Genomic DNA, 114,023 nt, shown 5'->3' on the forward strand with positions numbered 1-114,023 from the left:
AGAAAATATTGTCAAAATTTTATTTCTATAGAAAATTTTGTTAAAACTTTATTTCTATGGAAAAATTTGTCAAAATTTATTTCTATAGAAAATTTTATCTAAATGTGATTTCTTTAGACAATTTTGTCAACATTTTATTTCTATAGAAAATTTTGTCATAATTTTATTTGTATAGAGAATTTTGTCAAAATTTTATTTGTATAGAAAATTTTAATAAAATTTTATTTCTATAGAAATTTTTGTCAACATTTCATTTCTATAGAAAATTTGCAAAATCTACAATAAAAAATATTTTTGGTAAAATGATATTAAATTTTAATTGGATTAATTAATTTCGTGTTTGAATCGGAATCAAACTTCTGTGTATCACTAACACGATTGCCAAAAATAATCTATCAAAATTTGAAGAAAATTTTACAAAAAAATAAATAAGTAAAAAAATGTTATTTCGCAGTGTTGTATCAACTTTGTTAAAATTTTATTTTTATAGATAATTTTGTCAAAATTTAGAAATTGTATTTCTATAGAAAATTTTGCCAAAATTTTATTTCTATAGAAAATGTGTCAAAATTTTATTTCTATAGAAATTATTGTCAACATTTTATTTCTCTACAAAATGTTGTCAACATTTTATTTCTCTAGAAAAATTTGTGAAGTGCCTATTAGTTGGAGAGGAATATTTTGCAAAATATACCAAATCATCAGGCATTCTACCAAACAATAAAAATATACGATTTTTGGTAGAATTCTACCAACTGTGGCAACCGTGTTTTTAACTCAAAAACCGAATTCCTTTAAAGGTAAAAAATAATTTAATAAATAAATAATAATAAAATAAACAGTTGATTATATTGATTTTGTCAAAATTTTCTTATAAAAATAAAATTTTGACAAAATTTTATTTCTGTAGCAAATTTTCTCAAAATTGAATTTCTTTAGAAAATTTTGTCAAAATTTAATTTCTAGAAAATTTTGTTAAAATTTAATTTCTATAGAAATAAAATTTTGTCAAAATTTTATTTCTATAGAAAATTTTGTCAACATTTTATTTCTCTAGAAAATTTTGTCAACATTTTATTTCTAAGAAAATTTTGTCAACATATTATTTCTATAAAAAAAATTCGTCAACATTTTATTTCTATAGAACATTTTGTGAAGTGCCTGTTAGTTGGAGAGGAATATTTTGCAAAATCTACCAAAACATCAGGAATTCTACCAACTGTGGCAACCGTGTTTTCAATTCGTAACCCGAACACCTTTAAAGGAAAAAAACAAATTAATAAATAAATAATAATAAAAAAATAGTTGATTATCTTGAGTTATGCGGCAAAAATCGATTGTTTTTAATTGACAAATTAAAAAATCAATTTTTTGGAAATTAGATAATCAATTATTTATTTAGTTTATTACTATTCATTTATAAAATTATTTTTCACCTTTAAGGTGGGTATTAAGATCGAGTTTAGCCGCTAAAGTGAAAGCTAAAGTGAAAACTAAATCAGTAAGAAAAATGCATGAAATTATACATATTTGTTGCAAATATTATTATAACTTGATGGGGAAAAGCCCAAAGCAAATTTTCACAAAGTTTGTATTCCTTAAAATGGATTATTAAAGAAAAGTAATCGTGAAAAAATGACGTTTTTAGCGGCTAAACTCGAACTTAATACCCACCTTTAGATGAAATAATTATCTTTTCCAAATTTTAATGGTAAAGAATATTTTTAATTTCCAATTAATTCTGTAATTGATATCTATTATTTTCGTGATTGAATTAATCTCAATTAAAAAACTTAATTGGATAAATTAATTTGTTATTGAAAAGAAAATATTTTTTTTCAGTCGAATTAAATTTAAAATAAAATATATGACAATATAGGATTTCATCGCCACATAAGTCACACAGATTTCGCGTGAATTGGCATTTCATAATTGAACCAACTATTTAAGGGTATCTACCAATTATCAGGTACTTGTATCTTGACATAAGGGACGCAAGTAAGCGGGTAGAGATAGTGCACTCATAGAAAAAAGTCGGCTAAAAACAGAAGACGGCAGCTGCGCTGTTCTGGTAAAACAAAAATGATGTTCAAAAACTCAAAATATGGAATGATGGAAACTGGATGATTTTTTTTTGTTTGACACTTACTTGTTTTGTTTTTTACTATCAATTTAATATTGAAATTCAGCAAATATCCTATTTAGGTGTGTCGTTTACGCAAATGCTATAAGAGAGCTAATTCTATATAGAAAAAAAAGAGACAACTATATATGGAAGTCACATTGATATAACCTTTTTTGTTTCGAAAAAGAGTGGAGACTAGATACTAAGTCAATTAATTATATTTCCTGACTTCTTTTCGTTCACCTTTTATATATTTTGGGGTTTTGTTTGAAGCCCTCCATCGTAGGATGAAATAGTCACAAAGCAGCAATTAAGCCGCCGCGAAAATTATCAAATTTATAAATTATCAAAATTTTATTTCTATAGAAAATTTTGTCAAAATGAGATTTCTACAGAAAATTTTGTCAAAATTTTATTTCTATAGAAAATTTTTTCAAAATTTTATTTCTATAGAAAATTTTGTCAAAATTTTATTTCTACCGCAAATTTGGTCAAAATTTTATTTCTATAGAAAATTATGTCAAAATTTTATTTCTACCGCAAATTTGGTCAAAATTTTATTTCTATAGTAACTTTTGTCAACATTTTATTTCTACCAAAAATTTTGTCAACATTTTATTTCTATAGAAAATTTTGTCAAAATTTTATTCCTATAGAAAATTTTGTCAAAATTTTATTTCTATAGAAAATTTTGTCAAAATTTTATTTCTATAGAAAATTTTGTCAAAATTTTATTTCTATAGAAAATTTTGTCAAAATTTTATTTCTATAGAAAATTTTGTCAAAATTTTATTTCTATAGAAAATTTTGTCAAAATGTGATTTCTATAGAAAATTTTGTCAAAATGTGATTTCTATAGAAAATTTTGTCAAAATTTTACTTCTATAGAAAATTTTGTCAAAATTTTATTTCTATAGAAAATTTTGTCAAAATGTGATTTCTATAGCAAATATTGTCAAAATTTTATTTCTATAGAAAATTTTGTCAAAATGTGATTTCTATAGAAAATATTGTGAAAATTTTATTTCTATAGAAAATTTTGTCACAAATTTATTTCTATAGAAAATTTTGTCAAAATTTTATTTCTATAGAAAATTTTGTCAAAATTTTATTTCTATAGAAAATTTTGTCAAAATTTTATTTCTATAGAAAATATTGTCAAAATTTTATTTCTATAGAAAATTTTGTCAAAATTTTATTTCTATAGAAAATTTTGTTAAAACTTTATTTCTATAGAAAATTTTGTCAAAATGTGATTTTTATAGAAAACTTTGTCAAAATGTGATTTCTATAGAAAATTTTGTCAAAATTGTATTTTTATAGAAAATTTTGTAAAAATTTTATTTCTATAGGAAATTTTGTCAAAATGTGATTTTTATAGAAAATTTTGTTAAAATGTGATTTGTTTAGAAAATTTTATCAAAATGTGATAAAATTAAAACTTTATTCTATGGAAAATTTAGTCAAAAAATTTTGTCCAAAAAATTTTGTCCAAATGTGACTTTTATAGAAAATTTTGTCAAAATGTGATTTCTATAGAAAATTTTGTCAAAATGTGTTTTCTATAGAAAATATTGTCAAAATTTTATTTCTATAGAAAATTTTGTCAAAATTTTATTTCATTAGAAAATTTTGTTAAAACTTTATTTCTATAGAAAATTTTGTCAAAATGTGATTTTTATAGAAAACTTTGTCAAAATGTGGTTTCTATAGAAAATTTTGTCAAAATTGTTTTTTTTATAGAAAATTTAGTAAAAATTTTATTTCGATAGAAAATTTTGTCAAAATGTGATTTCTATAGAAAATTTTGTTAAAATGTGATTTCTTTAGAAAATTTTATCAAAAAGTTATAAAATTAAAACTTTATTCTATGGAAAATTTAGTCAAAATTTTATTTCTATAGAAAATTTAGTCAAAATTTTGTTTCTATAGAAATTTTGTTTAAAACTTTATTTCTATAGCAAATTTTGTCAAAATTTTATTTCTATAGAAAATTTTGTCAACATTTTATTTCTACAGACAATTTTGTCCAAATGTGATGTCTATAGAAAATTTTGTCAAAATTTTACTTCTATAGAAAATTTTGTCAAAATTTTATTTCTATAGACAATTTTGTCCAAATGTGATTTCTATAGAAAATTTTGTCCAAATGTGATTTCTATAGAAAATTTTGTCAAAATGTGATTTCTATAGAAATTTTTGTCCAAATGTGACTTTTATAGAAAATTTTGTCAAAATGTGATTTCTATAGAAAATTTTGTCAAAATGTGATTTCTATAGAAAATATTGTCAAAATTTTTTTCTATAGAAAATATTGTCAAAATTTTATTTCTATAGAAAATTTTGTTAAATCTTTATTTCTATGGAAAAATTAGTCAACATTTTATTTCTATAGAAAATTTAGTTAAAATTTTGTTTCTATAGAAAATTTTGTTAAAACTTTATTTCTATAGCAAATTTTGTCCAAATTTTATTTCTTTAGAAAATTTTTTCAACATTTTATTTCTATAGAAAATTTTGTCAAAATTTTATTTCTATAGAAAATTTTGTCAAAATTTCACTTCTATAGAAAATTTTGTCAAAATTTTACTTCTATAGAAAATTTTGTCAAAATTTTATTTCTATAGACAATTTTGTCCAAATGTGATTTCTATAGAAAATTTTGTCAAAATGTGATTTCTATAGAAAATTTTGTCCAAATTTGACTTTTATAGAAAATTTTGTCAAAATGTGATTTCTATAGAAAATTTTGTCAAAATGTGTTTTCTATAGAAAATATTGTCAAAATTTTATTTCTATAGAAAATTTTGTTAAAACTTTATTTCTATGGAAAAATTTGTCAAAATTTATTTCTATAGAAAATTTTATCTAAATGTGATTTCTTTAGACAATTTTGTCAACATTTTATTTCTATAGAAAATTTTGTCAAAATTTTATTTGTATAGAGAATTTTGTCAAAATTTTATTTGTATAGAAAATTTTAATAAAATTTTATTTCTATAGAAATTTTTGTCAACATTTCATTTCTATAGAAAATTTGCAAAATCTACAATAAAAAATATTTTTGGTAAAATGATATTAACTGCGGCAACCGTGCCTATGTTCCTCTTTTTTTATTTAGGGCTCTTAGGTACAAAATCGGACATATAATGCGGTTCGCAACTATAGTCTCTACAATTTCTACAAATGTTGTATACAATCCATGATGGAGGGCAGATTCGGCTTGGCCGAACTTTCAACCGTATTTATTTATTTATTTTTTTAATTTCAATTTGTAAATTTTTATTGAGGATAAGAAGAAGAATGTGTATGGTGTATTTAAATATGTAGAAAATTGTATCTTGTTAGTTTTTTTTATATTTGCAAAATATATTCTATTTTAGTTCTTTTTAACTAGAAAAAGATTTCATATTTTTTGGTTTTAAATATTTTGAGTTTTTCTTATTGGTTTCTGAAAAAGTTTTGTAAATTTCATATAAATTCTAAAAAGGAGTATATAAATATTTATATTTTATTTTATTTTAATTATATATAAAGGGGTTATAAATGGGAGGGCCATAGATAGAGAGAAGGGAATTGTATAACGGGTCAGGGCAGGAGATTGATAAATAAAAATGATTAATATTTGTGGTTTTTGTAAATAGAAAATTATTTATAAAGAAAATATATAAAATGCCAATATAAATGCCAGCTTTCATTTACAATATTTTCGAAAATAAAATTGACCTTGGGTGTATAAATGGATATTGATATAAATAATATATATTATTATTTCGAAGAACATAAAATGTTATTAATATTCTTAATGGCATTAATAAATAATGGAAATCGCTTTTCAATAATCGAATGTATAAATTTAAAAAAATATATAAACGTTTGTTTATGTATATAAAATATATAAAAATGTATAGAATTATCAAAGACTAAGACTAAAATATAATGATGTTGACAATTAAAAATGGAATCACTTTGGAGATACAGTTACAAAAAAATACTACAGTGAGGCCAGTGTAAAACAGACGGGGGGAAGAGAATGAGAGAGGAAGGATTGGATTACATACAAGACTATCTAATATTATATAGTATTGGGTATTTACTTGTTTGAACCACCACTAACACTGCCACTGCCGCCTGCAGCATTAGGTCCATCACGTCTCGTTATTGGTATAGCTGCTCTCTGATCTTCCATACGACCACTTTGTACTTTCATTATCAATGAAAAGAAATCCTCATCGGGCACTGTGGTACCACGACCAGCAGGTGGCCTATTATTACGTGGTTGAGCTTCAGCATCAATGAGTACATTTGGTCTAGGCAATTCTGAGCGTTGTTCCTCCAATCGGGAGCCCTGACAACGCATTAACATATCCAAGAAATCATCATCCACCTTTTCCCTAGCCGTTGCACTACGCATCAATTGTGGGTGACCCGAACTGGTGGTGGCTGGTGTTGTTGCATTGTTATTATTATTGTTGGCATTTGTTTTAAGACCAGGTAAACCATTGTCACTACCACTGACACCTGCGACACCACCTCCACTACCCGGTTCGCCACCATTGGCTGTAAATGCTGTACTACTATTGTTTTGTATTGAATTGTGTTGTTGCAATGGTTTACGTGTGGCTCCACCACCTACAGATGCATTACCACCTGCAACTGCAGAAGCTGAGGCAATTGGACCCTGACTGTGTTTATTGATTTTAATCGAACAACGTTGATCATCCATACGTTTTGATTGTGAACGAGATAATAATTCAAAGAAGTCATCATCTTGTGCCTTTGCCTTAGGCGGACGTGATTTGTTGGCATCTTGTTTCTGTAGCCGTTTACCATCTGGAGTGATTTTAATTAAATCCAATTGTTCCATACTCTGACGTCGTACACGAACCTAAGAACAGCAATAAATTATGAAGGTCAAAAAGATATGTTAGCCAAAGAAAAATATCGATTTTATATGGGCTATAAAAATTACAAATATTCTTGAAAACGATTTTTTAAATTCTTATTTTTTTATAGAAATAAAATTTTGACAAAATTTTCTATAGAAATACAATTTTGACAAAATTTTCTATAGAAATAAAATTTTGATAAAATTTTCTGTAGAAATACAATTTTGACAAAATTTTCTATAGAAATAAAATTTTAACAAAGTTTTCCTATAAAAATAAAATTTTGACAAAATTTTCTATAGAAATAAAATTTTGACAAAATTTTCCTATAAAAATAAAATTTTGACAAAAAATTTTTATAGAAATAAAATTTTGACAAAATTTTCCTATAAAAATAAAATGTTGACAAAATTTTCTATAGAAATAAAATGTTGACAAAATTTTCTATAAAAATACAATTTTGACAAAATTTACTATAGAAATACAATTTTAACAAAATTTCCTAGAAATAAAATTTTGACAAAATTTTCTATAGAAATGAAATTTTGATAAAATTTTCTATAAAAGTAAAATTTTAACAAAATTTTTTATAGAAATAAAATTTTGACAAAATTTTCTATAAAAATAAAATTTTGATAAAATTTTCTATAGAAATAAAATTTTGAAAAAAATTTTTATAGAAATAAAATTTTGACAAAATTTTCTATAGAAATAAAATTTTGACAAAATTTTCTATAGAAATAAAATGTTGACAAAATTTTCTATAGAAATAAAATTTTGACAAAATTTTCCTATAAAAATAAAATTTTGACAAAATTTTCTATAGAAATAAAATTTTGATAAAATTTTCTATAAAAGTAAAATTTTAACAAAATTTTTTATGGAAATAAAATTTTGACAAAATTTTCTATAAAAATAAAATTTTGATAAAATTTTCTATAGAAATAAAATTTTGACAAAATTTTCTATAGAAATAAAATTTTGACAAAATTTTCTATATAAATAAAATTTTTTATAGAAATAAAATTTTGACAAAATTTTCTATAGAAATAACATTTTGTATAGAAATAAAATAAAGAAAAAAAATTGACATAATTTTCTATGAAAACAATTTCAACAAAATTTACAAAAAGATATGTTAGCCAAAGAAAAATATTGATTTTATATGGGCTATAAAAATTACAAATATTCTTGAAAATGATTTTTTATATTCTTATTTTTTTATAGAAATAAAATTTTGACAAAATTTTCTCTAGCAATATAATTTTGACAAAATTTTCTACAGAAATAAAATTTTGACAAAATTTTCTATAGAAATAAAATTTGACAAAATTTTCTATGGAAATAAAATTTTGTAAAAATTTTCTATAGAAATAAAATTTTGTAAAAATTTTCTATAGAAATAAAATTTTGTTGTTTTTTTATTTCAGCTTAAAACCATACATTGACTAAACTACAAGAGTAGCTTAACCAACAGAGGAAAAGAATGTTTGTCAAATTTATTTGGGCAAAGCCCTATAGACTGCAAGATGGTTGGATGGACGCACGTTTCGGAATTACCACATTCCTCATCAGCATCCTCTACTTGCAGCAAAACTATCAACCAATTATCAGAATAAATTCAGGCAGTTTATTAAACCCAACAAAAACCACACTTGAACCCTCCGAAAAAAGGTTTTACATTGATAGCCGGCTTATGCCGAAATAAATTCGAAACAAACATATCTCTTTTCCTATGCCTCTGTCAAATCATCGATTTGAATTCACATGGCTGGGTTTATTTTGAGCGTGCCTCCTCTTCTTTTTCCATTTGTTTTGTTTTGTTATTGTTGGTTTTGTTCTTTAAGCATTGTTGTTGTTTTTTAATTTCAGCTTAAAACCATACATTGACTAAACTACAAGAGTAGCTTAACCAACAGAGGAAAAGAATGTTTGTCAAATTTATTTGGGCAAAGCCCTATAGACTGCAAGATGGTTGGATGGACGCACGTTTCGGAATTACCACATTCCTCATCAGCATCCTCTACTTGCAGCAAAACTATCAACCAATTATCAGAATAAATTCAGGCAGTTTATTAAACCCAACAAAAACCACACTTGAACCCTCCGAAAAAAGGTTTTACATTGATAGCCGGCTTATGCCGAAATAAATTCGAAACAAACATATCTCTTTTCCTACATGAGATAAAGAGATATGTTTGTTTCGAATTTATTTCGGCATAAGCCGGCTATCAATGTAAAACCTTTTTTCGGAGGGTTCAAGTGTGGTTTTTGTTGGGTTTAATAAACTGCCTGAATTTATTCTGATAATTGGTTGATAGTTTTGCTGCAAGTAGAGGATGCTGATGAGGAATGTGGTAATTCCGAAACGTGCGTCCATCCAACCATCTTGCAGTCTATAGGGCTTTGCCCAAATAAATTTGACAAACATTATTTTCCTCTGTTGGTTAAGCTACTCTTGTAGCTTAGTCAATGTATGGTTTTAAGCTGAAATAAAAAAACAACAACAATGCTTAAAGAACAAAACCAACAATAACAAAACAAAACAAATGGAGAAATAAAATTTTGTAAAAATTTTCTTTAGAAATACAATTTTTACAAAATTTTCTATAGAAATAAAATTTTGTAAAAATTTTCTTTAGAAATAAAATTTTAACAAAATTTTCTATAGAAATAAAATAGCAATATAATTTTGATAAAATTTTGACAAAATTTTCTATAGAAATGAAAATTTGACAAAATTTTCTATGGAAATAAAATTTTGTAAAAATTTTCTATAGAAATAGAAATAAAATTTTGACAAAATTTTCTATAGAAATAAAATTTTGACAATATTTTCTATAGAAAACACATTTTGACAAAATTTTCTATAGAAATCACATTTTGACAAAATTTACTATAGAAATCACATTTGGACAAAATTTACTATAGAAATCACATTTTCTATAGAAATAAAATTTTAACAAAATTTTCTAAAGAAATAAAATTTTGACAAAATTTTCTAAAAAAATAAAATTTTGACAAAATTTTCTATAGAAATAAAATGTTGACAACATTTTGTATAGAAATAAGATTTTGACAAAATTTTTTATAGAAATAAAATTTTGACAACATTTTTTTGAGAAATAAAATTTTGACGAAATTTTTTATAGAAATAAAATTTTGATAAAATTAGCGATTGATATAAAATTTTGACAAAATTTTCTATAGCAATAAAATTTTGACAAAATTTTCTATAGAAATAAAATGTTGACGAAATTTTCCATAGAAATAAAATGTTGACAAAATTGTCTATAGAAATAAAATATTGACAAAATTTTCTATAAAAAATTGACAAAATTTTCTATAAAAAAATGTCGACAACATTTTCTTCGTTAGTTAAGCTACCCTTGTAGAAAATAACATTTGGACAACATTTTTTATAGTATTGAATTGAAATAAAATGTTTATTTCTGTTTTGGTTTCAGATTTTGCAAATCGATATTTCGATGTGTTACATCGGATAATGGCAAACCTATTCCACCCCTCCCATACTATCCTATGGCAGAGAATACAAAAAGTATTAATATTCATACAAAAAGTTAACAAATGATAACATATGCATAAGGTTATTTTTAAACACATGGCCAAATGAATGCGTAAGACTTATTGCAAATATTTTTTTATGTTTACACTTGATTGTTTATCTTGTTTGAATTTGTTTGATTGTATGTACAATTTCCGCCATTTATCTTTATATGGGCAAACGAAAATATTTTGGGTTTATTAAGTAAGTGGAACTATTCGGGAAAATATAATGATAATTTGTTTATAGTGGCATGATTACAATGTCCATATTTTTTGTTTTTCCAATTATTTTAATTATTAAAAACGGCTATATAACTTTTTCATAACCAAGTCACTTATCTGTTTCTTTTATAACATCGCCCAAATATTATTATAGCCACATTTGTAATTGAATTTTTTAAAAGTTGAAAAAGTTGACTTTTGCTTTTAATTAGAAGTCTCGAGTATGGATGTTTTTGCGAATTTCAGAATAAATACAGTTCATTTTTGGAGCATTAATCTTTTTAAAAAAAAGTCGACTTTAATTTATTCGTCTTTTCAAGTTTCAAAAATTCTATTTTATGAACTTTTGACTTTTTAAAAATTTTAAAAAGTCTTCTTCCGACTATTTGTCTATTCGAAATGTCGACTATCGATTTTTTAATTACAAAGTTTTAGTTTTGAAATTTTAAAATGTCGATTTTCCCGATCATTAAAAAGTCTCGAGTATGGACTTTTTTGATAATTTTCAGCATAGAATGAGCTTCAAAAAAAATTAGAAAAAGTCAATAGAAATAGAAATAGTTGGAAATAGACTTTTTCAATTTTTAAAAAATCGGAATCCAAAAAACAAGACGCAAATGCGATTTTTGACGAATGATTAAATTCAATCATTCGTCAAAAATCGCATTTGCGTCTTGTTTTTTGGATTCCGATTTTTTAAAAATTGAAAAAGTCTATTTCCAACTATTTGTCCATTCGAAGTCTTATTTTTGAACTTAATAAATTTCTAAAAAAATTTAAAAATTTTTTGTTAATTTTCAGCATAAAATAAGTCTATTTTTTGCAGCATGAAATTTTTAAAAATTTGAAAAAGTCTACACCAGATATCAGATATTTTAAAAATGTGAAAGATTGAAAAAATTTACTTTGAAAAAAAAAATTACTTTTCAAAATTTTAAAAAATTTAATCCTGCAAAAAATAAATTCTTTTTATGCTGAAAATGTACAAAAAGTCCATACTCGAGACTTTTTAGCAAAAGTCGAATTTTCCAAATTTCGAAGGTCCAAAAAAAAGACTGCAAAATTTGACAAAAAAAATTGAAAGTCGACTTTTTGAATAGACGAATATTTTCAAATTTTGTAGTCTTTTTTTGTACCTTCGAAATTTGGAAAAGTTGACTTTTTCTATAAAAGTCTCGAGTATGGACTTTTTTTGTAAATATTCAGCAAAAAAGAATTTATTTTTTGCAGCATTAAATTTTTTAAAACTTTGAAAAAGTCGACTTTCCGTTTTTATTCAAAGTAATTTTTTCAATCTTTAGAATTTTTAAAATATTTGTGACATGGTTTATTAAAATGTGGAAAGCTCTATTTTTTGGGAATTTTAAAAAAATAACTCCCATCATTCGTGAAAATCGATTTTCCGCCTTTTTTGAAGTTTCATAAATTCTATCTTTTGGACTTTCGACCTTTTAGTGTGGCCTTTTTTTATTAATAAATCTCGAGTATAGATTTTTTGTACAACTTCGGCATAAAAACAACTTATTTTTTGGAACATAAACTTTTTAAAAATTTCAATAAGTCTACTTTACGTCATTTTTTCAAAATCTACTTTTTTGATCTTTTGAATTTTTAAAAATTTTGAAAACGTCGACGTTTGCGATTATTAAAAAGTCGAGAACGCTTTGGACAAGCGTAGAGAGCTTTACATCCCTCATAACATAAAAATCTCCAGAGCCCCTTGCCAAACTTGCTTAACACTTTTACTTTTTCTTTGTTTTATAGACTCAATTTTCGTTGTTTTAAATGTTTTATGGCCACGTAATTTTTTAATAAATTCACCGTACACTTGTTTTGCATATCTCTGATATTTTTGTGACATTAAACCTTCACATTTCATGTACTTACCATGCGTCCTTGGGAATTATCCGAGGCATCGGAAGCCGCATCACTACCTCTCGACAAATCAGTATTGCTCGAACGGTCATCGTATTCATCAGGTGACCCAACAACATCAGGTAATCCCAAGATTTTCCGCAAATCAGAAATATTAACACGGGCCGTACTTTCGCCCACCGGATCTTGTAATTCTTTGGCCAATTGCAAATGAGATTCAGCATATTTTAAAGCTTTCTCGTGATTACCAATAGCCGAATGGGCATTACCCAAGGACCAACAGGCACGAGCTTCACCCACTCTGTCGCCCAGTTCTTGGGCTATACCCAAATGACGTTGATGATAATCAATGGCTGTGCCAAATTCACGCAATAGGGTATAGGTATTTCCAAGACTGTAACAAGATTGAGCCTCCACTTCACGTTCACCCAATTCAATGGCCAACGATAGGGTGCGTTTATAATGGTCGGCAGCCTCTTCAAATTGTCCCAGAAATATGTGTGAGTTACCCAAATTACTATTGGCTCGGCGTTCGGCAGCTTTATCGCCAAATTCACGGGCAATGCGTAGACGTTCCTGATGATGCTCTATGGCAGCCTGAAAATCACCTGAAAATATAAACAAAAATAAAATGTATAAACTCATCCATACTCGATTCTATTAACAGCCATCTTACCTAGTAAATAATAGGTGTTGCCCAAATTTCCACAGGCTCGTCCTTGAGCTCCACGATCACCCAATTCTCGCATCAATTTTAAATTTTCCTGATAATATTCTACGGCTTTTGTTAATGCTTCTTTGACATCATCTCCAAAATCTCCGGGATTTCTTTGGCCCATGTGTTTTCCTTTGGCATGGTAAACATTACCCAAATTGTAAAGTGCTCGCCCCTCCGACAATTTATCACCCAATTGCCTTGCTAGTATCAAGTGGCGATCGCAACACATGACCGCCTCATCAAAATGACCCATCACCTTGAATGTATTACCCAAATTTCCCGACGATTTGGCCTCGCCCAATTTGTCATTCATCGATCGGGCCAGTGTTAAGTCCAATTTATGATATTGCATAGCTTTTGAATAGTCGCCCAAATAAAAATAGGCGTTACCCAATTGCGAATAAATCGCACTTAAAGTCCGAAGGTCATCTGTTCCTGCCCGGATGGCCGCCAAGAAAAAGGCCACACCAGCCCTACAGTCGCCAGCTTTGCATAAACGTTCACCTTCCAATGCCAATTCAAGACACATGCTGGAACCGCCCCCATCTTGATTTTCCCCACTAGCCGGGCCACCACCAAGAGATACATTTTCGGCCGATGTTGATAACGAAGACGACATCTCACACTTTTCCTTGAACTGTTGAACGATTGTATTAAAGCATGAAAACAATGGATCTTTTTGTTTGATTCTTCGTTTCCAGCAACGCCTTCGCAAAGGGGGGAGGAACTTGCTATTATGTATCTGTAAATTTACAATTGCCTTCACTCCTCCCAGCTATATTTCCACGTACCTGGCAAACGTTTACAAGGTATTTTAAGTAGATTTCGTTTTAACAACAACACGAAAAGCAAATAATTGCATTTATATGATGCTTCTTCTTCTTCGAACGTATCTATGATTCGATTTTATGATTCATGGATTCATTACAAAATCGTAATTAGCGATAACTGTTAGCAACAATCGATTATTGGCAGCTCAAGGTCGATCGCCAAAAATCGGCTTAAAACACAAACAATGACGGTGTCGCTTAGCATATAAAAATGCAAATGGGTACCCTACCAGCATTTCAAAGTTTGTTTTTGTATCCCCATCGCCATCAAGGCATATTAAAGAGGTAAAGTCATGCAATCAGGTGACTAATATCGACATTCATCTTGTCAAAGGCTTTTTTTACGTTTAGTAGGTTTGTTTACATTCTTTGTGTACATAAATATTAGAGGTCTGCATCGAATAACTTTTTACTACATGTATGCAATTCGCTGTCGAATATAGTACATACACTGTCTTTCTCTCAGAGCGCAAGTAGTGAAGTGAAGAGAACACTTGCTTGTCAAATACCACCAAGTAAAGGGTGATTTGTTAAGAGCTTGATAACTTTAAAAAAAAAAAACGCATAAAATTTGCAAAATCTCATCGGTTCTTTATTTGAAACGTTAGATTGGTCCATGACATTTACTTTTTGAAGATAATTTCATTTAAATGTTGACCGCGGCTGCGTCTTAGGTGGTCCATTCGGAAAGTCCAATTTTGGGCAACTTTTTCGAGCATTTCGGCCGGAATAGCCCGAATTTCTTCGGAAATGTTGTCTTCCAAAGCTGGAATAGTTGCTGGCTTATTTCTGTAGACTTTAGACTTGACGTAGTCCCACAAAAAATAGTCTAAAGGCGTCAAATCGCATGATCTTGGTGGCCAACTTACCCCTGCCAGCATTTCAATGTTCCATTTCATCCTCATCGCTACCACAGACTCGTAAGTGACACTGCAACAATCGCCAACTGTGATAGTATTTTGCCATCACTATTCGCATGAAAGTATTTTGCCATCACTATTGTTACAAGAGCCATTTTATATTTTGTGAAACACCAAGCGCAATTGGCTTATTATAATTTATTTCAATGAAAACAAAAATAAAGTGCTGAAAACATAGTTATTACGCTTAAAATTGTGAAAAGTAAATTGGTGAACAATTTTTTACTTTCCAAATGGAATAAAGTGATAGTTTTTCAAATATTTTTCCAGACACGCTGCCTCCATTGGAAATAAAAGTACTGGCTGATAGACGCTACAACATTTAACTTACAACTTGTAACTCAACATCAATCTCTTATTAATGCATAAAAATGTGTTAAATGTGATGTGATAGCCGTATAAATGTTATATTTATGAGAATTTATAAATGTTTCATAAAATTAATAAACATCTAAACAATCGTGTTTTACTTGACCACAATGATTCTTTTACAACTATCTTAAAATGCACTTTGTCTGATTGTTTGAAGGGGCTCTTATTGGCGTCCTTCTAAATGTATCCAGAAGGGCTCCTAATAATTACACTCATGCGATACTTTTTTGTAGTAACTTGGCGTGGTACAACTTCTCAATAGTGACGGCGCTTTTCCGAGGAGTTTTGGATATCGTATACGACTGTTTTCGACGTAGTGGGAATTCTCTGAAGCGCCCCCAAATTCAAAAAATGTTGGCAGGGTACCGGTCCATTTCTTGAGATGAATTGTTCTCCGAAGTTTTCCCTCAAAATGGCCATAGAATCGCGAGCTGTGTGGCATGTAGCGCCATCTTGTTGAAACCACATGTCAACCAAGTTCAGTTCTTCCATTTTTGGCAACAAAAAGTTTGTTAGCATCGAACGATAGCGATCGCCATTCACCGTAACGTTGCGTCCAACAGCATCTTTGAAAAAATACGGTCCAATGATTCCACCAGCGTACAAACCACACCAAACAGTGCATTTTTCGGGATGCATGGGCAGTTCTTGAACGGCTTCTGGTTGCTCTTCACTCCAAATGCGGCAATTTTGCTTATTTACGTAGCCATTCAACCAGAAATGAGCCTCATCGTTGAACAAAATTTGTCGATAAAAAAGCGGATTTTCTGCCACTGATTTTGGTAATAAAATTCAATGATTTGCAAGCGTTGCTCGTTAGTAAGTCTATTCATGATGAAATGTCAAAGCATACTGAGCATCTTTCTCTTTGACACCATGTCTGAAATCCCACGTGATCTGTCAAATACTAATGCATGAAAATCCTAACCTCAAAAGAATCACCCTTTACTTATCCGAAAAAATATGTGTTCCGAAAAAAAGGAACAATCAAAATGCAAGTACTTGAAAAAAAGTACAACATGGATTCTCTTCACTTCACGTGGTACCACAAGTATTTCTCAGTTATGTGCGAAGCAAAACTTTCCATTATTATTAATCATACACCCAGAAAAAAGTGACCCCTTCTTTAAGTTAAAATGAACTCATTGTGAAGAAAGTTGAACTTCGTATAGCGCCAAAGACATTTTTATTTGTTTGAACGATGTGATTTTCGTAGAAATTAGGTATAATGCATTCCATATATTGGTTAACATTTTCCTATATTTATGTACCACTATACTACAGAATGAAAAAATTTAACTGATTTGAATTCATATATGGAATGATTTTATTGAAATTTTTTCATTCATTTGGACAAATCTTACACATTTGTGGTAAAACTTTTACTTCATAATTAGAACTGCTTACCTTCGTTTTTAAATACAATTTTATTTATTTATATGAGCAATTTTATCTTCAATAAAAGACATGTTTTATTAATACATTGAATATATTTATTAAGAATCAACAGCATCGAATCTCCTTGAAATATTAGTTTATTATTCCGCTGTTTCCAATTTCCATGTGATATTATCAACTGTAAAACACACTTTTTCTTCTTCTTGTACTTTTCACTTTTAATAAGTTGCTGCCTAACGATTTTGTCCTCCTTTTACAATTTCAATACCTACAAATATAAAAAATCATAAACCATTTTTGTTACAAAAGGTTAGCGTCACTGAATATTACCTGATAATTGAAGATTCCAAAATGAAGACAAATAAAAGGGTTGTTATTCTGCTGGTGTTTTCTTTCTTTATATACCATCACGAACATTGATAGATTTATTTTCAAAAAACGAAATTTTTCTCACTAATTTAAAATAATAAATATTTTATATATTTTATTTGTTATTTATTATATTATTTTACAATATTATTTTTTAACAATCTTTCCGTATACCACAACAACGCGATTCGAACTAAAAAAACAACCCACGCGCAAACATATCGATTACACCCACGCGCAAACACATCGATTGCGATGACAGGTATCGATTACAGGTAGACAATAGAAATATAGGAAAATTTCCTTAAGTTTTGATTGGATTGCATACTTCTTAGTACGAATGAACTAAAATATATTTCTATGCCAAGTGTTGTTCGTATGTATGAAAAACTTTCTATTATAAAGGAAGTCGCAATTATCATTTTATAAGAAATTTTACTAATTTTGAGGAAACTTGGTTTTAGTTCGGGTTTTGTTTATTTTTACGAATGCTTTGTTATCCGTGAATAAAATTTTCTTGTTCTGTAGTAAATTCTTATACCCAGCGAAGAAAATAGTATGAGTAAAATTCCATGCCTTATTCTAGTTAATGAACTATTCCTAACTGCTTACAGTATAGGATATTTTTACTGAAACGAGTAAATTTTATTATTTCTCACAAAATTTAACCTTAATGGAAATAAAATGGATAAACTATATTGATGAAAAATTTTTCCTTTAGTTTCGAAGGCACTTTTTTCTGGGTGTAGATATGTATGTATGTCACATATTTCATATATTTATGTATGTCACACACTTACCTTAACGTTTGCCGTTCTTTATAACAAACCAAAAACACATATTATGGAGAGTAACTGTTTTTTGTATTCCTGAAACTGCACGTGGTACATGGAGTACTCTATGAAGTTTTGTTCTCGCAACATACTCGACGTGATCACTCTGAGTACACTTCAATAAGAGAGAAAGAGGAATATGTGTTTGTTGGTAGTGAAGACATCAGAGTACCAACAAGAAGTTACTCGTGGCTTTTGGTGTTCATCAAAATGTGTACCAATTGTTTTGCGACTCTCTCAAATATATGTACTCATGTAGCAAGTACACGTGTACTCTTCATTTACAAATGGAATTGTGCAGACCTCTAATAAATATTACAATACAACAACACTACACATACACAAAATGTCAACTTAAGTGACCTGCCATTTTAGTTTGACTTTCTAAATATCGTGGGGTGTACACACGTTTGCTCGTGACTTTACCTTTAATTAATATGCCTTGCATCGCCATCATGGCCCAACAAAAAAATGAATGTTGTTCTAAGGGCACAACTTTAAAAGCTCTTCCAAAAATATCCTCCCAAAGATGTTCTTTATTATAACTACACAGGAAGTTATTTTAATTCAATTTTTTATAGTTCGCTTTTTTCAAAATTTTGCATCCTATTTCTGCTATCCGAATTCTAGTTTTCGTTCTAGAGTTGGGTAGTTCCGGAGCGAACTAGCTATTTGGAACTATTCCGTGGCTGGAACTAAATGAACTAGATTCGATACCTTTGCTCTTTCTCAGTTCTTTCGCTCCTCATCCAGTTCTTTCGCTCTTTATGACAACAGCTCTCACTGAAAGGCCGGTATGCACCTCTAGCGAATTTTTCGGTAGCAGAAATTTAATGGTGTTTTCTTTTCTGAAAAAAGTGCTTTGCCTTCATTTTGTCTGTACAGAATGCGCATTTTTAAAATGTTACCAGAAACCTAAAAAAATGCTATCATTTCAGCGGACAGAAAATAATTCAAAGAAGGAAACAGGGCAATCGCAGCACTCTCGTTTGTTGGCAGTGCTGAAAATGCCCGTAATTTGCCTCTATGCGTGGCGCTATTTTCACAACAGAATTCGAAGCCTTTTCGCACTTTTGCCTGTTTTTTTTAGAAAAGAACCTAAAGAGTACATTTTCCGGGCAAAATGCAAAAAAAGTGTGCATTTTTTACAAGAAAAGAAAACGCCATAAGTCTACAACAAAAAAACAGGACTGTGTACACAAATTTTAAACCAGCTAATCGCTTTTAAAAATTGTTAATATATGTTCCAAATATTCTTCAAATAAATTGTTTATTATTTACAGACCTTTTAAAACTTTTACGCACACAATGATTGTAATAAATTAAATGTTTGCTGCCAAAATATGCTTTTGACAACCCTGTTATTTTTATTAGAGGTGGGTACCAGCTTACGAAATTGAACGCTACCGAAAATTTCGTTAGCATAAATAGCAATGCATTTCTTATGGGAATGAAATTTTTCGCTAGAGGTGCATACCGGTCTTAAATTGAAGTTGCTAGATCCTTAATGAAGATACCGAAACTATTCCAACCTAAATATCAATACCAACATGCTTTACAAAAATTATGTAAATCAGTAAATTCTGTACAATGCGGAAGAATATTTTACGCAATAGAAACACATCATAAACGAAAGGCGAACTCTTTTGGTCTAAAGTATTAAGTTCGAGTTTAGCCACTAAATTCGTCATTTTTTCACGATTACTTTTCTTTATTAATCCATTTTAAGGAATACAAACTTTGTGAAAATTTGCTTTGGGCTATTCCCCATCAAATTATAATGAAATCTGCAATAAATATTTATAATTTTATGCCTTTTTTACTGATTTAGTTTTCACTTTAGTGAAAAAATGACGATTTTAGCGGCTAAATTTCAACTTAATACCCACCACTCATTTTAACTTAATACAACACTCCAGAACGAACGCCCAGGTTTTACAATGCTTCAACTTTTAAACAGAAGAAGAATGTCCATTTATTGAATTTAGAAAATAATTTTGTTATTGAAAAATACAATACAAATCTAAAAAATAAGCCTCACTATATCTAACCAATATTTTATTTATATTTATTCAATACATATTTTATTTCCCATACATAATTCACATTCAAATATACATATGTGTGGTTCTGTTTTTGTGGTATGTGGTTGCTGCTTTCTATTACAAAATTAACATTTTATTTTTCCTTGTGCATTTGATCTGCTACTCCTTTGATCCTTTGTATATTTTCGGAACAAAAATATGATCCGTGTTTGCGTTATAAACCCACACAAATAGTTTTAATAAATAAATTATTTCTCAATTCACATTGCAAATGGCGCCATGCTATAAACGTCAGTTTTTCAACTCGAAAAAACAAATTACCACAAACGGAAAAAATTTCGCTAGTTTTTCGCATTTTTTGGTTTTGTATGGAGTTTCAACGCGAAAACCGAACAGAGTACCGGCCTATTGATGTAAAAATATGCCACACACGTTTGTACTTAAAATACGTCGTGCACCATCCGTCTTCACTATCTAGTTCTATGAGTATTCGCTATGTACTCGGTAACCTCATTGAATTTAGAAGTCCAAAATGGCGACTTATCTTCTCTCCGTTTCTTCCCATTCGTTCGAAGAGTACGAAGGCGTGACGATTTGATCGACAGCCGCTATCGACGTCATATCTATGAACAAGCCGCCTATGGTTACATTCCAAAATAGTATACTTCTTAGTAGCCGTGTAGGATCTATTGATTAATATTTTTCTAAATAAATGTATATGTAATCATGTGCAGTCTCTCATTATCTTTTTGTAATACCTTTAGGAAATTCCGTATGCCAATTTTCTATTAATTTCTTTTTTCTATCTTCCTTTGACATTCGTATATTGGTAATTTTGTTTTCCGTTGACATTCGTTTTTCATCCAAAGACGCTGAGCAACACTCAAAATCTTGTGAACAACACTACGACGACACACTGAACAACACTCACTACTCGTCTCTATACCCCATATAAAACGCAGAAAATTGATAGAATTTAAAGTTTTTTATAATAAAATTTAATAAATCTGTGAAAACTGGCTTTAGCTAAAAAGTTGTTATCATAGTCTCGAAATTCCTAAGAGAATTTCACGATTTAATAACGAAAAAGTCAATTTGTGTGTGTGCCCCATAAAAAAGAAAGAAATACCAAGGAAGTGTGTGTAGTGAAAAAAATGCGAATATTTTCCAGCTCTAAAGCTGCTGCATTTCGCAATCGCATTGTCGAATACAACGACGACGCTTAATATAAGAAAAGTTCAAAATAATAAGAAAAATTACTGAAATAAAAAGTAAAGCAAATCAAAAAGAATTTAAATACGAGTAACCGAAAAATATGAAGCCAATCTGAAATTCTTTTAGTTGAGTCGTGAAAATACATCTTATTCATACGACAGACGATTCTTCCACACTCAAGTAGTCCCCCACAACCGATATATACTCAAACACATACACACACATTCACATCATCACCTAGTCGAAAACTTAACACTGTACAACACTGTTTCTATTACTTTTTGTATTGTGTCCAACACTGTTAACACTTTTGTTGGATATCCGTGTGTTCTGTGTGTAGTTGAGAGCAAAATAAAAAGAAGATGAAGAATTAAAAAAATCGATTTTCCTGCATTGCTTGAGAAAAGAAATTTAGGAAAACCAAGTAAAAACTAATATTAAATGCTAACATTGTTATTTTTGTTTTAGATAAAATCAAGTTTAAAAAGTTAAATGAATATATAAATACAAAAATACATTGTTTTTTGTACTAAAACACCACCACAATTTAAAATACATCCTACAAATTCCCAACTTGATCTCATTAGCGAGTGAGAGCAGGGAGACAAAAAAATCAATCTGTGACAAAAAACCAGCAACAACAACAATTGAAAAAAGTCCTTTTTAAAGAAACATTTTTTAGTTAGCAAAACGCAAAGGAGTTTCCTTTTCCAGAAACGTTGCTGTATTGTAATGACTTGGTAAGTGGAAATCCCATTTTACAAATATAAGCAGTGAAGCAGTGTTAATTTTTCTTTTTTCCGCTAACTTTCCTCGTTAACTTTCAATTTTATTTTCGCCGCCGTATGGGTTCTACACAGAGCCTACTCCAAAGGTACAAGAAGAAATTTCAATTTCGTTTTAATTTGTCGTAAAAGGAAGGAAATAGTGTGGAAGAGATAGAAAGGCAAGAGAAAAAACTAACAAGCGAACATTGACCGATTAACCAAAAGAGGTGGAAAAACCCCTTTGGACCCATATACGAATATGGGATAAAAATGGAAAATAATATAATGTTGCGGTGGAATTTTCACTACGAGAGCGAGAACTATTACAAATCTAAGATTTCTGGAAATTCTGTTATTACACTAACAAACTCTTGGAAGATAATTAGGGGATTTTTACAACTTGTATATTAAAACAAAATTGGAAAAGTATTACGTAGGGTCAAGGGGAAATTTCTCTCATATCAATGACTACCACCCGGTTTCGTGTTCACCACATTGCTTGGGTACTGTTTTTTAAACTCAATCTAATGATGTTATACAAAATGCGAAGTACCTCTTATAGATAAGTTTTGTAATGTTCGTATTGACCACAATAGATTGCATCCAAGAGCCGTTTGCAAAGCTATCTATGGAGTTGAAATTCTACAAATAATTTAACTAAAACGGAAAGTGTCCGGATGAATTCTGCCCATAGGAGAAAAATATTAGACAGCAATTACACAGCTGGGTTAAGATGGCCGTCTGCTGGTATTGACCACTCTAGGCCATTTGATATTATTTTGGCCAAAAAGTAGCCTATACTTAATCTCATATCCTACATTGTGTCACACCTATTGTATAAATTCTTCAGTGGTAAGGAATTTCAGCAGTTTTCCTGAGGCAAACCAATATAGCTTACATAAAGATTCTTACTCAAAAATTTGTTGTCCAAGGTTAGTTTAGGTTCATTTAGAGAACATTGGGCGATCGCATTTATAATGGCCACAATTAAATCTGCTACCAAATTGAAAAGTTCGTGAAATCATGGAAGACCTTCTACATGGTTCTCGACTTATATTTTCCATTGAAGACACCGTTCATATCATATGGAAACCGTAATATCCCAGAACTGAGATCATGAAGTACAAGATCTATGCCCAAATTGTGACGACACTTCTTTTCTTTTTTCGGATGACTTCATTATCCCACATATCACTGCAGCGACATTAGTGGAATGAGATATTGGTCGTAGAAAATTGAGGATATCCATCATCAAATCCTCAGCCGCACTATCCACTACATGGACGGTAGAAGAACGCAGGCAGTTGCATGCCAGAGTCGATGGCGAAATAATTCCGACTATTAATTACCCCAAGATACTCGCGAACACATCCCACAGTCCAGTCCCTTGTCGGCAGCACAGGTGGTGCGGCCAAGAAACCTTGTTGGTCAGTGGTAAACTTTGCAGCGTCATTGTGGACACCACAAACAAGCGATACGCAGTGAATTAACGTACAGACCTGTCAGAATGCTGCCCATAGAACTGGGCCAGGATGTCTCCGCAGTAAACCCCGTGGTACAATGGTTAGATGCCCGCCTTGCATACAAAGGGTCTTTTTTCAGCGGTGGATTATTCTCAGTAATGCTGGTGACATTTCTGAGTGTTTCTAGGTGGCAATGTGAAACGCCGTTCGGACTCGGCTAAGTTCACCACTGTGGTATCACAATGGATTGAATAGTCTAAATGAGCCTGAAATATCGGGCTGCCACCTAACATAACCTAAATCCCTGAATCACCTTAATGCGGAGACCGAGATCATCCCAATGCGTAGACACAATTAAATGTTCTCAAAGCAGTATCTCCTCGGTTGCTATCGTAGTAATCATCCAAATCACTAACTTTAGAATAGGCAACCACCACCAGAGATGGAAGGGTTGATCTTTACCTTCTAGTGCGCAAGATCCACCATTGCAAAAGGGAGCCTCTAGATTATGCGCAATATCAGACAGGTCTAAACAGCGGTCACGATGCTACTGTCGCTGAACCGGTGATAAGCTACAAGGTTAACCCTCTTCTTGGAGATCTACACCGCCCATAGCATCGGAGGAAAGAGACCTTCTGCGACACAAGTTGATCTTCCAAAGCTTAAAAAATTGGACGAAATCACATAAAAACTGCTACAACAATAACAACAAAGTCCGCCCTCGTTGCAGTCGGGTCTACGTCTCGGGGCTATAACAACAAACGGGTCAATTTCACCTGGTCAAACGGTGCAGTTGTGTGTGAGTCCACGCGTTATGGAATAGGACATAGTTTTTCCCCTCAGGCGAATTTAGGACTACGATTGATGCTTCATCGTAGTTTCATTTAGCGATAGATCCATATCTCGTTGGTAGTCTCAAAACTATGCGGAACATCGCTTGATAACCTGGCAGAAATGTTGTCCTACTAAACTGTCCAAGGAAGTGCAAATGTTAACGTTATCGGTATTTTCCATAATTTTTGACCACTTTACCTACCTTCTTGATGTTTTGGTAGATTTTGACAAAATTTTCTATAGAAATAAAATTTTGACAAAATTTTCTATAGAAATAAAATTTTGACAAAATTTTTTACAGAAATAAAATTTTGACAAAATTTTCTATAGAAATACAATTTTGACAAAATTTTCTATAGAAATAAAATTTTGCAAAATTTTCTATAGAAATAAAATTTTGACAAAATTTTTTATAGAAATAAAATTTTGACATAATTTTCTATAGAAATAAACTTTTGACAAAATTTTCTATAGAAATAACATTTTGACAAAATTTTCTATAGAAATAAAATTTTGACAAAATTTTCTATGGAAATAAAATTTTGACAAAATTTTCTAAAGAAATAAAATTTTGACAAATTTTTCTATAGAAATAAAATTTTGACAAAATTTTCTATAGAAATAAAATTTTGACAAAATTTTCTATAGAAATAAAATTTTGACAAAATTTTCTATAGAAATAAAATTTTGACAAAATTTTCTATAGAAATAAAATTTTGACAAAATTTTCTATAGAAATAAAATTTTGACAACATTTTCTATAGAAATAAAAGTTTGACAAAATTTTCTATAGAACTAAAATTTTGACAAAATTTTCTATAGAAATAAAATTTTGTCAAAATTTTCTATAGAAATAAAATTTTGACAAAATTTTCTATAGAAATAAAATTTTGACAACATTTTCTATAGAAATAAAATTTTGACAAAATTTGACAAAATTTCTGTAGAAATAAAGTTGTCTATAGAAATAAAATTTTGACAAAATTGTCTATAGAAATAAAATATTGACAAAATTTTCTATAGAAATAAAGTTTTGACAAAATTTTCTATAGAAATAAAATTTTGACAAAATTTTCTATAGAAATAAAATTTTGACAAAATTTTCTATAGAAATAAAATTTTGACAAAATTTTCTATAGAAAAAAAATTTTGACATTTTCTATAGAAATAAAATTTTGACAAAATTTTCTATAGAAATAAAATTTTGACAAAATTTTCTATGGAAATAAAATTTTCACAAAATTGTCTATAGAAATAAAATTTTGACAAAATTGTCTATAGAAATAAAATTTTGACAAAATTTTCTATAGAAATAAAATTTTGTAAAATAGAAATAAAATTTCTACAAAATTTTCTATAGAAATAAAATTTTTACAAAATTTTCTATAGAAATAAAATTTGTAATTTATATAAATTGGCCGCTAAGTGGCTTCAAATTACATGATGAAAATAAAAAATAAAAATAACATTTTGACAAAAGTTTCTATAAAATTAAAATTTTGACAAAAGTTTCCATAGAAATAAAATTTCGATAAAAGTTTCTATAGAAATAAAATTTTGACGAAATTTCCATAGAAATAACATTTTGACAAAATTTACTATAGAAATAAAATTTTGTCAAATAGAAATAACATTTTTACAAAATTTTCTATAGAAGTAAAATTTTGACGAAATTTTCTATAAAATTAAGTTTCTATAAAATTAAAATTTTGACAAATGTTTCTATAGAAATAAAATTTTGATAAAAGTTTCTATAGAAATAAAATTTTGACAAAAGTTTCTATAAAATTAAAATTTTGACAAAAGTTTCTATAGAAATAAAATTTTGACAAAATTTTCTATAGAAATAAAATTTTGACAACATTTTCTATAGAAATAAAATTTTGACAAAATTTTCTATAGAAATAAAATTTTGACAACATTTTCTATAGAAATAAAATGTTGACAAAAGTTTCTATAGAAATAAAATTTTGACAAAATTTTTTATAGAAATAAAATTTCGATAAAAGTTTCTATAGAAATAAAATTTTGACGAAATTTCCATAGAAATAAAATTTTGACAAAATTTAGTATAGAAATAAAATTTTGTCAAATAGAAATAACATTTTTCAAAATTTTCTATAGAAGTAAAATTTTGACGAAATTTTCTATAAAATTAAGTTTCTATAAAATTAAAATTAAAATAAAGTAAAATTTTGACGAAATTTTCTATAAAATTAAGTTTCTATAAAATTAAAATTTTGACAAAAGTTTCTATAGAAATAAAATTTTGATAAAAGTTTCTATAGAAATAAAATTTTGACAAAAGTTTCTATAAAATTAAAATTTTGACAAAAGTTTCTATAGAAATAAAATTTTGACAAAATTTTCTATAGAAATAAAATTTTGACAAAATTTTCTATAGAAATAAAAGTTTGACAAAAGTTTCTATAGAAATAAAATTTTGACAAAAGTTTCTATAGAAATAAAATTTTCTCGAAATTTTCTATAGAATTAAAATTTTAATGAAATGATTAGTCAAGCTCGAGGTCCTTATGTTTTTATTTATTTATTTATTTGTCGATATTTCGCCTTAATATGTAAGGCATTTTCAAGACAACATTAACAATAGTACAAAAAGCACAAACAAAACTTAAAGTTTATTTATCAACCTGTTCGGTCTCCGTTTGTTTTGACAAAATTTTCTATAGAAATAAAATGTTGACAAAAGTCTCTATAGAAATAAAATTTTGTCAAATAGAAATAAAATTTTGACGAAATTTTCTATAGAAATATTGACAAAATTTTCTATAGAAATAAAATTTTGACAAAATTTTCTATAGAAATAAAATTTTGACAAAATTTTCTATAGAAATAAAATTTAGACAAATTTTTCTATAGAAATAAAATTTGTAATTTATATAAATTGGCCGCTAAGTGGCTTCAAATTACATGATGAAAATAAAAAATAAAAATAACATTTTGACAAAAGTTTCTATAAAATTAAAATTTTGACAAAAGTTTCCATAGAAATAAAATTTCGATAAAAGTTTCTATAGAAATAAAATTTTGACGAAATTTCCATAGAAATAACATTTTGACAAAATTTACTATAGAAATAAAATTTTGTCAAATAGAAATAACATTTTTACAAAATTTTCTATAGAAGTAAAATTTTGACGAAATTTTCTATAAAATTAAGTTTCTATAAAATTAAAATTTTGACAAATGTTTCTATAGAAATAAAATTTTGATAAAAGTTTCTATAGAAATAAAATTTTGACAAAAGTTTCTATAAAATTAAAATTTTGACAAAAGTTTCTATAGAAATAAAATTTTGACAAAATTTTCTATAGAAATAAAATTTTGACAACATTTTCTATAGAAATAAAATTTTGACAAAATTTTCTATAGAAATAAAATTTTGACAACATTTTCTATAGAAATAAAATGTTGACAAAAGTTTCTATAGAAATAAAATTTTGACAAAATTTTTTATAGAAATAAAATTTCGATAAAAGTTTCTATAGAAATAAAATTTTGACGAAATTTCCATAGAAATAAAATTTTGACAAAATTTAGTATAGAAATAAAATTTTGTCAAATAGAAATAACATTTTTCAAAATTTTCTATAGAAGTAAAATTTTGACGAAATTTTCTATAAAATTAAGTTTCTATAAAATTAAAATTAAAATAAAGTAAAATTTTGACGAAATTTTCTATAAAATTAAGTTTCTATAAAATTAAAATTTTGACAAAAGTTTCTATAGAAATAAAATTTTGATAAAAGTTTCTATAGAAATAAAATTTTGACAAAAGTTTCTATAAAATTAAAATTTTGACAAAAGTTTCTATAGAAATAAAATTTTGACAAAATTTTCTATAGAAATAAAATTTTGACAAAATTTTCTATAGAAATAAAAGTTTGACAAAAGTTTCTATAGAAATAAAATTTTGACAAAAGTTTCTATAGAAATAAAATTTTCTCGAAATTTTCTATAGAATTAAAATTTTAATGAAATGATTAGTCAAGCTCGAGGTCCTTATGTTTTTATTTATTTATTTATTTGTCGATATTTCGCCTTAATATGTAAGGCATTTTCAAGACAACATTAACAATAGTACAAAAAGCACAAACAAAACTTAAAGTTTATTTATCAACCTGTTCGGTCTCCGTTTGTTTTGACAAAATTTTCTATAGAAATAAAATGTTGACAAAAGTCTCTATAGAAATAAAATTTTGTCAAATAGAAATAAAATTTTGACGAAATTTTCTATAGAAATATTGACAAAATTTTCTATAGAAATAAAATTTTGACAAAATTTTCTATAGAAATAAAATTTTGACAAAATTTTCTATAGAAATAAAATTTAGACAAAATTTGACAAAATAAAATTTTGTCAAATAGAAATAAAATTTTTACAAAATTTTCTATAGAAATAAAATTTTGGCAAAAGTTTCTATAGAAATAAAAATTTGACAAAATTTTCTATGGAAATAAAATTTTACAAAATAGTTTTTTTTGTTTGTTTTGGTGTGATTATATTTGGGTCGAGTTCGATTTCAAAATTTTCAAATTTTCCGGTAATAATTTGCATATCATCTGCTCTTAACACTAAGGAAATTCAAATAACATGCAGATAAATAACATGCAGAATAAAGACAATGAATGGATTCATGTATGAATGAATGAGAGAAGCGAGCAAAAAAGAGTAAAAGTTAATTCTAGTAAGGCATGAATGAATTAATTATTGCAGTTCCAAATTCTACTCCCAAAAAAAGTCTCATTAAAAAGCACTAAGCTATCCACTATTTTATAGCTAAGACCTTGAGCGCGTGTAATGAAGATACGTCGTAAGACTAGACAATGAAATAATCCTCACTTGCCATCGACAGTGTAGAACAAGTGGTGGTGGTGAGATACTCGTTGCTTTAAGTAATTAAACAAGTCAATCAAACAACTACAGAGTGCGAGCCACAGCTATTCAACCAAACCACCAGACGCCTGCCTTGTTGGCGAATGGCTAAGAACGTGCCATTTATATTTTGTTGGTTTTTTAGTTACACTTCATGATGTGTCTACATAAAAGCGCACTGTATACGATCTTATTCACAAATGTTGCCTTATAACAACTATGACGATGTCAGTCCATTTTGGCCAAACGAGCTAGAAAGTGAGAAAAAAAAACAGCAATCCTCTATCCAACCAAACAGTGAAACAGTCATCTTGTTAGCTAGAAGTCTTGATATATGCCGTGTCTCATTTATTTGCATTCATATGTCGCCCACACACACACACACACACATAGAGACTCATTCAGATATTTTCTGATTTTGTTCTTTATATACATTTGAACTTCGAATTTCCGTATGGATCGTCCGTCGTTCGACGATCTATCTTTTTGTTTAACTTTGCTCATTTTTTTTTGTTTTAGCTTTCCTTATGGAAAATGTCATAAATTCTCACTTTTGTTTTGATTTTTTTTGGTTGCCTTTTTTTAATCGAGAATTGTCGCAGCCCACCTGTGTATTTACTTTGAATTTGCCTAGACGCATTGTTTTGCTATTGTTATTTATTTCCTTCTCAATTCCCATTGTCTAGACTATGATGGAAAAATATATCTTGATATCAGAGATATCAGAATTTTTATTTATCTTTGTGAAATTTATCTAAAAAAAGGTAATTTTGCCCATTTAAGACCGTTAGTCAGTGAATTTGGAACATTCAAATATACCCTTAACACATACAGTACGTCTATGAATACAAGACAGAATATTTTTTTAGTCATGTTTTGATTTTTTCGGTGATAATATTAATGTAACCTTGGGTGATTTTGCGGCTTGGCTGAGTAAAAGTGAATTAATGTAAGTCTAATGCCTTTTTATACCCTCCACCTTAGGATGGGGGGTATGTTAACTTTGTTATCCGTTTGTAACACAAATATATTGTTCTAAGACCACATAAAGTAAATATATACTGTGGGTCGTGGTGAAATTCTGAGTCGAACGAAACAAGCTATCGACTGGAAACTTGGCATAAGTGGTTGTTATTGATGTAGGTCGGGTGGTATTGCAAATGGGCCATATTGGACCACTTTTACGTACAGCCCCCATATAAACCGACCCCCAAATTTGGCTTGCAGAGGTTCTTGAAGAAGCAAATTTCATCCGATACGTTTGGAGTTTGGTATGGTCTCTAACAACCATGCAAAAATTGGTCCATATCGGTCCAAAATTATATAGCTTCCATATAAACCGATCCCCAGATTTGACCTCCGGAGCCTCTTGGAGGAGGAAAATTCATCCGATCCAGTTGAAATTTGGTATGTGGGATACGTACAAAGTTTCTAATAACCATGCAACCAAGAAATCATAGTTATTATATAGCCCCATATAAACCGATCCCTAGATTTGACCTCCGGAGCCTCTTTGAGGAACAAAATTCATCCGATGTGGTTGAAATTTGGTACGTGGTGTACATATATAGTCTCTAACAACCATGCCTAACTAGGTCCATATCGATCCATAATTATATATATCCCCCATATAAACCGATCCCCAGATTTCACCTGAGCCTCTTGGAGGAGCAAGCATATGGTTTTTAACAACCATGCCAAAATAGGTCCATATCGGTCAATAATCATTTATAGCCCCCATCTAAACCGATCCCCGATCATCCGATTTAGTTGAGATTTGGCACATTGTGCCAGTATATGGCCGCTTATAGTCCATATCGGTCTATAATTATATATAGCCGTCAGATAAACCGATCCCCAATCACTCAAAAATTGGTCCATATCGGTTCATAGCTCTCTAATTACCGGGCAAATTTAATTTATTTGTGGACTTCCCTATATAGCGGTGAAGAATTGAATTATACATGTAGGTTTTTTTCTAATATTTAGCGCCTTATAGGGACGTAGGGGCACAATGTGGGGACTTTATCACTCAACACAATTTGTAATAATTTTTACAGGGTGGTGGCTCTAGAGGATAAAATTAGAAGCCTGATCTTTAACAAGGTGTGGTATGCACGGTTGCTAAAAAAATTTACCAAAATTTGAAGGAATCTACCAAACACATATTTCTATAGAAAATTTTGTCAAAATTTTATTTCTGTAGAAAATTTTATTTCTATAGAATTTTTTTTTTATTTCTAAAGAAAATTTTGTCAACATTTTATTTCTATAGAAAATTTTGTCAAAATTTTATTTCTATAGAAAATTTTGTCAAAATTTTATTTCTATAGAAAATTTTGTCAAAATTTTATTTCTATAGAAAATTTTGTCAAAATTTTATTTCTATAGAAAATTTTGTCAAAATTTTATTTCTATAGAAAATTTTGTCAAAATTTTATTTCTATAGAAAATTTTGTCAAAATTTTATTTCTATAGAAAATTTTGTCAAAATTTTATTTCTATAGAAAATTTTGTCAACATTTTATTTCTATAGAAAATTTTGTCAAAATTTTATTTCTATAGAAAATTTTGTCAAAATTTTATTTCTATAGAAAATTTTGTCAAAATTTTATTTCTATAGAAAATTTTGTCAAAATTTTATTTCTATAGAAAATTTTGTCAAAATTTTATTTCTATAGAAAATTGTGTCAAAATTTTATTTCATTCGTTTTGTTTGTTATTGTTGGCTTTTCTTCAATCGTTATTGTTGTTTTTTTGTTTTTTGATCTCAGCTTAAAGCCATGCATTGACTAAACTACAAGTGTAGCTTAACCAACAGAGGAAAAGTATGCTTGTCAAATTTATTTGGGCAAAGCCCTATAGACTGCAAGATGGTTGGATGTACAGCTGTTTCGGAATTACCACATTCCTCATCAGCATCCTCTATTTGCAGCAAAACTATCAACCAATTATCAGAATAAATTCGGGTAATTCACTCAACCCAACGTGAACTACACTTGAACCTCCCGAAAAACTGAATTACCCGAATTTATTCTGATAATTGGTTGATAGTTTTGCTGCAAATAGAGGATGCTGATGAGGAATGTGGTAATTCCGAAACAGCTGTACATCCAACCATCTTGCAGTCTATAGGGCTTTACCCAAATAAATTTGACAAGCATACTTTTCCTCTGTTGGTTAAGCTACACTTGTAGTTTAGTCAATGCATGGCTTTAAGCTGAGATCAAAAAACAAAAAAACAACAATAACGATTGAAGAAAAGCCAACAATAACAAACAAAACGAATGAAGATAGAGGAAGCACGCTCAAAAACAAACCCAGCCAAATACATACAAATCGATGATTTGAGTTTGGCAAAGGAAAAGAGATATGCTGGCAAATTTGTTTAGGCAGTAGCCGACTATCAAACCCTTTTTCGGGAGGTTCAAGTGTAGTTCACGTTGGGTTGAGTGAATTACCCGAATTTATTCTGATAATTGGTTGATAGTTTTGCTGCAAATAGAGGATGCTGATGAGGAATGTGGTAATTCCGAAACAGCTGTACATCCAACCATCTTGCAGTCTATAGGGCTTTGCTCAAATAAATTTGACAAGCATACTTTTCCTCTGTTGGTTAAGCTACACTTGTAGTTTAGTCAATGCATGGCTTTAAGCTGAGATCAAAAAACAAAAAAAAAACAAAATTTTATTTCTATAGAAAATTTTGTCAAAATTTTATTTCTATAGAAAATTTTGTCAAAATTTTATTTCTATAGAAAATTTTGTCAAAATTTTATTTCTATAGAAAATTTTGTCAAAATTTTATTTCTATAGAAAATTTTGTCAAAATTTTATTTCTATAGAAAATTTTGTCAAACTTTTATTTCTATAGAAAATTTTGTCAAAATTTTATTTCTATAGAAAACATTGTCCAAATTTTATTTCTATAGAAAATTTAATTTTTGTAGAAAATTTTGTCAAAATTTTATTTCTATAGAAAATTTTGTCAAAATTTTATTTCTATAGAAAATTTTGTCAACATTTTATTTCTATAGAAAATTTTGTCAAAATTTTATTTCTATAGAAAATTTTGTCAAAATTTTATTTCTATAGAAAATTTTGTCAAAATTTTATTTCTATAGAAAATTTTGTCAACATTTTATTTCTATAGAAAATTTTGTCAAAATTTTATTTCTATAGAAAATTTTGTCAAAATTTTATTTCTAATTTTCAACATTTTATTTATATAGAAAATTTTATCAAAGTTTTATTTCTATTGAAAATTTTGTCCAAATTTTATTTATTTATTTATTTTTTATAGAAAATTTTGTCAAAATTTTATTACTACAAAAAATTTTGTCAAAATTTTATTACTATAGAAAATTTTATCAAAATTTTATTTCTATAGAAAATTTTGTCAAAATTTTATTTCTATAGAAAATTTTGTCAAAATTTTATTTCTATAGAAAATTTTGTCAAAATTTTATTTCTATAGAAAATTTTGTCAATATTTTATTTCTATAGAAAATTTTGTCAAAATGTTATTTCTATAGAAAATTTTGTCAAAATTTTATTTCTATAGAAAATTCTGTCAAAATTTTATTTCTATAGAAAATTTTGTCAAAATTTTATTTCTATAGAAAATTTTATTACTATAGAAAATTTTGTCAAAATTTTATTACTATAGAAAATTTTGTCAAAATTTTATTTCTATGGAAAATTTTGTCCAAATTTTATTTCTATAGAAAATGATGTCAAAATTTTATTTATTTATTTATTTTTATATTTATACTTATAGTTTCGGCTATAGGTCGATTAAAAAAACATAGGATTGATGTTTTTATTTCCAATATTTCGGTTGACTTCGTCCAAACCGTTTTAAAGGATTTATTCTGGTGTGCACAGCTTCACACTCTGTGGGGTTTGACGAAGTCAACCGAAATATTGGAAATAAAACTTAAATAAAAACATCAATCCTATGTTTTTTTATCGACCTATAGCAGAAACTATGATAAGTATTGCTTAAAAATAAAATAAAAAGGTCAATCAGAAATTAAAATTTTATTTTTGTAGAAAATTCTGTCAAAATTTTATTTCTATAGAAAATTTTGTCAAAATTTTATTTCCATAGACAATTTTGTCAAAATTTTATTACTATTTAGTGAACTGCCTGAATTTATACTGATAATTGGTTGAAAGTTTTGCTGCAAGTAGAGGATGCTGATGAGGAATGTGGTAATTCCGAAACGTGCGTCCATCCAACCATCTTGCAGTCTATAGGGCTTTGCCCAAATAAATTTGACCAACATTCTTTTCCTCTGTAGGATAGCTACACTTGTAGTTTAGTAAATCTATGGTTTTAAGCTGAAATCAAAAACAAAATTTTATTTCTATAGAAAATTATGTCAAATTTTTTTTTTCTCTAGAAAATTTTGTCAAAATTTATTTCTATAGAAAATTTTGTCAAAATTGTATTTCTATAGAAAATGTTGTCAAATTTTCTTTTTCTATAGAAGATATTGCGGCTACCGTGGTTATAAAGCTGACTAAAGTGCAACGGTTGTTGAAATGGTGGACATTCGTCCTATGACAAGCCCATGTTAAATTCATAGCTTCAGCGCCAATTTTGCACCACTGCCCGATCCAAAAAGAACATATTCACTATTTTTGGACGACGTTTTTTTTTTTGCTGGAAACAACTGATCAGAAACTTTAAAATACGTTTTTTTTTAGGTAATCTTCAAACCTAAAAAAAAACGTATTGGTACAATTTTTGGCAGACTTTTTGTCTCGAGTGGCACAAATCAAGAACAAACAACTTTTTCATTGCAAATTTTGGGGTGATATTTTTTTTTTGTGTACTTGCATTCATTTGTCACCTTCGATGAGGTTCTTTACAAATTTTCCCCATCGTGTAAATCTAACGCACTCCTCCAAGTCTTGACAAATTACAGCTGTTGTTACCCTGGTTGTTTGGCCAGTTTATTTGCTAGAAGTTTTGGTGTTGGTCTTACCAAAGACTGAGACGTTATAAAATCCAAATGTTGTTTTTCTCGTCATCGTTATGGTCCCGTCCAATTTTGTTTTTTTTTTTTTGCGATATTGGCTTAATGGTCACACACACAAACACACATAATTATTCCTCTTTACCATGGAATTCTTATGTTTTGTAGTCATTGCGAGCTATCTTTTATTCGCTTTTATTTTTACGTTTCTATTCATCAATGTGGGATATAATCAAATGAGATTTCGTTTTATTTTTTATTCTCTTGCTCTCTCGGTGTTTTTAACACTCCCGGCCTAGGAATCTTTCTCTGGGACACATTTTCTTGTCAATATGGTAGTAGTGTTCAGTGTTGCCATTTTTGAAAGAATTAACCGCAAAAATCTCTCATTAAAATTGAATAGCACATTTTGAACATTTTGTATGAAAAGGGCTAATTAGTTAATACAAAATGTTAATTATAGTATAAAATTTCGTTGCCACAAGGAATTTTTCGTCGACATGATTAAGATTCCTAGAAATTTTCTTAAAAAATTTTAAACCATTTTTTGAGTTAAAAAATTCGTCGGAATTTGGTGGCCAGACCATTCTTCTCGGTTTTTGAAAAATGTCGACAAAATATATATTGGGAATAATGTCCCAATAATCATTTTTTTAATTAAGTCTTTAAAATTTGGCTTTCTAAAAACGTCGTCAAAATGTGATCTCATAAAAAAATATCGCGAACATTTTTCTAATTAAATTTTTAATTGAGTTTTAAAAATATTCGATCAAAAAAAAATTTTTTTAATTGACTTTGGTGATTGATACCATAATTTCTGTTATTGAACCCATTCTTTCAAAGGCACAACTTTAAAAGCATTTCCAGAAGATGCACTCCCAATGATGTTATTTATTTTAACTACCCAGGAAGTTCTTTTAATTCAATTTTTTATAACTTGTTGTTTTTCATACTTTTAATGGATAATTTTAACTTTTTATGTTTCAAATAGTTTTTTAAACTAAGAATTCGTAAAATGGTACAAATCATTTTAATTTTGTCGACAAAAATCCAATCTGAAAAAATTGTGAATTTTTGAAAATATTTGAGGTCAAAAATTCCGACATTAAATTAAAAATTATTTATTTGATAAAATATCACAGAATTTTTTAATTTACATCCAAAACATTGAATTCGGATCACACCTAAAGAAGTGATGCAAATTCAATGCAACGGCTGTTAAATTGGAGGACTTCCGTCCTATGACAAGCCCATGTTAAATTATCGCTTCTGCGTCAATTTTGCACCACTTCCGGATCCAAAAAGAACATTTTTAGACGACGCTTTTTTTTGCTGGGTTGCAAATAAAAACTAATTGGTACAATTCATTTCGAGATTGAAGACAAAACATATTTTTTTTGTGTGCTTCATAAAAATATTTTCCCGAAAAAATTGATTTCCTCCGAAGAGAATTATGTCAACATTTGTTTTGCACATATTTTTTTTTAATTTCGTAGACAATTTTATAGCAATTTAATAATATTGCGATAGAAATTTTCATTTACCTGTCATGGTAAAACTAGAAGAAATTTTATTCGCAGTGTAGGCATTATTAGATAAAAATGTACATTAACATTTGAAATTTCGTCTGAAATAAAATTTTCATGAAAAACTTCGAAGAAATTTGATTTCCATCCATTTGATTTTTTTAAGGTAAATCAAGGAAAAGTCGTAAACTACGATTTCCCCAAGTGGTCTTTTTGGCCGAATGCAGGAAAAGATTCTTCTGTCGAGCTTCACTAGCTAATATGAAATCGCAATAAACGCCACAAAATCACGGTTGCCACAATTGGTAGAACTCTACCACCAATGGTAGATTTTTATGGTGTGGTAGAATTCCTGATGATTTGGCAAATTTTGCATATTATTCATCTTCATCTAAAAACGTACTTCACAAATTTTCTATAGAAATAAAATTTTTCCATAGAAATGAAATTTCGACAAAATTTTCTATAGAAAAAATTTTTTTGACAAAAATTTTTATAGAAGTAAAATATTGATAAAATTTCCTATAAAAAAATTGACAGAATTTTCTATAGAAGTAAAATGTTTGACAAAATTTTCTATAGAAATAAAATTTAGTCAAAGTTTTATAAAGAAATAAAATTTTGACAGAATTTTCTATAGAAATAAAATTTTGACAACATTTTCTATAGAAAAACAATTTTGACAAAATTGTATACTTTTTAAAATGTTTTTTTGCAAGTTTTTCACATAATTGGCAGTGGCGGTGGCAACATTTGTCAAAGTGCTATGTCTATATGTGTGCTGTTTACTCGAGTTATGATTTTTATATTATATGCTCCTATTGTCATTCTTATTCTCTCTCCCCTATATTTGGGGAGTTTGTTCAATGTGCACTCGGACAGTCTCTTATATGGGGTGCTATGCGCTGCTGTGGTGTATTATTAACTAAGAAAGTAGTAACGGCCATTTGACAACCCAAACAAAATATTTGGGAGCCTCTCTCTATAATATAACCTGAGTGTGTGTGGTGTTTGGTAATGATGATAGTAAGAGAAGATAAGGGACAGTTAGGAAAATCGTTTGTATTGTTTTCTTTTGTCGAAAAAGGAAAAATGATGACAATTGACACATCAGTTGCTGTTGTTGTTGTTGTTGTGGAAAAAACAAGTATGAGACGAGTGCCAGACCAGTTGACCCAGCTCCTACATGCTGTAACTGCGCTGCAGCGTACTTCTTTCAGTTAAGGTGAGAAATTACACCACACACGTTACTCGAACTCCCCATTTTGGGGAGAACACATTCTCTTGAATTGAGTAAAGACCAGTGTGGCTAATCCTCATGTCTTAAATAAGAAAAACTACATAAACCAGGGATGGAAAATACAATTTTTAAGAAAGTACAAAAAAGGTACTTTTTTGAGCGAAAAAGTATTTTTCACTAAATTTTAATAAAAATTCCATTGGAAGATTATTGTCAAGAGCTCCCTTAAATTGAATTTTAAAGAAAATAAAATTTTGTTTGCCAACTCCTAAATTTTAAATATTTTCTTTTTTTAGTCTTATATTCGCTCACAAAGACTACCGTAGTATTGTAATCGCAGCTGCCACAGCTCTACTTTATTGTACTACATAAATTTTCTCTGGATAAATAAAAATAAATTTTTGATAAAATTTTCTATAGAAATAAAATTTTGACAAAATTTTCTATAGAAATAAAATTTTGACAAAATTTCCTATAGAAATAAAATTTTGACAAAATTTTCTATAGAAATAAAATTTTGACAAAATTTTCTATAGAAATAAAATTTTGACAAAATTTTCTATAGAAAAAAAATGTTGACAAAATTTTCTATAGAAATAAAATGTTGAAAAAATTTTCTATAGAAATAAAATGTTGACAAAATTTTCTATAGAAATAAAATTTTGACAAAATTTCCTATAGAAATAAAATTTTGACAAATTTCCTATAGAAATAAAAATTTGACAAAATTTTCTATAGAAAAAAAATGTTGAAGAAATTTTCTATAGAAATAAAATGTCGACAAAATTTCCTATAGAAACAAAATTTTAACAAAATTTCCTATAGAAATAAAATTTTAACAAAATTTCCTATAGAAATAAAATTTTAACAAAATTTCCTATAGAAATAAAATTTTGACAAAATTTCCTATAGAAAAAAATTTTGACAAAATATTCTATCGAAATAAAATTTTGACAAAATTTCCTATCGAAATAAAATTTTGACAAAACTTCCTATAGAAATAAAATGTTGACACAATTTTCTATAGAAATAAAATTTTAACAAAATTTTCTATAGAAATAAAATTTTGACAAAATTTCCTATAGAAATAAAATTTTGACAAAATTTCCTATAGAAATAAAATTTTAACAAAATTTTCTATAGAAATAAAATTTTGACAAAATTTCCTATAGAAATAAAATTTTGACAAAATTTCTTATAGAAATAAAATTTTAACAAAATTTTCTATAGAAATAAAATTTTGACAAAATTTTCTATAGAAATAAAATTTTGACAAAATTTCCTATAGAATTAAAATTTTGACAAAACTTCCTATAGAAATAAAATTTTGACAAAAATTTGTAAAAGACTATTAGCAAATAAGTTTGCTAAAGACTTTCTTAAAATATTAAAATATTTTGTCAAATCTGTTGTACTATATATCTGATATCGGCTCAAAAATGGGTACACAAAAGGTACTAAATCATTCGCGGGGGTACTACGGTACTGACCAGTGTGAAAAAGTATTGTAAAAAGTACTATAGTACTGCATTTTCCATCCCTGACATAAACTAGTGATTATAGTAGGAATTTAAAAGTTTGATTTTCTGAAATTTTGAAAGAAATAAACTTTCAACTTTAGCACAAGTCGATATTTCCAACTTTTAATAAATCTCCTTTTTTTAATTTGGATTGCTGACCAGTTTTAAAACCTTTGATTTTAGTCCAACTCGATTTAATTAAATGAAACTTAAATAGAAACATCTAGAGTGTTTTTATTCAATCACGTTTTAATTTTTGTGGTACAGTTGGGTTTTTTTATGCCGATTTTTCTTATGACAATTTCAGTGATGCATATGATTTATGATTAAAAAAAATAAAGACATACATACAAAAACGTAATTTACTAAAATTCCCTTAAGTTAGGCTTAAAAATTGTAAGCGTAACTTAAAGGAATTTTTTTTAAAGAGCCCAAATAAATTGTGAGGGGTGCTACTCAAGAGAAATACGTCATCTGTGGCCAAATGCGAAAAGATGGCCATCCAAATTTATATGTGAAAGATTGGACTTTTTCTATTGAACGTTAAAAAATGGATATTACAAAATATGTTTGGTAGAATTATATCGAAATTTTTTGTATTTTTTTAAAACTCTTTTTTTCACAAAAAAAAAAGATGCAGAAAATCATATATTTTTTAGGTACCACGTTTTTGACACCACTGGAATCACGCGTCAGGTGTTTAACTGACGTGTGTTTCGTGTTGTCGCACTGTTGTTGTCTCCGACAGTGGCTTGACGGCTAAGCCGATATAAAATTGTCTATTCGGCGGCGGACGATTATCCATTATAAAATTAATTTGACGTTACTTGAAGATAGTAGTTGTACAACTAATTTTACAACCAAATTTTCCTTCCATTTAAATTTTCTGAGCTAACGTTTGGCAAAATTATTATAGCAACTTGATACTTATTGATTGTGGGTGGAGGATTCAAAATTTTAGCAAAAGATACAACAATTATTAATATTTTTTCTTATTTAAATCAATAATTTTTATTAATTGACGGCTAAATTTAAGTTGAGATGAGTTGACATGGTTTGGTTAGGTTAGGTGGGAGCACGATGTATCAGGCTCAAACTCACACTATTCAGTTCATTGTGATACCACAGTGGTGATCTTCTCTCTTATCAGTGAGTGCTGCCCGATTCCATGTTAAGCTCAATGACAAGGGGCATCCGCCGAGTCCGAAGGCCGTTCCACATTGCATTGAAACTACATGGAGAAGCTTTGAAACACTCAGAAATGTCACCAGCATTACTGAGGTGGGATAATCCACAGCTGAAAAACTTTTTGGTGTTCGGTCGAAGCAGGAATCGAACCCACGACCTTGTGTATGCAAAGCGGACATGCTAACCATTGCACCACGGTGGAACGAACGGTCGACATATTCGGCGACGAAATTTTGAAAACAGTATGCAAAAATTGAAAGCGACAACATTTGCGCGAAATAATCTGCAAATATTAAATTAATATCGACCGTACTATCGATATAAATGAAGATTTCATGGATTTTTTTTTTGATTTTTATGTGTTTTTTTAATTTTCCTATAGCTCTTAAAAAATCATCTATGTATTATATATAAAATATTTTGGTGAGGCAAAACAATTTGACACTATTCAACACCACATTGACAACACTGTTTACGACATTGTTGAGAACTATATAATTTTGCTCCCCACTATTGGGGAGAGAACAACAAAAGTAATTCACCAACATTCTTTTTGGACACTTGGGGGGTTTTGTGAGTAAATGTTCTGATCGCTCAGACGCAGTTTGTCGCCGTCGTTGTTTCGTATGTGTCAGAGCAATCGAAAAAATATTAAATTTTTTGGTGTCCGTGTTTTTCTTCTTGTGTTTTAATTTTGTTGGTGTGTGTTGTGTTATGTTAAATTTTTGTTTTAAAGGAGGCAAAAAGAATTTTTTCCATCTTCCTCTTCGTCCTCGTCATCATCATAGTCATTAATTAGCAAGCAACACCACTACAACTCAAAACAGAAATGAATAAATAAAAATTGTGAGAAAAAAGTGAAAAATACCATAATATATAAGTAAAAAAATAAAAACAAAAAAGAAAATTTAATTTTGCGTTTAAGATTTTTTTCTACATTTGCTAAATTATGTGAATATTTTTCAATGAATGGCTGCCATAAACCACAATCATCGTCATCATCACCATTGTCGGTTTTACGAAATACAGTGTCTGTTTGATTTGCCTGCTGTTTTTCCGTTTTTAATGTGAAAAAAATGTAGAAAAATATTTGAGAGTATCATAAGAAAACGACGTGAAATACGTACGGCTACAGAACAAAAAAATAATTAAGCAAAAAGAATATAAAAAAAAAAAAACAAAATTTAGTGGAGATAAACGGAAAAAAAAATTGTGCGTTTTTCCCCTATCGAATGGCTGTGATGAAAAAGTGAAAATCGACCCGCGATCTCAGTAAATTTACTGAAAATTGTGTTGTGGTACGTTTCCAGTATAGTAGTAGCCATTATTTTTAGATTTATCGATTTTTTTTATTATTGTTGTGCCACCAGCACTTACCTATGCATCGGCCAATGTCTAAAGAAACGGCGGGCAAAGAATGCGGTAAGCGGCTCAGCATTGTGATACTATTTTTTGTCAGTTCTTATTTAACTACGTATTTCTGTTTTTTTTTTGTGAAAAAAAAAATAAGTAACAACAACAACATAAAGATATCTAATTCTAGGTGAAAAAACAAGAGAGTTGACAAAACAAACAAAAACATTAAGAAAATATATTGAATATGTTCCTTGTATATCCAATCCAGACAATATTTCTACCAAAGAGTAGTGAAGAGAGAACAACACCAACCACAACAAAGTCGTTGTCGGCATCAAACTACTACTACTCAACCATTGTATAAGACTGACCCACCAACAGTATTCACGCACACAAACACACTTACACCCGCATCCACATACAAGTCCGATGACTATTCCAAGTAGAAATTTGCATATTACCGAAATGTAGCTTTAATTGAAATTAAGAATAATAGAGATCTATTATCAAAGACTCAACTCTGTCTATTACCATCAAGTACATTGTACCTCTGCATAGTGCCAGTGCGTTATTTTCTAAAGTATGCCAAGTTTGGTTTTTGCATTTAAAATTAAAAAAATTGGAAACAAATATTGTAGAACAGATTTCAAATATTGTAGCAGATATTCCGTACGAAAACATTTTCCATCACATTTACTTTTAACTCATTATATATATATTCGTCCAGCTATTTTTCAACTTTTAAATTTTTTTAACGAATATGTTTTCACGATGCCTGAAACATATTCTTGATGTTTTGGAAGATTTTGCAAAATGTACATCTCCAACTAAAAGATACATTTCTATAGAAATTATATTTATACAAAATTTTCTATAGAAATAAAATTTAGACAAAATTTTCTATAGAAATAAAATTTAGACAAAATTTTCTATAGAAATAAAATTTTTACAAAATTTTCTATAGACATAAAATTTTCACAAAATTGTCTATAGAAATAACATTTTGACAAAATTGTCTATAGAAATAAAATTTTGACAAAATTTTCTATAGAAATAAGATTTTGACAAAATTTTCTATAGAAATAAAATTTTGACAAAAATTTCTAAAAAATAAAATGTTGACAAAATTTCCTATAGTAATAAAATTTTGACAAAATTTTCTATAGAAATAAAATTTTGACAAAATTTACTAGAGAAATAAAATTTGGACAAAATTGAACTCTGCCAAACTTTTTTCTATAGAAAATTATGTCAAAATTTGATTTCTTTGGAAAATTTTGTCAAAATTTTATTTTTATAGAAATTTTTTTCAAAATTTTATTTTTTAGAAGTTTTTGTCAAAACTTTATTTTTATCGAAAATTTTATCAACATTTTATTTCTTTAGGAATTTTTGCCAAAATTTTAGTTTTTATAGAAAATTTTGTCAAAATTTTATTTTTTTATAGAAAATGTTGACAAAATTTTCTATAGAAATAACAATTTGACAAAATTTTCTATAGAAATACATTTTGACAAAATTTTCTATAGAAATAAAATTTTCACAAAATTTTCTATAAAAATAAAATTTTGACAAAATTTTCTATAGAAATAAAATTTTGACAAAATTTTCTATAGAAATAAAATTTTGACAAAATTTTCTAGAGAAATAAAATTTGGACAAAATTGAACTCTGCCAAACTTTTTTCTATAGAAAATTATGTCAAAATTTGATTTCTTTGGAAAATTTTGTCAAAATTTTATTTTTATAGAAATTTTTTTCAAAATTTTATTTTTTAGATGTTTTTGTCAAAACTTTATTTTTATCGAAAATTTTATCAACATTTTATTTCTTTAGGAATTTTTGCCAAAATTTTAGTTTTTATAGAAAATTTTGTCAAAATTTTATTTTTTTATAGAAAATGTTGACAAAGTTTTCTATAGAAATAACATTTTGACAAAATTTTCTATAGAAATACATTTTGACAAAATTATCTATAGAAATAAAATTTTCACAAAATTTTCTATAAAAATAAAATTTTGACAAAATTTTCTATAGAAATAAAATTTTGACAAAATTTTCTAGAGAAATAAAATTTGGACAAAATTGAACTCTGCCAAACTTTTTTCTATAGAAAATTATGTCAAAATTTGATTTCTTTGGAAAATTTTGTCAAAATTTTATTTTTATAGAAATTTTTTTCAAAATTTTATTTTTTAGAAGTTTTTGTCAAAACTTTATTTTTATCGAAAATTTTATCAACATTTTATTTCTTTAGGAATTTTTGCCAAAATTTTAGTTTTTATAGAAAATTTTGTCAAAATTTTATTTTTTCACAAAATTTTCTATAAAAATAAAATTTTGACAAAATTTTCTATAGAAATAAAATGTTGACAAAATTTTCTATAGAAATAAAATTTTGACAAAATTTTCGATAGAAATACGTTTCTGACAAAGTTTTCTATAAAAATAAAATATTCGCAAAATTTTCTATAGAAATAAAATTTTCACAAAATTTTCTAGAGAAATAAAATTTTGACAAAATTGAACTCTGCCAAACATTTTTCTATAAAAAATTATGTCAAAATTTGATTTCTTTGGAAAATTTTGTCAATATTTTATTTTTATAGATTTTTTTTTTCAAAATTTTATTTTTTTAGAAATTTTTGTCAAAATTTTATTTTTATCGAAAATTTTATTAACATTTTATTTCTTTAAGAATTTTTGTCAAAATTTTCTATAGAAATAAAATGTTGACAAAAATTTCTATAGAAATAAAATTTTGACAAAAAATTCTATAGAAATAAAATTTTGACAAAATTTTCTATAGAAATAAAATGTTGACAAAATTTTCTATAGAAATAGCATTTTTACAAAATTTACAAATAGTCACGTAGACTATTCAGTCCATTGTGATACCAAATTGGTGGACTTCTCTCTTATCACTGAGTGCTGCCCGATTCCACGTTAAGCTCAATGACAAGGGACCTCCTTTTTATAGCAGAGTCCGAACTGTGTTCCACATTGCAGTGAAGCCACTTAGAGAAGCTTAGAAACCCTCAGAAATATCACCAGCATTACTGAGGTGGGATAATCCACTTTTTGGTGTTCGGTCGAAGCAGGAATGGTAACCATTGCACCACGATGGCTCCCTTCTATAGACATAAAAATTGGACAAAATTTTCTATAGAAATACAATTTTGACAAAATTTTCTATAGAAATACATTTTGACAAAATTTTCTATAGAAATAAAATTTCGACAAAATTTTCTGTAGAAGTAAAATTTTGACAAAATTTTCTATAGAAATAAAATTTTGACAAAATTGTTTATAGAAATAAAATTTTGACAAAATTTTCTATAGAAATAAATTTTTGACAAAATTTTCTACAGAAATAAAATTTTGCACCGCAACAGCAGCAGTAGAGACCGCAATAGCTTTCACACGAAAGGAAAAAACGTTTGGATGAGATTAACAGTGATGTTAGTTAAATTTAGAACTAAATCGTGTAACTATTACGTGAGAGTATAAAGTGATCAAAAAATTAGATATCTCAATGTGAGAGTAAGTTTGTGAGATAATCGTAAGAGTAGATCAGCTGAACTGATGTTAACATAAAAAATAACGTTAACACATATATGTGATAACATTTAATTGTAGAATTATATTTAATTGAATTAAAAGTTATATTTTGTAAAGTCCCGGCTTCTATTAGCTGTGTAAATAAATAAATTAAAAGCTTTATGTGAAATATTAACTTTGATAATGATGTTAAGGATTATGACTGTAATTAACACTGCTACCTTATAAATGTTGAGTGAAGTTTTATTTTGGCGCTAATTTTTTTTGTTAATAGCAAACAGAGAAGATTAGAGATAATTGTTGAACCGCTTACCACAAATTCAAATTCAAACATTTTGATTCGTGGTTGTTTCGTCCAAGAATGGAGAATTTCGTTTGTCTAAAATTCGTTCGGGAGAAAAGTATTTTTTCTATGAGAGTAAAAAATACCGGTTGCCAGTCGTGTCACCTATAATCTACCAAAATATGAAGAACATTTTACCAAAAATTGACCAAATTAAAAAAAATCTGCCATTTTTTTCAAAATTTTATTTTTATAGAAAATTTTATCAACTTTTATTTCTTTAGGGATTTTTTGTCAAAATTTTAGTTTTTGATAGAAAAAGTTGTCAAAATTTTATTTGTATAGAAAATTTTGTCAAAATTTTATTTTTATAGAAAATTTTATCAACATTTTAGCTTTTATAGAAAATTTTGTCAAAATCATATTTTTGATAGAAAATTTTTTCAAAATTTTATTTCTAGAGAAAATTTTGCCAAAATTTTTATTTCTATAGAAAATTTTGTCAAAATTTTATTTCTATAGAAAGTTTTGTCAACATTTTATTTCTTTAGAAATTTTTGTCAAAATTTTAGCTTTTTTATAGAGAATTTTGTCAAAATTATATTATTGATAGAAAATTTTGTCAAAATTTTATTTTTTATAGAAAATTTTGTCAAAATTTTATTTCTAGAGAAAATTTTATCAAAATTTTATTTCTTTAGAAATTTTTTTCAAAATTTTATTTCTATTGAAAATTTTGTCAAAATTTTTATTTCTATAGAAAATTTTATCAACATTTTATTTCTTTAGGAATTTTTGTCAAAATTTTAGCTTTTATAGAAAATTTTGTCAAAATTTTATTTCTATAGAAAATTTGTCAATATTTTATTTCTATATATAGAATATTAAAGTACCTCTTAGTTGGAGAGGAAGATTTTCCAAAATCTACAAAAACATCAAGAATTCTACCAATGTACCAAATAGAAAAAAATCTACCATGTTTGGTAGAATTCTACCATCTGTGGCAACAGGGGTTAGTCACTCACTGTGCAATAACCACATACATCAAAATAATAAATAATAAATCATGCACAAAGAAAATTTGTATGGCAACAAAAAATGCAATTTCATTTCATACAATGATTAAGAAAACAAAAAAAATCAAATATTGAAATATACCTGTCGAATGGGATCGCAATGATAAATTTATATAGCAAAATATTTCCACTACATTTATCCAACAAATAAAATATATGTGTTGTTGTGTAGCGTGTACAACCAAGCACAGGGAGAAATGAGGGGACCCATTTCCCTACATACATTTCTTTCGTTTTCAATCTTACACACATTCGTCCTCCAACGTCCTCATATAAAAATTTGTTTGTTTTAACATATATGTAAATATATATATATAGATTTATAAGTATGGAAGGATGTATGAATTGATAGATGTATACTTTAAAAAATATTTACTTATATAATAAGTGTGGGGGAGAGGATATCAAAAAAATATCATCAACATTTTTCTAATTAAAACTTTAATTGTAAAAAAATTTTAATAAAAAATTTAATTGGTTACATCTTTTTAATTGAAAAAAATCGATCACAGAAATTAATATTATCAATCGAATTTCGAATTCGATCAATTTTTTAATTGAAGTTGGTGATTGTCATTATCATTTCTGTGATTGAAGAGATCTCAATTAAAAATTAATTGGATCAATTAATATCGTGATTGAAGACGAACAATATTTTTTTTCTGCGTACACACAAAAATTTTTTTTTCTGATTCAATCACCAAATTAATTGATCCAATTAATTTTTTAATTGAAATGTCTTCAATCACGAAAATGATAGTATCAATCACAGTTTTAATTGGGCATAGAAAAAATTCTTGATTAAAAAATTAATTGATTTTTTCAGCAAATTTCAATTAATTTTTTAATTGATTCAATTAAAAATTTAATTGATGTTTATTGCAAAACTCAATTAATTTATTAATTAAAAAAGGTAACTATTTTTAATTACTTTCTGAATTGACTTAGAGTTTTTATGTGGATTAACAAATGATTGTTTGAAATACATTTTTAATTAAAAACTAAAAAAAAAATCAGCACTTTTTTTTAACTGAATTAGTCTTCCGAATTTGATTAAAAAGTTAATTGTATCAATTAATTTTTTAATTAAAAATTTTAAAATTTTCAGTCATTGGCTTAATTAACTTAATGTTTCTATCATGATTAAAAAGTTAATTGTATCAATTAATTTATTAATTGAAAACATTTTCAACTTCAATTAACTTTTTAATTGGAAATATTTTGGTGATATTTTTTTCTGTGTACACTAAAGTTTAGTTTTGCATTCTTCTGTCACTGATGTGTTAAGTGAATCCTATTTTTATATGCTTATTTATTAATAATTGATTACAGTAATTTAATTTACAAACATTACATGTAAATAATTTAAATTATATAGAATTTGTATATAAATGGTAACAGAAAATAAATAAAATTAAATAAATATTAATATTATTTAATTAATTTGCATTAAATTAAGTATAATGATTCATACTAAATTAATTAATTATAAATTAAATGAATATATGTAAAAGAGCAGTGAATGTTATTTATGTTTTTCTAATGTTAACACTATGATAACACCGTGAGATGTATCTCATTTAATTAACATGCCTTTTCTCAATGTAATCCTTTTTTGCTCGAATTTTAATTTTATATTGGCTAACATTACTGTTATGCTCATCATAACATTGTTTGCTTTCTTGATATTGACGTTTTAATAATACGTGTATAAATCTATTGCGATAGACTTTTCTCAATCCATATTAGTGTTAAGAATGAAGAGATTAGCTCTGTAAAATTAATTCGTGTACAGTGAAATCTCTGAGAATTGGACACCCGTGGTCACCTAAATTTGTTCTTATTTGGGAAGTTCCACTTATGAGAGGTTAATTTTAATGTGGCAATACGTTTTGACACGAACTGGAACTGGTCCATACGCACCAGGGACCAGTCCTGTATCGGCCTTGTACATTTCCCTTAGGGCTGGCATTCTGTCTCGGAAATTAAATATCATTATACACTATTTATATATATTTTTCGACCCATTCTAATGTTTATACGTACTATACGTATGACTACAAGTACCATATATTGTTAAGTAGTGTCTTGTAGTGTTTTCAAGAGGAATTCCAATACAAAAAATATTTGCAATGTTCTAAAAATGATGGGATAGGAAAAAGAAGAGGTTTTAAATACAACAATTGGAGGAGGAGCAATATATAGACATAGAATCTTAGGAGACTTTAGGTAACTGTGACGGTCTTAAAACTAACCGTCCAATCACCCGGCCATTGGACTATTCAATTATGAGCATATAACACTTTCATGTCATGCCTCTCCTGTTTTGTTGTAATTGTTTATAGCTTTCTATTGTATTGAAGAGTCATTGTAAGTAGTTCCCCCTTTTCAGCGATGATGAATTCAATAATGGAACAACAACACAAGACGTTTCAAAGCATTATATTTAAATCGTAAAAAATATAAAAAAATAAAAGACAAATTACCTAATCACCAAACCAGGCATTTGAAATAAATACCTTTCACACTATACAAAAACGCACCCAATGACTACAGAGCAGAGACAGAAGAGCCGACAAATGCCAAGACTTTCCAAGTTGATTACTCTTTGTTTATTTGCACGATTTTGATATGAAAAGTCTTATTACTTCTTCAAAAATAAATGAAAACGTTATGACAAATATTTATGTGACGTTCGGCCACTCTGCTGCCCTTCACCCCCATCCATCTTTCCTGAGACAAATTAAAATGTTTTCATTAGTGCTATGTTTTCTACAACTAATGTCTTCATTTCCCTCTCTATGTCTCTCTCTATCTATATCTCTGTGTGTTAAGCGCTCTTGCAAATCTCTCAAAGTGGACAAAAGTAAACAGTGTTACCTGTGTGACGTTTTTTTCCACAACATATTGCCTAAAATGACCATGATCGGGGACAAAATTAAAATAGTAGCAAAAATTTAAAAAAAAAATAAATAGAAGATGTAGGGAAATTGACGTATTAATAAAAGCGATTTCAGAATTGTACAAAAAATTGGGGGGATTGAAATCAATCTGTTTATTTGAGTCCAATACAAATCGTTTTGAATTTATTTATACGAATTAACCCTTTCGACCCCGAATTTTTATAGGTATCGCTAAATTTTTTTTTTTACCTTTAATCATGTTGAAGTCATTTAAGAAGCGTCTAGCCAAAATTTCGGGTCGCCACGCCCTTTCGTTTAGGCGGTAGAGAATGTTGCCTGTGGGCAACTTTGGGCAATTGTGACTACAAAATAGTTTGTTTTGTAATGATAGACGTATTACGGTTTATTGGATTTTTGTTAAGTTTTTTGTTATTTTACAGTAAATATATACTTAGATGCGCGCGTGAGTGGAATTTCAATCACGCTCAAACACATTCACGAAGAAATATTTGTACTCACGCACGCCACGTGGGTAGGAATTCACGGTCACGAAATGAATTCACGAAATGAAAAGTCATACTCGCGCACGATCACACATGAACGACGTTTATGTCTCTCGCTTTCGCACGATTCACGACAATTTTCGTAATTCACGACAAATCTCGTGAGTCACGAATATTTTCGGAACACGACAATTTTCGTGGCTCAATAAAATTCTGGTAATTAACGAAATTTCGCGTGATTCACGCTATTGAAATCTTAAGCGTGATTAAATAAGTAAGGGTGATTAAAATCGGTGAGCTTGAATTTAATTGTGAACGTGAATTTGTTCGTGATTGTGACTTTTTGTGTCTGTTTTACCGTGAGTGTGAATTTTATCGTGAACATGAATTTTATCGTTAACGTGAATTTTATCTTGAGCGTGAGTTGGATCGTGAGGGTGGGTTGGATCGTGAAAGTAAATTTTTATCGGGAGCGTGATTTCGGAGAAAGTTTACTCACTCACAATCACGAACACAATTAGATTTTTACTTACGCTCACGCGCCACACATTTTTCTTTAATCCCGGTCACGCATATTCACGAGATTTCGTTTAAATTTCATTCACGGCTTCGCGTGAATCACGCGTGACTCACGAAAATGTTTTGTTTTTTTTTTTTTTGTTTTTAACCCATGTCAATTTAACTGGCGGTGTAAAAAACCAAAGTATTATAAAGCGTCAATATTCGTGCTAATCCACTAGTATGTTGCCAAGAAGTGGCTTCCTCCCTTTTTACGATTCCTTCCAAATTCCCCACTGCACTGCAGATATGTTTTCCACATCATCGCCGCATTTCTCGTCACTGGGACATCCCAATTGAAGTTCAAAATTTTTTCAAAATCATTGTTTTTCAAACCTTTTTTTCTCCAGGCCTTATGTTCAAAAATATGTAATTTTACTACCACAATTGCCCAAAGTTGCCACAGGCAACTTTTCAATTTTAAAAATTTCTCATCTGTTGTTTTTTTGCAATTCTAAGATTTTTGGTAAGATATTTCAAATAAAAAAACTCGAGAAAAAGTCGAAAAACTTGTTTTATTTACATTTATACACATTAACCCAAAAAACAGCCCATTAAAATAAATAAAAATCTAATGAAATTTAAATTACAATAAAGTTTATAATATTTGCTTCAAAATTGTTTTTTATTAAATTTAGGACACAACTATTGGAAATTTGCGTCCCTCCGTTAAAGTCTTATGTCTTCGAAGTAATGCAAATTTTCATTAAAGGAGAGAACCGAGTTTTTGATTTAAAGAAATCGTCCTAAAATTAAATAAAATATTGATATGTTGATTGGTCTTAAGATTTACGATAAAAACGCTTCAAATAGAGGCCGTCTTATTTTGAAGATTTTGCATCTATGGTTTAAAGTTTTTTTTTTTTTAATTAAGTATACAATATCTGCTTATCTGTGTAGTTATTATACAATAAATAATTTCGAAAATAAATTAATACCGTACCATTAGTTGAATATAATCTCCTTTGAACCAAAAATGCTTTCCTTTCCATACTTCGAAAGTTACAACTTTAATGGAAGAAAGCAAATTTTAAATAGGAATATTCTAAATTAAGTACAAAAATGTTCTGTAAGGCAAATATTGTAATTTTTTCATAAACTGACGTCTGGAGTATGCAAAAAAACCAAGTTGAATTGGAGCGACTAAAATTTTTCTCACATTATTTGTACCAGATTTTGAGGAGAAAAATGGAGAAATCGGTAAAACCAATTTGGATTGGAGCGACTAAAATTTTTCTAACATTATTTGTATCAGATTTTGAGGAGAAAAATGGAGAAATCGGCAACACTGGTCATAGTGGACGACATAACCCTCACGCAAATATTAGATAAATTCTTTAAATAAATTAATTGCATTTATATTTACTTTTTTCACAAATTATTCAAATATTTGTATTGTTTGCTTTGCTTTCTGGGAGTCCCAAGGAGAAATATTTTATGTTTTACTCTCTCAATTTGTGAATACATTCTTTCTAGCTCTCTATCTCTCTCTCTCTGTCTCTCTCGTTGTTTCCAGTTAAATTCCATCCGGACTATTTAGTTACGGTAAAATGGTATTTATGTTAGTGGCTTTATTTTGTCTACTGTCTGCTTTGGCATCTAAAGCATTGATCTCTCGGCCAACAACCATCATCAATTCATTTCACCTTGCGTGTTGACCAAGCGTAGATATATTTTTTTATCTTTTTATTATTATTGGTCATCATCAACGTTGCTGTCGTCGTTGGTGTGGTGTTGCTGCTGCTGCTTCTGTTTGTTCTTTATTAGGTTGGTTTGGTGTTTTATAATAAACAGTTAATAGTACGGCATTGGTTTTGTAGCATTTGTTTTCTCCACTTTTGTCGTTTGTTTATGTTTCCTCTATGATTAGGTGACAGTTGCCAGATTTTTTTGCTATGATATTAAGTATCGAAGACTAATGCCACAATTTTAAGAAAATTTTAGTTAGCAATGATGTTTTGGATTCTGGTAATTGTAGATTATCTAAAAATTTCTCAGAAGCGTTTCTAATGGCATGCAACAATAATTTGCTCGGGGTGACAATGATCCTACTCAATCCTAAATTGAATGGAAACGTTATTTAAAATAATTATAATAAATTTCGTTTTATTTAAAAAAAAAAGTCCAATAAATCCAATCCTAAGTTTAATGGAAAATATATTCAAAATAATAATGATAAATATCTTTTTATTTAAGAAAGCCTTACGTAGAAGAAACGTTTAAAGATACTCTGTAAATTTATATTCCAAGATGTATTGTTTTTATTGCATTGTCTCACTGAAAGATTCTATCACTTAGTTCATAAAAATATTGAAACTTTTACACCAGCTTTATCAAGTATATTATCCTAGTTCGAAATAAAGTGGCAACACTATTTTCTGATTGACAGAAAATAAATTAATTTTATTTGCAAATTTCATATTTACTTTCTTTGACACTTGTCTTTTTTTATTAAAATTCTTTGCACTTAGTACTTGCTGCATGCTTGATGAGAGTGAATCAAATTGTTTCCGTATTTCTCATTCACTCACTCACTCATTGGTTATTTGCTCTCTTACTCTTGAATCCCCATTTATTGTATGCGGTTTGTTATTTACTATGATTGTGATGACTTCGATGTTAGGTTAACATTCTCAGCGTGACAGTGACGTCGACGTCGCCATTATGGCATTACACATTGCCATCTTATTAAAATAACAGTGAGAATTGGAATTGGAAACATGAATAGAAACTAAAAGCTCAACACACATCACATCAGCAGAACAGATGGGGACAACGACGATGGCACTATTCATTAATGTTTCTTCTACTTCGTGGTTTTGTATCCCTGCAATAGTTTGCTATTACGAGATTTATTTATTTGGGGCTTTTTCTTTCTCAAATATCATCGTTCTCGTAATCACTGACATTCCAAGCATATACTTAAGACTTAAATTATTAGTCTTGGAGGGTTTGTTATCTGTTCTACACCCCTTCTGACCTAACAATTTCTAAGTTCCTCTTTCTTTCCTATTGCTTCCACACCTTGTTTTTTTATTCATTAAACAATCTCTCGCCGGTGGAATGAAAAATAACAAAAAAAAAAAGGAAAACGTTTTTGATTGTGTTTATTTTTTGTGTGGCGTTATCTCGAAAATATTCTATAAACTTGTGTTTATATCTTAACACAGCAAAAAAATGTACTTCACAATGGCTTCATTGATAACAGTGCAAATGGATAAAAAATATATGTATATATTAAATTATCTTTTTGGACGTATGTATTATTTTGTATGAACGCAAAAAAGAAAACGTACATTAAGATTGATTAGCCCAATTTTTTTTAAGTATGATTTTTATTTCATAGAATCTTTTTCATATTTGTATTTCTATTTATATGCATTTTGTTTTTATTTTAATGGTTAGTACCAATTTTTTGTATAATTTTTCTTTCTCATTTAGTTTTTTTTATGAATTATTGGTTTTTTAAAAAATTTTAAGATTCTATTTTATATATTTTTTTTATATTTAATAATTTGATTATAATATTTTATGGCACGAGTTTTTCTTGTTTTCAATTTATTTATTATTATTATTATTATTATTTTTTTTTCATTTTTCATTTATTAATTTTGTAGCGGTTCATAATTTCATAAATTCATAATCCCTGACAACATTAACATCATTGGAATGTTTATTTTATGTTAAACTTCTCATTAAATGTTATTGGGTATTTATGTTATATATATCATGTTAGCATAAGTTTAGACAATCTATTTGTTTATCTCAAATATTCTCTCACATGAGAGTAAATAAAGTCATAATCATTGGCAGCATTAACATTCATTAGAATGTTTATTTCACGTTAAGCTTCTCATTATGTTTTATATGTTAGCATAAGTTTAGACGCTCAAATTGAGATGCACAAATAGATGCAGATCTCAATTTAAGGTACACGAATAAACTCATGCTAACATGAGACATAACATAAATACTTCATAATATTTAATGGAAAGCTTAACATAAAATAAACTTTTAAATGATGTTAATGCTGTCTTATGAATTTTGAGATTCTCAAATCTACACTCAAAAAAAAGTGAACTCTCTATTTCACTAAAGCCAATTTAACTTTATATTAATTCATAGAATCATTATGTTTGGAAAAAGTTTACTTTACTCAAATAATTTTTTGCGTACGTTAGTTAAATGAACTAAAACACAGGAAAAAATTATACAAAAATAAAGCATAAAGGTTTCCTAATTTCATATTTCTCACAAAATAGTTCATTATTTCCTTAAATTTGTAAATTTTACCAAAAATGTGTCCATCATGAACTTCGTATGGCACTAAAGACATTCTTGCAATTTTGAACTCCAAGATTTCTCTTAAAACTACAAAATTTTCTTTAACAAGTGCAAAAACTTAGTTATGTCTAATAAATTTTCTTGAATTTGTCGAAAAATATTTACTTATTTTTACCATATCGGAGTGATGCCAGCGCTTGTAATACTGTTTAGTTAAAATTTTCTAAAAAAATTCAAAATTTTCTAAAATTAATCGAAAGTTATCTTTCCTGGTGGGTTCACTGTTTTTTCAGTGTACTCTCACATGTGAGATATCTAATTTTATTAGCATTTTATTCTCATTACAATAAGTGTTCCCTTTGGTTTTTATTCACACAAAAAATTTTTTCTCTGATTCAATCACCAAATTAATTGATCCAATTAATTTTTTAATTGAAATGTCTTCAATCACGAAAATGATAGTATCAATCACAGTTTTAATTGGGCATAGAAAAAATTCTTGATTAAAAAATTAATTGATTTTTTCAGCAAAATTCAATTAATTCTTTAATTGATTCAATTAAAAATTTAATTGATGTTGATTGCAAAACGCAATTAATTTATTAATTAAAAAAGGTAACTATTTTTAATTACTTAGTTAGATTGGCTTAGAGTTTTTATTTGGATTAACAAATGATTGTTTGAAATACATTTTTAATTAAAAAAGTAAAAAAAAAATCAGCACTTTTTTTAACTGAATTAGTCTTCCGAATTTGATTAAAAAGATAATTGTATCAATTAATTTTTTAATTAAACATTTTAAAAAATTCAATCATTGACTTAATTAACTTAATGTTTCTATCATGATTAAAAAGTTAATTGTATCTGAATGGACTGTATGTGAGATTAGGCTCCCAGAATAGTTTGATCAGAAAAACAGAGAAAGAAAAAAGGCAGTATCAGTTTCAGTTGATAACAGAGATATTTTATTGCAGACGGCGGCAGCTTACCAGTTCGATGACTATGCACAAAGTGAAGTTACAATTCATTTTGGTTAATAATCAGACATAATAAGTTTGAATTCAGCAATAGATTTGTATGATAGAGAAGGACAGCTACTTCAAAGATACAAAGAAAAAGACTTTTCTCTGGCTGGCATAGAAAAGTTCTAGTGTTACCGCTTTTAAATTAATTTAACTCAAATTGGGCTAAGTAAACTTAAAATTAACAATTAAGTACATGTAATACATCAATTAATTCATTGTTGTTTCTTACGAGTAAATGATAATTCAATTCATAAATCTAATAATTCAGTTCATAAGTAAATATTTCAATTCATGGAAAAATGTGAGTTGAACAGAGTTCAACATTCCGCCCCCTTTGCAAGATTGCAACCTAGCAGCGACAAACTCCCGAGATAACCCATCCGAATATCGTACTCTGGGCTATTGGCATTGTAGATGAGGTTTGGATTAAACCGGCCTTTAGGATCATGGGCAGTTGGTCATTGCCGATAACAGCCTCAACGTTTGTAGGCTTATAAAAATGTGGGTCAGCCAGGTCGCTGAGATGATTATATATCGTCTGGAATTTCTTGTCATTGGTTTCCTGGGGTAAGGTCGTAGTGATTCGATTTTGAACCAATCCGGTGATTTGTATCTTCACCGTGGGATCGTGATACGACTGTAAACTTAGTGTACAGTATTCATCACCATTTTTCTTTGTGGTTCGAAGATGTAGCCGTTGAACAAGAGTTTTGTTGACGAATGTTTGTAGACCGGCAGAGTTCAGCATCAGGCGTAGTTTTGCAGGACCCTTCGAAGTTAAGACTCGCGCCAAAGCAGTGGGTAAGAAGACGTGACTTTTAGTTTTTTGGCTTAATCTTTCGTGGACAAGCGGAGCTGAGCGGTGACGTTTATGGTTGGCAGTCGAGTGTAAACGATGTGTTGTTTGACGTTGAGAACTTGGTGACACCTTGGAAGTTCTTACTTGAGAACTATGATGGGGTTTGTTGTGGTCATCCACATGCAACATGGTATGATGGTTATTGTTGCACACCATGCAAGTCTTGCGCGACCGGCACCATTCTCTTGTGTGGGATGAGCACAAACATTTGAAGCAAAAGCCTTTTATTTTCACTTCCTGTCTTCTTTTTAGGACGTCCATATTGTAAAACGCAGAGCAGTCTTTGAGCGTGTGTCTTTTATAGCAGATGCGACATTTCGGAAGATTCTTTGCTAAGCTGTAAAGGTAAATTTATTAAATTATGAACGGGGTTGAGAAAATAGTACGGAATCTAATTGGCAACTGGTAGAATGCAAAGTTTAACCAAAGGACGGACAATTGTTCCGTTTTGAGTTCTGATTTCGGCTACTCGAACTTTAGTGTCAGAACCGAAATAAACTTTAGTAACTCGGCCTAATCGCCATTCAGTAGGTGGCAAATTGTCATCTTTAACCACTACAAAATCGTTTTCTCTCAGATTGCTTTGTTCAGTTTTCCACTTATATCGACGTTGTAACTCAGTTATGTACTCATTTTTCCATCTTTTCGCAAAATGAGCTTGAATGATTTTGAGCCTCTGCCAGCGGTTAAGTAGTGATAAATTTTCGGAAGATTCTTCAGGAACTGAAGTCAGAGCGGCTCCTCTCAGAAAATGTCCAGGAGTTAGTGGAATCAGATCCTCAGGGTTTTCACTTACGGGAGAAAGAGGTCTCGAGTTAAGAATACTTTCAATTCTAATCAGTAATGTGGAAAATTCTTCATAGGTGTATTTCAAGTTACCTGCCACTTTTCGCAAGTGAGTCTTCATGCTTTTGACGGCGGCCTCCCATAAGCCTCCCATATGTGGAGCATGAGGAGGAATAAAATGCCACGCAAAACCATGTATATTGTAATGTTCAACTAGATGCTTTTCGGCGGATTTCAGAAACGCTTCGTATTCTTTAGATAGAGCTCTACTAGCTCCAACGAAATTTGTCCCATTGTCAGAAAATACCTTTTTGGGGAACCCCCTTCGCCCTACGAAGCGATTAAAAGTTGCCATAAAGGCTTCAGTCGATAGATCAGAACAGACCTCTAAGTGAACAGCTCGAGTAGACAGGCAGATGAAAACTGCGGCATATCCTTTCTGCAATTTTGCATTTCGTAACTTTGATGTCTTCAGATCAAAAGGTCCAGCAAAATCTATTCCAGTGTTGGTGAAAGGCAGTGAAAAATTACATCTTTCAACAGGTAAAGCGCCCATTATTTGATTCCTGATTCTCTGTTTATAGATTGTACAATTTCGACAATTTCGAATACAATAGCGTATAGCATTTTTCAAACGTATGATAAAGAATTCAGCTCTTATAGCGCGCAGCATGCTTTGGTGCTCAGCATGAAGAAGAATCTTATGAGTGTAATCAATTAACAATTTACAAAATTTCGATTGTTCCGGAATGATTAGTGGATATTTTTCGGCATAGTTTAAATGAGCATTGGCCAAACGGCCGTTGACCCGAAGCAGTTTATGTTCATCCAGAAATGGATTTAAAGTTAGTAATTTGCTTTTAGAAGGAAGGGCGTGGTTATTTTTTAGGGCATTATATTCACAAAAGTAGAATCGTTTCTGGGCTAGTTTGATGAGTTGCAATTTTACAGTTCGTATTTCTGTAGCAGTAATGAAATCGTTTCTCGTTTCAGAACAGTATTGCTTCTGGCATTTCCTTATGAAACGATACATAAAACATATAACCCGAAGAGCACGATCAAATGATGAGAATCTTTCCAATATGTCTTCAGTTTGTGTTTGGGTTTGCAGGGTAATCACTTTTCTTTCAAGGGTTGGCTCATTGATAGATACAGGTTTTGGCCAAAGTTCTGGTGGTTTTACCAGCCATTTCGGTCCATTCCACCACAGTGTATTGGAATTCAATTCGGTAGCAGTACATCCACGAGTTCCTATATCAGCAGGGTTTTCATTAGTGGGCACATGTCTCCAGGTGGCATTTCCTACATTGTCCAGAATCTCAGATACCTTGTTGGCAACAAACGTTTTCCAGTGAAACGGTGGTTTAGCCAACCACGCCATCGTAATAGTGGAATCGGACCATAAGTATATATCAGAAATGGATACATTCAAGTTTTGACAGACCGATTTCAATAATTTAGACAGTAGTGCAGCCCCGCACAGTTCAAGCCTGGGCAAACTAACAGTTTTTAAAGGAGCTACTTTGCTTTTCGAAGCAAGTAAGTAAGCAGTTCGAACTTTCAGTGGTGATAAAGTGCAAATATAAATGCAAGCGCAGTATGCCTTTTCCGAGGCGTCACAAAACCCATGAATTTCAATTCTTTTTTCTGGAGAGTAGTGTATCCAGCGGGGTATCCTTATGGATTCAATAGCAGTAAAATTTGCAATGAAGATATTCCACTTTTCTAATGAGTGGGATCTGACTTCTTCATCCCAGTCTGTACCATCGATCCACAGTTGCTGAAGAAGCATTTTTGCCACTATTATTATAGGAGCCAACCATCCAGCGGGGTCAAAGATTTTTGCTACGATGGATAATATTTTCCTTTTCGTTAGTGGAGCAGAAGGAGTAGTTATATTTGTCACATTATAGTGAAAATTATCAGCCATTGCATTCCATCGAATGCCTAAAGTTTTCGTCTCACTTTTATCTTCCAGTCTTAGAAACTCTTCGTGAAGAAGATCCTCCGGGGTTATTTTTTGAAGAATTGCTGAATGATTAGCAGTAATCTTTTTAAGTGGAAAACCAGCGGAATTTAGCAAATCAATCAATTGTATTAAAGAAAATTCAGCTTCAGGTAATGAATGTCCACCTGAGAGTATGTCATCGACATATATTTGACGTCGTAAAATTTCAGATGCAGTGGGATGGGTAGATTTTCCATCTTCACTCAGCTGTAAAAGTGTCCGAATTGCCAGGAAAGGAGCACAGTTTACCCCAAAGGTCACAGTTTTCAGGCAGAAATCAGTAACTTCATCCTTTGGAGATTCTCGAAATAAAATACGCTGAAAATGTCTATCATCTTCATGTACGTAAATTTGACGATACATTTTCTGAATGTCGCCATTAAAAACATATCGAAAGAATCTCCAACGCAGTATTACGTTCATCAAGTCATTTTGTAGTATTGGCCCAGTATGTAAAATGTCATTTAGTGATATACCAGTAGACGATTTCTTCGAAGCATTAAAAACGACTCTAACTTTCGTTGAAACCCTTTCAGTTTTCACGACGGCGTGGTGAGGAAGATAGTATGACATATATTTAGAATTGTGGCAAAGTTCACTTGAAGTAGTGGGCTCCATATGATTCAGTTCAACATATTCCGATAATACTTTCGAATATTCAAGAGCAAGTTCAGGTGTCTTTTTCAGATTTTTTTCCATATGAATATATTGTCCTATCGCAGCCCGTCTTGATGATCCGAGAACTATATTCGGGTCTAAATCATGACGAAATGGCAACCTAACCACATATTTCCCATCAGATAGACGAACAGTTGTATCCTTATAAAATTCTTCGCACCAAACGTCATTTTGAGCTAAATTTCGCGACGATGGAACTTCTTCAAGTTCCCAGAATTTTCGTATCTCCTCATTGAGTGAGTTGGGACAAGTTACAAACGAAGCAAAAGATGATACAGATTTAGTATTTGAAGGACCACTTAGGATCCAGCCAAATTCAGTTTCCTGAGCTAAAAGATCCCCTGATACATTCTTTCGCACACCAGATTTCAGAATGAATGGAAGAACATCACTTCCTAACAACATATCTATCGGCGCAGGTTTATTAAAGTTGGGATCAGCTAAGTCGATTTCTCCTAAATTTGACCAATCAGAAATGCGAATGTATGAAGACGGCATCAGATGATTCATATTTGTAATAACCACTGCCGAGGCGTTAAATTTAAAATCAGATTTCCTTGATTTCAATACTAAATTACAAAGCTTGGAGGAATTCTCCAAAACAGTTCCGCCGAGACCAGAAATTGTCGTATAACCCTTCCTAGTGGGTATCGAATGTCGATTAATGATCCTACTTGAAATAAATGTTTCCTGCGACCCTTGATCTATAAATGCCCGAATTGTAAATCGGGATCCCAAATGTTCCAAGTCTACCAATGCAGTGGGCAAAATAGTACAATCACCACTTCGAGCGAAATTTGACTGAACAAACGAAATAGGAGGTGTATATGCTTCCGCGGATGTGGACGGTTGGTCTGATTGTGAATCTACATAGTGCGTCGAAACCTGTGTCGATTGTTGCCTTTGATTCACTTCACGAGATTCATTGTTACCAATTTCAGGATGCAGTAAAGTGTGGTGTGACTGTTGACATTTCTGACAATGGTGTTCACTCTTGCAGTTTTGAGTACTATGCCCGTAAGACAAACAGTTTTCGCAAACTTTGTTTATGGTCACAAATTTTTTCCTTTGTGAAGGATTCCAATTGATAAATTTTGGGCAAGTTCGTAGCGAATGATCCTTTTTACAGACTTTGCAAGGTTTGAAGTTTCGCTCAGTCTTAGCATGATAATTTTGTGACTTCTGCGAAGTTGCAGGAGGATTTGATGGTTTCCTCATGTCCAAAATCGATTCCAACATGCTAAGTCTTTTCGTAATAAAGTCGTCGAGTTGATCCCACGAAGGCAGTGTCTTGTGGTCAGTCAATGAATTTTCCCAAGCTGCCAAAGTGTCATCCGGGAGTCTTGAGGACATCCAATATACCAATATAGGGTCCCACGAAGCAACAGAAATGTTATAAGTCTTCAGAACCGACAAACAATTATTCATAGTATATTGCAAGTTTCTCAGAGTTTTGCCTTTTTCGGTGGTCACGCGTTCAGTCTCAAATATTTTTCGGAGTTGATGGTTAATGAGAATGCGCTGGTTTTCGTAACGTTGTCGCAGGGCATCCCATGCTAACATAAAATTATCATCCGTCAGAGAAAACTGTTTCACGATTTGATTAGCTTCGCCTCTTGTTTTCGCTCTCAAATGAAATAATTTTTGCGCGGGAGAAAGTTTAGGATGTTTGATATAAATGGCAGAGAACATATCTCTAAAACTAGGCCATTTGTCATATCCACCACTAAAAATCTCAGTATCGCAAGGCGGAACCTTTACTGAGTACCCAGTTCCATCCGAGGCCAAATTGCCTGGATGTTCAGTTCGTCTTGAAATGTTTTCCATTTTGTTCTTTTCAATGTCAATCAGATCGAGTAACGAGGTCTTACATTGTTTGTAAGATTTACAAGATTCGTTAAATTTCAGGTGAATCGACTCCCTTTCAGTTTTAGAGCTTTCCCCCTCAGATGTCATCTCATTTTCGTATACCTGTGTTAACGCGCGCCAACGACGTTCGAGATCATCTAAATCGACTCGCAAACTAGAAAGTGTGTGTTCCGATACATCAATTGCCGAAAAATTCGCACAGTACGTGACCAACTGGTCCGAGAAAAAAATAAACTTTTGAGTTGACATTGTTATAAGAAAACTTTATCCAAACAATCAAACTCAAACCCAGAAAATTATCCCAGTAACAAATTTATCAGTCAAAGAAACGGTTCAATAAATTATAATTGTAGGAATATGCAAAATAATATTATAATTTTTGAGCTGACAATCAATTGTTGTTACAGAAAATTTTTAAGTTCAACACAATTTTTGTTGATATAACAAACTGGATTGCCTGACTAAAATCGTAATCGTTTTTACAAATTAAGTTGCTAGCTCAAATTCAAATTAACTGTAATTTTGTTTTGTGATTAATTGATATTTTTGTGTGAAATAATTTCAGAAATCGCAAAATTATTTAAATGATAGAAATGTCTCACAGGGAACAAAATAATAGGAAATCAAATAACGGTATTGAATAAATTTGAGTTTCAGTTCCACAAAGAACAATTTTCTTTCGCAACAGATTTCTAATGTTACGCACAGCAATGTTAAATATTACTCAGAAAAGTCGTTCGTTCTAATTCAACTTCTCTATCAAATACCAAAGATCCTGTACATTCGTTTGCAAAATATAAGTGAGAATCTTTAATGTTACAGTTCTGTAAAGCAAATGTTAAATGTATCTTTTTCCGAGTGTAACAGAATGGACATAAAGATTCCCCATATAACAGATACATATAACAGTACGGATGAAGATGTTGCAAGTATGTTGCGTGATTAAAATGTTGCAAATGTTGCTCTGTATGTAGCAAACCCGCAACAAATGTAACTTTTACGCAGTAATGGAATTAATTTCGAATCTAATTAATTCAACAATAACAATATTTAACGGCACGTACAAATTGATATATCAGTAAAAAATTTCTACCAGATGTTAACCGTCAACTTACACAGGCCAGCAAATAATAAGGAAGAAAGTTAACAGTTGGAAATACAGCCAATTAAACTAAAAAAATAAAAGCCACTACTTCTGGGCTCATATTTTCCCATACAGTACTACAAATAATAATTGTGAGCTGGTGTCTAAAGCACAATGCAGCAAATGTCACTTCCAAAATATTTTGAAACAATCTTAACACAGTGAAGAAATATTCACTGTGAATTCCAATGAATCGAGCAAAGTATATTTCACCTTTCCCATGTACTAGTATTCTCAGAGTAGACTATGAAAACAATTTTCCAATGGTATTTCCGCGATCCTGACTAGGAATGTGATGGCTCATATATCACTAAGATGTTTAGATTTATTGTTCACACTGAATCCAAATCCGCTATAAAGCTCCAAAATTCAAACCAAATATAAAAATTAATCGGCGATATCGAATATTAAAACTGAAACCAAAAAAATAATTGTGGCGATTAAGAAGGTTTAAATTTCCAGAGATGGAAACCTTGGTACCAGGATAATATAGAATCGTATTCTTTCTTGAAAATTCTGCGGTGGGACACCCTTTCGGATTCTAAAATGAACACGAAACTTTCCCAATGGTAAATATAAATTATAATTTAACTGTCTCTGAAAATTTGAACTAGTTATTATGAAAATTTCAGTTATAGATTCCACAAGAAATGGGCTGATTTCGGCAGCAATTATAGATTTAAAAAAATTGTAGTGGTATATTTCATGAACCTTGCTTATATAGATCAGTAATTTCGAAATTAACAAGTCAATAATCCTTTAGCCTTCGCTCTTGACGACAATTCCGTCAACCAAAATATCATATTAAACTTATTTCGAGCCTTTTCCAAAATTTTATCGTCTCCACAGATACACGTGAAATGTATATGCTCGACTTCCGCGATATACAGACAAAATGATAATGGGCAACAGATTTTCTCAATATAGTGCAAATATAATCGAATATGTACTTTATTTTCATCAATTTCAATTGATTATAAATATAAACAGATTGTAAATAATTTCAATATAAATTGTAAATAATTTTAGTATAAATTGTAAATAGTTATGTATGTAGTAGTAATAATGTTAAAAGAATTCGCAATATAGACTATTCAGTTTGAAAATCTTTACAGAATTTCGGGTTTGTTAACATAAATGGTTTCAAAATTCCAATGTTAACAAACTTTTTTTAATTGGCTTGCAATTTGGGTGCAGATGTTGTCTTAGTACCACAATTTAAAAATGAAAATCCAAAAAAAGGCTTTGTTTCCGAATTTTTCTCCACTCTACAAAACTTTTGTTCGCATTTGGTGAAAATGTCTTCCAAGTATATCTCACGAAGTTTTTGGTCGAAATTTCCAATCCACAAAATTCTTTCAAAGTTCAGAATTTCTCGCTGTTACTCCTTCTTTTCTCAAAGAAGCTTAGGAACTTTGTCTCGTCCCTTCCATTCACACATTCAAAATAGGGATTCTGATATATATTAATTGCCAAAGATTCTGTTTCTTTACTATTAAGGCAATTTTCCCATCAAGAATTAAATCAAAGTTTATTCAAATCAAAATTAAGAAAAAGGTTCCTTTATAAATTGTTCATTCACCTCTCGCGATATACCAAAAAATTGTTCAAGACCATATAAAAAGTAAATACTCTCACTTTCAAAAACAAAAAAAAAACTTTACCAAAGATGCAAAGTCCTCATGGAAGTCTTAGCCTTTTTAACTCCAAGCCAAAAAATAATCGAAAATGTTTCTATTTTCGTAAAGGAAAATTTTTCTTCCTTCAAGTACATATGATTTCAACAGGGGTACGCAAATTTCGAAGTTTCGTGTCCCAAAATTTATATTTGATAATATTTCATAAGAGATAAAATTTTTCGCAGCGTAGAAGGTCTTGAATTTATATTTTTTTAAATTCCCCAAGGAAATTCTTTCTAATTATTTATCAACTTAAACAGATCCAATAATACATAACATTTGTTTGTTTTAGAGCTTTTCATAATTCGTGTTATGGCAACTCTACAACACTCACCAATGTTTTCACGTTCTTCTGCTCCCTTGCCTCTTACCACCTCATAAAAAACGCATTCCTCAAGTAGCCCAACTCATGTACTCTGCTGAACCGTTATGGAAGTCTCCTCATTAGGCAATGTAAATATCAAGCACGTTGGCCAACAAAATATTTCCCAAATTTTTCACATAAAATTAGTCATCCAATTCTATCAGCTATTCTATTTTTCCTTTTCACCAGCAGGAGTATTTCCACTTTCCTTTGACTCTTAACTTTGCTTCTGACACTTTAAGTTTTCCAATTTTACGGTTTTAGTTAAAAGTTCTTTCTTGTAATGTTTTCATTTCTTATTCAAAGTTATTCCTTCTACAAAGTTCTCTTTCCTATAAAATTCACTTTAAAACTCCACATACTGTTCTTGATTTATTTCAATTCTATTTTTTACAAATTGCCAACTTTTCATCACGATATGTCAAACAAAATGAGTATATTATAAATTTGTCAATTTGCTGTAACGTTACTCCGAAAGAATGCAGGTAGGTATATGGTCATTTGCATGTGAAGAGATAACAACAACAAACCCAATTAAATAGAGTAGTTGAGATGGCTAGATGATCAAATCCAAGAGATTACGTATGACTTGTAACTTTAAGAGACACTTTATGACACTTTAAATTTAAGAGAGTCTATTTTTTGTCACTTTCTTGTTATCGGCGGGAGAGAAGAACATATGTAAAAACGTTGACATGTATGTCTGTATGTAACACATATGAACATCAAAGTAGATGACTAGAATTGACGTTTCGGGTTGAAGTTGGTTAACATTTAAGGTGAGTGTGGGTTGCAATTTTGTTGGGAAGAATGTATAATCATGAAGATGTTAGAGTGCTCGCAAATGTTTCCGAACAAATGTTGATAATACAATTGAATCAATGTTGCCAAAGTAAGTATGTTGCCACAAATGTTGCCGTGACATGAAAATGTTAATCCTACTCCTGGTAAATATAATCAACTGTAAACATCCAAATATGCTTTCAAGGTAAGTATGTTAGCGGGGACCACAATTAATTCGCATTGGAGACAAACGCTCCTAATCCAATGTTAGAAAAATAATATTCTATGTCATATGCGAAATGTTAAAGCATTAACATAAATGTGGACAGTTTCCTTTTTTTTTTAACATATGTATCAGACAATGTGGAAAAGAAAAAAACCACAAATCTCTTCATATATAATAGAGATTTCCAAGTAGATGTGTGTTTTATGCGGCGCATATACGAATTAACCAAATCATATGGAAAATTTCGTGGACGACTTAACAGATCGTTTCAATAAATAATTGTTCTAAACACCAGCGTTGTGTAAAGACAATTTGACTTTGAGCTTTTCAATACAGCGGGAATTTTGGTAATTTGTCTACCACTAGTTGCCATAAAATTTCCGTACAAACTTTCTACCGTTTATAATTTAATAAATTGAACATACCTTTTTTCCATGGTAAAATTATGAAGATTTCCCTCAAAATGTTTAATGTAGCGGTGGACGTGATCCAAAAAAGAAAAATCGTCAAAAATTTTACACAGTGGTGGATGTAATCCGTCAAATTCAACAAATCTCAGAAAGTTCCTTGAAGGTTCGAATGGACCATGAACAGATTCCGGGTTGATACGACTGGAATGGACTGTATGTGAGATTAGGCTCCCAGAATAGTTTGATCAGAAAAACAGAGAAAGAAAAAAGGCAGTATCAGTTTCAGTTGATAACAGAGATATTTTATTGCAGACGGCGGCAGCTTACCAGTTCGATGACTATGCACAAAGTGAAGTTACAATTCATTTTGGTTAATAATCAGACATAATAAGTTTGAATTCAGCAATAGATTTGTATGATAGAGAAGGACAGCTACTTCAAAGATACAAAGAAAAAGACTTTTCTCTGGCTGGCATAGAAAAGTTCTAGTGTTACCGCTTTTAAATTAATTTAACTCAAATTGGGCTAAGTAAACTTAAAATTAACAATTAAGTACATGTAATACATCAATTAATTCATTGTTGTTTCTTACGAGTAAATGATAATTCAATTCATAAATCTAATAATTCAGTTCATAAGTAAATATTTCAATTCATGGAAAAATGTGAGTTGAACAGAGTTCAACAGTATCAATTAATTTATTAATTGAAAAAATTTTCAACTTCAATTAACTTTTTAATTGGAAATATTTTGGTGATATTTTTTTCTGTGTTGTATTCATCATAATATTGTTTTGTATTTGGATAGTATAGTTGTTTTTGTATTTTGGATAGAAACATAACATAACATAACATAACAACACAAAATAACACATTTAATGTTAAGACTCAGAGCTTAGCTTGGAGCATAGTCAATTTATAAAATTCTTCCTATGTTTGCTTCCAAATAAACTTTTGTTTTATTGCAGTCTCTTTTAAATTAATATTTTGATATTTTTTATTATTATTGGGTGTAGTAAAAAGAAATCCAATATTTTTATAAAAAGAAATCCACTATTTTTTGAGTTTAAAGGGGTGAAAAAAAAAAACAAGCCAAAGGTCTCAAAATGTGCGTAGTGGTACTTTTCGAGAAACAGATATGGGGAAATTAGTGGATTTCTTTTTTACTAAACCTAATATATTACATTTATTATATTTGAGTTGCTCTACGTTATGCATTTTTTTGTCTTTGTAATCAATTTTACAACCACTACTGGGAACAGCTTTATCATAAATATGAAACAAGTCTCTGTCGCAGACATTAGATACCAACTGTATGTGAAAATATTTTGTGTTTAGAAAAAGCTTGGGTAAATTTTATAGCAAACTTATGATAAATTAAGCAATACAATGCTAATATTTAAAGTTGGGTGTTGTTGTTGTGCGAGAGTTGGCTTTTATATTTGGGGATTAAAGAAAAAAAAAAAAAAAAATATCAATCATCGAAAATAAAAAAAAAATTCACCATTAAGATGGCATTCGTTTGAACTAATTGTCGAAGAATTTTTGTCACTCACATGTATTTTGTAAACATCAACCGCTTTTTCAGTCGTCGAAAAGAGTTGACTTCTCATATTATATTTTACGTACGAGAATAAAAAGAAGTCATTCGGTGACAAGTCAGGACTATTCGGCAGATGACTCATCAAATCGATGTTTTGAGTGCTCAAAAATGCTGTTGTTAGGCGACTTGAGACGGACGGACAAGCAAAAATACCTAATTCTGTGTGGCGATTTTACGGCAGAGACGGTCAAGCAAAAATTCCTAATTCCGTGTGGCAATTTTACCAAATGATAGCCTATAAGAAATTCCTTAAACTTTGACGTTACTCTCAATTTCCCTTTTTGAAACAGATTTGATGCATATTTATTTCATTTGTTTATGTATACAAAATATTCAGGGTTAAACGCATAGGAATAATGAATGCATTACAATCACTTCCGATGCCAATTTAATTTAAACAATATTCAATTGTTGAATGAATTTTCAATACTAGCAGGCTTCTACTCCCCAACAGTTGTGGTGATCTGTTCTGTGTTCATCATTGAAAGAAATTATACTTTCAGATCTGTGGCAATGAGACGAAGAATCACTTGACAGAATTTTTTATACAAACATTTAAATATTTTCTGAATACGTATATATTTCGTCGATAGTAAATTGCTTATGACTTTAGATAAAAATGAAAAATTACTGAAACGGTGTTTATTATTGGTATTAGGCAACCTGGGACGTATGAATAATATTTGGAGGTTTTTTCAATATAATTATCATACGCTCTGATGTACCCTTAAATGGAACATTGTAGCGTATGAGTATTATTATTATCAAGAAATCGTCATATATCAAACACATTCTTCATGCACATTAAAAATAATATATACTTAAAACACTTACGGTTCAAAAGTTGGTTAGTTAACGGAACACTAACGGAGCTTTATGAAAATGGGGGTTAAAAAACATAGAATAATGAATACATCACCGTCACTTAAGATACCCATTTTATTTGAACAATATCATTGTTGAATGAATTTGCAAGTAGTGTAGCGTATTTTATAAGGGTCTACCCCCAACAGTTATGGCATTTTGTGTTCATCATTCAGAGAAAATTATACTTTCAGATCTATGACAATGATAATCATATGACATGGTTGTTTAAATATCTATTTAAATATTTTCTGAATATGTTTTTTCGTTATACAATTTATATGTACAATCAAACACCTCAAAAATTGGACAAAACCGAACACCTCCCAAAAGTAGACAATTTCCAGAAGATGCTATATAACCTCTCATAAGTGGACATCTCCAAATTATGGAAAAAATTCAGGCGACAGTGAGTGTCCACTTCTGAGGGGTCTCACTGTAGTAAGTTCCTGACTTCTTCAGATTAAATTTTTCAGATAAAAATTCTTCCAAAAATTTTAATGTTACTGGAACGTAGTTTCCTACGTATGAATAATATTGGAAATTTTTGAATATAATTATCATACGCTCTGATGTACTCTTAAATAGAGCTCAGTATCGATTGAATATTATTATTATGAAGAAATCTGAAATAAATCCTTCAAAATAAAATCGTTCATGCAAATTATTGGAATACATTACAATCACTTCCGATGGAAATTTAATTGAAACAATATCATTGAGAATCTCTGGATGCAATTGTTTAAACATTTATTCAAATATTTTGCGGAATATGGTTTTTCGTTTTTTTTTTTTGAAAAAATATATGTAGTAAGTTCTTTACTTCTTTGGATACAAAAGTTGTAGTAAATTTAAATTTACTGATACGTATTTTTTTAGTTTTATTTGCACCACCTGACGTATGAATAATATTGGAGATTTTTAAATATAATTATCATACGCTCTTATGTACCCGTTAATGGGGCACCGTATCGAATGAGTATTATTATTACACACAGAAAAAAAAAATATCACCAAAACATTTCCAATTGAAAAGTTGATTGAAGTTGGAAATATTTTCAATTAATAAATTAATTGATACAATTAACTTTTTTAACATTACATCCAATAAAAGATGAAAATTAAAGCCTCACTCGCTGTAATATATTATATAAAATCTCGCAACTCTTTAAATATTGACTGAAGAAATGGTAAATAAAGATATAAATTGAAGAATAAAAAAAAAAACTATCAAAATAGAAAAATTAAGTTAATCAAGCCAATGAGTGAACATTGTAAAATTTTTAATTAAAAAATTATTTGATTATTATTATTTATTAACTTTTTAATCAAACTCGGAGGACTAAGTCAATTAAAAAAATGATGATGACTTTTTTTTTTTTTAATTTTTAACTAAAAATTTATTTCAAGCAATAAATTTTTTAATCAAACTAGAAACACTAAGTCATTGAAGAAAGTAATTGAAACTAGTTACGTTTTTAATTAAAAAATTAAATGAGTTTTGCAATCAACATCAATTAAATTTTTAATTGAATCAATTAAAAAATTAATTGAATTTTGCTAATAAAATCAGCTAATTTTTTAATCAAGTATTTTCTTTATGCTCAATTAAAACTGTAATTGATACTATCATTTTCGTGATTGAAGACATTTCAATTAAAAAATTAAATGGATTGATCAGAATTTTTTTTTGTGTAGGAATAAATCTTAAAATATTAAATACACACCTCAATATAAAATTGTTTAGAAAATTAAAGAAACAAAATTCGGTGTAGATTGTAGATGGTTAATTTCCTCTCAATATAGTGGTACACGCACAGAAAAAAATTTCACGAAAATTTTTCCAATTAAAATCTTAATAGAGTTTTAAAAAATATTCAATTAAAAATTTAATTGAATCAACAAATTTTTTAATTGAAATAAAAATCAATTACACAAATTAATAGTATCAATTAATTTTTTAATTGGATCAATTAATTTTTGACTGTAAATTAATTTTTTAATTGATACTATCATTTCTGTGATTGAAGACATTTCGATTAAAAAATTAATTGGATCAATTAGTTTCGTGATTGAATCAGAAAAATATTTTTTTTTTGTGTGCGGGCACCTCTATTATTTTACAAAATTTAATTTGATAAATTTTTATTCTTATTGCTAATGGAATTCTATTAATAAAAATTAAATTCAATTGAAACCAACGAATATGAAAGTAGAAAACAATCAAATCGGTTTTTGATGGTCAAAATTAAAAAAAAAAAAATAGTTGAAAATGGAAAAAAACCCTCACAGAAAAAATTTTCACGAAATTTTTTCCAATTAAAGTCTTAACTGAGTTTTAATAAATTAAGTATTCAATTAAAAATTTTATTGATTAAAAAAAATTTTCTTTTATTGAAACGAAAATCAACCACAAAAATTAATAGTATCAATTAATTTCTTAATTGAATCAATAAATTGTTTAATTGACTTTCAATTAATTTTTTCAATTTCATTTCAATTAATTTTGTATTTAATACTATCATTTCTGTGACTGAAGACATTTCAATTAAAAAATTAATTGGATCAATTAATTTCGAGATTCAATCAGATTTTTTTTTGTGTGCTATTAGTGATTATTTTTTTAGGTTTATAATCGTTTTTTTATTTTTCTAGACTTTCGTGACATTCGAATAATCGATAATTCGATTTTCGATTTATAGATCCCTAATTTTCGCCAAATTTTAAATTAATACTAATTAAATAAAATCTCAAAAATTAATTGGGAATTTTTGTGAGGAATTCTTATATAAATTTGAGGACAAAAGCCAGAAAAATACTGGCAACAGTGGTTGAGGATGAAGTTACAATCTCAAAATGATACATAAAAGAACTGTTTTCTTTTAGCACTGGATACCCTAAGCCTTGAAGGACTACAAGAAAACAGAATACTCGTTTATCCAGGACATCTCCAAAAAATATGCAACACTGTCATCAGCTGTTTAAAAACAATCACAGAAAAGTGAAATTTTGCATTTTTAATGTATGAAATGCTCAAATAGCAATAAATTTTTACTGCTGCGATTATTTATGACACTTTACCAATTTAGAGAATTTTCTCGAAATTTTATTTCTATAGAAAATTTTCTCAAAATTTTATTTCTATAGAAAATTTTCTCAAAATTTTATTTCTATAGAAAATTTTCTCAAAAAAATTTTTTTTTCTATAGAAAATTTTCTCAAAATTTTATTTCAATAGAAAATTTTCTCGAAATTTTAATTCTTTAGAAAAATATTTGTCAAAATTTTATTTCTATAGAAAATTTTCGCAAACTTTTAATTCTTTACAAAAATATTTGTCAAAATTTTATTTCTATAGAAAATTTTGTCAAAAAAATATTTCTATAGAAAATTTTCTCAAAATTTTATTTCAATAGAAAATGTTTTCAAAATTTTATTTCTATAGAAAATGTTCTCAAAATTTTATTTCTATTGAAAATTTTCTCAAAATTTTATTTCTATAGAAAAATTTCTCAAAATTTTATTTCTATAGAAAATTTTCTCAAAATTTTAATTCTTTAGAACAATTTGTCAAAATTTTATTTCTATAGAAAATTTTGTCGAAATTTTATTTCTATAGAAAGTTTTGTCGAAATTTTATTTCTATAGAAAACTTTCTCAAAATTGTATTTCTATAGAAAACTTTCTCAAAATTTTATTTCTATAGAAAAAATTCTCAAAATTTTATTTCTATAGGAAATTTTGTCGAAATTTTATTTCTATAGAAAATTTTGTCAAAATTTTATTTCTATAGAAAATTTTGTCAAAATTTTATTTCTATAGAAAATTTTGTCAAAATTTTATTTCTATAGAAAATTTTGTCAAAATTTTATTTTTTTTAGTTCTTTAGAAAAATTTATCAAAAATGTATTTCTATAGACAATTTTGTGAAAATTTTATTTCTATAGAAAATTTTGTCAGTAATTTTATTTCTATAGAAAATTTCGTCAAAAATTTTATTTCTACAGAAACTTTTGTCACAATTTTATTTCTATAGAAAATTTTATCAAACTTTTAATTCTTTAGAAAAATATTTGTCAAAATTTTATTTCTATAGAAAATTTTGTCAAAAATTTATTTCTATAGAAAATATTATCAAAATTTTATTTCTATAGGAAATTTTTTCAAAATTTTATTTCTATAGGAAATGTTGTCGAAATTTTATTTCTATAGAAAATTTTCTCAAAATTTAATTCTATAGAAAATTTTCTCAAAATATTATTTCTATAGAAAATGTAGCCAAAATTTTATTTCTATAGAAAATTTTCTCAAAAATTTTTTTTTCTATAGAAAAATTTCTCAAAATTTTATTTCAATAGAAAATTTTCTCGAAATTTTAATTCTTTAGAAAAATATTTGTGAAAATTTTATTTCTATAGAAATTTTCCTCAAAATTTTGTCAAAATTTTATTTCTATAGAAAAGTTTATCAAAAATTTTATTTCTATAGAAAATTTTATCAAAAATTTTAATTCTATAGAAAATTTTCTCAAAATTTTATTTGCATAGAAAATTTTATCAAAATTTTATTTCTACAGAAATTTTTTTCAAAATTTTATTTCTCTAGGAAATTTTGTCGAAATTTTATTTCTATAGAAAATATTCTCAAACTTTTAATTCTTTAGAAAAATATTTGTCAAAATTTTATTTCTATAGAAAATTTTCTCAAGATTTTTTCTATAGAAAATTTTATCAAAATTTTATTTCTATAGGACATTTTTTCAAAATTTTATTTCTATAGGAAATATTGTCGAAATTTTATTTCTATAGAAAATTTTCTCAAACTTTTAATTCAAAATTTTATTTCTATAGAAAATTTTATCAAAATTTTATTTCTATAGAAAATTTTTTAAAAATTTTATTTCTATAGGAAATTTTGTCGAAATTTTATTTCTACAGAAAATATTCTCAAACTTTTAATTCTTTCGAAAAATATTTGTCAAAATTTTATTTCTATAGAAAATTTCAAATCTCAAATTTTTTTTCCACAGAAAATTTTCTCAAAATTTTATTTCGATAGAAAATGTTTTCAAAATTTTATTTCAATAGAAAATGTTTTCAAAATTTTATTTCTATAGAAAAATTTCTCAAAATTTTATTTCTATAAAAATTTTTTTCGAAATTTTAATTCTTCAGAAAAATATTTGTCAAAATTTTATTTCCATAGATAATTTTCCCAACATTTTGTCAAAATTTTATTTCCAAAGAAAATTTTGTCAAAAAATTTATTTCTATAGATAATTTTGTCGAAATTTTATTTCTATAGAAAATTTTGTCGAAATTTTATTTCTATAGAAAATTTTCTCAAAATTTTATTTCTATAGAAAATTTTCTCATAATTTTAATCCTTAGAAAAATATTAGTCAAAATTTTATTTCTATAGAAAATTTTGTCGAAATTTTATTTCTATAGAATACTTTCTCAAAAATTGTATTTCTATAGAAAATTTTCTCAAAATGTTATTCCTATAAAAAAAAAATTCTCATAATTTTATTTCTATAAAAAATTTTCTCAAAATATTATTTCTATAGAAAATTTTCTCAAAATTTTATTTCTATAGAAAATTTTGTCAATTTTTTTTCTATAGAAAATATTATTTCATATTTACAGCAAATGTTGTCAAAAATTTATTTTTATAGAAATAAAGGCTTATATATAAGTCTCAAATTTCAACAGATCTTAAAGAAATTTGATATAGAGCAGTAGTACAGTACTTCACAAATGGACCACACCCAATAATTTCTTACGTTTGGAAGTGTTCTACTTTTTTGTGGAAGTGTGTTGGAAGTTTTGATATTAAATAAATTAAAGAAATTGTGTGAATTGTATAACTTTTAGAAAAAAAAAACATAAGTTCAAAATAAATTGAAGCATCAAATTTCAATGAAATTTTCTAAGAATTGTTAATAATTTTAATGTGAATGGCCTATTCGGAATTTATTCACACCTGGAATTTCGAAAAAAAACACCTCTTTCTTTCAATAGAACACACAAACTATAAATTTTTCTTATAACTCAAAAACCAACTCTAGGCATTTATGTTTTGTTAAATATATGTACATATAAATGTATGTTATTTTTTGTTTATAAATTAGTTAATTTATTGTCCACGACAACCGTTGAAGTGTTCATCGGTGTATTGCTCTCAGTTCATAACAAATGGCAGAGAAAATAAAAACAAAATACACGTGTGTGTAGGCTTTCAAACATGTTTAGCTTTTCTGTCCCATTAATTTGAATATTATGGTTGTTGTTGTTGCTGCTGCTGTCGTCTCGTCGTCCACCTTTTTGTAGTTTATTTAGAGACTATGATTTACAATGAAAAAGAAAAATTGATTGGATTTTTTGATTCACATTGTTTTGATTTAAAAAGAAAAGGGAAAATGAATAATCGATAGTGGCGGCGATACTCTTTCCTTCTCTCCTTCCTACCTCTTCTACTACGATGCCATAGTTTTAGTTATATAGTTTGTATTTAAATGTGAATCAACAATACTAATAATTTGCATACCTTGTTTTTTTCGTTTCTTTCTTAATAAATTTTAGAATTTGGCTCGGATGTGTTGGATGACAATAGTGTAACAAATAAATAATTTTTAATGTGATAAACAACAACAAAACGTGCCGAGTGACAGAGTGCGGAAGAGAGGCGAAGAAGAAGAAGAAGAGTCAACAGCATCAGCAGCAACAACAACAACAATCCAAATAATATATTCTTTCCAATTGATGTTGTTTGACTGTCACCGAAGAGAGCATACACACTACCAAAGTAAATTATTCAATAAAACATAATTTATCCACATCAACCGGCAGCAGCAGCATTAACATCATCTGTGCAGTAAGCAGCACAACAACAATATCGTCACCATCATAATCTCTCACTCTTCATTATCATCGTCATAGGACTTTTCTTTTGGGTGCTAAATGTGTGTATAGTATAGAAATCTGTTTGTTGTAAGCCAAGGCAAACTAATAGAAATCTACTAAAACTCAAAGAGAGGAAGAAGAAGAGTAGGAACAAGTTTGAACGACGTGCCATTTCACATCCATCAAAACGGAATCATCATCGAAATAATCGACAACAAAAATCAAATCATGGAAGCTTAGCAGAGTGCAGCAGTGGTGTGAATTAAATAACAAAAAGAGTGAATAAAAGTAAATAAATAAGCCCCCACCACAAGAATAATAACATAACCCAGCAGCCAGCTAAGCAAAGCAACCAACAGCAACAACAACGCTTATTAACATCATCATCGTCATACTACCACCACGCACACACACACACACACTCACAAAGTCAGTAAGCTAACAGCTGCAACATTCATGTAAAGCGAATGCAATCCCTCCATTATATGCACTACTACTTCAAGAGTAAAGTCACTATTATTGCAACAACAACAACTACTACTACTATTACTAAAATTCACTACGCCAATAAGAACAAACATCAACTACAAACAGAGAGGTATGCATATATGCTTGCTAATAATTGTACAATTGTTGTCCATTATAAAAGAAATGAAGAAACATATTATACTTGTGCTCGCTCTCTCTCTATGCTATTTTCGGGTTTCTCCGTTACAATGTCATTATGTTGGGTGTTTGGGGTGAGAGAGCATAAGTGATGACCAGTGTTGCCAGTATTGGGGATTTTCCCCAAATTGGGGATATTTTTCGTAAATGGGGACGAAATTTTTGTGATGGGACTTGGGGGGGGGGGTGAATTTCCATACATTTTGGGGATTTTTGTGGGGATTTTTTTCGAGTAATTGGTTTAATCGTTTTTGTCAAAATTTTATTTCTATAGAAAATTTTGTCAAAATGTTATTTCTATAGAACATTTTGTCAAAATTGTATTTCTATAGAAAATTTTGTCAAAATTTTATTTCTATAGAAAATTTTGTCATAATTTTATTTCTATAGAAAATTTTGTCAAAATTTTATTTTTATAGAAAATTTTGTCAAAATTTTATTTCTATAGAAAATTTTGTCAAAATTTTATTTCTCTATAAAATATTGTCAAAATTTTATTTTTGTAGAAATTTTTGTCAAAATTTTATTTCTATAGAAAATTTTGTCAAAATTTTGTCAAAATTTTATTTCTATATTTTATTTGTCAAAAATTTATTTCTATATAGAAAATTTTGTCAACATTTTATTTCTATTTAGAAAATTTGTCAAAATTTTATTTCCATATCTATAAAATGTTGTCAAAATTTTATTTTTGTAGAAATTTTTGTCAAAATTTTATTTCTATAGAAAATTTTGTCAAAATTTTATTTCTATATTTTATTTGTCAAAAATTTATTTCTATATAGAAAATTTTGTCAACATTTTATTTCTATTTAGAAAATTTGTCAAAATTTTATTTCCATATAGAAAATGTTGTCAAAATCTTATTTCTATATTGAACATTTTGTCAAAATTTTTTCCTATATTCTCAAAATTTTGTTCGATATTCATTCATGAATACAAGGAACTCCGAACTCCCATTTTCATATCTCCAGCATTTGGAAGACGATCACCAGTCTCTTGGGGCTCGAAATCTTGATCTTATTGCAGCTTGCTGGATTATTATTAATGATTAAAAATGTATTGGGGATTTTTGTGAGAAATTTAAATTTAAACTGGGGATTTTTGGGGACGAAAATATGATAATTTGGGGACAAAAAATACTGGCAACACTGGTGATGACATATAATTACCGTATTTCTATTTTGATATATTTGAGAAATGAAGAAGATTTTCATTCACAATAATCTGTCGAAAAAAGGTAGCACAAAAATGTAAAATTTATCATTTTTAGTGGCAGAACAAATCGTTATTTGTGTGTAATTTTTAATTAATTAAATATGGACACATTCTTAAAGTATTTTCACTTGCAATAAGCACGGTTGCCAACGTTGTTAGAATTCTACCACAAAAGGTAGATTTTTTACTGTTGGTAGAATGTTGTTATACTAGATTTGAAAAACATAGAAATAAAATTTTGAGAAAATTTTATATATAAAGAAAATTTTGAGAAAATGTTCTATAGAAATAGAAAATTGAGAAAATATTCTATAGAAAGGAAATATTGAGAAAATGTTCTATAGAAATAAAATTTTGACAAAATTTTCTACAGAAATAAAATTTTGACAAGTTTTTCTATAGAAATAAAGTTTTGAGAAAATTTTCTATAGAAAGAAAATTTTAACAAAATTTTCTATAGAAATAAAATTTTAACAAAATATTCTATAGAAATAAAATTTTAACAAAATATTCCATAGAATTAAAATATTCCCAAAATTTTCTATAGAAATAAAATCTTGCCAAAAGTTTCTATAGAAATAAAATTTTGACAAAATTTTCTATAGAAATAAAATTTTGACAAAGTTTTCTATAGAAATAGAATTTAGACAAAATTTTCTATAGAAATAAAATTTTGCCAAAATTTTCTATAGAAATTGAAATTGGAATAATTTTCTATAGAAATAAAATAGAACATTTATATAGAATTAAAATTTTGACAAAATTTATATATAAATAAAATTTTGACACAATCTTCAATAGAAATAAAATTTGGACGCCCTTTTATAGAAATCAAATTTTGAAAAAATTTTCTGTAGAAATAGAATTTTGACAATATTTTCTATAGAAATAGAATTTTGACAAAATTTTCTATAGAAATAAAATGTTGACAAAATTTTCTAAAAAAAAAATAAAAACTTGACAAAATTTTCTGTAGAAATAGAATTCTGACAAAATTTTCTATAGAAATAAAATTTTGACAAAATTTTCTATAGAAATAGAATTTTGACAAAATTTTCTATAGTAATAGAATTTTGAGAAAATTTTCTATAGAAATAAAATTTTGACAAAATTTTCTATAGAAATAGAATTTTGACAAAATTTTCTATAGAAATAAAATAGAACAACATTTATATAGAATTACAATTTTGACAAAATTTATATATAAATAAAATTTTGACAAAATTTTCTTTAGACATAAAATTTTGACACAATCTTCAATAGAAATAAAACTCTGACGCTCTTCTATAGAAATCAAATTTTTAACAAAATTTTCTGTAGAAATAGAATTTTTATAAACTTTTCTGTAGAAATAGAATTTTACAAAATTTTCTATGGAAATAGAATTTTGACAAAATTTTCTATAGAAATAGAATTTTGACAAAATTTTCTATAGAAATAAAATTTTGCCAAAATTTTGTATAAAAATAAAATTTTGTCAAAATTTTCTATAGAAATAAAGTTTTGCCCAAAGTTTCAATAGAAATAAATTTTTGACAAAATTTTCTATAGAAATCATATTTTGACAAAATTTTCTATATAAATAAAATTTTGACAAAATTTTCTATAAAAACAAATTTTGACAACATTTTCTGTAGAAATAGAATTTTGACAAAATTTTCTATAGAAATAGAATTTTGACAAAATTTTCTATAGAAATCAAATAGAACAACATTTATATAGAATTACAATTTTGACAATATTTATATAAAGGGTGATTTGTTAAGAGCTTGATAACTTTTTTTTTAAAAAAAACGCATAAAATTTGCAAAATCTCATCGGTTCTTTATTTGAAACGTTAGATTGGTCCATGACATTTACTTTTTGAAGATAATTTCATTTAAATGTTGACCGCGGCTGCGTCTTAGGTGGTCCATTCGGAAAGTCCAATTTTGGGCAACTTTTTCGAGCATTTCGGCCGGAATAGCCCGAATTTCTTCGGAAATGTTGTCTTCCAAAGCTGGAATAGTTGCTGGCTTATTTCTGTAGACTTTAGACTTGACGTAGCCCCACAAAAAATAGTCTAAAGGCGTCAAATCGCATGATCTTGGTGGCCAACTTACCGGTCCATTTCTTGAGATGAATTGTTCTCCGAAGTTTTCCCTCAAAATGGCCATAGAATCGCGAGCTGTGTGGCATGTAGCGCCATCTTGTTGAAACCACATGTCAACCAAGTTCAGTTCTTCCATTTTTGGCAACAAAAAGTTTGTTAGCATCGAACGATAGCGATCGCCATTCACCGTAACGTTGCGTCCAACAGCATCTTTGAAAAAATACGGTCCAATGATTCCACCAGCGTACAAACCACACCAAACAGTGCATTTTTCGGGATGCATGGGCAGTTCTTGAACGGCTTCTGGTTGCTCTTCACTCCAAATGCGGCAATTTTGCTTATTTACGTAGCCATTCAACCAGAAATGAGCCTCATCGCTGAACAAAATTTGTCGATAAAAAAGCGGATTTTCTGCCACTGATTTTGGTAATAAAATTCAATGATTTGCAAGCGTTGCTCGTTAGTAAGTCTATTCATGATGAAATGTCAAAGCATACTGAGCATCTTTCTCTTTGACACCATGTCTGAAATCCCACGTGATCTGTCAAATACTAATGCATGAAAATCCTAACCTCAAAAGAATCACCCTTTATAAATAAAATTTTGACAAAATTTTCTTTAGATATAAAATTTTGACACAATCTTCAATAGAAATAAAATTTTGACGCACTTCTATAGAAATCAAATTTTGACAAAATTTTCTGTAGAAATAGAATTTTGACAAAATTTTCTGTAGAAATAGAATTTTGACAAAATTTTCTGTAGAAATAGAATTTTGACAAAATTTTCTATAGAAATAGAATTTTGACAAAATTTTCTATAGAAATAGAATTTTGAGAAAATTTTCTAAAGAAATAAAATTTTGCCTACATTTTCTATAGAAATAAAATTTTGACAAATTTCTATAGAAATAAAATAGGACAACATTTATATAGAATTAAAATTTTGACAAAATTTATATATAAATAAAATGTTGACCAAATTTTGTTAGATATAAAATTTTGACACAATCTTCAATAGAAATAAAATTTTGAAGCACTTCTATAGAAATCAAACTTTGACAAAATTTTCTGTAGACATAGAATTTTGACAAAATTTTCTATAGAAAAAGAATTTTGACTAAATTTTTTATAGAAATAGAATTTTAACAACATTTTCTATAGAAATAAAATTTAGACAAAATTTTCTATAGAAATAAAATTTTGACAAAATTTCCTATAGAAATAAAATTTTGACAAAATGTTCTATAAAAATAAAATATTTACAAAAATTTTCTACAAAAATAAAAATTTGACAAAATTTTGTATAGAAGTAAAATTTTTACAAAATTTTCTCTAGAAACAAAATTTTGACAAAAGTTTCTCTAGAAATAAAATTTTGACAAAATTTATATCGAAATAAAATCTTGAAAGAATTTCCTATAAATTCTATACCTTTAAAAATGTAATTTTCGTGTCTTTTCATACCCAAAATATTGTCGTTGGACAGGAGGGGTGGGTATTCATTCATTCGAAGAAAAAAATTTTTCATACTGACCACAAAAAATTTGATAAAAAACTTCAAAATAAGAAATTTCGTAGATTGGTGGTGAAATTTTCTTCAAATAGTGGTCGATTATTTGTTTGCATGAGTGCAACCGTGTAATAAGCCGCATCTTTGCATCGGCCTTACTATCAAAACCTTTAAAAGAACACAGAAAAAAATTTCACGAAAAAATTTCCAATTAAAATTTTAATTGAGTTTTAAAAAAATATTCAATTAAAAATTTAATTGAATCAACAAATTTTTTAATTGAAACAAAAATCAATCTCAAAAATTAATAGTATCAATTAATTTTTTAATTGGATCAATTAATTTTTTAATTGACCTTCAATTAATTTTTTAATTGATACTATCATTTCTGTGATTGAAGACATTTCAATTAAAAAATTAATTTCGTGATTGAACCAGATTATTTTTTTTGGTGAAGAGTGGATTTTTCAATCCAAAACTACTTTTTTGGAGTGCGATTTTTAATTGAACACACAAAAAAAGAAAACTTTAGGGTGAGTTTACCATTTTAAAACTACGGATATTTACTTGTCGAATGGTTGATAATATAAATGGACTGAGTGGACCTTTATAGTATGCGACCTGAAAAAGACTGCAGCATGTTGCCATTAGCATTTGGACCAATTTTCATCCAACACCAACAGAAAAACAAAAAATGTTTATACTACAAAAGTGAATTTTTTGTTTGCTTCTTCATTTTGCTGGTACTCGCGAAGAAGTATACACAAATGAATAATGTGAGCTATTTTCCTTGGGATACGACGTATGATTAATATTGGACTAAATTATGTCGAGAAAGAAGAAGACGACTACAACGATATATATAAATAGACAATACGGAGGGAAGAAAATATTTTCGCTTATACCCAAATAAAAAATAAAAATGGACAAAATACAAATACTCGTTCGTACATATAAACATAAGTAGGGGAGAAGAACACTTGTTTTAAAACAAAACGACATTCATATTCACAAGATGACTCAATAAACAAACAATCACTAGAATCACATCTCTTCCTTCCTCCCATCAGTGTTTCCCCCCGGTATATAGCCAGAGTATCACGAGGCAGTTTTCATTTTCCATAGCAGTTGTGGACTAGGTTTTTGTTTCTCATCTTGTGTTCTTCTGACTAAGCGAGAATCTGTTTTTGTCACCGGTGGTGCGTTGTCCTTATTATTATCGTCATTGAATCAACTTTTGTGGTCTTTTTGTTGATGATTTTTTGTTTTGATTATATTTTCATGGTTATGTCAGAGCTATTCCAAATTGCATATTTGCCAATTTTGGCTTGCTGCCTGCATTCAAGGAGAAAATGCTGTGCTAGTCAGCTACCTGTTTGTCCAAGCCAAATGTCATTTCCGTGCAAGCAAACGTGATCTAAAATAAAAATGTGGTAATTTTGTAATATTTCAAAACACCTGTATTACCATTAGCTGATCTTTTATAAGATAATTTCCATTTTTTTTTGTAAAATTTTCCAGATTAATTTTTTCTATTTATAATAACTAAGGAAAGTCTACAGTCAGATGGGACTATGACTATAGTATACCCTTAACCATTCTGTCGACGGTGGGTGAAAGCACACCTCAACCCCTCGACACGGACAATTCCGAAGGAATTGTATATGCCTGCATAGCGCGGTCTGTCCGACAGTTTCTGTTGTTGTCCGTCCAGCGTTCATATGTGTATACTAGACTGAGCCAAAATATAATATCTCAAAAAATTTTGAAAAAATATTTACAACATTTTCTATAGAAATGAAATTTTGACAAATTTTTCTATAGAAATGAAATTTTGATAAAATTTTCTATAAAACTAAAATGTTGACAAAATTTTCTATAGAAATAAAATTTTGACATAATTTTCTATAGAAATAACATTTTGACAAAACATTTTCTATAAAAACAAAACTTTGACAAACAATTTCTATAAAAATATATTTTGACAAAGTTTTTTATAGAAATACAATTTTAACAACAAATTTTCTATAGAAAAAAAATTTTGCCAACATTTTCTATAGAAATAAAATTTTTACAAAATTTTCAATAGAAATAACATTTTCAATAGAATAAAAATTTTTGCCAACATTTTCTATAGAAATAAAATTTTCAATAGAAATAAAATTTAAAAAAAAATTTTCAATAAAAATAAAATTTTGACAAAGTTTTCTATATAGAAATAAAATTTTGACAAAATTTTCTATAGAAATAAATTTTGACAAATTTTTGTAAAGAAATAAATTTTGACGAATATTTCTACAGAAATAAATTTTGATAAAATTTTCTATAGAAATATAATTTTAATAACAAATTTTCTATAGAAATAAAAGTTTGAGAAAATTTTCTATAGTAAAAAAAATTGCTAAAATTTTCTTTTGAAATAAAAAAATTGTGTATAGAAATAACATTTATACAAAATTTTCTATAAAAATAAAATTGTGACAACAATATAAAATAAAATTGTGAAAAATTTTTCTATAGAAATAAAATTTTGACAAAATTTTCTATAAAAATAAAATTTTGACATTTTGTATAGAAATAAAATTAGACAAAATTTTCTATAGAAATAAAATTTTTACAAAATTTTCTATAGAAATAAATTTTGACAAATTTTTGTATAGAAATAAATTTTGACGAATATTTCTACACAAATAAATTTTGACATTTTCTATAGAAATAAAATTTTAAAATTTCCAATAGAAATAAAATTTGGACAAAATTTTTAATAGAAATAAAATTTTGATAAAATTTTCTATAGAAATAAAATTTTGACAAAATTTTCTATAGGAATAAAATTTTGACAAAGTTTTCTATAGAAATGAAATTGTGACAAAGTTTTCTATAGAAATGAAATTGTGACAAACTTTTCTATAGAAATATAATTTTGACAACATTTTCTATAGAAATAAAATTTTGACAATATTTTCTATAAAATTAAAATTTTGACAAAAATTTTTCTATAGAAATAAAAAAAAAATCTATAGAAATAAAATTTTGACAAAATTTTCTATAGAAATAAAATTTTGACAAAATTTTCTATAGAAATAAAATTTTGACAAAATTTTCTATAGAAATAAAATTTTGACAAAATTTTCTATAGAAATAAAATTTTGACAAAATTTTCTATAGAAATAACATTTTGACAAAATTTTCTATAGAAATAAAATTTTGACAAAATTTTCTATAGAAATAAAATTTTGACAAAATTTTCTATAGAAATAAAATTTTGACAAAATTTTCTATAGAAATAAAATTTTGACAAAATTTTCTATAGAAATAAAAAAAATGCTATAGGAATAAAATTCTGACAAAATTTTCAATAGAAATAAAATTTTGACAAAATTTTCTATAGAAATAAAATTTTGATAAAATTCTCAAAGAAATAAAATTTCGACAAAATTTTCTATAGAAATAGATTATTGACAAAATTTTCTATAGAAATAAATTTTTGAGAAAATTTTCTATAAAATTAAAATTTTGACAAAAATATATAGAAATAAAAAAAAAATTCTATAGGAATAAAATTTTGACAAAATTTTCTATAGAAAAAAATGTTGTTGTTGTTTTTTATTGCAGCTTAAAACCATACATTGACTAAACTACAAGTGTAGCTTAACCAACAGAGGAAAAGAATGTTTGTCAAATTTATTTGGGCAAAGCCCTATAGACTGCCAGATGGTGTGATGGACGCACGTTTCGGCTAAGCCGGCTATCAATGTAAAACCTTTTTTCGGAGGGTTCAAGTGTGGTTTTTGTTGGGTTTAATAAACTGCCTGAATTTATTCTGATAATTGGTTGATAGTAAAGGTCTGCACAAGTATGCTTGAAAGCGATTTCAAATGGCTTGAATTTTTATAGAACATTCAAAACATCAAGCTTCGCAAAACAAACCGAACAAATACATCGTTCGACGGCAGCATGGCTTGAAAACACCACAACAAAAGGCAATCGAAACCAAAGCAAGCATAACAAATATCAAATACATGTTGCATAGAACATGTTGCTACTTGGGTTATAAATGTTTTGCGTGGGTTATGCATGTTCTACAGAACCTCAAGCAGCACAGCACATTGGTGTGATTTAATTTTGTTTATTTCTAGAGTCGAACTTTTAGGATTAAAAATGAAAATAAATTACATTGACTTTCAATTTTAACATAAAAGAATTTTTAATTTTATTTATAGGTTTATAGTAAAAAAATATAGTTATTTCATTTAAAATAAAGGAAAATAAAATACCATTTCATGGTTTCATTTAATAAAACTATCAGTTCTTAAAAAAAAAGACAATTGTTTTGTCTTTTTAGATTTGAAATAAATTTGTTTAATTTCTGAATATTGAGAATCTGATTGATTGGATGTCTAAAATTATACCATTTGTTAGTCTATTTATAACAATATAAAAAAAAATAATCACATGGATTTTACATTAAAAAAAAAGTTTACTTGGATCCAAAGATTTTGACCTTCCCTTAAGGATTTTGGTATTGATTCCGAGCCAAAGATGCGGCTCTTTAAATAAACCTATATGGCCTTAAATCTGGGATCAATAAAATTAAAATTAGGATTTAGATCTTTCATTTCATTTTCGCGGTAGATTAATAAAGCTTTTCACGTACAAATAAATGCCAGTTTAAAAATTCAAATTATAGCGTATACTACAAAGTAAAGATGTTTTCTTAATTCCAAAAAATAATGTAAACCAAAAATGCTAAATCTTCACCAACACGCACGCACCAACTGTCCCAGCATTTAATTTTTTGCTTTCAGCTCTTTTAGAAGATGTTTCAAGCATAACAAAATGTTGCAAATACTTCAGAACATGCATACAGGTTCTATAATGCTTGCAACTTTGATGCTTGGTTTCGAATAGAACCTTCAAAACATCGTTCGTTTGCAACCAAATATGGGTAGGTTATGTTCTGATATTTGTTTTATTTGATGTTTGAATGTTTTGCTTATAGCTATGTTTTGAAAGTTCTATTCATGTTGCAGAACATTTTGAAATTTGAAAATTCAAATATGCTTGTGCAGACCTTTAGTTGATAGTTTTGCTGCAAGTAGAGGATGCTGATGAGGAATGTGGTAATTCCGAAACGTGCGTCCATCCAACAATCTTGCAGTCTATAGGGCTTTGCTCAAATAAATAAGACAAACATTCTTTTCCTCTGTTGGTTAAGCTACACTTGTAGTTTAGTCTATGTATGGTTTTGAGCTGCAATAAAAAACAACAACAATGCTTAAAGAACAAAACCAACAATAACAAAACAAAACAAATGAAATAAAATTTTGACAAAATTTTCTATAGAAATAAAATTTTGACAAAATTTTCTATAGAAATAAAATTTTGACAAAATTTTCTATAGAAATAAAATTTTGACAAAATTTTCTATAGAAATAAAATTTTGACAAAATTTTCTATAGAAATAAAATTTTGACAAAATTTTCTATAGAAATAAAATTTTGACAAAATTTTCTATAAAAATAAAATTTTGACAATATAAAATAAAATTGTGAAAAAATTGTATGTAAAAATAAAATTTTAACATTTTCTATAGAAATACAATTTTGACAAAATTTTCTATAAAAATAAAATTTTGACAAAATTTTCTATAGAAATAAAATTTTTACAAAATTTTCTATAGAAATAAAATTTTTACAAATATAAAATATAAATATATAGAAATAAAATTTTGACAAAATTTTCTATAGAAATAAAATTTTGACAATATAAAATAAAATTGAGAAAAAAACTTCTATAAAAATAAAATTTTAACATTTTGTATAGAAATAAAATTTTGACAAAATTTTCTATAAATATAAAATTTTGACAAAATTTTCTATAGAAATAAAGTTTTGACAAAATTTTCTATAGCAAATAAAATTTTGACAAAATTTTCTATAGAAATAAACTTTTGACAAAATTTTCTATAGAAATAAAATTTTGACAAAATTTTCTATAGAAATAAAATTTTGACAAAATTTTCTATAGAAATAAAATTTTGACAAAATTTTCTATAGAAATAAAATTTTGACAAAATTTTCTATAGAAATAAAATTTTGACAAAATTTTCTATAAAAATAAAATTTTGACAAAATTTTCTATAGAAATAAAATTTTGACAAAATTTTCTATAAAAATAAAATTTTGACAATATAAAATAAAATTGTGAAAAAATTTTATATAAAAATAAAATTTTAACATTTTCTATAGAAATACAATTTTGACAAAATTTTCTATAAAAATAAAATTTTGACAAAATTTTCTATAGAAATAAAATTTTTACAAAATTTTCTATAGAAATAAAATTTTTACAAAATTTTCTATAGAAATAAAATTTTTACAAATATAAAATATAAATATATAGAAATAAAATTTTGACAAAATTTTCTATAGAAATAAAATTTTGACAATATAAAATAAAATTTTGACAAAATCTTCAATAGAAATAAAATTTTGACAAAATTTTCTATAGAATTAAAATTTTGACAACATTTTCTATAGAAATTTTGACAAAATTTTCTATAGCAAATAAAATTTTGACAAAATCTTCTATAGAAATACAATTTTGACAAAATTTTCTATAGAAATAAACTTTTGACAAAATTTTCTATAGAAATAAAATTTCGACAACATATTTTATAGAAATAGATTTTTGACAAAATTTTCTATAGATATAAAATTTTGACAAAATAAAATGTTGATAACTTTTTCTATAAAAATAAAATTTTGAAAAAAAATTTTCTATAAAAATAAAATTTTGACAAAAATTTTCTATAGAAATAAAATATAGTCTTCTGAACTCTTGCAAATTCAGCCTCATTTTGAAATTCTTTCCATAGATTTTGCCTTGACCCCGTTCTCTTTGTTGTTTGGATGGTTCGAATAATGATAGCCGGCATGTGTTGACCTTGACGACTCTACAACCAACGTGAAATATCTCTGGCATATAGATAATCATCGGCTGAATTTTTATTTATTCGAAATTTTAATAATATTTTGAAAATGTAAACTTGTACATATATGCAAGTAATTAATTTTTTGTGCCCTCACATCGCAACGAGCAGCAGCGGTGGATGATTTGCAAACTATCATTGCGTCAAGAGGAATAAATAGATCTGCGGCCAGTATTTACACGACTTCTGACTGGCTACTCGCGTCTGTCGTTGTGAGGGCAAACATTTGTACGCATTCCTTATATGCATGTATGCACTTTTCTGGCAAAACTATTTTTAGAATTGAGATTAAAAATAATAAAAATCAATTTATTCCCAGTTTTACAATATTTTTCCCCATGGCCGACAATTGATGAATTGCAAACAGAATAGACTGTATGAAAAAAAAAGACAAAGACAAATTCTCCAATGTATTGGAAGGAGGGCGTTTGCAGTACTAACTTGTTTCTTTTATGTTTTTGTCTATATTTACAACTATTGTGGGTCATATGAACTCGATACTTTGCAATTTTTTTTTTTAAATTTAATCATGATCACTAATGTTGACTTTTTTCTTCATCTTATATTTCAGATATCGCCGTCATCATCATCGTCTTCATCATCAAAGCACACCCAATAATAAAAAATAAAAAGAAATTAATTTATACGAAAATTTAATAATTATCATATAATAAAACAAAAATATTGCAACAACAGCAACTACATGAACGGTGGACGTAATCCAACCTAAGAAGAAGAAGAACAAGAAACCCCAACAACACACACATACATCAATATTTTCCCAAATACCCCCCTAGAGAGGCACAGTGTGGCAGCAGCACTAACAGCATTTGAAACGACGATAGTGACGAAGAGAAGAAGAGGCCGCCGCCGTAACTGCAGCACCAGCAGCAGCTTTAATAAACATTTTAGTCGATCAGCACAAATCATCCAAAACAAAAAGAAACAGTGAAAACATGTCATCGGGAACATTTGTTGATCGAATCGATCCATTCGCCAAACGTTCATTGAAAAAGAAAAGCAAAAAGAGTCAAGGTTCCTCACGTTATAGAAATTCACAGGATGTGGAACTACAACAATTGCCGGCATTAAAAGGTATAAACATTTCTGATAATTCGCATTTATTTCTAAAGTTCTAATGTTTGTTGTTGTCTCTTTTAATAGCCGATTGTTCAAGTTTGGAACAAGAAGAACTATTTATTCGCAAATTGCGCCAGTGTTGCGTATCTTTCGATTTTATGGATCCTGTTACAGACTTGAAGGGCAAAGAAATTAAACGTGCTGCCCTAAATGATTTATCCACCTATATAACACATGGTAGAGGCGTACTTACAGAGGCAGTGTATCCTGAAATTATACGTATGGTAAGATATAAGGAATATCCATATTGATTGTTTGCTATCTATATAGAAGACAAAAAATTAGACAATTTGTTTTAACTTTCCGACGATTGAGTCATCTCTTACCCTTATACGGAGTACAAGGTCCTCAGGGACCTTCTAATTCTTTTACGGAATTTTATATGAAAATTTATGTTTACATTTTTTTAACATTTTATTTCTATAGAAAATTTTCACAAAACTTTATTTCTATAGAAAATTTTGTCAAAATTTTATTTCTATAGAAAATTTTGTTAAAATTTTATTTCTATAGAAAATTTTGTCAACATTTTATTTCTATAGAAAATTTTGTGAAAATTTTATTTCTATAGAAAATTATGTCAACCTTTTATTTCTATCCGAAATTTTGTCAAAATTTTATTTTTATACAAAATTTTGTGAAAATTTTTTTTCTTCACAAAATTTTATTTCTATAGAAAGTTATATCAACCTTTTATTTCTATCCGAAATTTTGTAAAAATTTTATTTTTATACTTTTTATTTTTTTATTTTGTCAAATTTTTTTTCTTTACAAAATTTTGTCAAAATTTTTTTTCTTTACAAAATTTTGTCAAATTTTGTTAAAATTTTATTTCTGTAGAAAATTTTGTCAAAATTTTATTTCTATGGAAAATTTTGTCAAAATTTTATTTCTATAGAATATTTTGTCAAAATTTTATTTCTACAGAAAATTTTGTCAAAATTTTTTTTCTATAGAAAATTTTTTCAAAATTTTATTTCTATAGAAAATTTTTTCAAAATTTTATTTCTATGGAAAATTTTGTCAAAACTTTATTTCTATGGAAAATTTTGTCAAAATTTTATTTCTATAGAAAATTTTGTTAAAATTTTATTTCTATAGAAAATTTTGTCAACATTTTATTTCTATAGAAAATTTTGTGAAAATTTTATTTCTATAGAAAATTATGTCAACCTTTTATTTCTATCCGAAATTTTGTCAACATTTTATTTTTATACAAAATTTTGTGAAAATTGTTTTTCTTCACAAAATTTTGTCAAAATTTTATTTCTATAGAAAGTTATGTCAACCTTTTATTTCTATCCGAAATTTTGTAAAAATTTTATTTTTATACTTTTTATTTTTTTATTTTGTCAAATTTTTTTTCTTTACAAAATTTTGTCAAAATTTTTTTTCTTTACAAAATTTTGTCAAATTTTGTTAAAATTTTATTTCTGTAGAAAATTTTGTCAAAATTTTATTTCTATGGAAAATTTTGTCAAAATTTTATTTCTATAGAATATTTTGTCAAATTTTTATTTCTACAGAAAATTTTGTCAAAATTTTTTTTCTATAGAAAATTTTTTCAAAATTTTATTTCTATAGAAAATTTTTTCAAAATTTTATTTCTATGGAAAATTTTGTCAAAACTTTATTTCTATGGAAAATTTTGTCAAAATTTTATTTCTATAGAAAATTTTGTCAAAATTTTATTTCTATAGAAACTTTTGTCAACATTTGATTTTTATAGAAAAATGCGACAAAACTTTATTTCTATAGAAAATTTTGTCAAAATTTTATTACTATAGAAAATTTGTCAAAATTTTAGTTCTATATTTTGTAAAAACTATCCGAAATTTTATCAAAATTTTTTTCTTTACAAAATTTTTTTCTTTACAAAATTTTATTCCCATAGAAAATATTGTCAAAATTTTATTTCTATGGAAAATTTTGTCAACATTTTATTTCTATAGAAAATTTTTCAAAATTTTATTTCTACAGAAAATTTTGTCAAAATTTTATTTCTATAGAAAATTTTTTCAAAATTTTATTTCTATAGAAAATTTTTTCAAAATTTTATTTCTATGGAAAATTTTGTCAAAACTTTATTTCTATGGAAAATTTTGTCAAAATTTTATTTCTATAGAAAGTTTTGTCAAAATTTTATTTCTATAGAAAATTTTGTCAAAATTTTATTTCTATAGAAACTTTTGTCAACATATGATTTTTATAGAAAAATGCGACAAAACTTTATTTCTATAGAAAATTTTGTCAAAATTTTATTACTATAGAAAATTTTTCAAAATTTTAGTTCTATATTTTGTAAAAATTTTATTTCTATAGAAAATTTTGTTAAAATTTTATTTCTATAGAAAATTTTATTTTTATAGAATATGTTTTCAAAATTTTATTTCAATAGAAAATTTTTTCCTCTGTTGGTTTAGCAACACTTGGAGTTTAACTGCACTCAAACCGATGACTTGACGGCAAGTAGAGGATGCTGATGAGGAATGTGGTAATTCTGAAACGTGCGTCCATCCAAGCATCTTGTAGTCTATAGGGCTTTGCCCAAATAAATTTGATAAACATTCTTTTCCTCTGTTGGTTAAGCTACACTTGTAGTTTAGTCAATGCATGATTTTAAGCTGAAATCAAAAACAACAACAATGATTAAAGGAAAAAAACTAACAATAACAAAACAAAACGAAATTTTATTTCTATAGAAAATTTTGCCGAAATTTTATTTCTATAGATAATTTTGACCAAATTTTATTTTTATAGAACAATTTTGTCAAAATTTTATTTCTATAGAAAAATTTGACAAAATTTTATTTCTACAGAAAATATTGTCAAAATTTTATTTCTACAGAAAATTTTGTCAAAATTTTATTTCAACAGAAAGTTTTGTCAAAATTTTATTTCTACAGAAAATTTTGTGAAAATTTTATTTCTATAGAAAATTTGACATAATTTTATTTCTGTAGAAAATTTGTTGTCAAAATTTTATTTATATAGAAAATTTGTTGTCAAAATTTTATTTATATAGAAAATTTGTTGTCAAAATTTTATCTATATACATAAATTTGTTGTCAAAATTTTATTTATATAGAAAATTTGTTGTCAAAATTGTATTTCTATAGAAAATTTTGTCAAAATTTTATTTCTATAAATAATTTTATCAAAATTTTATTTCTTTAGACAATTTTTCAAACTGTATTTCTTTTTTATTTTGTCAAAATTGTTTTTCTTTAGAAAATTTTACTTCTTAAAAATGTCATTTTATTTCTATAGAAAATTTTGCAAAAATTTTATTTCTTTAGAGGATTTTGTCCAAATTTTATTTCTACAGAAAATTTGAAAAAATTTTATTTCTAAAGAAAATTATGTCAAAATTTTATTTCTAAAGAAAATTTTGTCAAAATTTTATTTCTATAGAAAATTTTGACAAAATTTTACTTCTATAGAAAATTTTGCCAAAATTTTACTTTTATAGAAAATTTTATTTCTTTAGACAATTTCGTCAAAATTGTATTTCTTTTTTATTTTGTTAAAATTGTATTTCTTTTTTTATCAAAATTGTTTTTCTTTAGAAAATTGTAGTTCTTAAAAATTTAATTTTATTTCTATTGAAAATTTTGCAAAAATTTTTTTTCTTTAGAGGATTTTGTCCAAATTTTATTTCTACAGAAAATTTGACAAAATTTTATTTCTATAGAAAATTTTGTCAACATTTTATTTCTATAGAAAATTTTGTCAACATTTTATTTCTATAGAAAATTTTGTCAAAATTTTATTTCTATAGAAAATTTTGCCAAATTTTTATTTCTATAGAAAATTTTGCCAAAATTTTATTTCTATAGAAATTTTTGTCAAAATTTTATTTCTATAGAAAATTTGTTGTCAAAGTTGTATTTCTATAGAAAATTTTGTCAAAATTCTATTTCATTTTTACTTTGTAAAAATTTTATTTCTTTAGAGGATTGTGTCCATATTTTATTTCTATTTGACATAATTTTATTTCTATATAAAATATGTTATCAAATTTTATTTCTTTAGAACATTTTGTCAAAATTGTATTTCTTAGTTCCCGTAATTTAAATTAATAATTACTTGGAGCAATTACGTTAATTTTTTTGTGTGTAAGGGATGAGAGAATGGAATGCAAATGCCAGAATATTGTTGGAATTTAAATTAGAAGGTTTGCTCTGTTCGAAGCGAGGTGTGTTTTATAATAAACACATCTGATTTACATTGGCTTGATCAGTATAGTATATGGTTTGGAATCCACAAACGTCAATCAAATGTCTATTGCCTAGCTGTAAAAGTATTTTAGTATTAAGTCATGACAATTTTATGGGAGTCTACAAGTATTTTAAAAATTCATTTTTAACGTCAACACAGTCAAAGCGGCGTTAGTCACATGAAAATCTGTAGATATCAAAATTTGCCATCAAAAGCAAAGGCATAGAAATCTATGTTCTCAGGATTTAATAGAATTTAGAATCAGTTGTACACCAGTTTATAAATGTAAATGTCTTTCATTGTTTTCTTTTTTCAGATTTCATGCAATTTGTTTCGTACATTGCCACCAAGTGAAAATCCAGATTTTGATCCCGAAGAGGATGATCCAACTTTGGAAGCCTCTTGGCCGCACCTACAATTGGTGTATGAGGTATTCTTACGGTTTCTGGAATCGCAAGATTTTCAAGCGACCATAGGAAAACGTGTTATTGATCAAAAGTTTGTTTTACAAGTATGTTCGCCATAGATCAATTCCCTGCCCCCAAGGACTCCTTAAGAGCAATGTTTTATTAATTATTTATTTACATAATTTTTTTTGTCATTTTCAGCTTTTGGAACTATTCGATTCAGAAGACCCACGTGAACGTGATTTTTTGAAGACGGTTTTGCATCGTATTTATGGCAAATTTTTAGGTTTACGCGCATTTATAAGAAAGCAAATAAATAATATTTTTTTGCGTTTTATTTATGAAACTGAGCATTTTAATGGTGTCGGTGAATTGCTGGAAATTCTAGGAAGGTAATATATATAAAAAAAAAAAAAATAAATATATAAAAATAAATAAATTTTTAAAATTTTTATTTTTTTTTACCATTTCAGCATTATTAATGGCTTCGCTTTACCGCTTAAAGCCGAACATAAACAGTTCTTAGTTAAGGTTTTGCTTCCTTTGCACAAAGTGAAATGTCTGTCACTGTATCATGCTCAGTTGGCCTATTGCATTGTACAATTTCTCGAAAAGGATCCATTTTTAACGGAACCTGTTGTACGGGGTCTTTTGAAATTCTGGCCAAAGACATGCTCGCAAAAGGAAGTTATGTTTCTGGGCGAAATTGAGGAAATACTCGATGTGATTGATCCACCTCAGTTTGTCAAAATTCAGGAACCACTATTTCGTCAAATCGCAAAATGCGTCTCGAGTCCACATTTTCAGGTAAATATATCGACAAATGAATTTGTTTGGTATTGAAATCGAAATTAATTTGATGATATTTTCTTTGTTTTGTATTTTTCTCGATATTAGGTTGCCGAACGTGCTCTATATCTGTGGAATAATGAATATGCAATGTCCTTAATTGAAGAAAATAATGCCGTTATAATGCCTATTATGTTCCCGGCATTATATCGCATTAGTAAAGAGCATTGGAATCAGACAATTGTGGCATTAGTCTATAATGTTTTAAAGACTTTTATGGAAATGAATTCAAAGTTATTCGATGAACTTACCTCCAGTTACAAAGCGGAGAGGCAAAAGTAAGTGATGTAATTTTATTTTTTTATTTTTGAGGGAGCAATAATTATTAGTGATTAAATATATATACTTTTGAAACTTTTCAACTACAGTGGGAAATGTTATTTCCAAAGAACATTTTATTTCTATAGAAAATTTTGTCAAAATTTTATTTTTATAGAAAATTTTGTAAAAATTTTATTTCTATAGAAAATATTTTTTCAATTTCAATTTATTTCAAACATCAATACATAGGAAGCCTAATAAGGCCTATAATACATGTATTGTAAGATTAACTACTACGACTAAGTTGTAGTATAACTAATTTAATGGTAAATTTCTTATCAATGATAAATACATTACAATTAAAACTTGGTCCCCCAACCACAAAGTATTGCAAAATTAAATAATATAAAAACCCAATAACCAGCACATTTATTAAGAAAGTTGTAACTCATTAAGAATGTGTGTCATTTACATGATCCAAAATATTACTCTTGTATGATTGGTAAGAAAAGGAAAAATTTCTTAGTGAATTAGGCAAATGATTCCAAAAGCGAAGAACTCGAATCAAAAAAGACTTTTCATATATCACTTAGACTATTCAGTCCATTATCACAATGGACTGAATAGTCTAAGTGAGCCTGAATCTTAATCGGGCTGCCACTTTAACCATATATCGAGGAATGTATCATAGGGACATCAATTTGAACATTACGCGTTGAATTTATAAATGAAAATTTATTTACAAGAACTTCTGGTTTTTTAGATTGCATAATCTTAAAAAAATGAAGAACAGTACGCAGATTCAAGTAATTTCGAAAAGTGCAACCAAGAAAATCAGAAGTACATGCATGAATACGATCATGATCATACCATTTAACATCATATATATAGCGGACAATTCTGTGGACAATTCTCTCTAGCCTATCTAAATTGTAAGACCACGTTCCAGAAAATATTTCAATGCCATAGTTTACAAGAGACATAAGTAAAGCATGGGCCAATTTTTTACGAATATATCTCGGAGTATAAGCCCTCAATTGGTATAACTTTCTTAAAGTGAGGCAAATACTATTTGATAAATAATTTAAATGAACATCAAAATTTAGATTCGGGTCAAGCATAACCCCAAGACATTTAAGAGAATCCACGTAATCAACTATCTGATTATTGATAACAATTTGAGGGCATAAAGCATTGCGAGTTCTTGTGTGGAAATGCATAGCTTTAGATTTAGCTGGGTTGATCATTAATCCATCATCATTCATTATTCCTATAAAGTTATTAATATGATCATTGATTAAAGTTTCAGAAGCGTTATTGTCGAAATTTTATTATTATAGAAAATTTTATCAACATTTTATTTCTATAGAATATTTTGTCAAAATTTTATTTCTATAGAAAATTTTGTCAATATTTTATTTCTATAGAAAATGTTGTCAAAATTTTATTTCTATAGAAAATTTTGCCAAAATTTTATTTCTATAGAAAAATTTGTCAAAATTTTATTTCGTTTTGTTTGTTATTGTTGGTTTCTCTTCAATCGTTATTGTTCTTTTTGATCTCAGCTTAAAACCATGCATTGACTAAACTACAAGTGTAGATTAGCCAACAGAGGAAAAGTATGCTTGTGAAATTTATTTGGGCAAAACCCTATAGACTGCAAGATGGTTGAATTTACAGCTGTTTCGCAATTACCACATTCCTCATCAGCATCCTTATTTCTATAAAAAATTTTTCAAAATTTTATTTCTACAGAAAATTTTGTCAAAATTTTATTTCTATAGACAATTTTGTCAATTTTTTATTTCTATAGAAAATTTTGTCAATATTTTATTTCTATAGAAAATTTTGTCAATTTTTTATTTCTATAGAAACTTTTGTCAATATTTTATTTCTATATAAAATATGTTGTCAAAATATTATTTCTATAGAAAATTGTTTCAAAATTTTATTTCTTTAGAAATTTTTTTTCAAAATGTTATTTCTATAGAAAATTCTGTCAATTTTTTTGTTGTTGTCAAAATTTTATTTTTTTTTTCTGTCAAAATGTTATTTCTATAGAAAATTTTGTCAAAAAATGTTGTCAAAATTTTTATTTCTATAGAAATTTTGTCAACATTTTATTTCTACAGAAAATTTTGTCAAAATTTTATTTCTATAGACAATTTTGTCAATTTTTTATTTCTATAGAAAATTTTGTCAATATTTTATTTCTATAGAAAATTTTGTCAATTTTTTATTTCTATAGAAAATTTTGTCAATATTTTATTTCTATATAAAATATGTTGTCAAAATATTATTTCTATAGAAAATTGTTTCAAAATTTTATTTCTTTAGAAATTTTTTTTCAAAATGTTATTTCTATAGAAAATTCTGTCAATTTTTTTGTTGTTGTCAAAATTTTATTTTTTTTCTGTCAAAATGTTATTTCTATAGAAAATTTTGTCAAAAAATGTTGTCGAAATTTTTATTTCTATAGAAATTTTGTCAACATTTTATTTCTATAGAAAATTTTGTCCAAATTTTATTTGTATCGAAAAATTTCTCAAAATTTTATTTCTATAGAAAATGTTGTCAAAATTTTATTTCTAGGAAAATTTTGTCTAAATTTTATTTCTATAGAAAATTTTGTCAATATTTTATTTCTATATAAAATATGTTGTCAAAATATTATTTCTATAGAAAATTGTTTCAACATTTTATTTCTTTAGATTTTTTTCAAAATGTTATTTCTATAGAAAATTTTGTCAACATTTGATTTCTATAGAAAATTTTGTCAAAATTTTATTTCTATGGAAAATTTTGTCAAAATTTTATTTCCATAGAAAATTTTGTCAATATTTTGTTTCTATAGAAAATTTTGTCAAAATTTTATTTCTATAGAATATTTTGTCAAAATTTTCTATGGAAATAAAATTTTGACAAAATTTTCTGTGGAAATAAAATTTTGACAAAATTTTCTATAGAAATCAAATGTTGACAAAATTTCTATAGAAATAAAAATTTTGACAACATTTTTTGACAAAATTTTCTATAGAAATAACATTTTGACATAAAAAAATAAAATTTTGACAACAACAAAAAATTGACATTTTATTTCTATAGAAAATTTTGTCCAAATTTTATTTGTATCGAAAATTTTCTCAAAATCTTATTCCTATAGAAAATGTTGTCAAAATTTTATTTCTATGGAAAATTTTGTCTAAATTTTATTTCTATACCCGTGTAAAAATTGGTAGATCTGACCAGATATTATTAGATCTCCTGCCATATCTGGTTAGATATGGTGGTATATGTAGGCAGATCTGGTCAGATCCGAAAAATGGTAATATCTGATCAGATCTAATTCTAAAGGAATTAGATCTGACCAGATCTCAAATTTGGCCCACATCTAATTATATCTAATTTGATATAATTAGATGTTAATATATCTAATTATATATAATTTGATCTACAAATTCAAAAACCTACCCGTTACACATGATATTACCGTAAGTAATAAAACGAACTATATTATATAATGTACTATATTATGATTTACATTAATAATGATAAAACTGAGATCATCATACATTTCATAGATGATTAGGAACTAAATTGTGACAATTCAATAAAAAATAAAAATAAAAAATAAAAAATGAAAACATAAAAGTCTAAATTGTGTAAAGTCAGCACTATTTGCGGCGTTTGATTTCTCCAAGGCGCTGGGACATTGCTCTCTCGACATCGTTCTTAGATTGGGGCTCCCAATTTCTCTCTTTTGCAACCCGGAACGAAAAATCTAAAGACGGCAAAAGAATTTATCACTACATTTGAAATTTGTATGTTTAGTATATGTATATACTTACCAATAATTGCCTCTCTGGCTCTGTAATTAAGGGCAACAACTGGCTCTAATTGACGTTCCAAGCCTTGCGCCCTTGGAGGTTGTCCAGAATGTTTATTTTAAAAACGCCTTCCAGAAGCTTTCGCGCCACATGGGACGATTTGTGTGATGTCCCCAACGCCATATTATGGATGATGGCACGACAATATATGTTATTGCCTATGCACATCATCTGTAAAGATAAAAAAAATTAAATTAAACTCCTGGATATGTTGAAAAGAAAATCATTTTATGACCTATGTGCTATGTTCTTTCAAACAAAACGAATATTCGAAGGCAAAATTGTATATGAATGGAAATCATCCAGGGCATTGCGAAACATTTCATTTGTCTAAATTCATTGATTCAGAAAAGTAGACAAGAAAACAACGTAGGTTTTGATCGAAAACCAAAAATCAAAAAATACTTTTGACAATTATTACCCTAGCTCTTGTTACCTTACTTTTTCATCAAAATTGCTTCCTAGGAGCTGCTCGTCATCATTATCATAACGTTGGGAAGATTCCTCTACCGCAACAGCTGGCAATGTCTGGGTTTCTTTTAAGGCAGCGAGTTGCTCCTCTGTCTCTTTGATTTCTTTTTTGTAGAACAACCATTTCGTCTTCCTGAAAGAAAAATCAACAAGTTTATAAAAAAATATAATACCGAAATACTCAACTTACCTCGTCACTGGACGTAGGATACGCGTCTTTTAATATTTTTTTTATTTGCGATTGCCCGTTGTTTTTTATTTTTGTACATTTTCTTTAATGACGCCAACCAGCTACGCATGTGTGCTTATGTTTCAGTAAATGATTTTCAAAACGGCATTTTTCAAACGTTTGTTTTTTATTTTAACTGCATTCGGTTAGGTGTTGTTGAAAATTATAGAAAACTAGATGTAATTTTTTATACCCACCACCATAGAATGGTGTTGGGGGTATAATAAGTTTGTAACACATCGAAATATCGATTTCCGACTATAAAAAGTATATATTCTTGATCAGGGAGAAATTGTAAGACGATATAAGAATGTCTGTCTGTCCGCCTGCATGTCTGTTTTAATCACGTTACAGTCTTCAATAATGGTACTGTGTATCGGTACAGTTATTGATATATCCCCCTTATAAACCCGCCGTCCGATTTTGGGTCTAGATTCTGTACGTTTTTAGGAACCACAATTAGGTGTGCTGAATTTTGTGTGTATCGGTGCATGTTTTTGGCATAGCACCCATATAGACTGATCTCCCGATTTAACTCTTTGGGCTTATTTTAACCGTAGTTTTCATCTGATTTGCTTGAAATTGTAACGGATTTAGCCTCCATATAAACCGATTTCACTTCCTGAGGGTATAGAAGGCGCACTGAGTATGAAAATTGCTTGAAACTGAAAGCAAAAATTTCCAGATTTTACTTTTCGTAATAATTTGAGTAATGGTGGTAAAAATCTACAGATTTTTGATTTCAAATCAAGGCGTTATTTCATACATACGTAGAATCTTTAAACTTATCTTCGGGAAGCGTACTGGATGAACTGGTTGAACCTCCCTGAAATTCTAAATATTATCAAGGCAACTGAAATTTATTATTGGATACTTTTTTACTCAATACCAACCCCAGCAAAAAATGGAGCACTATTTCAGCAGGATTGTAAGGGAGAGATGCAGTACCAACTGCTTACGAATCAACCGAATCCTCGCTGATTTTTGTGGGCGATGTCCTGATTTAGAGCAGCTTCTACATAGCGCTGATATAACTGCTCATTTCAATAACAATATTGCTCAGAAGTGAGCAATATTTTTATTGGTATGAAGGAAAACAGCACTACTTTTCGTGCATCTATACTGCATGAACTGGTTGCAATAACGTCAACGAATGATCATAAACTAATTTGATTATTCGTTTACGTTATTGCCACCGATACATGCAGTGTGGATGCACTGCCTACTTTATTGTATAACAAAAAGCGCAACTAAATTTTACTGCTGAAATATTTTTTGCTGGGACGCTTTCCTCCATACTGCCAGAAGAGTATTATCAACATTGGATTTTACTTGTAGTATGTTTAAACAATTTACTTTTGCGAAAAATCTCAAATTAGACTTTGAAAGATACCTATGTGCTATTAAAGTACTTTGTTAAATAATTTGAGAAATTATATGGAAAACATTGTATGACATATAAATGTGAAAAATAAAAAAATGTTTGCTATTTCCAATACTAGTGTTTGATTTATTGTCATACATGTACGATTAGATATGGTCCAATATATGCTAGATGCAATTAGATATGACGCCATATATAAATATATACATTTATATCTTATTAGATATTGTTTATATAATTAGATATAACAATATATATGCTGAGATCTGGCATTATATCTAATCATATATAACACAATATGTGTCATATCTATGTAGATCTAATTATATCTGCAACCATATATGATCAGATATATTTAGATAGACTTTGATATAATTATATATGATCAGATCCACCAATTTTTACACGGGTAGAAAATTTTGTCAATATTTTATTTCTATATAAAATATGTTGTCAAAGTATTATTTCTATAGAAAATTGTTTCAACATTTTATTTCTTTAGATTTTTTTTCAAAATGTTATTTCTATAGAAAATTTTGTCAACATTTGATTTCTATAGAAAATTTTGTCAAAATTTTATTTCCACAGAAAATTTTGTCAAAATTTTATTTCCATAGAAAATTTTTCTCAATATTTTATTTCTATAGAAAATTTTGTCAAAATTTTATTTCTATAGAATATTTTGTCAAAATTTTATTTCTATAGAATATTTTTATTGAAAATTTTGTCAAAATGTTTTTCTATAGAAAAAATTTTTTTCTATAGAATATTTTGTCAAAATTTTATTTCTATGGAATATTTTGTCAAATTTTTTTTTCTATAGAAAATTTTGTCAAAATTTTATTTCTATAGAAAATTTTGTCAAAATTTTATTTCTATAGAAAATTTTGTCAAAATTTTTTTTCTATAGAAAATTTTGTCAATATTCTATTTCTATAAAAATTTTTGTCGAAATTTTATTTCTTTGAGAATTTTATCACCATTTTATTTCTATAGAAAATTTTGTCAAAATTTTATTTCTATAGAATATTTTCTCAAAAATTTATTTCTATTGAAAATTTGGTCAAAATATGATTTCTATAGAACATTTTGTCAAAATTTTGTTTCTATAGAAAATTTTGTCAAAATTTTATTTCTATAGAAAATTTTGTCAAAATTTTATTTCTATAGAAAATTTTGTCAAAATTTAGTCAGTGCATAGTTTTAAGCTGAAATCAAAAAAGCAACAACAATGATTAAAAAAAACCAACAATAACAAAACAAAACGAATGAGAAAAAGGGAAAGCACGCTCAAAATAAACCCAGCCAACTGCACTCAAATCGACGATTTGATGGTGGCAAAGGAAAAGAGAAATGTTGTATGCATTTATTTAGGCATAAACCGGCTATCATAAATCTTTTTTCGGAAGGTTCAAGTGTGGTTCACCATGGGTTTAGTGAACTGCCTGAATTTATTCTGATAATTGGTTGATAGTTTTGCTGCAAGTCAATGAGCTTAACATAGATTCGGGCAGCACTCAGTGATAAGAGAGAAGTTCACCAATGTGGTATCACAATGGACTGAATAGTCTAAGTGAGCCTGATACATCGGGCTGCCACCTAACCTAACCAAACCCAACCTTGCTGCAAGTAGAGGATTCTGATGAGGAATGTGGTAATTCCGTCCATCTAACCATCTTGCAGTCTATAGGGCGTTGCCCAAATAAATTTCACAAACATTCTTTTCCTCTGTTGGTTAAGCTACACTTGTAGTTTAGTCAATACATGGTTTTAAGCTGAAATCAAAAAAACAACAACAAAATTTTATTTCTATAGAACATTTTGACAAAATTTTATTTCTGTAGAAAATTTTGTCAAAATTGTATTTTTCAGTTTCGATTAAACACTAGAAAAGTTTTTCAGTGGTAGTTATTTTTAGCTGGAGTTTCGTCCAAATTAATTATTTCATATATTATTACAATTTTGATACCAGCTTATTGGACATGAAGATCCTATTGAATACCCGAGTAATATTTAGTTATTGAAAAGATGATTCTTACAATTTAAGATTTTTAATGTTTCCGTTTTTTTCGAAATTTTCAGAGAAAAGAAACGCGAAAGAGATCGCGAAGAACTTTGGAAGAAACTCCATGAACTTGAGCTCAATCGTACAAAGAGCATTCAGGCAGCAAATCCATCAACAAATGCTAGCGGTGCGTCAACAACAGCCGGCGGTGGTAATGCCAACAGTCAGCAGCTGAACACAAATTCGCAACAATCGAATAATAGCAACAGTGCCGCCGCCAATGCCCTGGGAGCATCAGGCGATAATAAATCGGTAATTGGGTCAAGTGGAGGAACCTCAGCGCAAAGTGGTGGAGCAACAGGTTCGCCTAATCCCTTTGCCAAAATAAAGATAGACAAGGTAGAGAAAGATTAAGACGCTTTTAAAAGCAAAGCCACTAAATAAAAAAAAAATCAACACCACCACCACCACCCATTACCATTACAATGCAAATTCTAATATGCTGCAAAACAACACCATAATAAAAATAATAAGAACAAAACGGAATGATGAATTAAGGCAGACAAGAAATATGAAGAAATAAGAAACAAAAAAGGAGAAATAAGAATAGAAAGAAGATAATACACACACACGATCATCAGGAAATATTCAAATAAATCGTATTAATTCAAACTGTTATAAGCCTATTAGGTAAACACAAATAAACAAAATATGAAAATAAAAATGAAAAAACTAAAAAAAAATAAACCATCATACATACATAGAGCGTAGAGCGCCTGTTACAGAGAAATCTAAAATATAAAAAAAAACAACCTTATATATAAAATAATAATAAAATAAAATAAAAAAAACTAAAACTAAGCAAACAAAAAACCGAGCTATAATACAACATGAAGAAGAAATCAAGAAAATCTGAAATCGGTTAAAAGGGGAAAAAGCTAAAGCTTAAGAACTTTTGAGGTTAATAAGAAATCCGAGAATCCTTGATTACATACATGGTGATGATGTTAATGAATGGATGGAGAAGATCTATGGATAAGCTTTGCAGTAGCCCTAGAATTAGAAATCTAAAATCTAAAAACTTTAATCTAAAGGGATTTTTTTTTCGTTGATCTATACAAAATCCTTTTGGAGATTATGTTTTTGGGCAAATTTCTAATATGATTAACTTATGCCTATTTAATTATTAATTAAACAAATACAAGAAAACAAACAAAAAATATATCTATAAAATAAAACTCATTTGCATTATATATATATATGGAGAAAAAATAAAAAAAAAAAACAAATACAACAAAGCAGAATACAAATGATTAATTTTTAGAAAGAGAAAAACAAAACCAACAACAAATACACATCTAATATATATATAAATACACATACAAAAAAACAAAATATACATACATAACTACTATATGAGAAAACTATGTTACAAAAAAAAAAGAAATAAATGAAAGCAGAAGCAGACAAAAACAGTATGAAAATAACATCAATCATCTAAGTAAAAAAAATGAAAATGAAGAAAAAAAACTTTATATTAATGTGTAGACAAGGCCAAAAATCCCCTTAATAAGGATACCAATAATAACAACAACAACACAGTACCAAACGAATCTGGAGTCTAACAGCAGATTTGTTATAACAACAGAAGCTTTTGCTACAAATTCAAAAACAAGAACAACAACAAACACAAGCATACAATGATAATAATAACAATTATTATTATTATTATAATTCTTATTATTATAATTATTATTTTATATAATACCTTTCTACCTAACTACCTACCACCTACTCCCCCGCCCACACCCACATCCAAAAATTTTCCACAGAAAAAAAAAAGAAAACTACCACCCTTCCCTTCCTTTCCCCTCCCACCACAATACACATACACATAAAGAGAAAATAAAACTAAGCGAAATCTATGGAAAAAATACAAAAAATATTTAAAAAAGGAAAATTCTAAAATTGTTGTATAAGTGCAGTATATAATAAAATAATAAATAAATTATTATATATAATAAACAATAAAGCGGAATGATTGATTGATTAAATATATATATATATATATTATAATTACAAATAATATAAAGCAAGAAAGAAGAAAAAGATTGATTGATAAAATTGTAATGTAATAAAGGAGGTAAGGATTGATTGTAGACATGGTCTAGAATTTACAATAAAAAAGGAAACTAAATTGAAAAGCATGTGGAAACAAAAAAAAAATCCCTTGAAAATAAATGAAAGAAAGGAAGCCACCACCCTCCCTCCCTAATTATATATAAAAAAATTATAATATTATATAATAGCACTAAAAAAAAACGATAACCTTTCTTCCCTGCATTAAACCTAGTCCAAAAAAGCAAATCCCAAAAAAACTCCTTTCCTTTTTGTTCCCCACCCTTCCCAAACCTCCTTCAAAATTTATTATAATTTATAAATATATATATACGATGTAAAGGAAAAGTATTTCAAAACAAAATCCCGCAAATATTGAACGTCACTCAAATTTGAAAAAAAATAATAATAAATAATATTTATAAATAATAATAAAAGAAAAACAAATTGAAACATTTTCCACAGTTGTTATATAAGAATTAATTTATATTAAAAGCGAAAAAAGGAAGAACAAAAATCAAGATAAAACCCCTCATCCTTGTGTATTGTAAGAAATAAAAACAAAAAACTTAAAAAGAGAGAGAAAAAATACCCCCCTCAAGAAAAACACACCGGTTATTCATAATAATAAAAAAACAAAAATAAGAATATGGTTTATTTGTAAAAAAAAAAAAAAACGAAACAACAACCAATCAACCTACTGTGTTTTCCTTTTAAAAAGTGTGTTTTTTAATAAGTTTTTAATAAATGTATGTAAATTTGTTTAGTTTAACGTTTTAAGTTTTCCATTTACTTTGTTAATAACACAAAAAATAAAGAAAAAACAAAAATCTCTTGTAATACAACTCCTAATTCTAATACTACTACTACTACCTTAAACATACACACAAACACAAACCAAACCCATTAAATACACATACATACCTAACATCCTACAACTACTACTACTATAACTATAGTAAGTTCACTATGTGGTATAAACTGAGAATTTTTTTAAGGCTTTTTAGTTTAGGTTTTTTTTTGAGTTTTTAAGGCACTCTCTAGTTTCTGTTTTCCAACAAAACGTCCAATTTGAATCTATTTTACTTATAATTTTAACTTATGATTCAAAAGTATAATTCTTTGTGATTGAATTTAAAGACAAAAAGCCCAGCATTTAAAAAATATTTGACTTAAACTTGCTCTCATAGAGAAGAGTTTGAAAATGATTTGAATTCACATAAATTTCTAATGTTTTTTCATACAATGTGCAAATGTTTAGCAAATACATTTCAAATGTTTTTGGATATTACATAGAAATATATTAGTGGATTTTTCGTAAATAGTGAACATGGAATTGTAGTAGATATTCCAACAAGGGTGCATAATTTTTTTGTACTTAAAGATTAGGCTACAATCTTCAACTAATCCACTTGAAATCCGGAAAAAAGTAGAGTAGTTGGGTCACTGGTTTTGGATGAATCAGGTCAAATTTAAGTGTAACTTTCTTTCTATCCATCGGTCATTATGCACTTCCCAGAGACCGTTCTCATATTATAGAAATGCAATTTGGCAACAAAGGAGGGATTTGCTCTGGGGCCAAATCCCGCATTCGTCATCGAGTTCTGTTTCGTATAGAGAAACATTTCGATCGCATTAAATTTTTGGATCACCGCATTCGATCGTAATTTATTTTGTCTACTACTTTTTTTTACATTGCTGTAAACATATGGTAATAAGAAATTGAAAGAGAGTAGAATTTCAAAATAATGTTTTGTTATCAAATTATGTTATTTCTGAGATATTTATATTGTTTTTGTGTGTTAAAATATATGTGTAAAAATATATTATGAATCCAAGTGTTTTTTCCTCGTTTTCGGATTCAGACGATGAGTACAAAGTGGCAATTATAAGGAAAAATATTCGTGACAAAAGCAGTCCTTTAGCATTGCCTTAAGTAGAGTAAGAGTAAATTGTGTTTTTAACATCCATAGATTTAAAAGACGTTTTCATATGTCAAAAGAAGCTTTTAAATATGTTCTTGAAAAAATAAGTTTTTTTGAAGCGGCTACTGAGCATTCCTTTCTTTGATCCGATTCCCTAAATGCAAGTAATATTATATTTTCTTAAATGTATTTTGCCAAAATGGAATAATAATTACATTTTCACCAACTTTTTTCTTTTTGTTTACCTTTTTTCTGCTCAAAAATCACTACATACTTCGTTTTCGATAGCATGCTACCTATCGTGCTCAACTTCGAGTAGAAACAATTCGATAACGACTGCGGTGATCCGCGTAAACTACATTACGAAGACGAAGTACTCGATTTCGACTGCGGTGATTTGGCCCCTGATGGATCATCAGAGCAACGATGTTATGGATCAGAGATTGAAGCCGAACCATTTTTGTCAACGGCGGCTGACACTAAATTTTTTCCCTCGGCGTCGGCAGCTTGGCGGCTAAGCCGATATAAATTTGTCTATTCGGCGGCGTACAATTATCCATTATAAAATCAATTTGGAATTATCCGAATGGTAATGAGATTAATTGTACAACCAAACTGATGCTATGTCCCCACCAGAGAATGAAGCCGACCCATTTTTGTCAGCGGCGGCTGACATTAAATTTTTTCCCCCGGCGTCGGCATTATAAAATCAATTTGGAATTCTCCGAATGGTAATAAGATTAGTTGTACAACCAATCTTAAAATCACATTTACATTTCATTCAAATTTTCTGAGCAAAGAATGAAGCCGACCCATTTTTGTCGGCGGCCTCCGGTGGCGGCGGCTTGACGGCTAAGCAGATAAAAATTTGTCCATTCGGCGGCGGACAATTATCCATTAAAAAATCAATTTGGAATTCTCCGAATGGTAATGAGATGTACAACCAATCTGACAATCAAATTTACATTTCATTCAAAGTTTCCGAGCTGATTTTTTGTAAAATTATTATAGCAGCTTGAAAATGATTGTTTGTGGGTGGAAGGTACATAATTTTGGAAAAAATATGACAATTATAAATACACTTTTCTTATTTAAATCGATATTTTTGATTAATTGGCGTCTAAATTTGAGTCGAGATGAGTCGGCATATTCGGCGGCGGCGTCGTCTGGCAATAAATAGTCGACTGAAATAGGCGGCGCGACTCGGTGGCTTCATTCTCTGTTTCTGAGCTAAATTTTTGCAAGATTATTATAGCAACTTGATACTGATTGATTTTGGGTAACTTTCCACCCAAAATCAGACAAAAAAATACAAAAATTATTAATAAATTTGTCTTAATTAAATCAATAATTTTGATTAAATGGCGGATACTTTTGAGTCGAGATGAGTCGGCATATTCGGCTGCGGCTTCGATTGGAAAAAACTGGTCGGCGGCAGTTAAAATCGGCGGCGCGACTCGTCGGCTTCATTCTCTGGTTCCCACTGACTCGTTTTCCTCATTCGTTTTTCCAAAACATTTCACCGTTCACACCGAGTTGAGATGTTTTAGTTTGACGATTGCCATGGAAACTCTAAATTTAAATATATGCGATCGCAAAGAGAAAAAAAGTTATTTTCACATCCCTGTGTCTTCAAAGACTTTGTTTATTCTTTTTTTTATGAAATTTATTCTAATAATTTGACATACATATATTTTGAAAAGAGTATGTTCAGTCAGAGCATATTCCAAATTAGGGGCGTTATAAAATTAGGACATTATAAAATTGACGTGTTTTGGAGGAAAACTCGTGTTTTGAACTTTATTCTCGTTTTGAAATGCTTATAAAGGAAAACATATCAAACCCCAAAACATGCTTGGTGAGAACGCCATATTACATTCAAATTTACATTTCATACAAATTTTCGGAGCTAAATTTTTGCAAAATTATTATAGCAATTTCATACTGATCAATTGAGGCGAAAAGTTCAAAATTTTGGCAAAAAAATACAACAATTATTAATAAATTTTTCTGATCTAAATCGATATTTTTGATTAATTGGCGGCTAAGTTTTAGTCAAGATGAGTCGAAATAACTACTAATTATGTTTTTAACATCCATAGATTTAAAGATGTTTTCGTCTGTCAAAAGAAGTTTTAAATATGTTCTTGAAAAAAATGAATTTTTTTTGAAGCGGCTACTGAGCATTCCTTTCTTTGATACGTTTCCCCAAAATGCAAGTAATATTATATTTTCTTAAATGTATTTTGCCAAAATAGAATAATACTTACATTTTCACCAACTTCTTGTTTCATTTTGTTTATCTTTTTTTCTGCTCAAAAATCACTACATACTTCGTTTTCGATAGCATGCTACCTATCGTCTTCAACTTCGAGTAGAAACAATTAGATAACGACTGCGGTGATCCGCGTAAACTACATTACGATGACGATTTCGACTGCGGTGATTTGGCCCCAGGGCTATCATCATAGACCAAGAAATAAATGTCTCAAGACATCTCAAGTCCATTCACATAGCTGAAGTTTGTCTGCACATCGTATATGGTACAAAAGAATGTATTTTAATGCATTAAAATTAACCCTGTCAACATTTTGTGAATTTTACGGCGCTTCTGAGAATCATCACCACGTCGAAAACAATCGTATACGACATCCAAAACTTGTCGGAAAAACGCCGTCACTATTGAGAAGTTGTAGCACGCCAAGTTGCTACAAAAAAGTATCGCATGAGTGCAATTATTAGGTGCCTTTGTTAATAAATTTAGAACGACGCCAATAAGAGCCCCTTCAAACAATCAGAAAATGTGCATTTCAAGATAGTTGTAAAAGAATCATTGTGGTCAAGTAAAACACGATTGTTTAGATGTTTATTAACTTGATTAAACATTTATACAAACAAAAAATTTTTTTTCTGATTCAATCACGAAATTAATTGACCAATTAATTTTTAATTGAAATGTCTTCAATCACAGAAATGATAGTATCAATTAAAAAATTAATTGAAGGTCAATTAAAAAAATTAATTGATCCAATTAAAAAAATTAATTGATACTATTAATTTTTGTGATTGATTTTTGTTTCAATTAAAAAAATTGTTGATTCAATTAAATTTTTAATTGAATATTTTTTAACACTCAATTAAAATTTTAATTGGAAAAATTTTAGTGAATTTTTTTTCTGTGTAAATTCTTATAAATATAATATTTGTACCATTATCACGACACATTCAACATAATTTTTTTCATTAATAATAGAATTATGTTTATTTACAAGTGGAAAGTTGCATGTCGCATCGTCTATCAGCCAGTGTTTTTATTCTCAATGGAGGTAGCGTGTCTGGAAAACTATCACTTTATTCCATTTGGAAAGTCAAAAAGTTGTTCACCAATATACCTTTTACAATTTTAAGCGAAATAACTATTCAGCACTTCATTATCGATTTTATTTAAATAAATTATAAGAAGCTAGTTGCGCTTGGTGTTTCACAAAATATAAAATGTCTCTTGTAACAATAGTAGGGCTGTTTTCTTTTTGCACTGGATGCAACATTTGTATGGACTATCCAGAACATCGTTGCACTGGTGTTCTATCCAGAACATCTCATCAGTGCAAGTCGCGCCGATGTTGCCAGATTGTATTTTGATAAAGTGACGCTTCATCGATTCACAATAGCAATTTATTGTTACTAATTTATCGAAAAACATGAAATTCAAAGTGGTACAGTGTCAGAAATAATCGCAGCAGTAAATATTTATTACAAATTGTAGCATTTCATACATTAAAAATGCAAGATTTCACTTCTTTTCTGTGATTGTTTTTAAACAGCTGATGACAGTGTTGCATATTTTTGGAGATGTCCTGGATAAACGAGTACTCTGTTTCCTTTTAGTCCTTCACGGCTTAGGGTATCCAGTGCTAAAAGAAAACAGCCCTAGTGATGGCAAAATACTTTAATGTACATTTCATACTTTTTCATACGCTTCCCCCATCACATTTGGCGATTGTTGCAGTGTCACTTACTAGTCTGTGGTAGCAATGATTATGAAATGGAACTTTGAAAAGCTGACAGGGAAATTTAATGCATTTTAAAGCATTCTTTTCCTTTTTCCCTTTTTATTTTGGGAAAAAACACCAAATTATTTTTAAAAGAATATACAATTAAGTACATCCACACCTCTTTCAATGCAAATTGATTTATTTGAGTCATTTCTCGTTCTCCAAAAAGAAATTGAGTCATTTGACTGCGCAATTAGGTGTGATGACTGCGCATTAAAAACGAACAAAATCATTGTGAATTGAATTGAGACGTCCATAGCTGTTTATTGTGAATAACTATCTATACTAAAGATTAACTCGATTTCTGGGATTGTACCTTAGCCAATTAACCAAAACTGTCATTGTTGTCCATATTTTATCATCGTTCGACTTTCCTACAGAATACCCTAAATAACAATATTAATTAAAAAATAATCAATACCAACTTCATAACAATCAAATTCTATATTTGGCAATAAATTTGAGTTTCTTCGGCTCTTGAAAGTCTAATCAAAATTTTTGTATCAATTAAACTTAATACTGTTCAAAATAAAAGAGCACCAAAAGCACTAAATGAAAATGCCAGAAAGCACCAAGTTGGTGCTTTTTTTGAAAAGGCACCAAAAAGGCAATTTGGTGCTTTTTAGAAATCAAAAAGCACTAAATTTGGTGCTAAAAGCACCAAATTGGCAACACTGGTTATGGATTTATATCTTGCCAAAATACCTATGTCGAAGGGAGTATAATAACAATACCTACTACTCATATAAAGCTATACTCAACTCTTCTCAAATTTGATAACACACACACGCAACACATTAAGTATCTCATACGATGGGCAACAGTTAAGCTGACACTTGTTCTCACTGTGAATAGCTAACCATTGAGAGAGTGAAGACAATGCTCAGATATTGGAACACATATACAATCAATATTATTGATCTAATTGTTTTTGTAGAATACTGGAAATTATGATCAAGTTTCTCTGGTATATTGATATTTCATGGGTTATGGAAAAACATTAAAAGCATTTATCTAAAATTTCGGTACATAAATAATAGCAAATAAAAAGATTGCTGGTATAATTAAATGGCTTGGAAGAATATTCTAGGTCTGGATTAGACCAAAAACAATATTTGGAATTGTTTGCCAAAGCAAGAGTAGTTGTAGCAGCAGTTGTTTTTTCCCAGATTTTTTCGGTGAGTGTATTCTGCCGGATCCTAAAGGCGTTTCTAATGCCTCCCATTATATATAAAAAGTTTAATTGAATTCAAAATTTATTGAAGCAGCTTCTGTTTATCACTTTAACAGTGAATCAATGTTTTTACCTTTCAATGTTTCAGTAAACCTGTTTGCTGTAACTTCTAACAAAAATTCTTAGAGTAGACTAAATTAATTGTTAATGATGAAAAACTATTATTTTTCTTTGCTGGGTACTGTATCTCAAAATTTTCTATCTTATAATTTAAAAAAAAAAAATATTTGAAAATATAATTTTCAAAATTCCCTCCATTAAGATCACAAAACAGCGATTTCCCAAAATCGATCATTTACATTTTTATATAAAAAAAACCTGTATCAATTGTTTTCTATCATACCAATACTTTGTAATTATGGTTATTCATTTTATCAACTAACTATCGTTTTATATTTTTATTTGTTTGCTAACCATAATTGTTAATAGTATAGAATTAATAAGTGAATAAAAAGCAGGACTAAATAAAATAAAATCATATATGAAAAAAAAACAAGAAAAACAAAACAAACCACAAACAATTTGCTGACATATGATGATACAAAAAAAGAAAATAAACTAAAATAAATTATTACAAAAATAAAAAAAAATTAATAAACTAACATTAAAAAACAAAAAATCAAATTATTATAATATTTACACACACGCCGTCACATTTAATCGATAAATACCAAAATCAACCCTCTCGACCCCTCACACTTGACACACGTCCCATTCACATAAACGTTCACTTCCCACTCAATCCCATTTCGAAAGAAAAAAAAATTAAAATTTAAGATACAAAAAATCAACATAAAGAAATGAAAAGAAAAACAAAACATTAAAATAA

At 28.0% G+C, this 114,023-nt stretch overlaps 3 protein-coding genes and 1 long non-coding RNA gene across 11 annotated transcripts; 1 reads left to right on the top strand and 3 right to left on the bottom strand.

The window, feature by feature from the left end:
• Positions 1-5,622: 5,622 nt before the first annotated feature.
• Positions 5,623-14,270, bottom strand: pins (G-protein-signaling modulator pins). Its single transcript, XM_075289780.1, has 4 exons — positions 14,188-14,270; positions 13,355-14,138; positions 12,691-13,286; positions 5,623-7,013 (listed from the first exon to the last, which is right to left on the bottom strand). Exons 2-4 carry the CDS (start codon positions 14,013-14,015, stop codon positions 6,219-6,221), a joined length of 2,052 nt encoding a protein of 683 aa, XP_075145895.1. The 5' UTR covers positions 14,016-14,138; positions 14,188-14,270; the 3' UTR covers positions 5,623-6,218.
• A 2,660-nt stretch (positions 14,271-16,930) lies between these two features.
• On the bottom strand, positions 16,931-17,448 carry LOC142219642 (uncharacterized). The gene is made up of 2 exons (XR_012717687.1): positions 17,247-17,448; positions 16,931-17,184 (listed from the first exon to the last, which is right to left on the bottom strand). It is a non-coding gene; the product is annotated as an uncharacterized LOC142219642 (long non-coding RNA).
• Positions 17,449-21,070: 3,622 nt separating this feature from the next.
• On the top strand, positions 21,071-106,825 carry wdb (serine/threonine-protein phosphatase regulatory subunit widerborst). 8 transcript variants are annotated; one of them, XM_075289806.1, is made up of 10 exons: positions 21,071-21,558; positions 21,847-22,118; positions 76,206-77,124; positions 89,580-90,103; positions 90,173-90,372; positions 94,686-94,880; positions 94,978-95,168; positions 95,250-95,583; positions 95,674-95,903; positions 103,940-106,825. In XM_075289806.1, the coding sequence occupies exons 4-10, from the start codon at positions 89,965-89,967 to the stop codon at positions 104,274-104,276; spliced, it is 1,626 nt and encodes a 541-aa protein (XP_075145921.1). In that variant the 5' UTR covers positions 21,071-21,558; positions 21,847-22,118; positions 76,206-77,124; positions 89,580-89,964; the 3' UTR covers positions 104,277-106,825. The 8 variants fall into 8 exon arrangements, with proteins under 8 accessions (XP_075145921.1, XP_075145929.1, XP_075145937.1 ...); XM_075289814.1 differs by having other exon boundaries at positions 21,071-21,434; XM_075289822.1 differs by having other exon boundaries at positions 21,071-21,299.
• On the bottom strand, positions 56,267-67,843 carry LOC142220589 (uncharacterized). Its single transcript, XM_075289792.1, has 2 exons — positions 67,171-67,843; positions 56,267-57,545 (listed from the first exon to the last, which is right to left on the bottom strand). The coding sequence occupies exons 1-2, from the start codon at positions 67,179-67,181 to the stop codon at positions 56,699-56,701; spliced, it is 858 nt and encodes a 285-aa protein (XP_075145907.1). The 5' UTR covers positions 67,182-67,843; the 3' UTR covers positions 56,267-56,698.
• Positions 106,826-114,023: the final 7,198 nt, after the last annotated feature.

This window comes from Haematobia irritans, chromosome 1, assembly GCF_050003625.1.
Source record: "Haematobia irritans isolate KBUSLIRL chromosome 1, ASM5000362v1, whole genome shotgun sequence".
In the NCBI taxonomy this organism is placed as follows: Eukaryota; Metazoa; Arthropoda; class Insecta; order Diptera; family Muscidae; genus Haematobia; species Haematobia irritans.

Coding starts and splice junctions, on each gene's coding strand:
- pins (XM_075289780.1), bottom strand. CDS start 14,015: ATGTCGTCTTCGTTATCAACATCGGCCGAAAATGTATCTCTTGGTGGT. Junction 13,287..13,354: donor CAACACCTATTATTTACTAG/GTAAGATGGCTG, acceptor TTATATTTTCAG/GTGATTTTCAGGCTGCCATA. Junction 7,014..12,690: donor ATAATTCCCAAGGACGCATG/GTAAGTACATGA, acceptor TGCTGTTCTTAG/GTTCGTGTACGACGTCAGAG.
- wdb (XM_075289854.1), top strand. CDS start 89,965: ATGTCATCGGGAACATTTGTTGATCGAATCGATCCATTCGCCAAACGT. Junction 90,104..90,172: donor ACAATTGCCGGCATTAAAAG/GTATAAACATTT, acceptor CTCTTTTAATAG/CCGATTGTTCAAGTTTGGAA. Junction 90,373..94,685: donor ATCCTGAAATTATACGTATG/GTAAGATATAAG, acceptor TTCTTTTTTCAG/ATTTCATGCAATTTGTTTCG.